We start from the raw sequence: 107,245 nt of genomic DNA on the forward strand, positions 1-107,245 counted from the left end.
ATAAAACAAACACAGATATGCCAGGGTCGCAGCCTCCGGAACACCTACTGCAACCCGACACCACGGCCAAGCCAGGCAAGCCAGCAGACAAGCATTCCACATGGCAGCATGTCTGTGTTTGTGTGCACAGGAACAAATTCTCCCATACACACCCAGCCACACAGCTGATTCACATGTGGACCATACACAGTGTGTTTCTGAGACATCTTAGAGGAGGCGTGCGTGGCTCGTTCCCAGACTCAGAACAATGCAAACACAGGAGCAGCTAGTAAAACCATTCAGCTCGGTGACCTAAAGGTCAACCGTCTGACCTCTGATCTGACCTCACCTGGTTTCCTGATGTTTTATTAACGCTCTGTGTGCCCGGAGTCCTGCATCTTCTTCACGCCTGCGTACAGAAGTGACGGTCTGCTGCACATTTGTTATTTAAAGAACACATAATAATATGCACGGAGCTGCTTCTTCTCTCATCAAAAGATTAAAATCACAGCTCAGATCTTGTCAACCAGAAAATCCGAATAGATCATGGTGCCACTCCCTAGAAACTTGCTTTGAGGTGCTAAAAATAATTTTGTGGAGAGGCAAATTGGTCCCGCTCGCTGTACTTTGAGCAGCACAGATCGAACTGGAGCTCTCTCTGTGCTTGTCCTTTAGGCTTCGGTGCAACACTGGATACTCTTCATCATAACATTTACCTTTTTTTATTAAAGTAAATGCTCTGTAATGGTTTGAATCTGTACACAGAAAAGTTAGACACAGAGTTCCACAGGGTTCTGTGCTTGGACCAACACGATATACATTATACCAGCTTCCCTTAGGCAGTATTATTAGAAAATAATACCCAGTTATATATATCTATAAAGCCAAATGACAGAATGGCACGTCTGAAAGACATAAAGGCCTGGATAGCCCACAATTTGCTTCTAAATTCACGACATTGTTATACTTGGGCCTAAAAATCTTAGAAACATTGTGTCTAACCAGATATGTGCTCTGGATGGCTTTACTGTAGCTTCCAGCAACACTGTGAAGAACCTGGGAGTCATTTTAAAATATGTCCTCCAACGCACACATGAAACTAACATGTCGGACTGCTTTTTTTTTACATTCTCACAGTATCAATAAATCTGGAAACATTGTGTCTCAGAGTGATGCTAAAAACTAGTTCATGTATTAATTGCTTGTAATCTTGACTACTGTAATTCATTTTTTATCAGCTTGTTCTAAAAGCTCCCTCAAAAGCCTCGAGTTAATCCAGAATCCTGCTGTGAGAGCGCTAACAGTGACAAGAAAGACAGAGCGTGTCTTTCTTTCTCCATGTTAGATTCTCTTCACTGGCTCACTGTTGAATCCAGAATTGAAACTCAAATCCTTCGTCTCACATAAAAATTCTTGAATAAGTCCCATCATATTTTAGAGACCTCATCAGTACCATGTTATGCTAACAGAGCACCAGACTCTCAGACTGCAGGCTTACAGGTGATGACCCTGAACCATCCCTTAGTTACGCAGCTATAGGCTCAGACTGCTGCCAGGCTTCACGTTGTGTACTAAACACTTCTCCACTCGGCTTTTTTCAGTCCACGCAGGTTTATTCACCACAGCAACATGTCATTACATTCTTGTCTTCTCTCTCCCTTAGTCTGCCTTCATATGCTCTGTGTTTTTACCTCTTAACCTCTCCAACCAGTCGCAGCAGATGGCTGCGCCTCCCTGAGCCTGGTCCTGCCAGAGGTTTCTTCCTGTTAAAAGAGTTTTTTCTTCCCACAATTGCAAAGTGATTGCTTATAGGGAGTTACTTGATTGTAGTTTTTTCCCCCTGAATACTGCAGGGTTTTTACCTCACACTTTAAAGCATCTCGAGGTGTCTGTTAATCCTGAACTGAGCATCCATGTGAATAAACCTGTCTCTATTTTTGGTTTTCTCTGCACTCGAAATGACAGCAAGAAAATAAAGACTGATTGCAGCCACAGCTCTAAAAGATGCAAGAGCCCCATTTGTGGTCTGTGGGTAGCAGCGTAAACAATAAAGGTGTGGAGTCTCAGGTATATGTAAGGTGGGTTCCACCTCATCTACATCCATGAAACTTCCACTAATCCATTTTTAACGGCTTTCATGACCCCTGTCTCTGCCTCACAGTTTATTCTTGACCTTATTTTGAAGGTTAGATCCACGTGTGGCTTCCTGTTTTTTCCCTTTACAATTATTGTGTCGATTGAGTTTATTATCTATTTGGTGTGTATTTAATCTTCTCTCTCAGTCTTTGTTAGTTGTTTCTACGCCTTGTTCCTGAGTCTCCTCTGCTGTTTCCTAACGCAGCAGCTTGTTCCAGAAAGCAGGTTAAAGAAATTCAGGGTGTAACCTTAAACTCTGAGGTTGGCAATTCCTTTTTAATCAAGTTGACTGGAATCCAGTTCACATTTAAAAGAGAAAAGAGAAGAAAAAGCTTATCAAAAGGTATAGGCTTGCACAAAATTTAGTGTTTTGTATTTAAATCAAATCTTAAGCTGGCAGGGACAAAACTTATGCGATGATAAAAATGTGGATCAGACAGATAAGCGACTGTTTACCTGGGCGATTTTAGGCCTAGTGAGACTTATTTGGGGGATTTGCAGTGTGACAGATGCTGAGGTTAAAACAGGGTAATTGTTTCAATGCAGGGGAGCTGGCAGACAACCTGGCAGGTGCCTTCATGTCTACAGAGTCGCGCTGTCCAGTGATTCCTGTCTCTCTATGAGTATAAAAACTAATGAACTGACATGTAAATGGTATTTCATTGTTTTAAAAGACGTAAACTTTTGCAAATGCATGCGCCTCGATATTTACTACGCTATTAACTATATGAATGAGGAAATGAAACAGAGTCTCAGACAGCTGGTTCAGGTGTTCAAGAGGGGAGGAGTCAGAGTTTATTGAAGAAGCTTGAAGACCTGCCAGGATAGCAAGTTAGGTTCAGAGTCTGTTATCACGGTAACCGGCTCTGGGTTCAAGTTAACCTTCCTATTGGAACAGAAAAGCCAAAGTCTCTTTCATCTGAGAAACATAACAATACATTTTCTGCTCTGGGAAAAAGAAAACAATCCTTACAATTTGTTCATATTATACCCAAAAGTACAGTAGATTGAAAAAACCAAAACTTGTCCTAAAAGAGATACGATAAGCTTTGTATGCTTTGATCACAAAATAAGTTATTTAACAGAACAAATCGAATCTTTTTAAAAAAGGCAGATTGAACTTTTATTAATCTTTAAACCGATGCATTGTATCCACCAGTGTGTGAATGCCAGAGTGAATGAATAGTGGCATTGTAAAGCGCTTTGGGTGCCTTGAAAAGCGCTATATAAATCCAATCCATTATTATTATTATTTTTATTATTATTAATGGTTCTATTTTTCACTCAAATCCTTAAATCTGCACAAAAATATAGAAAATCTAAAGAGTAAAGATAAAAACATCCATCTGTAAATTCAATGGAGCCCAACATAATTCCATCATTCTGTAAAAGCCTTCAAATCACTCGCTGCTTTGAAACACCTTTGGACACTTATTTGTGCAGCTGTTTTCGTGGAGTACCTAAATTAACTGATTTCAATGGTCACCAGGACATAACACCAAACACCGAAATACAAAATCAGCACCACCAGCGGTTTAACCAGCAAAAGATTAAATCTTATTTTCTTTCCTTGTTTTTATGGAAATTCATATATGACTCTTTTAGAAGGAAATCGGGCTACTGTCTGAAGCAAATTTACATTTCCACTGGTCAGCACTAACAGCCGCATAAAACTGTGTGATTTTTACGGTCATTGGTCACAGCTAAGACCTTTGGACTTTATCTGTTGAAAAATGCTATATATATATATAAAAAAAAAAAACACCCAGCACGCCCCTGCGGGCGGTTTATCCTTCAAGCTCGGGTCCTCTACCAGAGGCCTGGGAGCTTGAGGGTCCTGCGCAGTATCTTAGCTGTTCCCAGGACTGCGCTCTTCTGGACAGAGATCTCCGATGTTATTCCCGGGATCTGCTGGAGCCACTCGCCTAGCTTGGGAGTCACCGCACCTAGTGCTCCGATTACCATGGGGACCACCGTTACCTTCACCCTCCACATCCTCTCGAGCTCTTCTCTGAGCCCTTGGTATTTCTCCAGCTTCTCGTGTTCCTTCTTCCTGATATTGCTGTCATTCGGAACCGCTACATCGATCACTACGGCCGTCTTCTTCTGTTTGTCTACCACCACTATGTCCGGTTGGTTAGCCACCACCATTTTGTCTGTCTGTATCTGGAAGTCCCACAGGATCTTAGCTCGGTCATTCTCCACCACCCTTGGGGGCATCTCCCATTTTGACCTCGGGACTTCCAGGTTATACTCGGCACAGATGTTCCTGTACACTATGCCGGCCACTTGGTTATGGCGTTCCATGTATGCCTTGCCTGCTAGCATCTTGCACCCTGCTGTTATGTGCTGGATTGTCTCTGGGGCATCTTTACACAGCCTGCACCTGGGGTCTTGCCTGGTGTGATAGACCCCAGCCTCTATGGATCTTGTACTCAGAGCTTGTTCTTGTGCTGCCATGATTAGTGCCTCTGTGCTGTCTTTCAGTCCAGCTTTGTCCAGCCACTGGTAGGATTTCTGGATATCAGCCACCTCCTCTATCTGCCGGTGGTACATACCGTGCAGGGGCCTGTCCTTCCATGATGGTTCCTCGTCTCCCTCCTCTTTCTTGGGTTTCTGCTGCCTGAGGTATTCACTGAGCACTCGGTCAGTTGGGGCCATCTTTATGTCAGTGGCTTCTATCTACTCCTTTGGCCAGCTTATTACCCCAGCAGGGTACCTGATCACGGGCAGGGCGTATGTGTTGATGGCCCGAATCTTGTTCTTACCATTCAGCTGACTCCTCAGGACTTGCCTGACCCTCTGCAGGTACTTGGTGGTTGCAGCCTTTCTAGCGGCCTCTTCATGGTTCCCATTTGCCTGCGGGATCCCCAGGTACTTGTAACTGTCCTCTATGTCTGCAATGTTGCCTTCTGGTAGTTCAATCCCCTCAGTTCTGACTACCTTCCCTCTCTTTGTTACCATCCGACTACACTTCTCCAGTCCGAACGACATTCCAATGTCATTGCTGTATAGCCTGGTAGTGTGGATCAGTGAATCGATGTCTCGTTCACTCTTGGCATACAGCTTGATGTCATCCATGTACAGGAGCTGGCTGACAACTGCTCCGTTCCGTAGTCGGTATCCGTAGCCAGTCTTGTTAATGATCTCACTGAGATATATATATATATATATATATATATATACACACACACACACACACACAGTGGGGCAAAAAAGTATTTAGTCAGCCACCGATTGTGCAAGTTCCCCCACTTAAAATGATGACAGAGGTCAGTAATTTGCACCAGAGGTACACTTCAACTGTGAGAGACAGAATGTGAAAAAAAATCCATGAATTCACATGGTAGGATTTGTAAAGAATTTATTCGTAAATTAGGGTGGAAAATAAGTATTTGGTCACCTCAAACAAGGAAAATCTCTGGCTCTCACAGACCTGTAACGTCTTCTGTAAGAAGCTTTTCTGTCCCCCACTCGTTACCTGTATGAATGGCACCTGTTTGAACTCATCATCTGTATAAAAGACACCTGTCCACAGCCTCAAACAGTCAGACTCCAAACTCCGCCATGGCCAAGACCAAAGAGCTTTCGAAGGACACCAGGAAAAGTATTGTAGACCTGCACCAGACTGGGAAGAGTGAATCTACAATAGGCAAGCAGCTTGGTGTGAAAAAATCAACTGTGGGAGCAATCATCAGAAAATGGAAGACATACAAGACCACTGATAATCTCCCTCGATCTGGGGCTCCACGCAAGATCTCATCCCGTGGGGTCAAAATGATCATGAGAACGGTGAGCAAAGATCCCAGAATCACACGGGGGGACCTGGTGAATGACCTGCAGAGAGCTGGGACCAAAGTAACAAAGGTCACCATCAGTAACACACTACAACGGCAGGGAATCAAATCCCGCAGTGCCAGATGTGTTCCGCTGCTGAAGCCAGTGCATGTCCAGGCCCGTCTGAAGTTTGCCAGAGAGCACATGGATGATACAGCAGAGGATTGGGAGAATGTCATGTGGTCAGATGAAACCAAAGTAGAACTTTTTGGTATAAACTCAACTCGTCGTGTTTGGAGGAAGAAGAATACTGAGTTGCATCCCAAGAACACCATACCTACTGTGACGCATGGGGGTGGAAACATCATGCTATGGGGCTGTTTTTCTGCCAAGGGGACAGGACGACTGATCCGTGTTAAGGACAGAATGAATGGGGCCATGTATCGTGAGATTTTGAGCCAAAACCTCCTTCCATCAGTGAGAACTTTGAAGATGAAACGAGGCTGGGTCTTCCAACATGACAACGATCCAAAACACACCGCCCGGGCAACAAAGGAGTGGCTCCGTAAGAAGCATTTGAAAGTCCTGGAGTGGCCTAGCCAGTCTCCAGACCTCAACCCCATAGAAAATCTGTGGCGGGAGTTGAAAGTCCGTGTTGCTCGGCGACAGCCCCAAAACATCACTGCTCTCGAGAAGATCTGCATGGAGGAATGGGCCAAAATACCAGCTACTGTGTGTGCAAACCTGGTAAAGACCTATAGTAAACGTTTGACCTCTGTTATTGCCAACAAAGGTTATGTTACAAAGTATTGAGTTGTATTTTTCTTATTGACCAAATACTTATTTTCCACCCTGATTTACGAATAAATTCTTTACAAATCCTACCATGTGGATTCATGGATTTTTTTTTCACATTCTGTCTCTCACAGTTGAAGTGTACCTCTGGTGCAAATTACTGACCTCTGTCATCATTTTAAGTGGGGGAACTTGCACAATCAGTGGCTGACTAAATACTTTTTTGCCCCACTGTATACACAGTGTTTTTACATATAAACAAATAAGATGTTCTTATGTAAAGAAGAAAAGTGTGGCACACCACTGGTCAGTGTCTACGGTCAGTGTTACATTTTATTATGATGTTTTTGCAGATGTGTTAGAATATCCAGAATCACAGTGCAATTTTTTCTATAGAGAGCCTCAGATGCAAAGCAGAATATGCATGTATCTGTGCAGGTATAAGAGCACAAGCATGTATATGATCAAAGGGAGAAGGAAGTTGATAATCCTCTTTGCATGTTTTGTGCAGATCTGGAACCGAACCATAAAAACATGTTCACCGATCCTGGTGCACGAGTTGTTGGCTTATTAAATACTAAACCCTATAGCCGTGTTTTCACATCAAAAGCTGTGCTTGCCTGACATTGCACTTATTAGAAGAGGACTTAATCAAGGAGTTTTCTGCTGTTTGTGTTTCCATATGAATTAGGTTGCAAATATTTTTGGAACTTAAATGTGATTAAAGCCCTAACTTTGGCCTTGACATGTTCCCATTACTGAAGCATGCCAATCTGAATGGAGAAGAAATAAAAGTAACACTTGAGTGCAAAAATTAATCAAATGTTCAACTGATGGAATTTATTCTATTGCACTAGATGAGCCTCAAACATAAAAAGAAGCATAAAGTGCAGTAGCATTCATTACTATACAGCGACTTTTTCCTGCACTGAACTGCAGCCTTGAGCCTTCAGACTGTCACTCACCTGCACATTAGCAGCTATGATCCAAGGGGAGGGGTGTAGGTTTGGATTCAACCTTCACTAAAGTGTGTGTGCGTGCACTTTACAAGCCTTCTCAGACAAAGACCACGGCGAATACATCCACAGGCTCCAAGGCTTTATAGGATGAGAATTTCTATATGGAATGTCACTACTTTTTACATTTCTTCTGGCAGCATAAAAATTCCACAAATGTCTGAAAAGCAGTTCATTTAAGCTTTTCTTTTTGTTTTTTATGTATGTATTGCTTTTTAAAACGAGTTATTTCATCAGTAACAGCCTTGAAGCAGTCTGACAAGCTAAGACCACAAAGTTATCGCCAATAAATAATAGCGTTTTAAAGCTGCCTCACCGCACAGGCCACGCTGTCCTAAACACTAAGTAAGAGTGTAGATAGTGTTAATGTTGTCAAATTTAGCTGCTGGGTTTCCTGCCATTTCCAGATTTATGTTTTGAAACTTGGTAATCGTGTCGAATAGAATAAAAATGACAATATCAAGGGAGCTGGGACACAATGAGCGCAAACCTGTTTTACCTTAGTGACACTATTTTACTCAACAAGGAAAATCAGCCTAATCAAGCCAGCGGTAATGATCAAATGACGGCCTTGGAAAATGATTAGCTGGTCCTGCCCATTGGCTATCAGAGCTGTTCTCAGTCCACGTATAGATCTGAAGCATATAGATAATGCAATCCTATAAGCCTGCTGTCTACACTTTGAATTTTTAAAAAGTTTTTGTTTAATATGTATAAAAGTCGCTACTAGTCCGTGTAGTGAGTGTGTTGTGTTGATCACACATTTTTCATTTGGTTTACATTAAAATTGTAAACTGCACCTTTCAATCATTTTATATTAATAGCTGTATAACAATGTATAATATGAAAACAGGTGCTCACGTTGTTCTGTCATTTATGAAACTTCAGAAATATTAAACTTCTTAAACATCTTAAACCAACGCAAATAAAGCACATTTTTGTGTTTTTAGCACAACTAATCAGTCCAAATGACTCACAGAAAAACTGTAATGACATGCACTGCATGCCACCCACAACATGCTGATATCCTTCATTTTCCTTTCATTTCCTTCATCCGCCCCTCCCTGAGCCTGGTTCTGCTGGAGGTGTCTTCCTGTTAAAAGGGAGTTTTTCCTTCCCACTGTCGCCACAGTGGTTGCTCATAGGGGGTCATATGATTGTTGGGTTTTTCTCTGTATGTATTATTGTAGGGTCTACCTTACAATATAAAGCACCTTGAGGCGACTGTTGTTGGGATTTGGCGCTGTATAAATAAAATTGAATTGAATCTCAATCTAAATGCTTCTTTTAGTCTGCAGACGGAGACTCTTGTGGTTTAACAATAAAAGTTGAACTGTACAAAACGACCCTACATCTTACTTTGTTCTGTGACCTCAATAAACACTTTTCTAATGATTTTATGGGCTAAATCACTAGTTTAGTGATTATTGATTGATTACTGATTTGATTATTGATTTCAACATGATGGTCATTTAATAAATTATGGTCCACATTAGCTTCACAAAGGAGAATAAACGGGTTTACTCATTAAGTCCTGCTGCAAAATGCAAAAAGCACAGCTTAGGTTCCATCTGAACAAAACAAAAGACTTCTAGAACAATGTCCTTTGTACAGGAAGTCTGTATGACATGAGGTGAAGCTTTCTGTTTTCTCCGCAGGGCTCGGTTTTAATCGGATCTACTTTCTGAGGGCCAAGGTGACTCTTCCTTATGGGAAGCTGGCCAGGCTCCACTTTTTTTTTTACTTGAACACAATAAATTCACAATGAACCCTCAACAGAGTGTCCTGCAGTAAAAAAGAGAAAATGGCAGATGGATTGTGCCAGTGGAACATTGGGATTCAGGTAGACCGAGCCTCCTCTCCTTTTGTGTTTTTAAACGCTCCTTTTTATACAAAGGGGGTGCAGAGCAGCCTCCTTTTGAATTTTTGACATTTATTTGATGCGTGGATAGCGAGAGCCATGCAGACATGAAAGATAGCAGTTACAGGATCGAGGTTTATGGGGCTCAATTTCCATGATCGGCATTGATCAGGCTGCTCGGAGAGGGACAGAGGATGAATGAACGAGTCAGAGGAGGTCCCAAGCGCCTTTGCTCTTCTGCTGATCTAATCAGTTTACCTTTTGTGTCATTATGTGCATGATAAGTGGTCAGGGACAACATTTCAAATAGAAACCAGCCTGTACTTTCCTGTCCTGGTGGGTTACAGCTGCAGGAGAGATGTTCCAGGGATGAACAACTGATTATTCACGAGATACTAGAAGGTTAACTATGATACAGCATATCTTACTTAGGATTTAATCTTTTAAGATAACAGACTGTCCAGCACGCTCATATCATGGTTATTGCTATCCCAGTCATACAGTGTATATATAGCTTGTTTAAACATCACAATATTGCATTGTTGCTGAAACCTGGACAACCTTATCTTTGCACTGAGGGAGCGAAATATGCTAGTAGGAGTACTTTGTTAGAAACATGGGTACTGTGGCATGTTAATAACGTATCTAGGCTTTTTTTAATTTGCTATTAGTGCGGCTCCATGGCAACACTAGCCTCTCGGCCCACTGTTTCAGAGCAAACTGAAATAGCTCAACAACTACTGGAAGCGTTGCCTTTAAATTTTATAGAGACATTCCTGGTCCTGAGAGGATGAATCCAGCTAGTGCTAGTTTTCAATATGAAGTCTCAACAGTGGGTCCAGAAAGCAGCAGTCAGTCGAGGGGCTTCTTCAGGAAAAATCAACTATGCTGACCAGTCAAGCCAAGAGAAGCTTGCAGTAACGTGTATCAAGAAGGCCATAATACAGATATTATACACTTTATGATGTCATCCATTGGTTTGAGGACCTCTTCTGAAGACATGAGTTTGACAGTTTGGTTGTTTGATCTGTTTTGTTTGGTGCTGGATGTGAATGTATTTGAGTAAAAAGCTTGAGAGGGGAAGTTATCAGTGATATTAAATAGGATGATAATTCCAGTTAGCAAACAACACTTTCCAATACAACCAAATGCTGAACGTGACAAAATTGCCCTGACCTAATGGTGATTTTCTAAAAGCCATAGATCATTGACTGGGGCATTGTTTGATTCTCCTTAACATCAACTATACCGGTCCACACAGTCCACACACACCAAAAACTAAAGAAGCTTTTTTGATGGGAGGTGAGACGCTCTGAAGAACCTAAAAAAAAGTTCAGTTGCTATCAACTCGAGTGTATAAGATTAATGACCTGGTTCTCTTGGCAGCCATTAATTCTCTTCTGGTTTTCTTTTTTAGATGTTTTCTGACAAAGTCTAAATTGGAACTTCCTGCTTTTAATTGTAATCACTGGTTTGGTCATTTTTATTGTCGAGGTCCTTTTAGACCTCGACAATAAAAAGCCGACCTCGCCAAGAGTGTTCTTGTCTTGGTTAGATATTGTGTTGTTTTTCAAGGAAATAACTCTTCGATCATCCACTCATAATGTGGATCATAATAATCCACTTTATTCAGTTTACTTGTCTTCTTTTTAAAAATGTATCAGATTCTTGATTTGGCCATTTCTTAATTTGTTGTTATCTTTATAATAAGCTGATGTTGGGTGTTGATTTACTTGCTTAACATCTCCTTGGAGCTCATTATGAGATTTTCACTGAACAGGTTTTAAATCAAGTACAAATCTTTAAGTGGCTTCGTTTGATATGAAATAATGAGGGAATGCCTAGTCAGGTTACTGTCCAGTTACTTTTGACCCTCTGAAAAGGAGAGATTGTGTATAAAAATGGCTTTAATGCATAAATAGTTAATGCAGTTATTTTGTTAAAGTCCCTAAATAAAAGCTGCAAGTCTGCACTTTAATCACATCTTGATTGCATGATTTAAAATCCAGATTTAAAAATTTACAGAGGCAAAATTACCCCCCAAAAAAGTATAATTATTCAAATACTTATGGACCTAGTTGTACAATCCCACCTCTCCAGTGCTGCAGTGCTTCATAGGTACTCTGTGTTTTATAACTCTTTGGAAATATAGATAATTTAGAGTGACCTACTTGCATTACATGTTAGTTCCCCATGTATAATAAGCAGCCTTTGTCTGCTGGCCTTTATCATGATATCCAAGAGCTCTTTCTGCGAGAGTACTTCACACTAGTACCAGGGACTGCATATACACACAAACACATAATGGGATATACTGTACTATAGGAGTGTCATCTGATAATCTCTGATCATCTCCTGTTTCTCTGCCTCTTCACTGTGATATTGTCAGACAGCTGCAGCCGACATTCGTCCAGAGGACTGGACGTGAGCCTCGAGGAAATAAGAAGGGAAGCCAAGTCAGGGCATGAACATATAACATCAATACATTTATTACTGATGAGGCAATCCTGCTCTGCTTTGTAACATTACCTAAGCGGTAATGTTTAGTGCCAGCAAAACATCATTGGACTATATGGCTGACCCTTTCATCTAATGTCACATAATATAATAATGTGATACTTTATTGATCCTCGCTAGCAAAATAGGCTCATGTCTTGACCCAGTTCATAAAAAGGTCAGACGTCAATGGCAGCTGCAGAGGATTGTGGTGCCTCACTTGATGACAAAAATATGTCATGGAAAATGTCAAAAACTGATAAGAAAACTGTTTTAAAAGATTTATGACAAGCTTCAATATGAATCATGCCGCTGTGCAGCACCTTGCATTGTGCATTATCAACATTACATGTTATACTCCAGCCAATGCAGAAGAAAAACACTTAACTGATGATATGAAAACGTAACTATGACAGATGTTCACGTATTACTAAAATATGACAACTTAACATCTGAAAAACGAATAAATTGTGACTGAAAGGTGTGGGGTGACTGACAAAGTACAAAAGAACTACAGAACTACAGCAATTCATGTTTGCAGCATTCAAACGTTTGTCAGAGAAACATTTTAAAACATTTGGATCCTTTTCATGGTCACTGTATCCAGACTCCAACATGTCTCAGAGAGAAGATCAAAAAAGGCAAGAAATTGACCTCAGCTCGCTTCCCTGGGATGAACCACAAGACCCTTTCCTCAGGTCTCTTCCTTGGGATGGACAAGTAGAACTAGAGGAGAAACGCTTGAAAGAAATGCAGAATGAGAGCAGAGAGAAGATTATGTTCTTGATGCAAGAAAATGAGAGAAAGAGCGCTGAATTTAAAAAAAATTGTCTGACCAAGTTCAAGAAAAGGAAGGTATTATTGAGGAGAAACAAAGGAATCTCCAAGGCATGGACAAAAAGAACCAGGAGCTCCAAGGAAAGCTTGATGAAGCTCTGGAAAAATCAAGAAATCCAAGAGAAGAAACAACAGGACATAAAACTGAGAGATTCAGGTGTGTCAGTACAAGGATGCATCTAAAAGCTGCAGGACAGTCGCTCACCTTGCTCCAGATCTTACTGTGTGACAGCAAAAAAAAAAAATAAACAGGTCAAAAAATTAATTCAGGATCACAGAGCAGAATAGTTTAGAAATGTAAAATAAATGAATTAACAAGTTATACAAAGTTAAACTAAAAATGAGCATGTGCCTTTTTTTCCTTCACTTGTCTCTTTGGATATTAAAAATCGAAAATAATTCAGGGTAAATTCATCCAACCTCAAAAAGCAAAGTGAAAACTACACACACACACAAAGAAAAAGAATAAAACACAAGTCGGTGTAGCCATAGCCTGATATTAAATAAGCTTGCTAGCGAGCAGCCTCCTGATCAAACTGTGTAATAACACAGTTTAATTACATTCATGCTCCAACTCTCGTAACAAATTAAACTTTTTAAACCAACATTCTCATTTCAAGGACTCCCCTATTTCTCCATTACTGCGGTGCCTTCAATCAAAGGAATGCGTCCGTTGTCCCCATGTGACCCCCGCACAGAGCGACAATGTAACGATAATACAATAACAATAATGTAACTAGGTAATAACTAGAGCAGCTGAATTGTTCCCTGGGCGAGGCAGCGGGGAGGAAATGATTCTAACATGCTTTCAGATCCCTCAGGATCTGTTGCAGACAACATGAGAGCATCTGAGAGGGAAAGCATCACCGGATAATGTTACTTGTACCGAACGTCACGTCATGCTCGACGCACAATTACTTTATATGAGTCTGTAGCTTATTTTTCACGTCAATTACCAAAATGCAGAGGTTTTAAAAGCTTTTTGAAGGTGAAATACTATGCTCCATATAAAACAACAAAAACAACACACACATACAAAAAACAACAACATGCTGCTCAGGCTCTGTGTCAGAAGCCTTTTCTTACAAACTCTCAGCTGAGGATTAAATTAGAGCCAGCACAGGGCTCCCTCTAACAGTGTGCAAAAGGATTACTTGCGCAATGTTTTAGGGACTACACACAATCACACAGGAGCTCACAAAATACAGTTTGTGGTCCAAAGTCTACATACAGTATTCATAATAGACACGAATGTCATGGTAATTTTGGGCTTCTAATGATTTCTTTAAGAACAAGATTGGGATGTAGAGTTTGAACTTTCTCTAACCCACTCATACACACAAGCTCAAATATATAAATACACCTCTTAAATCTTTTAATAAGTATGCTGAAGGTTCTACGCTGTCTTTTAACTTGACAAGGCCAAGGCCTATTAACTTCCCGTTAGTGATCATGACTGACTATAACTGTTGCCACCATAAAAAGGATTTGTTATACAGTACACACTGGACAGACCAATACTTACAATGGGATAGTCCAGGGAACTCAGCGAAGGTCTAAAAAGAATTATAGAAGTTGTATATAGAAGTAGCAGTTGTGTAGAATTGGCTCCTGGAGCCATTTCTAAACAACTGCAGATCCCAAGATCATCAGTTCAAGCAGTTGTGCGTGAGTACACATTATTCAGGTGTGTCAACACTTTGCTAAAGTCTGGAAGAAGACCTTGGTAAAAAACTTTCCCCCCTCGGAGGAGAGGAAATTGGTCAGGATGTTCGGGAACAATAAACGAAACACCAAGGCTCAAGCTTGCCATGAACTGGAAATGTCACTGTCGAAATTGAAGCAACATCACCATGAGTCGCAACCAGTGTTCCAGCACTGACACCTTTAAATTCGGCTGAAATTTGCAGCTGAAAAGTTTTATGGTCAGACGAGAAAAGGATTGAGCTTTTTCGCCACAAAGACACGAGCTATGTTTGGTGCAATAAAGGTGAGGCTTTAAAACCTAAGAACTCTGTACCAAGTTTCAAGCATGGTAGTGGTAGCATCATTGCTATAGGGCTGTTTTGCTACCAGTGGTACTGATATGCTGCACAAAGTTAATGTAATAGTAAAAAAGGGTTAGATTAATTACAATTGGGTGTTCCCAGTGATCCCAAGTACATTAGAGGGTGTTGGAATGGATAAAACAGGCTAACTTTAAGCATTAACGAATGAACTGCCCACAGACCCAACCTCGTCTATGCTGCAGCGTCTGTGCCCAGAAACCAACCAGTTTAAATTTGCTCTAGCAATCCTGCCAAGAACAGCGGTTAAATATTCTCCCAGAAACTTGCTGACGGCTATCAAGCAGTATTAGTAGGGCTGTGCGTATGTATACTTTTGATCCTGTGTGGATTAGACAAATCCAAACTTGTGCACACAATTCCTCTTTTCTAAAGTCATTAAATATGTAAGCTGTAAATAATTCCACCCTGTAAAAGGAACAGTTCAAAGAAATCAGTAAAAGCCCCAAAATACTGTGACGTTTGTGACCAAAATGAGTGTATTTGGACTTCTGATCACAACATAAACACAGAATAGTGAACCGAGATCGCCAGCAACACGTCTGCATCTACAGGATGAATACTGCAGTGCCTCAGTATTATCAATAATAACGTCAACACATACGCGGCATACACACACCCATCCCCACCCCCTGCCTTTCTTTTTAAAGGCTATTGTGGAATGTGTGAGGGAAAATGAACCTTTTCATCCATTCAGTAACTGTCCTATCTGTTTCAGTCTATGTTGGGGTCAGCCGCAATTCAGAAAGCTTTTACACAGCTTTTCTAACAGTCCATCTCAATTTAGAGGAAAGAAAATTGTTGTGGAGGTTCACTTGTCTTTCTGTGCGGACAAAATTGGAACCAATCTGACCCCAATTTTTGTTTTGTTGGAAAAGCTTTCCTTTTGCTTCCTTTGAGGGACATAAAAAAACGCCATTGCATTTAGGGATTGAAGTATTTATTGAATTTAATGCACTAAAAACATAAACAGATGCATTATAGAGAGCGTGTCTGCACAGATGTGACATTGGCTTGAAAGTAGAATACAACATACATTTAATATATTCAGTCAAATTTAACTGGTCTTATAGAAAGATGTGAAAACTTATAAAAAGTGTGATTAATGCATATGCAATTTATACTAAGATAAATTTAACAATATAAAATACAGTAAAGCGAGCAGCTGCTGAGCAAAACAGAGCTTTGGTCGAAATGTTTTGAAAGGAAATCTGGAGCATTAAGACCACTGCGTAGCTGGTTAGCACAGTATCAACGTATTAAGAGCTGACAGTGTTCGCATGTTTAAATAAAGGCACTTTCCACATTTCATAAAAAGCAATATGAATGAAATAACAAAAGAAAAAACTGGAAAACCAAGTAGTGTATCAAAATGTACAATAAATACAATTAAACATTTTATTTTCTGAATTAAAAACGTACAAATCCGCCTCACAGGATTACCTCTGTGTCGTAGTCAAACACCAACAATGGCTGTTATTTAGTTCAATGTTCAATTCATATTGTAGAGTCAGAAATTTCAAAAATAAACAAGACAGACTTGTGTTTGATTTACTATCCAACAAGCAAAATGTGAAGCATGCACTGAGTTAAAAATAGTTTTTCATAGCAATACAAGGAAAAAGGTATTAAGCTTCAGAACGTGGTCCATGTTATATAGTGTTCCCTGCTGATGCACGTCACGCTCAGTCTACGTTTCTGTACCTGGAGAAGAGGTTATAGAGGACGCGCAGTGTTGATTTGAGGTCACAGTTCACAATATCTGAAGGACAAAGGAAGGAGAGTTACACATGGGTACATATATTCAACAAGGGTTCAACCTTTTAAAAGCAGTCAGCAGTAGTGTGGCTGGATTTCAGTCGAGGTGTATGACTGTCCCTTTTTCTGCACAGCAGCAGCGTAATTAGAAGGAAAAGCAGCACTACGGATGATGGTTTAAGTGAGCTTAAGCCACTGGCACAGTTGGAGATGTTGTGGCACCACAAACTTATAAGTCACTACTTTGCACATGGGCAGCAACAGATACCTGGATGACATGATGATGATTTTCATCATTCTGGTCTGAAAGTATGGTTCAGTTATTGTGATTCATATGCGATTATAGACGAGGCACATACAATCCTTTATGAGGGATGCTCGAACTAACTTGGCTGTGTTTTAGCGACTCCCCTGCCAAACAACCACATCTCAAACAAGTATCATACGTGCACGTTGGGTTTAAGCTCAGTGACAAAAAGATCAAGTTAAGCTCGAGACATTTAATCTCAAAAAAGTCTCAACATTATTACCTTCTTGCCATCACCATCTTTTTCTGCTTTTATGATTTTTTTGGGTACTTTACTTTGTATTCTCATTATGATAATTCTGTGTTTTTGTTGTACTAAACAAATGATAGGACCTAAAAATGAATGACAACTGTTTATACTTTTTTTATAAACCGTTGTCATCCAAAATAAAAAAGCATAACAAATGTCAAGTGGAGGAAAAAATATCGATTAGCATGTTTGGAGCTACTTAGAGCTGTAAATGATATTTTGAGTCATGGGTTTGTGCAAACGAATGAAAAGTGGCCTACTTGAAAAATAAATTTAAAAATAGCAGTTTAGTAGCTTTACAAATGATAAAATATTGTAGAAAATATTTTAAAAATTTAGCAGCGGGTTTAGGATATGATGTACTTGTTTACACATTGTACACTCAGTAATGTAAAGAATTATAAAGACATAATGAATACAATTTAAATAATTAAAATTAAAATAAGACTTGTTCATATTTATTTATTTATTTTGGTCAAAGCCAAAGGAACATGGCAAAGGTTTGTAACCCCAACTCTAAGCTGGAGGGATCTTTATCTGCTTGTATGTCATTATAAGCAATCTGATCCTTGGCTAATAAAAGATGATTGATTACTGCAGCTAAAAAGTGAACAAAAACTAGTGGACCCTGGTGTGTCACCACATACAGCAGTGTATAAAGAAGCAAAGGTTCAAAAGCACAAATATGTTGAATGAACATCCTACCCTCAGGTCGGGGCTTTGGTCTCTCCAAACCTCCATCCTGCATCAGCTCAAAGGAGAAGGACACATTGTGAACCTGCAGACAGAGTGAGGAGGCTGCTGAAGGAAACACGTCGCATACACGCAGAAACACAAATCGTACAAACTGCACACAGGTCCTCGTTGATAAGGGAACATCCTCTGTGGGCCGACGCGGCAAACACAGCACGGCTCTGTTCTGTAAGATCATGAGCCTTCAGCAGCTGCACAAACAATCTGCTCCCTCATTTATCAGTGGATACATTACACCAGTGTCACTCAAAAAAACCCTCCTAATGCTGGGAAAGCGATACAGTCACATTCTTCATGCTATCAAAGGTGAATGAGTAACAAAGTATAACGATATATTTCAAATAGCTGCTTGGATTTCTTTCCTGTTTGTTTACTATGATTTTGTTCTTATTAACTCTTCTAGGTGCCCCAAAGGAAACAAAAGAATCTTTAATGGCGGCTTTAAAGTCCTTCAGCTCATCTTTACGCTGCCTTTGTACATTTACCGAGCAATGTATGCCAGTGCAAAGTGGAGACATGGGATTTCTCCAGAAAACTGATAATTATGACGCCGGGAAGCTGAGCTGATATTAATGTGGGTAGGACCGGACTTGTGTCCAGGTAAACTGCTTAAAGGCGGTTAAGATTTTTCACATATAGTGCATTTAGACGAGCAGATGTGCTCTCCTGTTGAGGAAAGACTTCTCAGCCAGTCTGACTCAAAAAATGGGAATCCAATCACAGGGAAGAGGTTGAAAGAGGTTTTCCATTCCCCGCACATTGTGTCTGTCGGTGTATGCTCTCCCTGCTGTGAAGTACTAAAAGCTTTGCCCAACAAGGGCTTATTGTGTGAAAAGCGTGACCTTAGCCCATCTAATAGAAAAAAGAAAGGAAGAGCCTGGAGTAGAGATCCACTGAGCAGAAGCAGGAGTGCTTTCTTGATGCCTCGTGCTACTTTGCACAGCCCACCCCTGGTGTATCGCCCACAGGCCTCTGGGGCCTACACACACACACACACACACACACACACACACCCCGAGTAAGAGCTGAGCCCCTAAGCCACTCCAGTGTTTCCCTGTGCAATAGGAGATTACAGATGCTGTGGGGCTGGTGCCTGTTCTTCCGGGCCAGGAATGTCTGTGTGTGTGTGTGCGCGAACGAGCAGTTGTGTACATTGAAGCACCCGATGCCCATTTTGCTTCGCAGCTTGGCAAGGGCAGCTGGCCAAAACCCAAACAAAAGGCTACTGTGGTGTCTCCGCAGATTGCCTGCTCAGAATACCGTAGTACTACAGAGGCCAATGGAGAGGAGAGATGGCTCTGCAGTGAATGGGCTCCGGGGAAAACGGATGGCATTTATCAAGCTATTGAGAGGAGAGTGTCTTGGCTCCAAGTATGTGAGGCTCCTCAGAAATGGAGTATCGATTTAGGCGTGTTCCCTAAACTATAGGTCAGGACTAAAGATTGGTGTCGGCCATGTTTCTCACAGATCTCTGAAAGAAAAATATTAGACGGCGGAGCTCACAACAACAAGTTTACTATCCTGCTTCAAAAACAAGCTAACAGTGCTGCATTTGTGTATTCTGTGACGTCTGTGCTGTTTTACGGGTGAACGACTCATCAAATGTCACGACAGCCTTTTTATTCAGCAACAAATACAAAATAAGTGTGAACTGACCCCATACAGATATGCACGCACATCTCTAGACACTGCACTACAGGGGACATCAACCATGCATACCTCTTCTAGTCTGACGCTTAAGCCCCGTACCTCTCTGCCTTATAGCTACAAAGGTAAAGTCCTTGGAAAATAGTGATCATATTGAGGTACCGTGTTTTTGGTGAGACATTTCTTTAACCACCGTTTACCTTTTGGTCAAAATTCTCTGGTGTGAGAAAAAAGTTGTAGAGCGGCACAAAGTATCCTTCCAGCAGCCCCATCAGCAGCACCAGATAAACACCATCTGCAAACTGAAACAACAGCACAATAGCGGGGGCGTGTAAGAGAATTGTTCAAACGAGTCGAACTGGTTTATAGACATGTGACATTGAGCACGGTGTTTACAGAGTTAACAAAAGAGATGTGACATCATCAAATGGCTATTAAAACCTACAAATATCATTAAACAGTGAGCCTGCGTGTGTGTCAGCGTGACAGCTTTTAATCATCCAAACGGGGTAACAGTTGTCGTTGAAAATATCATCTGTCAACCTGAAAACCGATCGCATCGTTTCTGTGTGTATTTAGGTGTGTGACGTACCTGCGTGTCCAGTTCAGACACCTCCAGGTTGAGCTTGTTCAGGTGTTTGTTCACAAATGTGATCAGTGTCTGAGAAGAGACAAAGGAAGGTGTCAGACACACAAAAAAAGTGCTTCAAAGATGAAGAGGAAATAGTCCAAAGAAACAACAAGACCCTGCAGGGTGTTCCAGACGGACCGGCAACAATACGCAAGGTTTTCACAACTGACACTAAAATATCCTCAAGCTTCCTAATTTTACAGCGTCTGAGCAAAAGATAGCTTTAGATATTACTATAGAATTTGTTGTCAAAGGAGCAAAAGCGTCTGGACTTCTTGAAGTTGCTAGAAGACGTTTCACCTCTCATCCGAGAAGCTTCTTCAGTTCTAAGGTCAAATGTCGGAGAGTCCATTTCACAATGAGCTCACCCGAAACCCTGGCTGATTGGGACCCACACCTGTTTTCACACCTTGGCTCATGTGATTAGAGGACTATCAGGGGGTCCTTTTGTCCCTCTTTGGGGGGATACTCCCACTGGGTTTAAATCTGGGACTCTCCGCCATTTGACCTTAGAGCTGAAGAAGCTTCTCGGATGAGAGGTGAAACGTCTTCTAGCAACTTAAAGAAGTCCAGACGCCTTTCTTTCCAAGCTCCTTTGACCACGATGACCTGGATGGTTGTGTCACGGTTTGCAGCTGCATTTCAACCAGCGGTGTTCACATCTGATCAGATTTGAACACAGAAAAGTACCGTCAGATTCTTAACCACCATGCAATACCATCTGGAAAGCATCTGATTGGCAACATCTTCATCGTTCAGCATGACAATGGTCAGAAACACACTGTCAATGCAGTTAAAACAAACAAAACTACCTGGATAGAAAAGCACATAATCATGGATTGGCCTGCCCAGAGGCAGTGTGGGATCACCTTAACATAGAATGTAACAAAAGGACACCGACATCCAAAGAGGAGCTTCGAATGTCCTTCATGAAGCCTTGAGAACTATGAAGACTACCTCAAGAAATTTCTAGAAAGCTTCCTGAGAGAGTTAAGACTGTGTTGAAGAATAAAGGCAGTCACTTTCAAGCTCGTATCTCCCCAGACTCAGTTTTTGCCTCATCTACCGTGTTTCTATCTATGTTTTGCATGTTTAAATAAATGACTGCCCTTTTCACCATTTTGCCAGGAAAACAGAAAAAGTAAAGGGGTGGCTCGAGACTTGCACAGTACTGTATTTAGATTTTTTGGTAAAAATTCAGTCTTCCATAGTCCCACATAGTACAATGCTACTGCAGAGTCTCAGTACCTTCTTCACAACACTCAGCTTATCAGGAGCGTGGTCAAACAGGGTGTCGAAAGCATCACGCTCTGTGGAGAATAAAAATAGATCACCGTGAATAAATCTGGGGAAAAAAGTGTTACATAAGTCACTTCTTTCAAGAAAACCTACCATGTCTGCCAGAGAAGGCCCTGAGAAAGAAAAAAGGGAAACAAAATGTGTCAGGTAAACTGATTTTTACATCATCAATTTTGCAATATTTACACCACACAAGAGGGAAAAAACAAAACGAAACACAAACGCTTCCAGTTCAATCGCAGAGGAATGCAAAAGGATTATGTCACAGACATAACAACACAATAATGTAGCTGCGGTCTCATAATTTGATTAACAATAGGCACATGTATACTTTGGGTATTCAAATAACCTGGGTATCATCAGTGGCATGGTCACACTGAGCACATACTGCAGCACAATACAATAATCTCAATAGGACAACAATGCAGGGAATTAATACAACGAATGAAGATGTTCAGGTTTTCTATGGGAATGGAGGGCCTCTTGTCTGTTATTACAATGTTAGCACTTTGGAGGACGTTGCTGTTGTTGGAAAGGGTCAGGTGGTTTTGGAGGGTAGGGAGCAAGTGCAGCACGAGTGTCCCGGAGGAAGAGATATCGCAGCGGGCAGACCAGCAAGAAATGGCAGAGACACACACACACACACACACACACACACACACACACACCCCCCCCCCCAGAAGCACTCCCACACACGTTTATGGTGTAATCTGTGATGGCAAAGGCAAGCAGGTCTGGGCAATGGTCCTGGTGGTGTGGTAATAACTGTATATCCACTGTGACCATGTGAGTGTGTGTAAGCCTCAGTGCATGTGTGAGTGCGTGTGTTTTATTAGCAGCCTCCATCTACCATGACAAAATGTGTGTGTTGGCCTGCCGTTATCACCCTCGTTGCTGCTGTCAGGCTGCAGGACAGCCTCGCAGGGAGACAAACAGTGTGTGTGTGACAGAGTGTATGTGTGCGATTTAAATAGTCTAATTCTTCGGTTAAGGGTGCCATCACATCTCTTGTTCAGATACAATGGTTGCCTGCTCACCAGTGCACAATATTTCTTCTGAAAGCCCTCATAAAACACAGGAGGCTACTCAGATTCTGGTTTTTGGGTCTACAGTGCTGTTATCATTGGGACCGGTGTGACAAAGATACACAAATTCATCCATTCGCAGTCTTGTTTACTTCTTTGTAATTATATTCGGACATCCAGTATATCCATGGTTACTAACCTGGCTAGACTATGACAATCGACCAAAAATAGACACGGGAAAGGATTTCTGTCGAGGTCTTTAGTCGGGCAGTGTGCTCCTTTTTATTAATGTGAATAATGTTTTAATGCAAAGAATCATATCGAGCTGGTTCCTTTTTATCACCAGCACTAACATGTGTCAGGCTGAGTGCAGCACATGTGTTGTGAGGTGTAAAAACTGAGTCACACAGTGGAGCGTACTTACTCTGTGTTGCCTGTGATTTCCTCTTGAATTTGCCTTGATTGAAGGATGCCCTCTCTTTTCTGGAAAAGATAAAGGGAGGATAGTAAGTTCACGTGCAATACATTGTTTAGCTTGATACAAGTAGAACCTATTTTGAGCCGTTCACAAAGTGACACCACAGCAGGTAGCCCTACATGTTTGACTGATATGCGTCTCCTGCTGGGATCGAACCAGGAATCATTCACTTGTCAGCCTAATGTAAAAACCACAAGGATTACAATATACATCTTATGATGTACCTTTTTTTATTGTTTCTTAATCCAATTAATCTATTTTTATTTTTAATTGTTCTCAAATTTCAGTGGATGTGCCTCAGGGTTAATTTTATTTTAATTACTTTCCTTTGTTTTGTCTTTTTAATTGATTCGAAATTGGTTATTTGTTACTTTTTCTTTTATTACTTTGTGCTCCGTCTTATAATCTGCTTGTCAGTCATCTGTGTACATGAAAGGCGCTATGCAAGCTAGTTTCACTGACTGACTGATTGACAGATATTATGCTAACTAATGCTACCTCAATGCTGGGGATAATTTAAACTAAATAATCTATAAAAACCACTGTAGAGTCACGTATGTAAATGTCTCCATCGTGCAGGCTGTCTGATGCAGCAGGTTTTTAATATACGAGAAAATGCTGACAGCAACTGTTACCTCAGGAAGTCAGTCAATGTTTGTGGAGTTTATATAGTTCGATATAACGATATATATCGGATGACGATATAAAAACGTCTATCGTTTCATTTTACGCTACCGTTTGTTTCGTGGTGTCGCAAAATAAACTATTTACGGCGATATTTTTTCATTGTTTTGATGGTCACCATAGTGGCTATATTAATTTCTTAAAGTTCTCTTATATTTAATATAACCACACTACGGACAGACAAGCGCCTGTGTTTATGTGTTGTCGTTAGCAACAACGACAGTAAAACCATCGCGTGCCCGCTTGTTTATTTTCCACATAAACCTTTCACAATAAAGCTCAAGATCCTGTTGAGACTTTTCAAAATAAACTGAATCACGTGAAAAAGTGTGCAGAGTATTTACAAATGAGAAGCAAAAAAGAGCCGCCAGGTGCTAAAAAAAACAAACAAACCTTAGACTCAAACAGGACAGGCTTTTCCCCGCAGCGCGCTGTGTAATAAATACTCACAAAGAAAACGGCGGCCGTTACAACCTATGTCTAAAAATGTGTAGTTTCATGCATCAGTTAAAACACTCGACTCCAGATACACGACACGCAGCTGGAAACACTTCAGCTACCCAAGAGTCACAGAATTTACAGGAAATGTTAAATGTGATTTATATCGTTATCGGGACGATATATGTTTTATATCAGGATATGAGATTTTGGTCATATCGCACAGCCCTATAAGATGCCATCTCTCCTTCTTTCTAATGATTTATTCCAAGTGTTGATTGGTTGTGGAAAGGATTAGTCCAGGAATATAAACCCAAAGGAGGCGGGGCATGTGATCGGGTCTTCGTCCTTCTCTCCTCCTACCTGATCTCCATAAGCACCAGCTTTATTCATTTATTGCTGCTATAGCTTTGTATATTAAGTACAGGCTGAGTGGGAGTTACTGGCAGTGTTGCTTATTTTTATTTTAGTTTTTCTGGACTAGGTTGAGGGAGAAGCTGGAATGTGACGGCCCATTATGTGGCTGGTTCATGGTCTTCTTCCTCTTTTGTTTGTTCTAGCGCCCGTGTTCTTTTGTTTCTTTCTGTCCTTTTGTGAGTAACTATGTTCCTGTTATTAAAAGCTTGATGAATGGCAGCAGCATCTCACATGTTGGGTTCCTTTGAGCCATAGATTTAGGGAGCGTAACATCAACAACCTAATTTCTACATCAATCTATCCTGTCACTGACTCCATCTTCATTGTGGTAAAGCCTTTATTGAAAAATTGTCTTCTACAGACATTTCAATCTTTACTAGATGTCAAATTTTACAGCTAAACTCAGTAAACATTAACGGTGCTGAGACTTTTGTGTGTCCCTGACAATTAATGGTGGAGAAAAAAAATTTGATGTTCAGACCTCGTCTGAACATCATCGAGGTCTGAACCTCGTTGATGTGTGTGCAGAACAAAGCCCAGAAAACACAATCACGTATTTTAAAGTGCTAACTCGCTCGTAAACATGCAGGAGAGACACAATACGCTGTGTCTTGTTAATGTGGCCGTATGCTGCATGCATTCAGACTTATCCAGTGTTTAAAATAATACACAAATACTGCTCAGTAAAACCTGGTGCTCGTGCCGAATTAAGGAGAACATGCCTGATTTTTTTATAAGCAGCAGATTAAAAAAAAAAAAGAACGTTCACCAACCTGGACGACGACTACTTGAATCGAGACGTGATCCGGCAATCTGATCGGTGCTCTGAAGTGTTGCGACAGCGCCACCAGCAGGTGCAAGATGGCAACTATGCTCTTAGCATGAACCGCTAATGTAAGAAAACAGAAATAATAGTCAGAAACAATAACTAGGAGATCTGTGAGATCAGGATTTTGCTTCACACGGGGGTTTCTGATAACGGTGAGGTAAGTCTGTAAGCTGTAGCATAAAATGAGAACAATTAGTGTTTTATTTACATCATTATAGGTACATTATTATTATTTAAATGTTAAATATATCAAAAATCATCCCACAGATCATACTGTGGTGGCCCTGGAAGCAAGCACTCACGTAAAAAAATGTGAACCAGAATTAGCACCTTTATATTTCTATTACAAACTTTCTCTGTCATATCTTCTATTTTTGTGGCATTTGATAGAGTTAAGTATTAGTATTTACAGTACAAAAGAGTTTTGTATTTGTGTTGTGCGCTACCGATTTAGTCAACAATTTCAAATGTCACATAATGTCGTCATTCTTCAACTAATGTCACCGACACACAGCTCTTTCTACACCATTTCTTTCCCCAATCTTTAGCCTTTGTATTTTTTAAATGTGAATACCTCACCCAAAGCATTGGGATGCCAAATAACAAGGCACATATTTTCAATGGTTTTTTTTTTAAATATCGTTCAAGGAATTTAGAATGAAAAGTTTTACGTGGCAAGGTCGTGTACATACAAACACAAGATGCCAAAAGTTGCCTTGAAGCGATATTATAAAAGCTACAAAATACGAGCTTCAGTGAGGAGGGAGAAAGCACAGAAAAACAGAGTGAGAATGGCTGCAGTGATCAGTCAGAAACACTCAAGAGATGTGCAGTTAGCCATCCAAACAAAGATTTACCTTTGGATACATCAATCAATCAGGATCAATTAACTGTCTAAAGCAAGCCTTTGGTTGTTCCAAATGGTATTGGCAAATAAGAGAGGAAGCTAAAAGCATTCATAAAACCTTAGATCCCTGCTGCATGAGGACCTAAATAGGCAGCATCAGAAAGGGTTTTCTACGGCCTCTGGATGTGAGATGAAAGCAGGCACAAACAAAATTGATTAAAAGAAAGCTCCTCAAATAAAAGGACAGCCAAATCAATTACATTCTGTGCTATTAACTGTGCTCTTTAGCATATTTGAAGACATCTCGTACTTAATATCTTTTCAAGGACACAGTTTCTACAAGAGGCGCATTTAGGAAAGCCTGATTTTTCAGTTTTAAAAGAACATAACAAAATCAGTTGTGTTCGTTATCCTAAAGATTTTCTCTGTGTGTTATTACATCATTTTTTAATCTTTCTTTTGTATTTTATACCACATAACTGCTTTCGGAGGTTTCTGGGTACTTAAGTACTCACTGGGTAACCCAAGAGCCTGAAACATTTTTACTGCTGCAGTCTCACATTTTTCTTTTAGTCTTGTTACAATTTGTTATAGTTCCTTTGTAGCATACTGGAAAGCCTGGACTCTGTGCGTCCTGTGGTGGACCAATCAATGTACACAGTTCATCTAAAGACTAGAAAGTACTCCATTGGCGACTCCATTGGTTGCAAAAGACACAGCTCTCAGTAATCCTATTCCTGATCATTTTATGGGCTCAATCTCTCGTTTCAGAACATACGAAATGAACCTCATTCAGTAAATTATTGTCATTATTAGGATCAGAAAGAAGTTTTACTCAGGGTATGCTCATGTTCGAACAACTAGCTGTTAGCCAATGAGCCTGCGGTGTCCTCAGCTTCACAGTCAGATCCACATCTAGTTTCAAAACACCAAGTCTGATCTCAGTACTAGGGAGCCTCACCGTGCAAGTTCTCCTTGCTGCTTGGGGAAAACACAATCTGCCAAGTACCTTAAAAATCTGTAAGTATTCTTTGTTGCACTCGTGTGTGAAGTTAGCTGATGAACAGACTGTTGATGGCATTATTTCTGGGCTCATTCACACTTCATTGTCAACGTCCAACTTCCAGTACTATATGCTGCAGCTAATGACGAAAGTAAAAAGGCAGTGTGCAGGGAGCTCAACAGTAATTATTGTTACTCACTCTGTCAGATCAAAGAGTGCCATCAAAGGACAGATGGAGAGCTCTCTTAACATGCGCGGCTACACGGTTACATCTCAGCAGGAAGCATATTAATCCAATGGACAGATGAGTACATTCAGACACAAATCCTTCAAATACCGTTTTCCACACAGGAAGGAAACAATGAGGGTCATGACAAGCGCCAGATTTATACAGTTTTTCTGTATAAATAAATAATAATTCACAGAATAACAAAACCACCACTCCACCTTGTCAGTGGAGACAATGCGTGGTAGTGGCTGATCGATGGGTCAGTATTAGTTATCTGCTTATCTATCAACCCCAGCATTTATACTTGATGATGAAAATTTAAAAGTAAAGAAGAGACAGGAGAAACACCTTTCTCCTGCTATACGTGCTGATTTGACATAGTTTATCCAACACAGAGGACTCTGCAACTCGTGTTTGGAAAGTCACAAACACAACAACCAGAGGGGTGTACTACAAAGCCAGATTAACGATTTGTGTCGATGTTAAAGCCCAAACTTATCCTGAACACATGACCTGGTTGATAGCCGGTTATGTTACAGTTTCAGTTCAAAGCTAGAAGATGGAAGCGGCGTGTTTTCGCTGGTTCTTTTATTTGCAGCTTGTTCTAAACTGCAAATAAAACCCCTGGATCGAGTGCAAACTGTCGATGCACTGTAACTGTATTGTGCATGCATTTGTTTGGAGATGCAGAAAATAACAATATACTGTGAAATAACACAGTATATAGTACATTACAGTGCAGTATAGCATAGTAAAAAAATCTGTGTAAACCAGTGTGGTTGTTCTTTAAAAAAAAAAAAAAAATTGCGTAATATTAGATTCTAGTAGAGTAACTTTGTATGTCACAGTTCAATATAAGCCTTATTTATCTGATATTGGGTCGTGTTGCAGCCCGTCAATTCAGCCTCTAATTGAAACAAGCTGCTTTAGCCGACCTCCCTTTAATTCGACTTTCTTCTGAAGAAACACGTCATTTTGGATTTGTTGGCAGTAACACGTCTTTTCCTCTTCTTTTAACAACAGTCTGTAAATGTCCATGAACTGAGGAGGACACAAGTCCTGGGACTTTTGGGAGAGAAATGCTGTCCCATTGTTGTCTGATATAAAATTCTATCACTCGACAATCCTGGGAATCTTTCGTCATATTTTACGTTTCATATGTTTTGCAGCCAGACTCTTCTACTGCAAACTCATGCTATTGGAATAGACGCAGTATGCCGTTTATCATTGTCTGCTGAAACTTGCAACACTTTTCCTGAAAAAGACGGCCTCGGGACACTGATGCGGAACTAAATTAGCGCTGATACCAAGCACGGCAGTCGATTTCCTGTTTAGTCTGTTTAGTTTAGTTGTTTTTTTAGACATGTTGCTGCAATCGAAAACAAAAAAGTACTGGCAGCGACCAGTGCTACCCCTCAGCCTCCTAGCAATTGCAGCTATGCTATCAATTTAAAACTGTCGAGTCGCCTCATTCTCAAGTTATCACATTCACAAACTCCGGTGTCCACTTCACCTCATTAAAACTTTGTTTGATATGAGCATTCACTATTATAATGGTATATACATGACAGAAGATAAGAAAAAGCAGAAAAGAGCCACAATCTATTTTTGTTAGTGTTGGGTCACTAGATGATGAATATGAGTGAAAGATTTCTACTATGCTGTATCTGCTGTGTGTGAAAATATTTAGTTTTTTTAATTTTATTTATTTTTTGCCATCTATCCTTCGACTGTTTTCCTCTTGTAGATGCAAACATCATTTTCCCCACAGGGATTCATTAGGTCCTGTCATATCATCGCAAGTGTTACATAACAGCATATTGTGTTTCACAACAGTCGTTCAAATGACTGGAGGACAGATGGCTCACCGTCTTAAAAGAAATTTCAATTTCATCAAATTAAACTAATACATGGAGATAGCGGTGCAAGGACTTCACACAGCACAAATACAAAATGCAGCGCATCTCACTGTAGTGTTTGCACTGCATTCTCAAGGCTAAATAACTGAAAGTGCACGACAACAAGACCAAAACCAAAAGCTGCCTTTGGCGAGACGACATTACTGTAGGAATTAATAAAGAAATAATGAAACTTTCTTACAGTCAACATTCCAGCGGATGTTTCTGGTGGAGAGTTTGAGAGACTCGTTGATCCGCTCTAAAACCGTCTGCAGCTTCTGTTTCTGGGCGATCTCTGATTGGGTCACCTCTGCCACGTTCAGTTTCTCGCCTTCAAGCTTTTCTAAAAGAAGAATTTACAGTAAATTTTAAACTCAGAATTTCAGCTATCAACTACTAATCTACTACTTATCAGATCGACCATCTGCCACCATCTTACTCTATCCCTAGCATGTTATCTTCATTATATCCAAGAATCTTTTCTTTTCTCCTGACTGGCAGCATCGTCTACAACATCCTTTGTCCAGTATATCCCATCCCCTCCTCTGCGCATGTCACCCTTGACTGCTGTCTTCAAACCGCTCAACCTGAGCTGCCCCTCTGATGTACTAATCTTGTCCATTCTGGTCATTCCCAGTGGAAATCTAAGGATCTTCATCTCTGCCACCTCCAGTTTGGCCTCCTGTCCTTTTCTTAGAGGCACCATCTCCAAACCACACATCACAGGAGGAGTCACAACTAGGGCTGGGCCATATCATACCGTTCACAGTAACACCGGTATAATGTCAGGCAATGATAATGAAATATCGCAATAGAATATGGCATCCGCAGTGCCTTTGTTTTCATACGCACATGGCTGAAAAAACATGGCGGCGACGGAGAATGAGTAGGGCGAAAACGGATCGTTGAATGAAACAGATGAACCAGGATTGGTTTGTAAAAATGCTGCAACTTGAGTGGTGTGGAACTGGTTTAGCTTTCGTCCATCAGATACACACCAAAGCACATGCTAGCGGTAGAGCATGCTAGTGGGCCGTCGTTATTACCGTGTTTTTCAGAAAATACGGCACACTTAAAATCAGCCTTTGATTTTCTGAAAATCGACAGTGCCCCTTATTCCCGTGTGCCTTATGTATGAATTCTGGTTGTGTTTACTGACCTCGAAACGATTTTATGTACACGGCGCTCGAAAATCTGTCAAATGTTTCAGTGCGACTTTCGTAAGCTACGAAGCCGCACCGCTTGATGGATTATCGGAGGAGCATTACGGCTATCGTAGGCAGGAGCCTGGCGGAGTGATACGTGCTGTGCTTCAACATAATATTACCGTATTGTGTGTATAACCTCTTTTTAAGTTTTGTGGATATTATACATGGTTATGCTGAGGATATGTCGGCCAGTTTCCACTGGAAATGCCTTTTGGTTAAACTGCCAGCAAGGAATTTGCATTTGCACTTTTATATTTCTATATAACTTTAATGCACATAAAAAAAACAGCTGCTTGTTTAACCTCCTAAGACCCGAACTCTTTCGTGACATGCATTTTTAATTTTTCTTTGTTATTTGGGTTGATTGGGACCTAAAGAATGTAAAAACCAGATTTTTTTTCTATCTAATTTTTGTTTTTGAGAAAAATGAGATCCACATAAGAGGACATTTGTTTCAAACAGTGGCAGAATAATGTCCTCGTAAGTGGATATTTGGTGGAGGATTTTTGCACTAATAAAGCTGTGGAGTTGTACAGTATTTTGTCTCGTGTCAGTTATATCGTTATCGCAAATTTTCAAATGTATATCGTGATAAATATTTTTGACCATATTGCCCTGCCCTAGTCACAACCATCATGTAAACCTTCCCCTTCAATCTCGTCACCATCCTTCTGTCACAAATCTCCACCAGCTCCACCCTCCCTGCACTCTCTTCTTCACCTCTCTTGAGCACCGTCCTCTGTTTTGAATGGTTGAGTGACCTACACTACCTTTACTCCCTGCATGTTCACCTTTCACCTGTCTCCCTGTTATTCACACACATGTATTCTTTCTTGTTTCTAATGACTTTCATTCTTCAGCTCTCTAGTTCATACCTCCACCTCTCAAGGTTCTTTTCCCACCTGCTTCCTGCTCTCATCTGCAAACTCCCATCTGCAAACTCTTTGTCAAACCACAACAATGTGCGAAGGTTAAGTTACCAAACAGCTTCTGCAGAACTTGACCATCATACAGATCCTCAGCCAGATCTTTAACAATGATCCTCTCGCCCACCAGAACGTCATTTATCCAGTCGATCAACACCTACGCAGGCAGAAGAAGAAACAGGTGCTTCATTGGGGGCTTACAATGTTATATTTTTTTATGATACAGCTCAGCTACCTTTAAATATACCTCAATATATCCTTTAAAGAAACACAAAAAACAAATAAAACGTAGAAATTATTTTCAAAGCTTTACTCGGGCCCTTAGTCTAAGTTGTTAGGAGATGTAGCAATATAGAAATTCTTAAATGGCAGGTCAAAAAGAAAAACCTTCATGAGCTCCTGCAGTTTGCGGTCATTCTTGGAGTTTGGGTCCACCATGGTGCGCACCTCGTTCTCCTCTGTTGGATGAGAAAAAGTTGGCAAAATAAACCAAACAACAGTACAAAGCAATGGAGCATTAAAGTATCTCAAACTGTAGATCCCAAAATGCTTTGGGTTAGCTAAAAATACGATTATATCCTTCATTTATCCAGGTACGAGTTGGAAAAATCTCTTTTCCAGGAGGCCCAGCCGAGAGGGCAGCAGAAATTACAACAAATATAACACGATTAAAGAAACAAATACAAGTGACATTCAGCACATTGAGTGATTTAAGCTGATTACCGAGCATGGTGTCCTCAGGGTCCAGCTCATAGTGTGAAGGGCTGAGAGGAAGGTTGATGGCATTTATCCCCTCCTCCTGAAGCTCAGACACTAGAACAAATAAGTTACAATCACACCATCAGAGTAAAACAATCACATAAACAATCAAGATATAAGACATGCTGAATTTTTGTTAGCCTGTTCTTTAAAAAACATGTATTTACATCTCATGTGTCAATAAACATCTAAACTATGAGAAGAGTGAAATTTTGTGGGTTTTTAAATGTTAGCCAATTGTAGAAGAATAACCAATAATTCAGAAGTGCTTCAGACTTTCACAAGCAGCTGAGCACTCTCATTTTAACAAATAATTATTTAGTAATAGAAAAATCATTTCCATTAACCATTTCTGCCATGAACAGACATACACGGACACAGATAGGCAGACACATACACACTGGTCTACAAAAAAAAAAAGTTTTTGTTTCTAATCACTGACATTTTGACACTTTTGAATATCAATGTATCAACAAAATGTCTGGAATTTCAACTCTTGCCCACCAAAAGTGTTTTAATGTCATTCTAAAAACAGGCCAGAACGCAATATCAGAGACATGCAAAAGATGTGTAGCTCAAAATAAAGCAAGCCCAGTATGCTCAAAAATCTTTGAGGCACCTGATTTTGTGCTTGTTCTGAACCAAAAACATTTACTCATCGTGCTCGGATTCAATTTTCTTTGATATCAGTTTTTCACTTTTATACCTTGATGAAATCTTGCCCTATGCTCATTGCTGTCATCCAGATTTAGTGGGAATACAATACATGAGGATACAAAAACTGCATCTTCAGTAACACTCTGATACACTTTCAGAAAGTTATCCCAACCCAAAAAAACCCCAAAACAAAACTGTTGACAACCTGCACGAATGCTGCTGATGTAGTTGGCTTCGGTTTTCCTTTGAACCCATCGTCAAGCATCAACGCCTTCCTTAATTTTAGCTCCACTTTTTTCTTAAATGCTGAAACGTGACCTCTTTTCTGTCCAGTCACACTAGCTGTCCAATACTTGGAACACCATAACTAAAAAAACCAGGACGTGCTAGACGAAAATAGTCACCAAGTGAAATTTATTAGAGGTGAAAGAATCCCAGCAGCACTGGCTTGTTGGCCAGTGTTATCAAAAGCACCAGGAGAAGAAATTAAACCAGCTTTACTTCAAAAAATAAACAGTAAAAAGCTGTGTGACACATCTTTGAAATGCCAATCAATCTGATAACTCTACATGCAAGGCACACCAGCTAAGACAAAGACCAGAATTATAATCATTTGAGGTGTTCAGCAGTAGTTCGGACGTCCCCCCGATTCCACGAATAAGTGTTGGGAGCCACTTGACGTCAACCAAACACAGAGCAGTGCTGCTTCCTGCTTCTCAGTGGGCTTTAAAGCAGCCCAGCATGCCCTCCTTCACAGCATGTCAGATACCTGAGGAGGTTTGATCGCTGCTGATCTGTATGTGTGTGTGTGTGTGCACGCAGTGGAGTGAACATCCCGTGCATTACTCTGCCTTCACTGGAAAAACATCCTCTTAATCAACACCATCCACAAGTGCCTGGATGTACACTGTGTCTCCATGAGCAGACATCACATCACACAGAGGTGTATGCGAATATTCCTACAGAGCAACACACACCTCACCCTTTTCAATCCGTAAATTACCACCAATTTACCCACTTTTGTTTCCCCTGGGACAACGTGTGAGTGTTGTGGAAAAACGTCAAGCTTCAATGAGAAGGTACAGTCAGTGATGCAAGTGGTAATACCCTCCACCTAATTCCCCTCAAGAAAGTATTCAAGATTGACAAGTCGTTTGCCAGCGAGCATATCTTGAATCTTATAATGACCAGAAGTCAAAATGACCCCAATTTTCTTTTCAGTATGACCCCAAACAAACGACTGATCCCATAAACACATCAATGTTACCCACAGACTCTTTTTGCAACCTTTGCAACTGTATTTTGTAGATAAAAGTGGTTGGAAATCAGGTGACAACGAGCTAGTCACCAAGGCTGGTGAACTTTTTTCCAGTCCTAGAGACTCGGGATGGGATAACCTATAAGTAAGCTTGAAGTTACTTAATTTGAATGCAGTCCAGCTAATATCTGCTGCTTGATTTACAAGGTAACACAAAAGAAAATACCCCCAAACTGAAAAATGTTCTCAGTTTGCTCATCTACAATGATTTAACATGAAGTTATAGCAGGCATACACCGGCCTGTTTTAATAGATAACAAATAGCTGCATTGCTGAGGGGGGCATGCTGTTGCATGTATACACAAGATCTATCAGACAACCCCGTATGTATGCAGTGGTAAGACTACGAGAGAGGCTTTTTAGCCCTTTATCTCAGCCAGAATCATTTAAAATCATTTAAACCTTTGTAACCTGAAGTACACAGCAAGAGTACACTCACAAGGTATGCGTGCTTTCTTGTATTTTTCTGCCCACTGCAGATCTGCTGACAAAGACGCAGAAAGTCGAATGGTCATCAGGCCAATTAGGTCTGATTGTAATCTGGAAAACCCATCAGCTACTCTGCTCGCTAAGTCTCTGTGGAGAAAGGCCAATATTTCCGGGCTCTTGGTATAGCCGGCGGATATCCGGGCAAGTACTTCCTGTACCATGTCCTAATCATTGTTTACAAATATGGCCTTAATTTTAAAAAAGCTAACAAAGAGGAACGTCATTCCCAGATGTACAGCTACACCAGGGAACAGCTAAAGCACCCACCCATTATTGGCCTGAGTAAGTTGATTGTTTAGTGTTTTGTTTGCGTGATTTTTATTTCTTTTTTATGATGGCAGTTATTCTTATTTATATTTTCAATCCTCCAGGAAGAACAATGTTTCACTGTAAACCTATACAAAGAGACACTCATTCAAATTTATTTTAAGTTATCATAAAAGTGCGATATTACAATTTTTGGTCATACTGCCCAGTAGGTCTGCACAATAAATCGAAAATTTATTGTCATCACGATATCAGCCTGCGCGATGGGCCCATCGCAAAAGACGACGTAAACTGCGATAATTGGGTACCTTAAAATGTTTACACACGTGCTTTAAAGAATTTACCAATCAAAGAAACCCCTTTACACATTTGACCAGTCGAATAGAGCCCTTCACGGCATTAACCAATCAAATGGATTAGAGGCCCGCTTCCTACGCAGGTGGGGAGCGAACAACGCTGCAGCAACGAGTCACAGTTGTAAAGGCTGAGAGCGAGACGCATGACGAGAACGCTACTGACTATGAACTCGTGCCTAAAAATAAATAAATAAATAAATAAATAAATAAATAAATAAATAAATAGTACCTCGCTTGTTTGGAGGTACTTTGGATTTGATAAAGACGACGTTCTCCAAACACAGGTACTAACTGCATTGAGATAATTTGCAGTATAATTATGTTTATTTAAAACTAATTCTAGAGACCGGGAAGGATGTCTTTCAGAATTCAAGCCTCAGAAATCTTTTTATGGGGGCAATGTTTCAATGTTAAAGTGCACTTTGTTGTTACACTGCTAATACAGCAGCTTTCATTAAATAAAACTGTTGCAGTAAAACGGAAATTATGTATTCATTTTTGGGGGTTGTTTTGCTATTTATTTTATCGCAAGTCATATCGTTATCGCAGTATTGATCACAGTTTTCGCACATCGCAGGTTTTCCTAATATCGTGCAGCCCTACTGCCCAGTCCTACGACAAGCAATGCCTTTGGGACTCACAAATGCAAGATCTCTTTTGCTCTTTACCTTTATACATTGAAAGCCTGCTCAAACGCTATTGGTCAGTATTGCTAAGAATACCAACAGATACCAGTACCAAAAAACTTGTCTCATGCCTTTGGGTTCTACATATTTATTAGAATTAGATAATTAGAAGAGATGACCACGTTTTGAATCAGGTTATCAAACCCACCTTCAAACCAGGTTTCTCTCACATTATTATTATTATTTTTTTTGCAAAACAAAAGTGTATACTGGGTTAGTAACATGCGCCACTAGGCTACTAATCATCGCTGTCATCACTGGTTGGTACCAAATTTACTAGTCGTTTAATCTAATCATTTAACATTTTAACTAACGCTCAATGCCAGTAAATGATTGTGTCCTAAACATTACGCAGCCTTCTGCCACCAGGTGGCGCATTGTTGTTGAGAAACATTAAAAATCTGTTAATCTAGGCCTCGTCTTTTTGCTAACACTATTAGAATGAGATCGCGGATACAAGCAACAGAAATTAGCTTTCTCCAAAAGGCAGATGGGCTCTCGCTTAGCAATAGTGTGAGGAGTTCGGTCTGCCTTCTGAATAAGGCGTTCCAACGACCTCCTACCAGGAGTAGGCCCAGTTTATTCGTTTTTCATATGTTATTATTTCTTTTTGTAATATTTTAGTAATACGTGAACATCTTTTGTAGTAACAGGTCTTCATATAATATTTAACATCAGGTTGTTTTAAGTGTTTTTCTTCTTTGTTGCCTGTTTGGAGTATAACGTGTAACGTGGATAACGCAGGATACGAGGCGCTGCACATTTAAGTGGCATGATTCATTATTGAAGAATGTGATTAATGGTTTCAATTATCTTTATTACTTGTTTTTGACATTTCCTATTAAACAGTTCTTAAATTTAACTTAACACCTGAGTGATTCTTAGTTTTAGATTAGTCGGTTAGTCTAGTTTTATTTTCCTTATTTAGTCGACTGAGAAACTAGTCGCCAGGAACATCCCTAATGGGGCTAGTTCCTCTATTCTTCTATTTCAATCACAGTTCAACAAAGACACATATGGAAAAAGGGAATAATTTTTGCTTTCTGTGGTCTACTCTACATTTTGTAACTTACAAATAACCTGAAGACCTGTGAAAGCCACCCTCAGCGGCTGAAACTTCAGTGTCTCATGTGGGGGTACAGCTGCGGTACAATGACACCATACTAATTAGCACAATGTGATATTACTGTTAACCACCACTTGTGCTATTTAAGGTAGAGCGACTTTGTTTAACCCTGGCTAGGTGCTGAGGAAGTATGGCGGGTAGATTCATCTGAATATGGCATTAATTCACTCCCCTGCTGGGATTCTGCATCGAGCAAGATTTTGCTCACCCCTTTTTGCACAACAGATTTCATTTAGTGACATTACGAGCGCACTGAAAGGGATTAAAAGGCATCCCGAGTCTTCTCACCACACATCACTCCACTCCACCCCCTCCTCAGTCCACTGTCATAAAATGAGGATGCGTATCCATCCGCTTGGTTAAATAAGGGTAACACAATAAATAGCTGCATGCCTCCTGTCCAGTGCTACATATGGGGGAAAGATTGCATGCTGATGTCCTACCTGGAGGGCATAACGCTCCACAGCCCATGTCTGTCTGTCTCCGTCCCCCAGTCACAAGCATCCTCTCCTGGCTAGCAGGACCAGCTCTGTCCCCTGCGTCTCATTCTCCACAGGCTGAGCTCTCTAATAGCTTTAATACACCGACTGACCCCAAGATAAATATTAAAATTGTTTGATTTTTCACAGAGGATATAAAATTACCTCCCCTGATTCATGTATTGTATTTGCTCCATACTCAGTGTACACAGTTCTGCAGAGCCCTCGCTAATGCTCTGAAACCTCCTGACCTTCTCCTCTCTTTTCATACCACCTCGTCCACATCACATAGCTCTCCTTCCCTTCCTTCACATCCCCTCCAACCTGTTCCCTTTCTTCCTCTCATCCAGTCATTACTCCCGTTCCAGTCGGCGGCCCCTCTCTCTCCCCGGCACATGCAGAGACAGCCATAAATGTCACATGGACCTAAATTTATTCACTGATCAGTACGAGAGCGATCAGCCCACGTTTTCCATCAAATCATAGAACACACTGCAGACGTCCTACACACTGCTCTGTGCATATATACTCTGTGTGTGTGTCTGTGTGTGTGTAGGGGACATGAGCCCGTATTGATATAATGAGATTGCATGCATGTCCTATGGGCAAAGCAAACATAAAATGGGGCTCAGCTGTGCAACAGTATCCTGACTGACAGAAAGTAATCATCCGACTGAAGGGGACCTTTCTCATTCCATGATAAAACCTGGCCTTCAACAATGAATGTCATCTGTGGAGCCTGTTGTATTTCCAGTGCAAGCCGGCATGGTAATAAACTGAATTGAGCATTTAAAAGAAGCCTTTTGGAAGACACGTTCCTGGTAGTTAAAATAGAGCGGGGTTAAAGAACTATTACAGAGGAAGATGAAGCGGGCAGAGGTGTCCATGAGAAGTCGAGTGAATCGCTATGAGCTCCACAGCTGCTATTCTGTACCTGATCCTGACCTCTGACCATGTGGAGCAAAGCGAGTAAGACCGAGTGCATTACAGATAACTGCTGGTCAACCAAATAATCAGTGTCTTCACCAGCTTTTATGACAAATGTTTCCAGAGATATGCTGATGGTACCGAGACATCATTCATCGCTCACAAGCTGACTGATCTTAGTGTTTTGAAACCAGACGTGCTCTGCTATCTATTAAACCATTGTAGGATTCTACTAGAGCATCTTTAAAGGATTCACAGTTCGAAACAAGCTGTTTTACCTCTCCTTCCTTCAAGCCAACTTTCATCTGTAGGGCCTCACAAACAAAACTTTGGCCAGCAGGAGGGTGGTGCTTCTGTGTAATAACAAGAGCTGAGTTCCTGGACCTTACCATATAAATAAGCTTGAATTCCTTGTACATACTCAATATTTGGAACTTTGCCCATGTTTAATATGATCATCCACAGCTGAAATAGTGCATATATGACAAAAAGGTTCACTTTAAATAAATACAGACTGAGGCAAATTAAAACAAGCAAATGACGCACACTCTGTTAGACTTTTGCAAAGTGTCCTGACATCATAAGGGCTTGCATGGCTCTCCAGTTTTTAGAAGAAGCGGTTTTTGGCAGCACCACTCGCACCACCCCTATAGATCTGGATTCCTTGGCCCAGTATATCAAGCCAACTATCACAAAGCTAGGGGTCAAAGTGGACGCTGACCTCTAGCTTGACGTCAGGGCAGCTGGCTAAAATAAAAGCCAATTCTTTCTAGGCAACACTTTGACACAGTAATCCACACCGTTGTCACCACTCGGCTGGAGTAATGTAATGCACTTTATATGGGCGTTAGTGGTTCCTCCATCGCTCGTCTCCAGATGGTACAAAATGCTACTGCCGGTCTTTTAATTGGCACATGTGAATATGAGCACGTCTCCCTCCATTGGCTGCCCATTCCTTTTAGAATGAATTTATTTGCTAATAAAGCCCTCAGTGGTCTTGCCTCACCCTCCTTCTCTGAGCTACTATGTCCTTATGTCTCTTATCTAGTCTTCTGTACAGCACTTTGGTTCCTTGTGGGTCGTTTTTAAAGTGGTTTACAAATAAAGCTAATATTGTATGGTAGTAAGGCATTACTCAGTCCTCCCTGGAAATAATTCTCCATGTTTTTGGAAATATACTGAAAGGAGAGTGGAGAGCTTGGCCTAATATATCAGACCAGAATGAATGAATGAATGAATGAATGAACAAACTAGGTTGCCAAAGGGTCCACTGGACATGCAGAATATAATTTTTAAAACGGAGGACAAAACTGACATTTTTGGACTTTCAGCACCAGGAAGCTTTAAGCTGCAAGTCATTGATAATGAGCCCATGAGAGTGGTAACACAACAGTTAATAATTTCATCCAAGCCAGAGGTCTGAACTACAGATGTTTCCAAAGTAAGCTGGTTATGCCAAGCAGCTCTGCTGGTCTGTTTCTTTGTAATGACAGTCGACTAACTGAATGTGGAAAAACTAAGCTGAAGTGTTGAAACTGACCGTATTTTATATTAACACATCTCAGCCTGTTTATCGTCTATTTAGTAAACAAATGATTCATCAAATGTGAACGTTTTTGGGACATATTAATATTTCCCTTCAGTAAAAGAAAGGGATATATTTTTTTTTAAGTGTTTTCAGGATTCTACCTCTTTGTGACGAACTCAGCTGCCGCGTCCTTTCCACGGGCTATGTGTCTGTTTTCTTTATGAGTAATGCATGCCAACACATCTGTGTTTGTTACATAACAATCATCCTTTCCTCTGCATACCCAAAGACCAGGCGGACACAGACGTGAGGCTGTAAATTCCAATTTACACCAGACAGGTGGCCAATGACCTGCTGGATGTTAAGAGGTTAACACATCTCAATAGTTCAAATCAAAAGTTTTGTAAGTGGACGTTTGATTACATATAACAATAATCCAATAGTTTGGAAAAAAAATTTTTTGTTACTATTTAACTGTTTTTACTGTTCTTGCCCACCTGAGATCAAATTTAGTGTATGTCACCCACAAACTACAATGAGTTTGAACAAGTGGCCCCAATTTGTTACCGATCTGCATCTGTATGTAGCTTGTAATTATGCTGAAATAACTGCAGCCTGTATGTCTGATCCAAAGTAAATTTCTCTGTTGTTAAAGTGAAATGTTTCTTAGCTGCAACACAAAATGTTAAGCTGCTAAAAGCATGATCCATAAAACCAACCTCACATGAACTCTTTATTACCTAAATTAAATTAGTTGACCCGGTGGGAGCACTCTGGAAGGGGAAAAAAAGAGACTAATCCACATATAAATTGTCTCTGTATATGTATACCTCCTTTAACAACTAGTTTAACGCCCAATGTGTCTCCTTATTGCCTTCCAACTAAGTCAAACTAAAAAAATAAAAGCTGTTGTGAAAGCACGATGGGTGCTGCCTCTACAGTGGTTAGCGGGCCTGTGTTCCCTCTTGCCTCATTCCTCACTTATTACAGTAGTAGCGGATTCAATACCTTACATGGGTACAGACCACACAGCCTGCGGCCATGAAAGCACACACAGGACACCACACGTTGTAGTTAAAGAACTTCTTCTAAGCTTAAACATAACCAAGTGCTAAATATGTCGGCTCTCTGAAACTTCAGTGCGTAGTAGTGACTTTTACTTTTTTGGAGGCTGTTCATAGAGTACAACGCTGTGTGCACATACTATAAAATGTGTCTGTAAGAGGGTTTAGTTCAGAAAACAGTGCATTCAGAGGAGCAGAAGAGTTGCTAGACTGTTAACTTTGTTAGCTGTTTACCTTCTTTGGCTTTTTTCCTTCTTACCAAAGTTCCACCAAGTTTCCCAAGGAAAGAGTCATCTTTCTTTCTGGAAGACGGAGATTTGGGCGTCGGAGACTTAGGAGACGAAGGGGACTTCTGAGGCGAAGAAGCCATGGCCGAAACGACAACTAAATCCGGGACAGTTAACTCAAAACTGTCCGAGTTGACGTGGAAATCAAAGTTTGTTAGAAAGTCAAAGTAAAAAAAAAAAAAACTAAGGGAAAATCGCTGTCCACTCCCTAAAGCGGAAACGGAATTCCAGACATTTTCTCCCGAGGTTGGCTGGAGTGCGTGGCCCCTCCTCTGCGGAGGAGGGCTGGGAGCAGGCGGGAGGCTTCTGACCGCGGGAACAGGGTCCAACTCGGTCTAGAGCTGTCCTGGGAGCAGCAGGAGGTGAAAATAGGAGGCAACAGAAATAGATGCAAAAGACCCTAAAAGTGACCTCGTTATAATTAAAGCCCTTTAATTTTTACTTGGGTTTTTTCTAGCTTCTCAAAGTTACCCAATAATAAACAAACAGGGCCATACCTAGAGGGGTGGACATGGGGTGTTACCAGCCCCTCCTGAAATATGACCCCCTCCCCCACCCCCCATAAGGACCTTTTTCTAAACTCTTTTTGTCTGATTAATTATTTTTTTAAAATCTTTTTATTCCACTCACTTTATTCTTTTGTTCAAGCCTCCAATTAAAGTTTCTTAGCGACGTCAAGTCCACTTTCTTTAAGAGTTGTCCGCTATACTGGATGGGGTACAACCACTGGTTCCTGTGTACCGGTAGTCTCTTACTGGCTGACAGTGGTTCCTGGAGGTTGCTGCACCAAAAACCACCGTTGCTCATAGTTTTTACTAAATGCTAACAAGAAAACTTCAATTGAGGGGACGTGGTTGACCTTGAAAATAAAAGTTGGGTCTCAGCAGTGCAACCAGTGTGTTCCAAGACTGTGTTGCACTTTTTTATAGTTTCACTACAGCTTGGAGAGTAGCCGGCCAGTGTTTGTAGAACATTTCCATTTAAAGCACAACCACAGCAATATGCTAGCACCCACACCAATCACAAGTATGTTTTGTTAATAATATCAAGTGGCTGCCAGAGGGTCTGTAAGCCTCTGTGACTGGGGCTTTAGCAATTATTTTCCCAGCAACTGCCATCAAGCTCCAGCAACCACTCACAACAGGTAGGGGAATACTAATTTTTCCCTCATGACCGGTTGGGGACCAGTCTCTAAGCCTGTGTGGCTGGGGCCTTAATCACTTGATCCTACATCGTCACATGTTCAAAATGGCAGACAAGTTAACATCATGTGGTTAGTGGTCATGTGTCTGTAAAACCACAACAGCATTCCAGAAAGTTGTAGCATCAATGCCAAAGAAAACTGAGGCCCAACAGCTTTTTAAGACTGTTTATATGTCTTTATGTTGTTAAGCAGTAAGAAATAGGTTGCTTTTATAATCAGAGGAAGACAGAATAAAACAGTACCAAAAATCCAAAAATTCATTTTTATTTAAGATAATTTCATTTAAAAACACTCAAAGCAGCATTAAAATAAAACATGAAAGTTTTTTGCTAAAGAAAACCAAACTTACAGATATTTAATTTGCATTCATTTGTATTATAAACAAAATAACATTTAACGCCCGAGGACCGAGAGAATAGTATGGCAGTTTGCATCAGCATTAAAACTCATGTAAACACATTCATCTTTTCATGAGATGACAATTTGATGGCATTTTGACTCACAGCCCTTTACAGTGAATTGCAGACAGATTCACAGTAGTTAACAAAATGATGAATCCACTTTGGGCACGCTGCTTTCAGGATGTCACAGCTAGTGGTATGCCTTACTGGAGCAAGGCCAGAGATATCTGCAAGTTTCAACAAAAGTACATGAGAACTCCCACTCTGTGGACTTCCAGTTTTCCTACACGGCGGTTCAAAGATAGTCCAGAATGAGTGAAACTTTAGACCAAAAATTAAATTTTGTGGAGTGAAGATTTTTCCTCTTGACATTTTCTTTATGCTTGTGATAAAGGGGATCAAGAAGTGAGTAAATTTTTAGAATAGTCCTGATTTCAAATTGTAATAAATTACCTCTGTGTAACACTTGGGGACAACAAACAACATTCCAGCACTGACATTTGAATTTCACAGATGAAGCGAGCAACAGCAGCAGTTTCTAGCAGCAGTTTTCTGATACCAGTCGTCTTCCTCAACCACGATAACCATTTGATTCTTAAACACACAGAAAGTGAATCCCATGTTAAAATGTACATTTTTACAGCAATAAAAAAACTAAACAAAAATATCCGGTTACAGCCTCCTGTTTTGGTCTTCATAGAAGTTTCTTTAATTTAATACTAGAGAAGGTTGCAGCTGCTTGCATTGCCAGGTGTCCCAACACAGGAAGCTGCCGCCCATCTGTGTTTGCTGGGCTTTACCTTCTTTAGTTTAAGTCTCGGAACTGGACCTCCACAGTGTTTGTGCTGTCGGTGCCTTGCTTACAGGGTGGTGTAGTCTGTCCAAGAAGTTGGTGCTTTAGTTTTGGTGAGTGAAATTCAACCGTTGTATTTGTCTGTTACTTAGCACTAATTAGCTTCAAGTCTGACAATATTAGGCTAATGAATTCCCACTCCAAACAAGATCACGATCATTTTGGTTCCAAAAATTTACACAGTGGTACCAAAATGCTGATTTTGAGAATTCAACACGAGGAGTAAGCGGCCCATCCATTTTTATATACAGTCTATGCTTTTACCATTCACTGTGGACTGTCTTGCTACTGCTGTTTGCTGCTTTTTTAGCTGAGCTCCAGCCAACTGTACAATGAGACAAATAGGAATGGAACGGCTCCCCTAGATATCTGTGGTTTCAGTCTGTGCAGCAGCTCCATGGCAGATTCCATTTCTCTGGTGTTAATTAGTGCCTGAGCATACATAAATATATTTTATTTGATCCAAAGAAAAAGTGAATAAATTTAAAATATGCACAAGAGTTTACAGTCACAAACAAGGCTGCACATAAAGTGACTCATAGTGAAATACTTAAAAAGCATTTTTCTGGTTTTATAACAACTCACGCTGTGCAAGAGTCTCCAGAAAAACTTTTGACTCCTTCCACGTGCTATCCAGTGAAGATACAGTGTTACAGTAATAACCAATCTGTCGCAACAAGTCCACTCTTATGGCTAGCAGCCACAAATAAGGCAGTTTGGTTTGTGATGAGTGCAGGCATTCAAGGCAGTGGCTCACATTATCAGAGGTGGTTAAGCATATCATACATCAAGTTTCAGGTCAGTATCAGCATGGGACATTGCAGTTACACTTCTGAGTGTTGAGAAAAGTTGGCAGAAAAGTTATTAACCCTCGTGGCTATACGGGAAGCCATTATCTAAGGGTCAATTTCTTTCTAACACGATCAAGTCTTACAATCTTCGTCAGTGTTTCAAGATTCCTTCAACATTTTTCAGACTTGTAGCTTTGCAAAAAAAAAGCCAAAAGCAAACTATTGTGGGAACCTGTTTTCCTTCTAATCTGTCCTCTTCAGAGTGAGATCCTCGGTTTTCAGCCATCACTCCTGCTTCTCTTGGCCCCAGCTATCATCCATGCGGGCCCAGTGGAACTCATAGCCCTTGGAGAGCACAAGGCTCTCGAGGTCCCTGTCCTCAGCCTTCTCCTTGAGCCTCTGCTCCTCCAGAATAGAGACCAACATGTCTCGTTTCTCCACTGTTCTCATGATCTCTGCGAGGATCACCTGTTCCTCCTGCAGCTCTGAGGCACTCTTCTTTGTATCTAAAAAGAGTAGGAGGAAGACAGAAATAAGAGCAAGCTATATTATATCAGACTGCAGCGCTGTGTGCTCAAGGCCGTACCCTCTACTGCCATTTTGCGTCGCAGATCCTGCTGCAGCCGACTCTGTGTGTCCTCCAGCTCCAGCTCCTGAGCGCTGAACACAGGAGAAAATAGTGAGACCTCTACATGTGAGAAAAGGGAATTGCTTTCATAATGCATTCGCTTACAAGATCATGAGTTCAGACTCATAGCGTGCCAATCTGTTCTTCTCTAGGACGAGCTTAAACCAGGACTGATAGAGCTGGGCCTCGTCACTGTCGTCCGTCTGAGGAGATTCTGTAAAAGGGAAAGAGGGAACGATGTAGGGAGGAAAAAAGAGGTTTGATAGGGATCAAAAAAGAAGAAAGACATTTCAGAATTTATATCAATTATTTAAAAACCACTGCAAGAACTTCAATGACATACACATCATGTCACAGGGTCATATACTATTCACAGGAACACAAACAGAAGCTTGTATTGTAGAAAGATGAAGCAACAATAAAGTCCCTAGTGTCTATTGTGAGCACAGCCATTAACCGTATGTAGAGGCTTTTAACCAGACCAGGATTACAAGGCAGTGCTTTTCTCTAAATGGTCTGAGAAGTATGGGCAGTGCAATTAAACAGAACGAGAAGGAAAAAAAAGAATGAAGCTTTCACTGTGGAATTCCATTGAGCTGTAGAGTAGAGTGAATCAAGGTGTTATGGTACAGACTTCTGTCAAATAAAAGCAGCTACGCAATGCTGAGACTCACAGGTTTGTAAGGCACTGGTCTGAATGTACCTGTTTCTCCTCTTATGATCTTTTCTATGGCCACTCCTCTCTCCTCCAGGTCCCTCTGCTTTTCTCCGACTTCCTCCAACTGTCTCTGGATCACCTGTGCAACGCAACAACGTCGCCGTATGACACATGTAGTTAGATGTGATCAAAGGAGATTAATCAACGGAGAAATCGTTCTTTGAAATTTCTGCTTTCTCCTCCATACAAAGGATCTAAATTGATTTGTGGTGTTCACAAATAAAATTAGCCCTTCTTTCTCTGAAGTGTCCTTGTTATTCTGGGTAATTCTGAGAACTTGTAATGAACAAGTTTAAAGGCCCCATTTCTTTTATAGAAAACACTGCCGTTTTTTTTTTTTTTTTTTTTTAAATGCAATTTTTCAATTCTGTGAGCACTACAAACAATGTTCCATTTGCCATCCTTGTAATGGGGTTTTCGAAGAAATCTCAGAGACTGATATCAGCAGGGACCGTCAAGGATAACAAACTGAAGGAAAAACCTGAAGCACCGACTCTTACAGTGAGGAGTGCTTCTGTTTGTGAAAGGTCACTGCAAATAAACATTAAGCTGGTCATTTTTATCCTTTGATGAAACATTTCCATCACGGTGGGAGTAGCCTTTTCCCGGGTGATGATGCCCTCATCCAAAGGGCAAACAGACTCCCTGAAAGGTTTGATGGAGAATGGAAATGATGTTTGGGGGGACGTGTTAGACAGCAGTCTTCCCCACTATAATAATTATAATAATAATAATAATAATTAATAATAATAATAATAATAATAATAATAATGATGATGGATTGCATTTATGTAGCGCTTTTCTAGAAAAGCGCATCCGTGTGGTAGAGCTCAGGAGACGTGAAGAATCACTGCCAGCAAACATTGACGTCTGGTGTCACATGGTGGCCCACTACCTTATTAACATATGTTATATTGATCTTTTTCCCCCAATTTGTTCATGCCTGAGTCCTTTTATATAATCAGATGCATATATATAAATACTCAAATAGCATCATTATTAAATTCCTTTAGAGCGGCTCCATTTGTTACTAGTCAAAGCATTTTTCCATAGCCTGCCCTGTTTTATTCCTTTTCATTCTTTATGGCCAAGAACCAGCTGGTGTCATATGTGAAATGAGAAAATCCTAATAAATACCACACCCAACCACCTGAAAACTGGTTGAATGCGAGCTCTAATTATTTCTTCTCATGGTTGGATTGATGGGGATTTTGTCACAACTGATTGGATTGTGAATGCAGAAAAGTGCCATCAAATTTTGATCCACCGTGCAATGCCATCTGAAAACATCTGATTAGCAACAGCTTTGGGTTTCAGCATGACAATGGTCCCAAACACACTGGCAAAGCAGTCAAAGCATGTTGGGACAGAAGAACATACAACAGAACACCACGAGTCATGGATGGGCCTCCCCACAGCCCGGATCTCAACACTATCAGAACCTAACATATTACTTATGTTAGGGGGAAACTGGCACGGGGTATTGCCGTCCTGGGGAAAACAAAGCAAATCTTTGATCAGAAAGCACTGCACATATTATACTGTGCTTTACTACTACCATATATGAGCTATTGTGTAGAGGGTCTGGGGAAAACACATACAAAAGTAATACACAACCAATAACCATAACGCAGAAAAGAGTCATTAGATTAATAAATAATGCAGGGTACAGGGACCATACAAATGCACTCTTTATCAAAATGCAAGCCATAGAATTTCAGGACTTGGTGAAGTTTAAAACAGCACAAATAATATATAAAGCAAGAAACAAAATGCTTCCAAAAGAAATGCGTAAATTGTTTATAGAAAGACGAGGGGGGAGGAAATGGAATTTAAAAATACAAAGTGCTAGAACAACTTTAAAAAGTATGTCTATCTCAACACTGAAGAAAGTAACAACATAAACCAGTTTAAAATAAAATATAAAAAAAAAAACTCATTTTAAACAAATATAAGAATGAAGAAAACGGGGTTGACCCAGGACAGTAACTGAAGTGATGTTTTGGTTTATTGTGAATCTGCTAATTTACATATTCTGTCTTTTATTATATGAAAGAAACTATATTGTGATGATTTGTGTTTTGTTTTTCTTTTGTTTCATTGTTTGTTTGATTTAAGACTAAAAGAAAACTAAATGAATGAGATGAAAAATTTGTGGGGGTAGGGACTAATAAGTGTATACTTCTGTTTACTCCTTTTCAAACAAAAGAATGGAATGATATCACGAAATGATGGTGAATGTACACGTTTGAAATAAAAATGAACTGAACTATTCAAGCAGTTCTAACGGTGAGGTCTGAATCCTCTGGACAGAAATTGGGACTGGGACTATACAATGAAGACTATAGAAAAAGCTGCCAAAGAGATTTAAGACTGTTTTTGATGATACAGGCAGTCATACCAAATATTGATTATCAAGCTCAAAAGAACTGCACAGAATCCGTTTTAGACTTTATATTTCTTTGTATGTTTTCACATGTTTAAATAAAATCAATGCACCTACTTATTATAAAATTAATAAGAAACGAGGGGTGGCTCAACATTTTTGCACAGCACTAAAGATATAAATGTGCTCATAGACATAAATTAACTTTTGACTACAGCAGAAAGTTGAAACATAATAACACCTCTCTGTTAAAGTCATAACTGCTAGATATTCAGTGTCATCAGTGTGGGCATACTCTCAGATAAAAACATCGTGGATCTTTTCGAGCGAGCAGCAAACCTTTGTACTGTAAAAGCATCAGGTAAATGTAAAATGTATAACTATGACTGGTAGCAAAAAGCTCTTCAGTCAGGGGTTTTTACATTTTTGTCAGGTCAGACCAATGCACAGCTTTCCAGCACAAATCTCTCTATTAACCACAGACTGAATTTAAAAGGAAATTACGATACCTGAGCTCTGTGAAGCCTCTTTAGCTGTTCTCGTTTAGCCTGTTGGGCCACTGTCTTTTCCTGCTTCCTCCTCAGTTTCTCTGAATGCAGCTGGGACAGGAAGCGTGGAACATTTCACAAAATGTACACATGGAAAAAACCAAAAAACAAACCCAGTACACGCGGGAATAACTGGAATGTGCCGTGTCTCACTCAACAGGAATGTACAAACCTTCTGACTGGATACCAGGTTTTCATTTTCATCATCACTTGAGGAGGGCTCCTCCAAATTCTGCTGACTGGATGCTGGATATGTAAGAGTGAAAAGTTAAAAAGTGAGGATAATTAGAAACTCTTAGCATTTTAGATTTGCAAGAGGAAAAAAAAAAAGAGCCTTTTTGGATTATACAGATAAACTTTAAAAGTCAGCATGAAATTTTACTATGATAATCCCATGGATGAAAAATTCTTCTAGGTGTTCAGAAGCCTGCACTCCAAAACACAAAAAATTGGCTCCAAAAAGTATGGAAACCACACAAGCATGAAGCAAATAAGCAATAAAGGGGGCCAAAAACCTCTTCCTTCTTTTCAGCAGTGGATACTGAAATTAAACATGGCAAGACTTTTAAATAAGGAGGCTTGAGATTGCTCTAAACCCTCAATTTCAGATGGCTTTCTCTATTGCTGGAGCTGTACAACACAGAGCAGAGGAGCTTAACGTGGTCATCTCAGGCACACAGCTCTGAGTGTGGGCAGTAAACCCCACCCGCCCGCTGTTTGAGCCTTCTGTCTATGAGGGGCAGCCAATTACAAGAAAGCTAGCCTAAATGGAGGGTGGTATTAAAGGAAAAGGTGCTAAAGGCTTGTTTCACACAGTGGATGACCAGATGGGCTACACTAAGGGCTAGGGTGTGCAAATCATGCAAAACTACTTTTATTACACCCAGTAGAGAAATCAGAGACCTAAAAATGAGGAGAATAGATCCCCTTTAAACCTCAAAAACACACGTTTAGTAAAACAAGGTCCTTTGATTCTGTCTGGAGGGTTTTGTTTAGTTCACTTCTCTGATCATCAGACATTATTGCAGTTGCAGCTGCCCACTGACCTGAGTTAAAGTGCGGAACTTGTAAATTGGATCAAGCTAAAGGCAAAAAATCCAGAGGATTTAAAGCACTGTTACAAACAAGCTTCGGAGTCCCTACACTAACCTTTGTTTCTGAGGTTAGAGAGGATGTTTGTGATTTCCTTTTGAACCTCCTGGTCTTTCCCTTCACTCCCAGACAATTCCCTCTTCCTCAGCCTCAAGGAAGAGAACAAGTTGACCCTTTTGCGTGCAAATGGGCCAATGTCATCAGCGAACACCTCTCCAGAGTCTTTACGGCCCTTTAAGGACACCTGCTGCAACAGGGAAGGCAGGTCCTGCCCCGCCCCCCATGGATCTGCCCAATGAGCTTCACGCATGCTGGCCTGGTCCTCTCGGGATGACTCTGGCGCTATGGCACTGAAGCGTGAGCTAAAGCTAAACGCTCCCTCGGACATGGGTCGCCGTTTGCGGGGACCGTCGTGTTTAGGTCTCCTGTTAAAGCAGAGGAAAAGTATCAGAATTTAATCTGATTTGAAGCCCATAGAGAGCAGTAGAGAAGACAGCTTGGTTTATATAACAGCAAACTATGAGCCAAGTATTTTATACATTATGACTGCAGTGTTGGAGCTGCTGAGTTGATTGGTCCCGCTAAATGTCCTCCTGAAGGCGTTGGCTATAGCCTGGAAGGCTGAGGGGGATGAAGCTGAAGTTTGGCTCGGGGAAGCCTCCCCGCTCTGGATCGAGTTTCTCCGAGGCTCATCTAGTTGTGCCTCTGCCTGTACCTGATAAAACATGAGAGGAGAGGATAAATGTATTCAATATAATGTAGGATTAATTCCTCTTATATCTCTCACATCACTGTCCGTGAGCCATTCTACATAGCATAGAAGGAAAAGATGAGAAAACTATCTTTCATATCCAGGCTCATCTTCTCTCAGGTTAATAAACAGATCAAATCTCCACCTGGTCCTTATGTTGTGGTGCGTTTTCGGTGGTTGTGCTAACGGGAGTTCCCTCTGGGTTGACCTCCACGTCCCAGTTCAGAAGCTTCTCTTTGGCAGAAAAGGACAAGGCCAAGCGTTTCCTTGGCGTAGATGTTCTGCAGACGGCCGAGCGCTCCTCACTCGTCTCATTTACCTCTGGAGGATTCAGGGTATCCACTGAGGTTTTGGAACTGCTGTCCGAGTGCTGAAAGAAGAGCAGAAAATAGTCTTTTTTGTTCACACTGTGCAACGTCAATGAATTACACAGACACCCTTGCTCTTAGTTATATTCCTTAAAAACAAGACCGTTCTGTATCCAATGAATGTAAATTAGTCATAACATACAGGTTGTTTTTCTGCTGAAGTGATCTCCTCATAGTCAGAGTCGGCTTCAGGGACGGTATCAGGTCCGTCTTTGTCCAGCTGTGAGCTTTTGGGATAGCGCTTGATGAAAAGCAGAGGGAAGGCTACATAAAGAGACACAACAGGGAACATTTTACAACAAAAAAATATGCAAATACTGCAACCATTTTTCTGTTACCCAGCAACTATTAATTTACCTGAATATAATACAGGCACGAAACACTGTCTTTTTTCTTTTAGGTTCAGCATGCAAATGCAAATGTGAAACACATCAGACATCAAAACTTCAGCTTCACATTACTTCTTACATCTTTAAAATGTGAATGATGCCACTGAAGTGACTGACACAATTCAACAGGGTTCTTACAGCTTAATGCAAGTTGTATGAATTTTAACACCAACTTTACAATATCCAGAATTAAAGGGAAGAAGTGCATCAGGTGGCAGCTCTGAAATAAAGCCACTGTTAGCATCCACAATAAGCAGATCCGAGGTAGTGTGCTAATCCAAAATGGCTGATGTTTTGGCTTTCTTATCTGAAATGTATGCAAACGTATGTGCATCCTATGGGATTCCACTGCAAAGATTTCCACTGTGCACTTAATACAGCACACCTCTTAAAGAGTGGCTGGTACCACTTCAGTCATGCAGCAAATACTTGGTTCAAAGCGCAATTTTCTTTCAATCTGTGCAGTCAGTACAATATGATAAATTGACCTGCATTTACACAACGCTTTAATCCTAGTCGCTCACACACTGAAGGGCACACGAGGGGCAGTTTGGGGTTCAGTATCTTTTCTAATGACAATCCTTGGAAAAGATCTTGAATAATCAGACCCCAACTTATCTTAAAGACCTCATATCACCCCAATAGAGCACTTTGCTCTCAGACTGCTCTATTGGGGTGATAAGACTGTTGGCTTACTTGCGGTTCCTAAATTTTTAAAAGTAGAATGGGAGGCAGAACCTTCAGCTTTCAGGCCCCTCTTCTGTGAAACCAGCTCCCAGTTTGGATTGGGGAGACAAACACCCTCTCTACTTGTAAGATTAGCCTTTAATCTTTCTTTTTTGATAAAGCATATAGTTAGAGCTGGACCAGGTGACTCTGAATCCTCCCTTAGTTATGGGCTGCTGGGGGACTTCCATGATGCACTGAGTGTTTCTTCTTCACTCCCTATGTGTTTACATGCCACTCTACATTTAATCATTAGTTATTATTAATCTCTGGCTCTCTTCCACAGTGTCTTTTATCTTGCCTCCCTCGCTCAGCCACAACCGGTTGTGCCAGATGGCCGTCCCTCCCCGAGCCTGGTTCTGCCAGAGGTTTCTTCCTGTTAAAAGAGGTTTTTTTTCCCCCACTGTCGCCAAGGGCTTGCTCATAGGGGGTCATCTGATTGTTGTGGTCTTTACCTTACAATATAAAGCACCTTAGATGACTGCTGTTGTGATTTGGTGCTATATATTATTAAAATTGAATTGAATGGAATAGAGTAATATTTAGCTTTGTCCAACTCACAGCCAGTCAGTAAATCATTTCAAACCAGTTAGTTTTAAATTTTAAAAGTCCAGTGTCTGACAAAAGTATGCTAAGATATCACAGTTCAATTGAAAGATTGATTTAAGAGATTTAACACAAAGTAAGCCCCTTGTTTCTGTTAAGACCTTTTCGTAAATGTGACAAATGAAAATACCTGCTGCAAGTTATTTTTAGAAACCTGTATCTTAGGGTTCGCTAACTAACGACAGATTAATGAGTACAAGTGTAGGTGTGTAGTCTTCAAAAGCAGTGTGAGCCAAACCACCTTGAAACAGGTGGCAGATTGAATAATGCTAAAAATATATGTATGAACTGTAAGCAGCCATAACCACAAAACAAAATTATCAACCTGACACATAAAGAAGGAAAACTTTGTTTTCTGAGGATTTGTCAGTCATGGCTGCAGTTAGGAGGAATACTGTCTGTCCATCACGTCACAGGAATCAAATCACTCTGCAGAAAACAACAAACAGCCCAGAACACTACAAAGTTGGGAAACAGTGACCTCTAGTGTTGAATACATTGGATGACAGTTTATCAACTACATAAAAACCACAAGCCTACAGTAACTGTAATTGGGCACTTTCCCCACTGACATCTGGTTTGTCACATCACGTTATTTGTGCACAGATATTGTAGAGTGAAATGTTTTATCAGTAACAGCCTGCACTGTAAAAACAACTAAGTAAAGTCTCACAACCAAACTATTAATAGCTGTCAGACAAGAAACAAGTTTTCGGTTCTCATTGAAACGATGACGACAACAACAGGAAGATTGATGATGATGGCAGAGGCAAGACCGGAGTGAAAATCTGAGCTACTCACTTGCTCGAATCTTCCGCTTCCATCTGTTGTGTTTGTGTTTGGGGTTACAGTGATCTGCAAAACAAGGGAAGAATTTCTATAAGTTGCAAAGGTTAACATTAAGCAGAAATGAATTAAACACAGAAAAAATGAAATGAAGGCTGATTAAGTGAATGTGGGGAATGCTGTCAGGTAAGAATTTGGTGTGGAACAGATCAGGTGTGGGTCACATGAAAAAGCTCATCTCACCAGGTAAGAAAAAGAACATTTTAATAATAATGTGCGACATTTTTGAAAAAGTTGGAATATGGTGTGAAATGTAAATCCAAACAGAATGCAATAATGTGAAACTAATTTAAAGGCGCATTTCACAGAAAATAGCACAAAGGTAATATATGACATACCATTTGTAAAATATGTGATATTTTAAATTTGAAGCTAGCAACGTGCTTCTAAAAAGCTGGGAAGAGCTTTTTCATGCATTCCTGCAAGCCTTTGGTTTGCTGTAAAGGAAACACATTTTGCTTCCTTTCTTTATTTTAACAAAGAGCTTCTTAAACAGGTGGAAAAATATCCATTAGAAGTGGTAATAAATGGATTTGAGTGATATCTCAAGCACATCTCATGTTGCAGGTGTTACTTGTCCTATTTAAATAGGGAAGAATAGCGAAATTGAGATGTTCTGTATTCTGCTTTAGAATCTCTTACTGGATAAGAGGAGATACTCTGCGAATACTAAGAACCTCAGCTTTAAGAGTTTGCAATGTTCATGTGGAGAAATCTATGTAGACCAGAGAAGAGAGGTTATATTTCAAAAGGTACAGATTGCTCAGTGACACTTGATGAGCTGCACATTTAAAGATTGCACACAATGTCATCCTTTTTAATCACGTGTTGGATCTGTATATGATGCGTTTTGATAAATTATGTTTTTTCATATTGTGAAATGTCCTGCGAAACAAACTAAGCACACCAACGTTATGTTATTCAAACGTCGCATGAAAGTTCTGGGAAGTTTTGTGCAGGTAAACAGCTTAGTTTGCAGGACTGTGGTGAGTTCGCAGTAAAGCCCTGTGTTGGACTGGTAAGGTCAGAGTGTTGGGTTACATCAAGTGTAGCACAGATTCATTTACATTTAAGTTGATGATGCTTGGATTCATTCACTGAACTCAGTCGTTATAACAACTTAACGTCTGGTGTAAAGACAATAAAATGGAACAGAACTGAAACATCTGCTTACATCTGGTTGAATTCAGTTGTGTAAATCCACAAAGAGTGTCTGCACTCACGTAATAATATTATATTGTATTATATTAAAAAAGCAGAAAGTCCAGTTCCTGTGTCCTTTTTCACTTTTACTTGAGCAACAAAGTTGAACCAGTGCTTTAACTTTTACTGGAGTATTTTTCAACACACTTCTACTCACAGTATGTCTGTACTTTTCCACCCCTGATGTGGACAGACTGTTACAGTGGTGTGGGACAAAAACTATAAAATCAGTCACACCCCTGTCTCCCACACATAACCGGAGGAGGGTCTCCAACACAAACAAAGTAAAGTCACGAGTTAGAGTTCAGCCAGTTTGAGATTCTCCCTCAGGGAATATCATGCTATGAATGAAACAACAAACATAAACTTTGGGGATTTAAAAAGCCATCCGAGCAACTGGAAATCGTTGTTTTTCCTCCAGCCTACCATCCTCATTTCTTCAAAAAAAAAAAAAAAAAAAAGAAAATCGCACTGACCTTTGGAAGAGTCCTGGCTTTGACCTTTTGCTGCGGCGGTATCTTGCGTTTTGGATTTTACTAAACAGGAAGCATCGTGAGCTTCCACTGCCACATCCACATCGTCGGGAACTTTTTTATCAAGCGGTTCAGAGAGTGAACTGGAGGCCTCGTCTGCAAGTAACAACAGTATGCAGCCATTACATTCAAGTTCGTGTTAAACTAATCAGCGGTGCAATGTTATTAAACAGCGCGTTTCATGCCTGTGATCTTAAGAACAGACTTAAGAACTTCAGCACAAAAAAGTTGACAGTTACAAGAACTGAACTACTAGTCCTGCATCTCAAAGTAAAGATGCTAGGCGCTAATTAAGCATTGCAAAATTAAACAGAACTATTCTTAAATTCAAGAATTTAATCTGAAGCATATTTTGGCTTCTTAGGGACACAGAAGCTGTTTAAACACACAGAGTGAGACGAGTTCAGTCAGACAACCAGAAATGTGCTGCTTCACGCGCACACGACTGGTTTGTTTAAGCTGCATTTTCCCATCTCTCCCCAATTTCTACATGCAAAATATCTACATGGACTGTTGAGCTCGAAGCTTGAACGACTAACTACACAGTGCTGCTGTAAGAAGTAAAAGGTAAAGGTGAGTGGTCTGACTGAACTGCAACTTCACAGAAAATCTTCATTTCCATACAGGCATAGATAAAATACACAGTCACATATTCATGAGTACTCACAGAGTAACGAAGTCAACATTGTACAGAAGGGGATTCCACTTGGTAACAGCAAAGAAATGAAAAGATGTCGGTATAACCACAGGTATAAATGGGCCCCTAGGTATTTTTCTTATTTTTAACACTGATGGCACCAGTTATCCATTTTTGGTTTGGCTCAAAAAATTTACTTGAAAGGTTTGGGATCAAGTGAAAGTGAAACAACAATAATAATAATAATTTAAAAAACAAAAAAAAAAAACCTTTAAAGCTAGGATTCAGAGATGTCAAATTTGAAGGAAAGGACAGAGAAGACCCGCTAGCAGAACCCATGAGAAAGCTAACAGAAGATTCACTTCAATTCTGTTTAGGTCTTGAGCTTTTTCCAATTATATGCAAGCTTTTGCATGAACCTTGTTCTTCCTTGTTTGCCTTTACAGTTATTATTGTTATTAATAGCCAGCATTTTTTGTCACCTTCTCAAAAAGCTCAAGTTAATGGTTAACAAAAGCTGTGATCGTGAACATGATTTGTGTGGGTGATGTTAGCATAAAAGAAAAAAAGATTTCCTATAAAAGAAGTTGTTTGTTTTTAATTTAACTGCTCAATTATGAGACAACCCCTGTTCAACTGTAACAACAAATGATGACGCGAGTAATTTATGCAATCAAACTGATTTATTTTGAAATATATTTACAGCTTATAAATATCATAAATTAGCATTTTTACAGGAATTCTCAATGTGGAAAAAATAAGGCTGGAAGGCTGCGTTGAGATAACATAACTGCGTAACACAGACAGTAGCCACAAGAAGGTCTGTGGCAGTGTGCAAAAAAACCAAAAAGCTGCTACTGGGCTGCTTCACTCCTGAGCAAAGACTAGGAGGTACATGAGAGGGACCTGGAGAGGGGCTCTGAGGGGGGGAGGCTTCCTTCTGAAACAGAGGGAACCACAGACAGACCACAGACATGTGGACACGTGTTACCGTCGAACGGGCCTAAGAAGAAGGGAGGCTGCTGCTGTGTTAGAGAACAAATCAATCCAGGGGCATTCACGTCGGTGCTTGGTGTTAGAGGAGTGAGGGACAAGCAGAGCACAACATGAGCATTACGAGGGTTAGCCTGCGCAAACTGGCTAAAAAAAGGTGCTACATATGCATCCGTTAACCATAAGATTATGAAGTTTAATCCAAGGTTTTTAAAAATAGTGGACCTGCAACATTAACCTTTATATGTCCCTTCCCTTAGGTGAACAAATCCAATTAAACCACTAAAAAATAAAAAGGTTAAATTAGATATTTCTATGTATCCAAAGTTTAAATACTTCAAAGAGCAGGTAGGAGCCTGTGTCAAACTGATACAGTCGGCCAATATCAGCCATTAATCCTGAAGCTCCACCAGTACTGGTGTCTGTTGTGTTGCATTATCATATGAGCTTTGGTATCATCACACAGTGATCTGCTCTCTCTGCACCGTTTGAAATTTCTCTCAACACTTTGTGCAGCACATGTAGCACCACGGCTGAGCAGAGAGTCAATCGCCATGTTTCAGTTCAATTTCTGCCTCATTTGTGAAGTACAGTGGTAGAAAGTTGAACAATGGCCCAGCACATTTAATGGGGACCAAACATCGGACACAAAAATCCACCACTGGTTTAACTCTTATATTTATATTGGTCAATAGAAGGCTACATTAAGTTAGCTTATTTCATCTGTAGGCTCTGTGAAGAGAATCCCTACAAATGTTGTTGGTCAGCTGACGTCAAACCAATAGCGCCATCCCTAGATCCATAGACTGTATATAAATGATGAAAGCATTTTGTAAAGCCTCAAACTGAACATTTTTAGCACCTTTTTAAAACCAGAGTTCACAAGCAGAGGGTGGCACTGCACAGCCTGCTAGTTCTGGACACTAAAATATGCAAGATGATCAAACGTCTTTAGTGAGACTTGAAACTGGTGACAATGACCAAAAAAAAAGAAATGTATCAGGAAAGTATTTACAAAGGGATCGATCAACAGAGGACTATTTTCCATATTTCTATACAGCTGGACATGTTTTTGCAACTAGAAGATTGACCCCCTGCTGGTCATTCGAATTAATACTGGTTTATTACCATTTCACATTTGTTTCACTTTGCAAGCTCCATCTTTTATATACAGTCTATGCACGGGCCAAACCGCTAGCATGGCTAAAAAGAAAAGCTAATTTCAGTTTGATGCACAGTTTAGATACCAAAGAACTGAAGATAATGGCAGCTTCATCCTTTCATGTAAGTATTCTTGGCGAGTTGTTTGCATGATACTGTTCATTGCATAATATTTAATATAGTATTTAACATACCACAAAGCTGCACGTAACACCTTTATCAACTATAGCATGCGATACGTGTGGTTCATGCTGGTTACTCTGGGTTACACAGAGACAGTACAGAGCTACGAAAGCAGACAAGCTCTTATGGCCAAAGCCAGCCAATCGTCACCTTCACAGGACTCAGCCAATCAGAGGGTGCAGCATTGGAAACTTGAACGGACTGAACAAAATGAAGTGAATGAGACAGAGGAAATGAATTTGGGAGGGGGAGAAAAAAGGAGACAGATAAGATAAAAGGAGAATGAATGGAAAGATGGAAAAAATGCACAATATAGTGAGAATTACAGGAAATGGTACAATCAGCACTGAAATTCTCACGTTACGATATTAAGCACTGAATACACCTTAGGTATCATTAACAAAACAGAATATAACAAATAAGGCTCACATTTCACAAAATAAAAGCGCTACATTGTTGCAAAGCTAAAAACAAAGTGAACATTTTCACTGAGTCAAGAACTTCAGTAGGTTTGGATTCAATGACTTTGGCCAACAGGGAGGCCGAAAGAAAAAAACAAACAAAAAAAAACAAACAAAAAAAAAAAAAAAAAAAACAGTCTGAAATGATCATTATATAAAGAGTCTTTTTTTGTTCTTGTTTTATTTTTTAAGAAAAAGCAATAATGTGCTTTTGAGTTAATTTTATAACCCAATGCAAGAAAATACTGCAAAAAACCCCAACACAGAGTGGGTGCTCTCGTGACAATTAGAAAACAGAAGTAGTAGAAGTTTTTTAAATAATTTGAATTCCATCCATATTTTTAAAATGATTTTTAACAGAAAACAATACAATAAATAATGAATCCTGAATAAATAAAGGGACATCGGTGAATTACCTTTAAGAAAATACACAAAGTGAAATACTTTGAGATTAAAAAAAAAAAAAAAAAAAGAAAGAAGAAAAGTTTGGTATTACTATTGCACACTCTGGTGTTGCAGCGTTACGGGGCAGCAGGCAGAGTGCAGACACCACAATTACTGGTTTAGTCCACTGAGAAAAACCAACACTCAGTCCCGATGGCTTAAAAAGATTGAAGCAGAGAGCGTGTTCCAGGTCACTCTAGTGCAATTACTATAATACTGACGATATATTAACTAATCAGATTCTTGTTTAGAGTGTCTTGCGGTCTGGGTTGGACATTTCTGTGACAGCCCAGTGGGTAAAAATCTGCCTGGAACAAACCCATGTGAGTCAGAGAAGGTTACAACACCAGGAGAGCCTGATGGTCAACAAGCATGTACCAAAAGAACCCGGGTAGAGCGCTCAACATGGCGTCCTGCTTCATAAATTACTGATGGCTTCAAAAACACAAGACTAAAATGAAATGAAATGATGGAAAGCATTGCACATTTGACGCTTTTTTGGGAAATGCAAAAGAAAAAGAAATCCATCTGGGCTCCTATCTGGCCACCTGGCTCCATGACCCCCCCCGTTAGTCTCCCTCCTAAGTGAGCTGGTGGCCGACGAGATGCTGCTGGGCCATCTGGGGCTCCTGGTAGATCTGTCCCAACACCTCATGCATCATGTAGAGCAGAGGACAGCCCAGGCTCAGCAGCTCAAACAGCAACACATAGTCATGCGAGTAGCTCCTTACGTGCGACCCCACAGCTGAGAAAGACTCACACACACTTCCCAACAGCTGTTGAGGCAACACACACACAGCCCGGCTAGCACGCCTCGGCAGGCTCAAGCCTCGCCTAAGCAAGGAAACCAGGGTACCTGGGGGTTGCAGCTGGGTGCTGCCCGTGGTGGCGGTGGTGTAGCTCCCGCCGTCCATGGACGAGGGTGCGACACGACTTTGGGGTTCCTGTACAAAAACAACACACAGAGAAAGAACTCAGAAACGCAACACACTCTTCTAAAACAACAACAGGGAACTTTTCAACAAGAAGATTTAGACAACCACACAAGTTTATTCCACTAAAACTACCGTTTCACACCGATGCTCTAACACTGCTATTCTTTTCATGCTGAATATAGGGTAATCCAGAATTAGAGTATGGAGGACAGATACCCACACTGAAGGTTTGATTGTATCCTTTAAGCAGGGTGGAATGCCATCCCATAATAATAGGTACTCGTTCATATGAATAACAGTGAAGAAAACCGTCTGAAGGTTCTCAGTCATCCAGGTCATCGTACTCTAAAAAGCGTCTGGACTTTTTCCTTGTTTCCTTGAAGAAGCTTCTTCAGTTCTAAGAGTAATTGGTGGAGAGTCTCAAGCCCTATGGGAGTGTCCCCAGGAGGGTCATGAACCCCCTATTGATCCTCTACCTAAAATATCCAAATGTCCAAAATGTGAACATTAGCATCCTCTTTAGAGGAAAGTGTGAAAGAAGCCATCTATGTCCACCGTGAATGACCATCTTTGAACAGAGGCGGTGGCTTACGACACCAAGTGTCTGTCATCTATAATCCAGGTTTGAGATCCTTCCCAGACACCTTAACGCCAACTCACATCCTGGGCCATTTGACCACAGGAAATCACATCATAGGGCGGGGCTGGGCTTCACAATGGGTTCACCTGAAACCTTGGCCGATTGTGACCCACACATGTTTTCACACCTTGGCTCGTGTGATTAGGTAGAGGATCAATAGGGGGTCCATGTCCCTCTTGGGGACACTCCCGTAGAGTTTAAAATGTGGGACTCTCCATTGCTCTTAGAACTTCTCGGATGAGAGGTGAAACTTCTTCAAGGAAACTTGGAAGTCCAGACGCTTTTCTTTCCAAGCTCCTTATAAAAGAGGTTAACATGAAACATTTCCTTTGTGCTATAAAAGAAGATCTTTTCTAAAAGCTAGCTAATAGAACTGAACAGTGATATTACATATGGATATTACATTGTGTAATAAACATTTACTTTGTAATAAGTAAATGTTGGGTGTTGGGTTCCTTACCATTCTCCTCCTAACTCTTCCTGGGTTATTGCTGTACAGGCGCTGTGCATAATGCAGCTTGCAGTAGAATTTAGCTGTACAGAAAGCAGAAAAAATATATATTTTGAAGTGACGTCTCCTACAGGTTTTAAAGGCAAGTCCAGCAAATGCAACGTACCCTCCTGTGAGTCAAATGTGTGTCCTCCCAGGCGGAGAGTGCAGTTGCAAGCGTCGCAGCGGAAACACTCTCGGTGGAAGAAGTAGCCCTCGGCGCTGAGTCTCTCCATCACGTACACCCGCTTGGAGCAGAAGTGGCAGATGTCGCTGCCGCCCAACCCGGGAGGGAAGTCCTTACGCACCACACACTGAGAGGAAGAAGGCCAGCATAGGGTTAGATTTTTGAAAGATTCTTTCAAGCAAGCTTTTAGGACCGTTTTCTTCCAAGAGACACCTGAGGAGGGGAAGAAAAAGAACCCCCAAACAAAAACACACATATCAGGAGCAAACAGCCAGATTGCAGCATAAAGAAACTGTCAAAGCTGCAAAGCTGGTCACAATCACAGAAAGTGTTGCTCTTGATAGCTGTAAAGTTGCTGAAGCAGTATATGAAAGTTTTTAGGGACACACAGTATAATTTTGTGCAAGAGTCAATAACAAGAATAAAAAATAAAACAACCACTTCCAGTTCACAGGAACAGTCTGGATACTTATTCTCAGGCGATATTACAGGACTGTAAAAAGAGCAGAAGATTCATGGACGTTTAGACCTGCTCCAGGCCTGTGTATGTGTCAAAGCAGGGAAGCAAGTACAGTCATTTTTTGTTAGTTATGAAAGATGCTGTTAAAGAGAACTTCACCAATTTAACATTTTATTATTTGTTTAGTTGTCATAAAGGTTCTAAGTCCTGTACCAGAACCAGAGAAGACATCCTGCCTACATCACCCAAAATGCATCTTACACCCATGATTATGGCGTACACATTTCCCATCAGTTCATGAATATTAGTATCTGGAGTTGTGTTTGCTGTGATGAAATAGTATTAAATTGAATACAAGCTGCAGTTTTAAATGAACCCCGGCAACACAGACAAAAAAAAGACTCGGGGCTAAAGCCACATGCATCTTACCGGTGGAGCACTGGGCCTGTGGTCTGTCTCATAGAGGATGGCCAGTATCTGAGCTTTAGCATCTATGGCTGATGATACCTTTCCAACTGTACGCTAACATTAATGACAGGTGAAGAGGACGGGAGGACAAAAAGACGAGAAGGGGAAAAAAAGAAGGAAAAAGGGTGAAAGTTTGGGAATCAGACAGGAATTATCAAGAGGGCAGAAGGAAAAGGCTGAAAATGGATGATTTGTATTAAACGGTATCACACTGTATTCAGACTGAGGCACTGCTTGGTACCTCTTTGCTGTAACGAGGAGCCCCAGTCGGACAACTTATGGAGCGAGCGAGTGACTTTGGAACGATTCTCCTGAGGTCCTCAGGACCAGACCTCTCCGAGTGCTAAATGAGCAGCAGAATGAGCAACAGCTTGATTCATTTCATAAAGAATAAATGTGTTATTGAACACATGCGAATGTGAATACAAGAGGAAAAACAACGAGCAGGACACCCATGCTATAAACTATAAACCTAATGCCCCCATGGGGTTTATAGTTCCTGGTCATGAAGTCAGTTTATAAAACAAGCTTTTTTTAAATAAATTGGAAGGCAACATTTTTACTTAATAAGCAGGTTTAAGGTTAATAGCCTTAACACTTTAATTTTAACAGAATATTTTTTACATTCTCGTGAAATGTTTCCATTTTATCCATTGGGGAGATAGCTAGTAAATTAGTTTGTTATGAATTAGACTTCCAAAAATAATATTTGTAGGTTCACAATAAACCAGAAAAAAAAAAGAAAAAAAAAAGAGAATTTAATTTTTGCAAAAGAATACTGTGAATTTGAATTTTCATTAACATAATGCGATTTCTTGCTGTATACTGAATGTTGAAGTATGTTACAGCTGTTAGTTTTCTTCCGTGACATTCACAAGTTAACACAACAATGGAAACTCATGCAGACACAGAAATGGGTTACTTTGCAGAAGGTTTAAAGCTCATGCAGCTCAGGCAGCGTTACATTTATATTTTGTTAGATAAGCAGTACCGACTACCAAGCGGTCTTCATGCAGGCCATCGACGTGCACAATGACTCTGTTACCTCCGTGTGATTATTTTCAGATGCGTTACTATCATCAACTGTCACAGTTTTGTGAACCTTCTCCTGCTCATTTTCCACATCGTTCTGTGAACTCTCACACATATTCTCATAATTCTGCTCGAGGCCTGACGAGCCGCTCTGTTCATGTTCACAGCCAGCGTCCGAGAGCGGAGAGGAGCTCTTTTGGGTCCCAAAGCAAGGCAAGGAAAGAGCAGCAAATGTTTCGCTGTTGGGTGCAGAGGAATCAGGATGAAGTGAACAGATTTCCTGTGTTTTTTCAGAGTCAGTGGAAGAGGGAGTGTGTGTCTTGTCCTTGTGTCCAGGAGTGCAAAGTGGGACAGAGGAGAAACCAGCCTGGGCTGTGGGGTCAGGGACAGGGTGGACCACAGGGTAGACTGTGGAGCTCTTAGGTATAGACAGAACAAGAGGAGGTGTTGACACGGAAAGAGGAGAGGAAATGGATGATTCCACCTAAAGAAGAGGAGTCAGAAACATTAGGCTGAGTAGAATAAAATGATGAAAGCGCAGAAACAAGATCATTAAAAGGTTATCAAACTCTAAAGTGAAGAGGAGCGGTGTAACATTTACCATCTTAGAATCACTGCTGGGAATTAAACTGAAAGTTGTTGTTTTGCAGGACTTCTAAGTGTCAAAAACTGCAAACTGCAAACTGTCTAAACCTCCCAGATGATGTCATTTTGTCAGACAACCAATTAAAGAGCAGAAAAGCAGCCAGCTGTACATCTCAAACGAGCATTAGTCCCAATTTAGCCATCATGAACATGCAGCAGTAAAATGATTAAAGGATGAACATTTTCATGCCAATAGTGTGTATAATACACAACCTGTGGTAGACAAAGAGGAGCTGCTGAGGGTGATCTGCTTGAGCCTGGAAACATGGAGGAGAGGAGGCTAGCTCTCTCTTTTATACTCCTCCTGGAAAAGTCCCTAGCAGACAGTCTCTGGTCTTTACTCTAAAGGAACAGCAGGTGGCGGTCAAAGTTGGAACGGATTCAAAATAAATAAATACTGTAAAGAACTGCTATGACATTCACCTGCCGCATAACCCCCCCTGATCTCTCAGAGGACTGCCCAACACCCAGAGCAGACTGAGGAGAGGGAGAAAGACGAATAGGTGAGAGGTCTGGAGAGGTGCGTTCTGGGTAGTAATGTTCAGGAGTGTCAGGGCTCAGTGAGCGAGGAGGACTCAACGGGCTCTTTGAGCGTGGGGGCGATGGAGACCGACTGCAGGCGCTCCGAGTGTGAGAGAATTTGGGGGAGGAGAGGAAAGTAGCGGGATTCTCAAGCAACTGAAGGTAGATGGAAGGCTGGGTCAAAGGCAAGAGGAAATGGATTATGCACAGATGCGCACAGATGCTACATGACATAATGGAAGAAGTTCAGAGGCGCTCAGAGGCAAGCATACCTGCCACTTGGGGCGAGTGGGAAGCAGACTAGGAGGAGGAGGAGGAGGAGTGTCATCTTTGGGCTTTGCAAAACGGGGATTTTCTCTCTCCACTTCCCCATCTTCCTCATCCTCCTCATCTAATGAAGGAAGTGGGGAAGTTGGAGGAGACTGAGCAGGAGAGTAGGATGGATCTGATGGGTCCTGATCCGACGGAGGCGTGGATAGGAAAATAAAAAGGAAAGTAAAGGGTGAGAAAAGGGTGTGCAGAGCATGAAAGGGTTACTTCGCAAAGAAGCCAGTTTGTGATATGAGGACAGCAAGCAAAAACAAATGCATGCATGAGGAAGATACAGGCATTAAATCAATTCTCCAAAGTAAAAGCAAAAAATAGATTTTTGTCAGACTGACCAAGATTTGGATGTAAATGCTCCATCATGAGAAAGGAAGTCTCATAATATCAACATACCACGTTTACCATAAGATAGTATTATTGAATTTAAGTGAAATACACTCACAGAAAATACTTCAAAGATGAAGTATTGAGTCAGACACTTTTTCCTTCTGGTGTACCATCAAATAAACCTGCAAACAGCATTCTTTAACCAGCTTAAAACTGCATCATGTTCTCCGTCAAAGCTAAAAGATTACAGACGGATACAATGACAGCCAACTGTTCTGCAACACATCCGATGCAGGCAGGCAAATCCCAAGTAAATTAACAACCTTTAAGACCCTTTACATAGTCAGAAGGCAGAAACCCCACAGGCGACACAGACTGCTCAGACAGCAGAGGGAGGATGAGGAAATAAATACCAAACTCACCTTTGTTCGAGCCTTTACTGTTGCGGAGTTCTCCTCAAATTTGGCCAGCAGCTGAGTTGCCATGGAGCGGACTTTGTTCTCCCGTTGTTCCCCATCCTCACCAGCAGGGGGAGCACTGTGACAGGACAACTGGCATCACACAAAGGAGAAAGAGAAAGTGAGATCAATTTGAAAAGCAAAAAGTGGCATTACCCACATTGCTTGGAAGAATGAAGCTATTTCAAAGAAGAACCTACCTCTGTGAGGTAGTGGTTGCCCTTTCGCCGTTTCTTGTTATCAGAATCTTCCTCCAGTTTCTTGTCATCCTGCAGCATCAGACAACACAAACATATACAAACTGCATCTCACTTTCATCCGTTAAAAAAATAAAATAAAATAAAGACTTTAAAAGAGGCAAACCTGTGGGAAATTTCAAAATAAAAGGCTGTTGTACTCTCAATAAGCCAAAACTTGCAAACCTGCAGGAGTATTAACCACAAAGCAAACCTATTTATCACAACAGATGCTCTACACTAATACGCCTTTTTCCTCCGGCACTCATAAATCCTATGCACACTAACAGCTAAGATTCATGGTTAGATAACACACGCATTACAAACACTACTTTGACCTTTAATGCTACCTGATCTCTAATCTAATTTATATGACTACTGTTGAGCAGCAGAAATGTTCAGATCAAATCAATATCACACAAAAAGCAGCAAAATGCAAGAATCAGCATTTCTCCTTACCCTGGGAATCCTCTTTCTGGGCTGAGGCAGGTTTAGCGCCTTGTGGTTGGTTTTAGATTGATAATCTTCACCATTTTCATCTCCTCTGGAAACTGGAAAATAAGCACAATACAGTTTACATACAAGTTATCCAATCTTTTCAGGAAATTCTGCTAAAACAGTTCAAGAAAATGTAAAATTACTATTAAGATCAAATGTCATTACAAGGCTTGCTGGAAACAGTAAAATTCCTATTTTAGAGGTGGATTTGTTTGCAAGTGCGACACTTGTTGATTTGAGTAATGGAAAAAAAAAACAAAAAAAAAACCCCTGTATGCGTCACATACAAGGCAGTGGGAGAGAAGGACACAAAAGCTCCCTTTACATGAACAACCACCACTGACAGGTGGAGTAAAAATCGCTGATCACTTGTTTTCAGAGCAGCTTTAATGGGACTTTCTGGGTCCTGACAACCTAGAGGAAAATTAAATTGATGCAGACACTACCCTGCTGAAACAGCAGTCCCCAGCAACAGCGGTCCTCCCATAATTAGACAACGCACTGGACAACACTGTCAAAAATGGTTTAGGAAAATAGCAACACAGAGGACTCAAAACTACCAATGCCCAAATCGCAAATTCCAAAAAACTAAATCTCAGAAACTACAGGTCAAGTTCATGAAAATAGAGTTTCATTAAAGAAGCATGACTTGTTTGGACAGGTTGCCAGGAGCAAGTTTATTTCTTAACATGGCAGCGCAGCCAAGTGTGCACAGTCGCATCTGAACAAACCACAAGGCTTCTGGAACAGTGTCCTTTGGTCAGACGAGACCAAAGTGGAGATGTTTGGCTATTAATGCACAGAGCCACGTCTGGCAAAACCAAACAGCATGTCAGCAAAAACACCTCACTCTAACTGTCAAGCACGGCGGTGGAGGGATGATGATTTAAGCTCGTTTTAAAGACACGGGACCTGAACATCTTCAACCACAGACTCCTGTGTATGCCAGGACGGCACTGAACACAGAACTGTGCACAGAACTCTGCCCTCCTGCATGATCCAGTCAGCTTGAAAAAAAAAAAAAAAGAAAAAAAAAAAAAGCATAAAAACCATTAAAACCCCAGGAAGTCACACTTTAAGCACCATCTTTGCTATTGTGGAATTGTTTGAGTGCCGTGTAACATTAGCATAGGGGAGGTGGGCGGAGATCCGTATTCAGCAACTTATCAACTCCCTGAAGGCCTTTTCCACAAAGCTGATGCCCAAAGCGCTTGCTTCACATTTAGAGTCTAACACTGCTCTACATGTTTATCTCCCTCACTATTTTTTTCTACTTTTGGTTCTGTTTGATGTCACTAAGTGCAATATTCTTTATAAGGCCATCTCAGGCTTGCTGTGTTGGCTATGAATACAGAAATCCTGCCCACCTACTGCTCAAATCTGCCGTTTGCAGAGCCCACTTAAAAGTCAAAAAATGGGAACAACTTTTTTTTTTTTTTTTTTTTTTAAAGCTAAGGGGCAGCAGCATGGCCTAATTTCAGAAAAATGTGAATTATTTTGATATAAGCTATTTTATTTGAGTCCAAGAATAAAAACATGGGACTGGAAACAAGTCCTGTTTAAACTTAGATAAGTCTAAACTTAGATAAGGCCAAGTCTGAGCAGTGGACTTAATTAGACCAGGGTTCATCCTTAGACTCCAAATAAAAAAAGGAACTGGAGTAAAAACCACTAATGCATCTTTCCAAAATAACCCGAGGCTATTCAGCAGCACAAAGGGGCCCAGTGTAAAGACTAAATATAACTCAAGTCATGCACTTAAAGATCCTAAATTCCCACCAAATAAACTGAAAGTCAGTCATTTTTCCATCCTTTGAGTTCAGCAGACAGCAGAAGTCTGCAAACACCAACATTAAAGTGCGTTAGGTAAAACGTGGCTGAGGCTGCAGCTCGCAGTGGTGCTGGACCTGAAGGCGTCCAGAGTTACGCCAAGCGACTGGATATGTCTTCCACAGACATAGCTCGCATACCACTCAGGTCTCTGGCAGGGACCAACTCAACCACAGTTGTGTAACATGTAACTTTAGCTCATGTAGAAGACTCAGCTGGGACTATAATTTAGCAGAGGGACTTCTCCACAATTTAAAAAGACAATGAAAATGTGTCCACAGCAGCAGTAAGCAGCATCATTGTCTACCAACCAAAACACTAGAAGGATCTTGATGCGATCCACGTGAGGATATTTTCTCAAGTATCGTTTTGCCCTTTAAGAGAAATAAAGTGGATGGAGAGCCTTGTTTTCACAGCTTTTTTGGGTTACATACAGCATTTCACATTTTTTGGCAAATGGATAACTGCCTCGACCGCTTCCCCGTCTGTGTGTTCAGGGTTAGATCAATACACACGGTTAAATATTAAATGATCATTTCCTGTTCCTAAACTGGGGTCAGGAGGTCAGGTTTTAGGGCTACCGTTTCCAGTCCAAGAAATTTACATTTAAAGACACGATGAAGACTAACTTTAAAAAACAAAAAAACATTAAACCCAACAACATTGGGTTGTTCATGATTGAATTAAAAAAAAATTCATGTAAGAATCTTTGTGGTTCTGTGAGGAAGAAGCTGACCTTTGTTTGCTGGCGAGTTCCTGAAGGCCTCGTAGAACTTGGAAAGGTACAGGACCATCAGCAGCTTATCAGGTTGAGAATCTGCAGCCATCTCCTTTCCTGTCGTCACCGGTTGGATGCCAAACTCTCGCTCAGCCACATCAAACGCCAGCTGATTGTTCCCCGCCACATCCTCCTCGTTCAGAGAGTCATAATCACTGAAATGGAAAAGGAGATGAAGGTGAGGTTAGGAGATGTGTGTATACGCTCAGGAGGTTTCTTCATATATATTCCATATACTGAAAACAATCTAGAGAGAGCCGTTTGTGGAGGATAACTCAAGCCATTTATTTAGCTTCTAGATTTTACAGATGTCCCGTAAATGCTTCACACATTAGAGCAAAGCTGAATAAAAACAACTAAAGGAAAATATGACAAAAATATAAGTCATTAACCAAAATACAGATCTGCACTGTGTTCAGAACAATTTCAATAAGCCAAGATGGTGACAGCTTGAGGCTTCATGACAGCATACATAAAGCAGTCTATGCTTGCTGACTATTTGAGGGCATTCCAGTTACTGCTGACGGCTCCACTACAGCAGGAAATCAAGCAATTATCAAGCAAGCAATTTAAAAATTGAGCATTGCACAAGAAAAGTCAATTAAACTGTGAGGAGAGAGCCAAAGAGACATGGCTCTGAAAGGTTTCTTTTGTTTGTTTTTAATTTGCACAATCATATGACTCAATTACTAAGCTTTTCTAAACCAAACATTGCTCTTGAAGCTGTTGACGGAGCATGAGTATGAGAAGCAAAAATCGTCGCCTGAATTATCACGAGCATTAGTGCAAGTGTTTCCTGTTAGCAAGCTTTGGCTCTCCTTACATGAGCTCAGGCTTCTGCCGATGGATGAGAGCACAGAGGGCCAGGCCATTCCTCCAGGAAGATGCGAGGTTGGTGACATCGACTCCCTGGTACCCATGAGTCTGCCTCTGACACCAGTTCAGCAGGCGGCCAGGATGGACCTCAGACTCTACAGAGAGAAACAGTCTGTCAGCATGCAGCATCACAGGAAAGGGCATCTTCATCGTCACCATTATTTCCTCAAGGCTGGAAATGTTCCTCAGACAGTGCTGACACTATGGCACGTTAATAAAGTACGGGTTGGTTTGAACTTGCAAAACCTGAACGACCTCCCAGGCCTGAAGCAACACTGGCAGCAGAGCACATGCAAGGACATGCTTTAAATCATGACCGTAAACTCAAGCAACACAAACAAGAGAAGGAATTAGAGTGTCCAATGGGTCCCAGTACTCTTTCTGCAAAAACACTATAGGTAGCGGGACTGGGAGCAGTGGGGTATCAATGCAATCCCCTGCTTCTGAGAAAACACCAGTGTCCTCTTCAGTGCATGATTTTAAACAAACTTATGAAATAGCACAGGCTTAGTGAGAATTATTAATGATTTTACATGATAAAAAGCATGTGATACTAATATGTCATGTCATACGTCATGCATCTTCCTTCCTAGCACAAATAACAAGACAGGCCCATGCAGCGACAGCTGCTTGTCAGCCTCGGACAACAACTTAAAAGAAAACAAAAATGCAAGAAAACGGACCGGATTCAACAAACACCGAGTACAATCAGATCACGAATCCTTCATATGATGTTAAGCTAACAACAGCCAGTTCTCCATTCTTGATGCACTAGTTAGTTAAACTCCACACAACAGGAAGAGCAACCTGTGGGAAACCTTTATTGTGCAGCTCCTGAAGAGCTGAACTTGACTTAGCTGTTGTTAAACTAAAGTTTTAAGCACTTTTTCTGGGAAAAACGCTACCTTGGCTATGTTTGGGCTTGACTTATGCTGCGTCACTACTATTGCTATATAATATGTTGCTGGTACTCTGTGGCCACAGATTTACAGAAGCTCACTGCTCTTCATTTTGGTGCGGCCTGCAGCACAGCTTTTATTTATTACAGATTCGATCCATTTTTTCCTACATTCTCAAAAGTATTACAAATTTCCTTTGAAATAATACAATATAATTTTGAGGCTCTATTGCAAAACCCTAGTCCTAATTAGTATAATATTCCCAGGATAATCGCAGCTCTTTACAAACTCCATTTTTTTTTTTTAGCTCTCCAGTTAATCCTGTGCTCCAATACTGCCATCATATTATTACAGGGAGGCCGTCTCAGGGCGCATCGTTTATGGGGGCAGGAGACATGAACACTGTTAAAATTGTTAATATTTACCTTTTTTTTTTTTTTTTTTATTTACAAATGCAATGTTTGATTACCCCTGCATCCCAGGTTTTAGAACAGATACTTCCATAGTGCCTCTGAAAAGTACGACTTCATGCAACATAACCAAAAGTACTAATATTACTAAATTGAGCAAATTTAAATGCAAAGCCCTACACTGTGTGCATCTGCTCTTCCAGATCATATCAGGTCAGCTCATGCATGAAAGAGGCCTCATGTTGGACCCTCGTGCAGGTGTAATGTTATCCACCTGTATTGTCTGCAATGAGGCGTGTCGAGCCTGTGACTGAGATGGAGCTAAAGTTTCCCCTCAGGAGGGCTGAGCAAGCATTCAGTATGATGTCAGCGGCCTTCCTTCTGTGAACCAATCTGAGGAATTTATTCAGACTCTTTTTTTGGGGTATTAGATGACATTGCCAACCGGTGCTAAGATGTTTTTGGAAACCTCGTATGAGCTTCTCAATTTGATGTTTCAAAGAAAGCTTTCATGCAGTGTTAATGAGGCTGCAGATGCATCCAGGTCTTACTGATGAGTCAGAATGATCAGATTACTATTAAAAGAAGACTGGGAGCTTTTACAGACTAATTAAGTCCCACCTGAGCAGTTGGCAGCAATCCTTTATGCCGCTACATATTAGGCACATCTACAATCTGCTCTTTGTTATAGCTCCGTGAACAAAGTAGATTGGCTGGGACTGTAATCTCCAATTTGTGACTATTAAAGACTCACACAGCAGAAAATGAAGCTGTTCGACATGCTGGGTCTGTCCAGATGCATCAAATGCTCTCAAAGTGCAAAGGTCCAAGAACACGACGAGGAGAGCTCGATTATCATCAACTGTCTTTTTCTGTAATGCACTATAACGTTGAGGTTCTTTGATGTTACCATTGGTTACAACTTGACACGATTATAATTAAATCCATTATTCATGTTTGATGGTTGGAGTGCACTTTGTAGCTTGGAGGAACATCTACCTTTCCTGGACAGGTTGACTGATCGACGTGCTGGTCCTCCTCTTTCTATCTGACCTGGTCCCTGATGACCATCAATGAACAGGTGACGCACCTGGAAGTACAAAAATCAGGAGGCCTAATGACATATAGGTTCTAGGGATGTGCAGATAGAAACTGTAGGCTGTCGACTAAAATTTGTATATTTTTTTTCTTTAAATGTTACATTGGTACATGGCATTTGAACTGCAATATATATGATACTGACCACAAAGGTTTCTGTTGGAAGAAAATGTACTTGGCACTCTTTCATTTCCACATTCAGTGGAAAGATTACATGATTGTGTTGACTGCACAAAAAAAACATTTGAGTTTTCAGAGTCTGCAGGCTTCCAGTGTCACGAGAACCAATACTTTGAGAGATGTTTTCTCATTTCCTGTTTTGATCTTTTGAAACTGATTGGCTGTTATTGTCCAATGGCTATGAAGACGAAAAACAAAAGACAAAATTTGGGGGTGGCTGTAGCTCAGGCGGTAGGAGGAGGTCATCTACCGATCGGAAGGTTGGTGGTTCGATTCGCTTCCCCCAGTCTGCATGCCAAATATCCTTGGGCAAGATACTAACCACAAATTGCTCTCCGATGCATCCATCGGAGTATGAATGCGTGTGTGAATGTTAGAAAGCACTTAGAAAAATGTGCTTGTGTGAATGGGTGAATGCACAAGTTGTATAAAGTGCTTTGAGTGCTCAGAAGAGTAGAAAAGCGCTGTATAAGAACCAGTCCATTTACCAAATCCAGGAATATTTGTGTGACCACGGGTTTGAAGATGTTTGGTGTTGATGACTACTTATTTTTTTGTTAATGCAATGAAACAGCCACATAAGTTTGTTTATATCAATGTAGGGATGTCAGATTCCACCCTTCTTGATTTCACCAGACAGTCCCCATATTTTCATATTCAGAATCATAGCAATTACTCCTTGATGACCCCTCTCAGCTGCACCATAGTGCTGAATCATCAGAATTTGTGATGGCAAATGTGATATATTTGCATAGTTCAAGTGAGCATACTGAGTTTCCCCAGTGCCCTTATTTGCAGAGCTGAATATTATCGATGTAAATCTAGAAACGCAGCTCTCACTGAGGGTGTAGTTGGTTGGTGCCAAAACACCAGCAGCAGTAGAGATTTGATCTCACACTGCAGAATTTGTAGAGAATTTGCTCAGAAAAAGTTTGAGCTCGTTGTCGATGCCTTATGGAGAATAACTGAAACATCTAAATCTCTTCAAACGCGGGTTTATTTATGTGACATCTACCATATTAATGTGGAAACGATCCCCTAACATTCTAGTTTATAATGAGGTAGACAAGTAGAGATTTCAATCCAGTATTTCTGTTAAGTGTAGAAGGCAACTTCTTGCCTTCTTTCTTTACAGGTACACTGTTGAGCACAGGACTCACCTGATGTGGGCGCACACAGCTGGCGTTGAGGTTGGGGTAGCGGGTAGCAGGGTCAATGGAGTACTGTTCAAAGTTTTTACTGATGTTCTCTGGGGTGGTCTGGGGTAGAAGACGGTAAATGCTCTCCCTGGAGTAGAAAGAAAGATTTAACTATCAGACTTAAGAAAGAACAGCTTTTAAAAGGAACCCAGAGTTCTATGACTTAAAAGTGCATTCATGTGGAAACAAACCAGCTCAGGCATTATTAGAAGACATAATCCGTTTGAATCCATGAACATGCTCACACACCTCTCAGCCAGGATCTCCAGTGGGCTCTTTCCTTTTGCCCAGCCCTTCACCATCCATGCAGTGTCAAAGGCAGCCAAAAAACCCCGAGCGCAACCCGTACCCATCGGCCAGAACGGCTGTAAACAGAAAGCATGACACACACAAGCTGAGCCTGGCACACAATAAGAGCAGTGTCGGACAACTTTCACGACACTAATAAATAAATACATAAGTACATTTTATTCTAGGCACCTGTCAAAAACACTCAAGATCACATTAGAAGACTTAAAAATATACATCTCATTAAGTCAATAAAAGATACAATAAAACAGTTAATAAAACAAGTTTACAATACATAAAGTCATTATGACCAGAGTAGCAGGTGGGAAACGATCAGACTGTGTGTGGAGTTTAACGATGGTGTTTGGAGATGGGATCTGAAAGCAGAGAGTCGGTGTTATGGATGTCTGGTGGGAGGGAGTTCCACAGGTGATGGACGGACAAGGTGAAGCCTGTCGAGCCCATAGCAGTCAAACGGGTGGATGCCACAATGAAATGGAGAAACGCACCCAGAAGTTCAGGGAGGCACTTAAGGTTAGTGACTGCCTTGAAAGCTGGGAGCAGAATTTTGAACTCAATACAATATTGAACCAGAAGCCAGTGAAGCTGCTGAAGGACAAGCATGATGTGGTTAATGGACGAGCTGGTGATGGTGCGAGCAGCAGAGCTCAGGAACAGCTAAAATTTATGGTTGAACTTGAACACGCGGGCACGGCAGTACTGTTGGGTGAGACGGATGGAAGCGATTAATGTTACGAAGATCAAAGTACGATGTGAGGGTGGAAGGACAGTGCGCCGTCAAGGATGACACGCAGACTCTTAACCTGAGCGGAGGGAGAAACCGAGCGACTGTCAATGAAAAGGAAACGCTACAACTTCTCATACCTCAAGCAAACTATCTCCCACCAGTGCAACCAGCAGCTGGTGTCCATGTTTCTCCCTGATCAAGGCGGCGTTTTCTGAGGCGTACATGCAGGTGAAGTCAAACATGGCTACATCTGGCTGTCCGTAGTGGTTGATGGCGTAGTCCAGGGATGGCAGCTGGTAGTTTGTGCCAAAATCAGCCGCTTCACGAGCATATGAGAGCAACGCTTCCTGATTGACGTTGTCAGGACTCAGAAGCCGTTCAGTTTCCATGTAATCCTGCATTAAGAAGAAGGAGACAGTTTTAGGCACATTGTATTGACAGTTGCTTTTCCACCATATTTAAAAAGTTAGTGTTATCCCATCATTTTTAATCAAAGCAGCAAGGCTGATGGTCAACGAAGAAATATTAACCGGGATAATTCAGAAATGAGTTTTATATTTCTGCTAAAACTTGATGTAAAAAAAAAAAAAAAAAAAAAAAAAATTTATTAAAAGGCTCAACACTGTCTTTCACTGAACACATGCGTCTTTACCTATATTACTCCCACTGTGGGGGAAAACATCTGCCTTCTTTTACACTGTGGGGACCTCATCGTCACAAATTATCTTAAAAGAAATAATTACATTTTTTAAAAGAAATAGTTGTAACAGGTTTAGGGAGAGTTTCCAGGATCTTAAGAGAAATCCATGTAATGGTCTTGAACTGGTAATAAAGGTATGTGAGAGGGGAGAGAAAGAAAATTAATAAATAGCCCTCATACGTATGCCAATCCATCCCCAATACTCTAATACTCTCGTGTGTGTGTGTGTGTGTGTGTGTATTTTCAGATAATTGGTTTGGCAGACATTACTGGGTGGTTAGACTGAGGGTCACATGGAGCCTTTCCAATATGATCCAGTTGATGTCCTAATGCAACTGTAATAACCGCATTTATAATGTCTAATCTCTTTAACCCTCCTGCCATCCTTTAAAAAAACTCACACCCATCACCCTAGGGACCATTCTCAGCCACGCCATAAAAAGACCATATATCCATATTTTATTCCACTTTAAATTAGCCAACCTTGTAAAACTACTTCTCCCTGAAATATTCATGTAAAGTTTTAATTATATTTTCGTTGTTTTAACCCTTCAAATCCCAGTGTTATTACATGAGCGCCCTGTGTTATAAGCCCCAAAAACCAAAAAACGAAACTAAATATTTCCACAAAAAACCAGTTGAAGTAATATGTGATTGTCATTATAAGTAGGCCTTTAGATGGACCAAAGATTGGCACCAACATACATTTTGACCTGCCATTATTTTTTTTGCATTTTTTTTGCAATTTAAAAATTAAAACTTCAAGGCCCTGAGTCTTCATTGACATCCAAGAAAAGAAGAAAAAATAAAATCATATGATGATAATTTGGGGTTGAAAAATAGCGTTTATAATGGAAGTCAATGGGCAGAAAATGGTCCCCAGGGTGATGGGTGTGGGGATTTCTGCTGCTCAGCCATTTTAGGCTGATTTAAGGAATTCACACTGGAATATTAACATTGACAGGTAAAAACTATCCTGTGGCAAGTTTGGTTATATTCCACTGAACACAGTGGAAATGGCAGCCATTTAACACATAGCAGTGGCACAAAAAGGTCCCAAGAAGGCAGGAAGGTTAATGGTGTGTGTGTGTGTGTGTGTGGGGCGCAGCGCATGAGCGTTTAATTAGAACCCCATTCATCAACCTCCTCTATGCCGACCCGTCACTCACTGGTCTGGCGAGCACGCACGCATTCCTGTTTGGGAACGGCCTTTGAATCCTGGAACCAGGGTTAACCACAGAGGGAGGGTGTGAACTGTGACCCATTGGAGTCTGGAAGAGTCGAATCTATGTTTGTGTGTCTGATTAAATCAAAGTCAGCTGAGTAAACTTACATTAATGATGACCCCTTTGTCCAGCAGGCTCTGCTTTTTTGCAGTCATGACAAAGTAGTGGGTGTTGTCTTTGTAGTAAACTATGTTCTCCAAGTCGATTCCTGCAAACATGAACATATTTACTTAACAGAGGGCGTTTAGCGCAGGAAGGAGCAGCATTTAGAGCGGGAGAAGCTGTCATTTTCCCACTGCAACATTCTTTCCTGACTCACCCGTGTCCTCTTTGAGTTCCAGAAAGAACTTTTGGTTAAAGATGAAGGCCACGCCACTTATTTCTTCTACTTTGGCCTCTGCTGTTGTGTTCCTATTGACAAAGTTAGCCGTTATAGCGATGGCCAGCTTCCCACGAAACTCCTTGCGCCTGAAACCTGCAGAGGTGGGGGAGGAAAAACAAAAAACAAAAAAAAGGGTTCAAACATTTCAAATCATTTATTTCCTGAAGTTGGTAAATCAATACAAAAGTATTGAAAATACAATCCACAAAGCTTCACTTTGTTTGTTCCAATAGTGGGAAAACAGTAAGCTTGCTCCTGATGACCTCAGCGATCTGGATGTTTTGTAAGGCAAAGGCTGAATTAAAAATGTAACTCAGTAAGAGTCCATTTAGTGCTTTACACATGAGAATGATTTTAAAAGTTATTCAAAGGGAATGCAGTGATTTCTTTTTTACTGAGTAATGCGCTCCACCTTTTTGATGTTTGTTAGATTTCTGCAGAATTATGAATGAGCTGTAGTTTTACTATGACCTGTAAAGACACAGTTACAATAATCCGCTGAAGATGTGATCATTTGAATACTGTGCAAGCAAGATTTTCTGCATCTGCTTCAGACTGAAATCCTTTAATTTTTCCAATATTTTTCTTATGGTACTAGCACGGTAGGGAAATGCACTGTTGCCTCACAGAAATAAGGTCCTGGGTTTGAATCCAGGCTGGATTTACAAGAGATGCCTTTTGTGGAGTCTCCAGGTACTCTGGCTTCCTCCCCAAATACATGCATGGGGTTAAAATAACTGGTGTCTCAAGTGGTTATAGGTGTTTCTGTGAGTGCGTCTCTGTGCCAGCCCTGTGATAGACTGAAGATCTGTCCAGGGTATACCCTGCGTCTTGGCCTATGACAGCTGGGATAGGCTCCAGCACCTCTGATGTAAGGCTGAATTTGTGCATCATGTTTTCTAGATAGGCTGTTTTCTTTGGGGGTGAAAACAACCACCGATTTGCTTAATGCACTTTTTGTTTAAGTGTAGGGGAACTGCAATCATGTGGTGACACTGATGTGTAGAGTTGTGTGTCATCTGCATACTTTTGACAATAAATGTTATAATACTCTGAATGAGAGGGAGCATGTAGATATTATTCCCTCAATACCGCTAATGTACTCTCCAAAATCCAAAAGTACTTATCAAACAGGCTCCAAGTGTACATCACATCCTTTATCCCGGGACAAGACTCAGCGGTCCATCTGCAAGGACAGAGGTCACTCTTTCGAAGATGCCAATGTTCCCATTTTGGACAGAGAAGACCGACGGTTTGAAAGAGGAGTGAAAGAAGCCATCTATGTCCACTGTGAACGGCCATCTTTGAACAGAGGCGGTGGTTTACGACACCAGCTGTCTGCCATCCAGTGTTGAGATCCCTTCCCAGATGCCTTAACATCACATCCTGGGCCTTTTGACCTCAGGAAATCACATGATAGGGTGGGGCTAGGTTTCACAATGAGCTCACCCGAAACCTTGGCTGATGGTGACCTACACCCGTTTTCACAACTTGGCTCGTGTGATTAGGTAGAGGATCATTAGGGGGTCCAGTGTCCCTCTCACTCCCACAGGGCTTAAATCTGGGACTCCCCACCATTTGACCCTAGAACTGCAGAAACTTCTTGGATGAGAGATGAAACGTCTTCAAGCAACTTAAAGAAGTCCAGACGCTTTTCTTTCCAAGCTTCTTAGACTCTTTGCCATCCTCATCATGGATATGTGGAATTACTCCAAGTCTGAAGAAAATCCCTGCAGGGCCTAACCATTGGGGAATTTAGTATTTTTAATACAGATGCTGCAATTCTCAAGTTATCTAGTGTAGATGACAGTCAGGAGTTAGTCATAATGTTGTTCTTTCCCTAACAAATAATTTGCACAAACACCCCCCTCCTACTAGTCGACCATTATAATCCTATTTAGAATATTCCTTGGAGGAAAGTCCCGGAGCAACATGCAGTTGAAAGAGTTTCTCTGCAGTCATGGAGACACCAAACCTTCAGGAGGATGATGCTTCCCATCAGTCGTCCTTATGGGAAAGTAAACATGTTCATAACACACATATGCCACACACACTCACACACGAGCAGAAAATAAACACTGCAACTTGTACGCTTTGACAAAGCCAACAAAGCTCTCCAACAGTTCATGAACCAGAACACCCCTCTGACCCCATACGCACCATTAAGCCTCCAGCTGAAACTATGTCAGCAGGAAATGCTTTACCAAGTGGCCGAAAGCAGCTTTGCGCCACCTCACCTCATTTCCAAAAAAAACAAACAAACGGAGCTTTGACTCCTGAAATGTAGGTCCATAACAAAGTATGACCCACAGTACCACTCGCATCTGTAACCTATAATCTTTTCTCACCATCTAATGTGCTTCTGCGTCCGTCAGCTCCAATCACCACGTCAAATTCAAAGTCCGAGACAGGATGGCCAGAGGGTCGGATCTCTGCCCGCCAACCATGACCTGAGGAAGAACACAAGGAACCATATATGATATTCAAGGACAGTGCAAGAAAACACAAGCAGGAAGGCAGGAAGGCACGCTCAAGTGCTGACTTTAAAGAAAAACACGAAACAGAGCAGATGAGGTTGGATCTCAACTACCCTCTCAGTGTCACATAGTTGTGTCATGTTCCTTGGAGTGTTAGAGTGAGAAAGTTTCTGGACATGCTGTGTGGGACATGCTATTTTAAGACATTCAGAAAACGCAGCACAGAGTTCAACTAAAATTTAACAGCACACTCAGTTTATCTTTATTCTCCACACAGTTTATTAGAAATACTCTATATACACTTCAAATATGCGATCATTTTAACATGCACTGTGTGTAGGGAACTTTCCTTATATAGCCAAGATATGCAGGCGGGTCCCAGCATGTCACTGCCACTCGTGACACTTTAACATACAGATAATACCACAAATACACACCCACAGACACACTTGTCTTTCTGTATTTGTGAGGATACTTACTGACTTTGGAACTGAAAATGGCTTCATAGTAGAGCAATGCACTGACTCACACACTGGTGTAATGAATTTGTTCATGAGGACATACTCACCGACATCTGTCTGCTCCTCTGGTGGCTCCAGCAGTTTGATGAACTCAACATTGACGTGAATCTCGACACCAAGGATCAAGCTCACTTTTACCAGCATCAGTTGAAGCTGGCGGATACCTGGAGCAGGGGCAAAGAGACAAGTATGTTCACAGAGCAAACCAAGAAAAGAACCATCTCTACTGGCAAAAAACAGCAATTCTTCATACTTAGTAGTTATTGACACACATCAATTAAATCTCCAGAATAAAACTGGGAAATTTAAAAAAAGCCAACGTCCTCCAAGATCCATGATTATAAAAAAGGCATTCTTCTAACCAAGCAGCAACTTACAGGGATAAAAAGAAATTATGCCAACAGAGAAGTGCCAAAAATGACCCGAGCCCATTCCAGGGTGGATTTTAAAGTTAGAATGAACTTTACAGGCTGTAAACTGTGCTCTAAAGCCTCCATAACAACGCTATGGTGGGTGGATTTTCAACAACTAACCCTTAAACTTTAGGAAGGCTTAAAAACAGGTGGCTTTTCGTTTGTTGTCATTTAGCACTAATTAACTAATGACCAAAAATGGTTTAAAACCCCCAAATTCTGGGTGTTGATGAGCAGGGGAACAAATATAACTAAGTTTAATATATACAACCTTTGGTATGGAATGTGGTTTACTGATGCTTTCGTGCTGATGTTTATTTTGCTGAAATTGGACTCAGATGAGTTTTTAATGTTATTTATTCATGAAATAAATAGTTTGGGGGTTTGAACCTTTTTATGCTTCTTAAGTAGGCCATGTCACATAACTCGAAGAACCGCTGACACAAAAAGGTAATCACAAGGATTATAAAAATAGAGCTTTGCTGCTGCTGCGACTGAATGAATCCAAAGCAACAAAGACAAGGACACCGTACTTGTGTGGATCTGTCACATACAAATCTGGTACAACAGAGTACTGCAACCAAACAGACCATAAAACAGACTGACAAGAGTAGATACTTGCAGAGACATGGCAACAGACTCTCAATGAGTCAAAATTTAAAATCAACATAAGCATGATTTTTTTAGTTTTTAGAATAATATAATGCGAGTTGTTTGTACATGTTTCCACTTGTGCTCCAGAATGAATTAAAGTTAGGAGAAGGACATGCAGTGGGTGGGTGTGGCGGAGGAGGATGCTAGGGATAGGATGAGATGGAGGCAGATGATCTGCTGTAGCAGCTGGAAGAAGATTCCCCCTACACTACTGTAAGAATCTGATATGCCGAAGCATTTACACTGTACTCACATGCATTAGCAAAGAATGCCCGTACAGTACAGATGTGACGAGAAGTGAAGAGAGTCAGCAGACCTCATCTTTGAAATGAGATACATGACAGTTACTAAAGCTGGAGAGCAACAAGTGCGAATGGAAATGTGAATGGTAAATGGCCTGTATTTGAATAGCGCTTTACTTAGTCCCTATGGACCCCAAAGCGCTTTACACTACATACAGTCATTCACCCATTCACCCATTCACACACTGGTGATGGCAAGCTACATTATAGCCACAGCCACCCTGGGGCGCACTGACAGAGGCGAGGTTGACCACCACCAGTAGGCAACGGGTGAAGTGTCTTGCCCAAGGACACAACGACTGAGACTGTGGGAGCCGGGGCTCGAACCGGCAGCCTTCCGATTACAAGACGAACTGCCAACTCTTGAGCCACGATCGCCCCGCTACTTGCAAGCTGCAGCAAGTCAGGCTGCAGGAAAAACAATCCTCCTCTCACATGACACAGAGTCACACATCCACTTCTGTGACGTTGGCTTTGGTTTTGTGGCCAGACAACATCGCATTTACTGCACAGTAGTGATTTCTCACACACACACAGTGCACTTACTCAGAGGCAGGAACCATTTACATGTTATGGCTTCACAGTACTTTGCATGTTTTCTCTGTTAAAGCACTACTGCGGTGCCACTCTGAGGACTTTACAGCCCATTTTATTTTTACAAATGTGCTTCAAACGCATCACATGCAAGAAATCATAAAGATACCGCTCCAAACAAAAATAACATTAGAAATGAAATTAGATTAGAATTTGAAAAATCTGATTAGAATGAATACATTAAAAAAATAAAATAAAATAAAACCAATATTAGAAAATTTTCAGAGCGATTAAATGTTCTATAACGTAGAACTTTTGCCAGACTTGTTTTATAATCTGACACCTCTTCAGCTGGCATAGGAAATTCACGTTTAGTTAAGACTAAGGGGTAAGAACCCTGGGCATCCACTAATGTCTGTGCCCCACCCCTTACACACAGAGTGGAGAAAGTAGCAACTTCCTCTGGGCTAAAGGATGGTACCAACTTTCAGCCAAAGTACAAGCCCGACATCAAAGCTGGCACTGCACTTCCTCAGATCTCACAAAAACCACATTAAGAGATAAAAGATGGAAAATTTCCCAAAATATTATTATAGCTTAATAAAATTTCAGATAGGCAGAGCAACTGAATTTTAATTCATTTTTCTTATGTCTCAAATGAGATTGTTTCATGACTATATTATCAAGATACCATGGGACTCGTGTTTTGTTTCCTATTACAACCATTTAGAACCTGGTCAGTAAATAACTTTAAAAGCAGATGAATTATTCAATCATAAATTGGAGCCATTTGAAAAGAATTAGGATGAGTCTTCCTTCCTAGAGCTAAAAATCAAAGAATGTGTGTCACAGTTTAACTTTCAGTCAACTTCAACAAGTCTGCTGCGCTGTTTGTTTGGAAGATTATCATCAAAGCTTAAAAAAAGGAGACAAATGATGTGTGCACGCTCACTGATGTGGTCGATGGAGCCAGCACAGAACTTTCCGTAGAACTTCTTGGCCCCGAGTCCCCTGAGGTCGTGAATGGTGTAGGGCCAGAGGTGGAGCACATTGTTCCTGGAGAAGGTGTCTCTTTTTTCAATCACCACCACCTTGCAGCCCAGCAGAGTCAGCTCGATGGCCGTCCGAAGGCCACATGGACCGCCGCCAATGATCAAACACTGAATGGGAGAAGATTTCAGTTTTAAGAATCTGTACTGCAACACAGGAACAACTCCAGCATGTCGTCTGCCTGTCTGACTCTCACTGTCATTGTACTAGCTTGTTTAACACTAGCTTATAAAACAAGGGAGCTCACAGAGAGGTCTGAAGGCAAACGGCAACAGACAGTAACTGAAATGTTCTCTTGCATGTTATTCAACCCAATCAGGTTGTGAATCACTCAACATACCTAAAATATCAGCATGTAAGCTTAAACATATACTTTACAGATTACTGAATTTCAACTCCTAATGCAAATATGCCATGCATGCAGCTGGAGTGGGAAAGCATCATTCAAATGTCTTGCAGCAGCTAGCGCCCCTCTTTTTAAATCACAGTCAGCGCCTCATTTCCAGATTGGCACGCAGCTATTTTACAGCTACACAGGAAATTACGTAGCCAAACAGTTAGCACAGCAATTTGGATAATTTTTGTTAGGGTACATTTCTAACGGCTACCTTATTAAAAAGAACAACGAAAAACCGATAGATTCACAGAACTCTACAAAGTCCCAAACTGCTAAATCCTCTGCCCTCATTTTGAGAATAGATACAGTTTTAAAAGAGAGATCGCCCACCCAGCCTTAGGCCCACCATTTTTCTCCTGGAAAAAAAAAAAAGCCTGAAATAATAGTTTCTGTTATTTTTGGCCAACTCCCAACCCAGCCCTTTTGTGTCAATCTCCCCTCTGTGAGTCTCTGGCCTCATTTCCCTCCAGACTTCTTATCTTCTCCTTCAGAAATGAGCTTTCCAGTGCTGCGTTAAACACAGTGCTCAGAATATCCATTCGTTTATGGCGAGACAAAACTCACGTGACAGAAAATACCAAAGAGGAGATCCTTATTGTATCACATGAAATGCATATGTGAACTTTCATAATGTTTTTGAGCAAATAATACTAAACTCCCAGAGAGCAGCCATTTGGCTTTTCTACCTATAAAACCCGGAGAGCAGCCAAATGGCTGGTAGGCTTTTAGCTAAGCTTTAGCTTCAGCCAAGCGGAAGCTAAATTGGCTAGTCATTCATATGTATATTAGGTTGTTACCTGGGAATTCTGGAGGGAGGGGAGTGGGGGTGTGTGATTGAGGGGGTGGGGGAGCTGCTAAAAGCTGTGCACTTTTGTGTTTCATCTTGATGCATTCTCAATCATCCAGGGAAATAAATCTCCAAAGGTCACCAACTTGGAGTGTTTCAGTTTGCCATCTTAGGGAGAAATCAACACACCGTCTAAGAAGTTTTTGCGCAAGTGAAAGCGATGTGAAAAAATTGTCCGTGGTAACATTTCTGCCCTTGTCTAGGAATGGTTCCATCAGCCTCATTACTACATTTTCAGAAAGTCTCTCCCCAGTGGGACGATTGGGGTCCTTGCCAAGATATGGGAAGACATTGCAAATGTACTTGGATTTTAGGTCGCAAGCCACCCAAAACTTGATCCCAAACTTGTCAGGTTTACTTGCAATATACTGCAGGAAACAGCACCGAGTCTTTGATGGGAAAAGCTGTTCATCAACGGTGATATGTAGACCAGGGTTGTAGCACGTGATGCAGTTGGTGACAAATGATCCCCACACACTGGAAATTGCAGCGAACATGATTGACATGGCAGCACTGAATGCTCATGTGCTGTATCAAGCATGCACCGGGACGAAGGAAAGACGGGTGGACTTCCTGGTGGAGCTTGCAAGAGAGTTGGCTCACTCTCATGTAGCTGCGAAGAAGGCAAGAAAAGAACAGTTGCTTTGGACACAACCCTCCACACCTAGCCCTGGAAAAAGAGCCATGTGCAAATGCAAGAACAATCATGCCACTGTGCGATGTGTTCACTGCTACAGACACACATGTGGTAAATGCAGACTACAGATACCATGGCAGTGCCAGGATTGTGAGTGATTGCTGAAAATGTTGAAATGTACTCACTCACTTTTTATTATTATTTGTAAATATGTGTACAAATGGTTGGTTTTTTGTACTGTTTTTATCAATAAATCTCAGCAACAAAGGACATACACCCATGTGTGTTGATTTCTCCCTAAGATGGCAAACTGAAACACTCCAAGTTGGTGACTTATTTCCCTGGATGATTGAGAATGCATCAAGATGAAACACAAAAGGAAGTGCACAGCTTTTAGCAGCTCCCCCACCCCCTCAATCACACACCCCCACTCCCCTCCTTCCAGAATTCCCAGGTAACAACCTAATATACATATGAATGACTAGCCAATTTAGCTTCCACTTGGCTGAAGCTAAAGCTTAGCTAAAAGCCTACCAGCCATTTGGCTGCTCTCCGGGTTTTATAGGTAGAAAGGTAAAAGCCTGGGGATGCATGTGTTAAAAACACAGGTTACACTAAGTAAATGTTTCTGCATGCATCTCAGTCATCGATTTATATTAATTCTACTCCTCAGAGTTTGGATCATGTGTTTACTGCTGTTCAACAGCCTTCAACACTATCAGAACAACATCACACAACCACTTCAGAACCTTCAGAGGTCAGTCGTGCTTGGTCTTTCTTACCCTCGTGCCTTGGCAGGCCTTATTCTGGCTGTAGACCTTTTGCTGAGCTCTCTTGTCCAGTTTGGTCCAAAGGGCTTTGACTTTCCAGGTGCTGACTGCCGCCTTCAGTGAGTTATAGAAGTTGCTGTGGTCCAGTGGATCCAGCTCCAACTGCCTGCAGAGGATGCTGAAAGCCTGCAGAGTCCCTTTACAGGTAGATGCCTGGACAAAGTTCTCAAATAGCTGGCTGGCCTGAGCCGTACGCTCATCCTCTTTCTCACCCATCTGCCCAGTTGATGACCGGTGTGTCCACTCTCCTTTAATCATTTTCTTCCACCTTTGCTCTCCCGCTTTTTTATCCTCTCCTTCCACACAGTCAGCACGGGACTCCCAGCATTTGTGCAGTGTTCAGCTGAATAAAAGAAAACAGATTTTTAGAAACAGACACAGGGGAAGAAGACCAAGAACTTGTTACAGAGTTCACAGAAGTAAATCTGTCAGCGAGGGAAAGGTGAGATTATCATTTGGTGCAAAGTCAGCAAACTAAAGTTTTGTTTTGTTCCCCAGGTTTAGCTGGATATTCTATATAGAGAGTTTTAATGTCCTGGTGATTTCTGAAATTAAAGTCAATTTAGATACAATTTTAAAATAAATGCACAAATAACCGCCAGGAAAGACTTCAATATTTGTCAAAGGTGACGAGATTACTTTGTTATAATAATTACAAAAAGATGAGGTGCTTATGCCCTGCTCCGTTCTGGTCATGTTTGCGACTGCAGTGACATCTTTCAAGTATTCATTTTGCATCGCTGTCTGGAAACACCCTTGTAGTTCCTGCAAGGTCACGTTTCAAACGTAAATTGCAGAGGTCAGCATGTTGTCTCATATAGCCAGAGTGTCATGTCCTGCATTCTGTGTGAGGTATCCGGGGACTAGCACTGCTTTACCAATACATCCCTGTACAGGCCTACACATCCACCTCCAGCCAACGACAAGCCTGTGGAGTTCAAACAGTCTTAATAAGCTGAACATAGTTTTTGTCCACTGTGCAACAAAGATATTTGCCCCGACTACCTGATAGGATTATGACCCCATGTGCATTTGGAGGGTTCAGCTGAGCAGTCATGGGAGCAGCTCAAACCCTGTAGCTGCAGAAATACAGAGAAAACACTTTCACAGTTATAATTATGTGCCAGCAGCAACTCAGGGAGGCTCAAAATGTGGAAAAAGCAAAAGCTAAGGAAGAATACATCACTTCTTCTAAACCGTGCAAACTGATTTATGTTCATAACTAAGAGCTCATGAAGATGACGACCAAATATCAAGATAGCAGCACTTCTCTGCTGAGTATTTATCCTGAGACAGTTCGTTCCATAAGAGATGTTATAAGTATAGTCTGCACATGTCAAGTCTGGACATCCTGTCCCAAATCCATGAGTCTCTATTGTTGAAGTCAACAGTCGCATCATAAAAGCATTGATAGCTGCACTATTCAATTCTTTAAGGATGGATTATGTGAATATTAACAACTTAATCCCAAAGTTTGAAGAACATTCATCCACCCTGTAAAAGCTTATAAACGGCTTTCTGGGAAATGCTTCTCAACTCATTTCTCACAACCTGACCAATTAATCACCACAAAATTTTCCTATTCAGGAAAGTAAACACCCACCTTGTCACTGTCGATGTAAATGCAACGCTGAAAGAAAGCAGCCTCTAAATTTGTCATGTACATGTACTGTTCAGCTGGTGGATGTTCATGTTAAACATGGAGAGTTTCAGATTACTAGGTCAGCGAATGCAAAACTAGTTCCTGTGATCCAAAGGCTCAGGTTTTAAACCGAGCGCTCTGACAGTTTCCCAGTAGTTTCGTTTTTTTAATTTCAGGAGTTCAAGAATTAAAATACGAAGCTTGAAAATAAGATTAATGATATTTTCACTTTAATATCTCAGTCATTAATACTGGACCTTTGTTTTTGATGTCACACTTTTCTTTTCTTTAAATAAATGATTAATAAGTAATGTTCAGTGAGACATAGGCTCATACTGCCTTTAGTTAACATGTACTTGCCTTCACTTTTGGCGATTCCAGTGCTTTGAGGGCCAAAAGTCGTCAAATGTCACAACATTTGACAGTTAAATTCTACGCTTCAGCTGATTTCTCTGCATACATAACACTTCCAAGCATGCACACCACATTCACTTCAACTGTTTGACATTTCAAATGACAAGACATCTGGCTGAGAATCCCTACTGCTGACTAGTGCATTCAGCAAAGCACCACGGGAACATCAGCATGAGTATAAATCCTCAAAACAGTACTAGTCACTTGCTTAAGATATGTCATTGACCCTAAATTAAGCTTCCCTCATCTCCACAACTACATCCCTACTATTAGGCAAGTGGCCAGCACCAGTGGATGAAAGCATGAGCAGGACCGACTCACAGGATCCAACAGTACATGCACTCAAGTACTTACAGGTAATGTTTTAATGTACTTGTATTTCTACGTCTACTGAATCATATTTTGCCATGCAAATGTTGTGCTTCGTACTATTTAGATGCCTGGTAACTCTTTATTTTCTTTATTTAACTGTTAAGTAAAGATTCTAAATACTCATTTAACAACTATTCAGTGTTTAACTCTTGTATTACTTGCTGTGTAATTCCATCTGTATGAGGGCACAGGGTTGAAATCAGCTTTTCAGACTTCCTGTGGGCCCCATCGCTTTTCTGTTAGTCCTCCATTGGCCACGCCATGACACCCCCGACTCTGTTATGTTTGTTGGAACGTGCTTTGGAGCTGCTCGGCTGAATAGACCATCTTAAATTACCCCAAACATCTTTTTTTGCACTACTTCCTCCACAACAAACTGTAATACGCAATTATCTCTAGCTTCAATCTCTACTCTTTAAATAAAAGTTTAAACGTTTCAGAATTTTACTTTGCTTAATACCTCCTTGTATATGCTTCGACTCAGTAACTTCCTTAATATTAAAAAGTATTTTTTATTCTATAAGTCTCAAACTATCCCCAAAAACAGGCTTGCGTGTTATTTGAAGCCAAAGCCAAACCATTTCCTGGATAACATCTCTGTCAAAGTATCACATCCCAATCGCTGGAAGCCTCTCAGCATCACTGTTACAGTCATGGAATCTGCTTTCCTGGAGGAGCTGCGAGAGGGATCGCATTTCTTTCATCTACAGACGGGAGCCGACGTGCGCGCTTACGCACGCAGCACACGGCATCCAAAAGACCTGAAACAGAATCGCATGAAAATCTGTGTTTGTACAGGAGAGTGTGCGTCACGGCAAGGGATGTGCATGCAGCAGAACACCTGGTGGGGCCTTCACTTTGTGCCAGTCACATTCCCCACACTCCGCAAGAAAGACAGACCTTCCCTTTAAATCCTTGAGTGGCCCAAAGGGGGGCTCAGGTCTCTGCTACCGAACAGTTTGGCAGCAGACAGTAGCGTCTCAATTACTATTCCTCCCCCGAAACACTCACACATGCTTATTTTAGACCCTTCGTGCCATTTTAATGGAGAAAGTTTTCTAAAGCTTTGTTGCCGGTTTTCCCATCTAATTGAAATAATACATGAATGCATTTAGCAGTTTGCCTAGCAAAACACCCATACTAGTTTCACATTTAAGCTCCCTTCCATATCAATTCTAAAGGAAACTTGAGACACGGCTCAGAGCAAATAAAATTAAAAAAATAAAAAATATCGAGGAATGTGTTTGGAAACTGCGTCCTGAAAACAGCATGGAAGCCAACTGTTCTACTTGCAGCTCCCACTGACCAGCTGGGTCAGGAGAAAAATATAGTAATGTGTGTGTTGAGATTCACAGAGCTGGAGGGTTATGGGAAAAGTCCTAACCTTGGAAGCTGTACTACTACTGTATATAACCACATCTGGCAGGGTGCATTCTGGGAAGCATGATAGAGGAAGTGGTTTACTTTGTATCGCCTTCCAAGCTCACTTCTGTCTCACAGTATATCCATATCAGCCTGCATTTCAAGGCCTGTTTCAGTCACAAACTAACGCAACAGATGAATGTCTGCAGCTTTTTTAATGCCTTTTCCTCCTACAGCAAGAGGAATAAAGTTTACGGTGCAAGGTCATACTGAAGTATCGTGTTCCTATTTTATGCAGTATGCACTTAAAGTTTACAAATTAATACAATTTGGGCCTCCAAGTCTCACCGCCCTGTAAGTGGAACCTACACCTGACAGCCCCTCCACACACGTCCAAGTCTATTGACACCAAGCATTCATACACTGTATATTTCTATTCCCGAGTACTTGAATGAGTGACCTTTTAATTAGGTTAGTCATTTTAGTTGTGTTGGGTGTCCACAGTGATGTGATATGAAATACAAGAACACTTCAGAAGTAACACAAGGCTAGATCACTTATGGATAGTTATTTATGCACCGTATGCATACATTGTGTGTTTGTGATACCATCCTGATACATGTTAAAGGCATGTGTATGTGCACTTGTGCAAACTACAGAAAGGAAATGTGCGTTTAAAGAGTTTCTTTGAGACAAAAGAACCGGCTGCATCTAAAGGCTCCATGTCAGATTTTGTTTTTTTTATCCTTATCTCTAGATGATGTCAATGACAGTGGTATTCCTATCATAACTATCTAAGGAACACAGCACTGGCTGTGCATAGTACCCCACCCAGCAGGCTCTGTTTACAGGCAGCAGCCAGTTAGAAGACAGGTGGCTTAAAGGGAGCTTAAAACAGCTCGTTTCAGACTCAGGGTGAACTGAGAGACTGCACCAATGACCAAAGTAAGAGAAAGATTATTTTTAAGTTAATTTAGTACAAACTAAGCATACATAGAAAGAAAATACAAATCTAAAATGAATTTAAAAGCCATTTTCTACTTTTCAAACTGGTTTTGTAGGTCAGGGTTGACTCAGCGTGTGAACGTGTGTGTTGGGGGAATCTGTTTAATGTAATACTATCCCTCTTTGAGCCTCTGCTTAGTTAGCAGTTGATATCGGAGAGACGTCACAGTTTATTTTTTTCCACACCATGTGGACAGAACCTAAATAATTTGAGCTGCACTTGTCAAAGTGGGTTAAATGTCTTGATGCATGCTCAATCATCCAGGTAAGGAAACCCCAAAGCGTTGATTCTGTTCATGTGAATGGCAAAGCACAATCAAAGCTAAACAACAATTTGTTTCATTCACAAATAAAAAGACTATTTTGCATGATTACCTTGTTCCAGGCTTTACTATATACTTCAGATAAAAAACTATATGCTTTTACTATAACCATTGTTTCTTAAAGTAATGGAAAAACACTAAATGCATCCTATAAACTTATCATCGTGGCTCTTTGCACTGATTGTTCTGTATGTTAATGAATGCACAAAGTCAATACCTGTGGAGACTATTTCAGGCATAAAATAAATATATATCCAGAGGTTGTCCATTACATTAAATGGGCTGAGATGGCTCTGTAACGACATTTAAAGTGAGCACAGAGAAGGCCTGAGGGAATCTGTGTGGTTAAAAATCAAGGGCTTCCCTTCACTTAGTACTTATCTGAATCTTGTCTTTCAAGAAAAGCTGTTGCAGCATTATAAATCTTGACAGCAAGCTATATCAGCTGCTTTCAAAGTGACACACCCAGACAACACCCAGGGTTTGGGATTCCCAAATCCTTCACATCTCCAGGAAGTCAAAGGTCAGAAATCAGAGCAAGTTTAGAGCTACGTCTGTTTACCTGATTGCAAACTGCACAAGATAACAAGTCCCTTAGTTACAAAGAACTGGAGCGTACAGGTGACAAGCAGAGCAGGAGAAATGTGTCCCTGGACTTCAAACAAAGCAACACTTCAGTCACAATGACAACACATCATTACCCATTATAACTGCACTTGCTGACTCTCAGTTTTCCTTTGTATCCTTTGGAAAACGTGTGATCTGTAACACTTCTCAGTTCATTTAAAACAATACAGAGTACACATTGCTCTTTCCCATGTGACTGATACCACGATCTCTGGTACAAATGAGCATCTTCCATACGTCACATACTTCGAAGAACTGGCTAGTTTCTGGATTTATAAGATGAAACGCTCCCAAACGTTACAACACTGGTGGTCATTTGTAAATGTAATGCAAAGCTGTATACTACTTTATGTTTCATTACACAGAATCCTACATTCATGTGGAGGAATAACTATAAGGAGCACTGACAGTAGATTAAAGCTTTTAACTTATAGAAATGATTTTTTTTTTTTTTGATTGATCAATCAATGGTCAACTTTCAGTTTGAAGGATTTGTGGACACTGTCACATTTTTTATAAATCTGAAATAATGTTAGAGTTTGAGGACTTGCTCAGTCAAGCAGCTGGCATGGGCACAGTCAATAACTGTATTATAAAAGGGACTGAGCTTTTGCAGCCTAAATAGCCAAGTTTTAGGATACTGACCTCAGCTGCAAGTCATGCTCCTTATAATCATCCTCCAGTCTCTAAATTCAGAGAGCATGATTTTTCTAGTTAATATCAAATTACTGGAACAAGACAAATGTCGAGCAAAGGTGGAAAACTGTGGAAAGAAACGTTTGAGTCAAAAACGGTCACTTGGTGAGTCAGTGAGTTAGCTCAGCAACTGCAGCAGCTCAAACTAGTCCTGCGAGTATAGTTACTAAATTAAAAAGCATCTAGATGCAAATATAAGATCCAGAGAAAGTAAAGCTACCCGTACCTGTGTTTAGAGCAGATTAGCCAACACATCTGATAGATGAATAAAGTCATCTACCATGAAAACTCACCGACTGTGGTCAGGTATTCTGAATGTAACGACTGTCTGCTTTCATTTGTTTTACATTATAAGTTTTGTGCTGCACGCTCAATCTGAAAGGATCATCTACTGAAATTTTGTCGGACACAGACTAAAGGACTAATTAACATCTGTACTTCTGGCGTTACCCATTACAGTTTAGTGGTGTAGTAGTAATGCTGGTGTATGCAACAGATTTTACCTGGGCAGGCAACCCAAGTGGCATATTTGGCAGCTAATCGATTGTGTGGTTTTGTTGTTGTACTCTTTAAAAAAATCTGTCAGAGAATGAAACTATTTGTGGTCAGTTTACAAAGAGACAGCGCTTTTGCTTTTATTTTGAAAGTTTTATTGTCTAGCAGTCCTAAGTATAATTCAAGAGCAGATCTTGTCTTATGTTAAGACTTGAACTAGAACCCAGAACCTGCATCAGGGGGAGAACCGATCCCTGCACCTTATCAAAACTATGGAGCAGAACATGACCGCTGTGGCCGGCTGCAGTCGGGGTTCGTTCTCGTTTCACTGGAGAGGCAGCTAAATATATCGCGCCATTTATTCATCACAAAGTAATTTGCAAATAAAATATTTCCAGGAAGCTTTATTCCCTCCCACCCTTGGGAACAAAGAGTTTGTGTTTTTGTGGAATAGGATATTCACAGAAACCAAAATTAGACGCTTACATTTTATGCTTTTTGAAACTGACCTCTGAATGACAACAAAAGACTAATTGGAAACTCACTGACAGAATGACAAAGATGTATATTGAACCCAGTCTCCAACCCTCAATGACAGATGAGGTGTTCGAGCCTATTTTAATAATCTGCCACAAACAGTGTAAAAGCTTTTCAGTTGTAGGTCACAAGACTTTGTTTGAAAAAAATTAATTACTTGCCACGTAACAGAACTGTAGTTGTGTGAAGTTAATGGCCTGTCCAAGAGTGCTCTGAGAGAGGGATCAAAGCCGAGTCAACACGTTTCTACCCAGACAGACTGGATGCCAAAACAGAGCGAGAAATGACAGGGAAAAATACAAACTGGGGGTGTAGAGTTCAGAGAACTGAAATTTAAGGAATTTGAATCTGCTTGGAGTGCAGGACTTGGCCAGGAGACAGCAGCAGGGATTGGTTATGAAAAACAGGAAATATGAACAGCTGGAACGTGTGGAGCTGCTGTCTTCAGAGACGCATCACACAAAAAGTGACTGCATCAGACCCTACACTAGCACAAAATGATCACAAATGAGTGAAAATTAAATAATGAAAGGACAAACACCTCTTAAAAATCTTACAGTTCGAGAGACACACACAAGCTAAAGCCATTAAAATGACCACACTAAACAGTGTCAATAAAACCTCCAGATGAAGATTTGATTTATTGCAGGGTTCCTGGATCCAACTGCATTAGGCTTACATTAGTATCATTTAGTATTAGTATCATTTCTAGCCATTCATTTAGTAAGAACTGAGCCAGTGAACTGAGCTCAACCTTCTGACTACGTAAGACTTGAAGGACAATTTCACAAGGAAAACAATTTCCCTTCTTCCTCCCATAAACCACTCACAGCCTTCTGTATTTCTAGTCCATTGTTAGCCTAAATCGCTGCTGTAAGATCAACAGATTGAATCCATCCGAGTTGGCAGTTCGTCTTGTAATCGGAAGGTTGCCGGTTCGAGCCACGGCTCGGACAGTCTTGGTCATTGTGTCCTTGGGCAAGACACTTCACCTACTGCCTACTGGTGTTGGCCAGAGGGGCCGATGGCGCGATATGGCAGCCTCGCCTCCGTAAGTGTGTTCCAGGGCAGCTGTAGCTACAACTGTAGCTGCCTCCACCAGTGTGTGAATGCGAGAGTGAATGAATAGTGTATTGTAAAAGCGCTTTGAGGGTCTCGAAAAGCGCTATATAAATGCAATCCATTATCATCATCATCATCATCATCTTGCATAATATAATAAGGAAAACAAAATGACAGTGAGTATAATTTACACATTCATCTGCGTAGCACCCAGTCCCCAACACCTACTTCCTAACTACCTGGTGCGTCATGAAAAGACTGTAAATAAAAGCTGGACATAGCCACTGCAAAAATCACTCATTGTGTTTGGAATCTGCAGTTAGACGTCTCAACATCAGCATTTTCACCATTTTGGAGCCAGAAGGGTCCATATTTAGTTATCAGCTAACGCTAGCAAGATGCATCCATAAATTGTGTAGCTGCAACACAGAGCAGTGCACCAGCTAGTAGAAGGTGAGCTACTATAGCAAAGAGGACGCTAAGATCAAAGGGTTACCATCTTTTGTTGAGTTCTTTTTATTATGTGGCCTCCTATTTCACATAAGCCTAGTTTGTTAGTATAAGAGGAAAAGAGACCGAGAAAGCAGCCTTGGTCCTGCTTTTTCCCCCCTCACATTATTGCCATTAGGACAAAAACAGACAAATTTGCACAAGAGACATGAGACAGCTAACAAGGAGACACAATAATGTGTGTGTGCAGTTCAGACTTGTCCCATAGTAAGAAGTTGTTTTAGATTTTCATTTTATTCTTTACTCTCACTCAGCAGACGCTTTCTGAAGAACTAAAGAAACATACAAAGTCATTGCTGCTCACGCTGCTAAATGCCTTTCACAGGGACAATATCTTATAGGCACATCAGTTAAGCCCACATCTGAAAACAACACACCCATACTTAACCTACAGATAAGGAGCTCAAAGGGGGGCCAAACTCTTCGTCAGCTACATATTTGGTATCCCCTGGGTGGCAGACACAGTGAAGTGGGTCATTATGTAAAAGTACAGGATACAGGCAAAAAGGTATTTGTGCATTTGTGCAAGTAGACCTGCAAGTGTAAAATGAGTTAAATTAAGCAAAAGGTTTATATTGTTAAGCTCCTTAACAAAGACACATGGAGATACTGGAGATTCTGCTGCAACTTGGATCATGTGATCTGCCATTGGGTAAGTCACACATGTCATTTTAAATGTACACCAAGCAACAACTCTGAGGCCTATAAAATTAAGCCAGAAGTGCCAAAAACATTCGATCCTAGAATGGCCACTTGAGGCTTTTCAAGTGCCCACCTCCAAATCTGAAAAATAAAGCAAAAGCTATGATTCTTCTTCACTTTTTTAATTAGACAAAAGCCTAACACTACAACTATTATGCTAGCGTATGTACTTTATTAGACAACTCTTCCTGTTAACCATTTTATCATAGAAAATGGGGGGGAAAACTAAAGATAAGATAAGATAACCTTTATTAGTCCCACACGTGGGAAATTTGTTTTGTCACAGCAGGAAGTGGACAGTGCAAAAGCAATTAAACAAAGGAATAAAGAACCAAGCAAATGTTATGATGATGTAACAGATTTACTGATATTCATGCACACTAATTAAAGGGTTAAAAGGGTTCAATTTAAATCTGTGCTCTCAACAAGCGCTGTCCTACTGTATGCAGAGCTATCAACACACACTTAAAAATTAGTAGCAGTCCATTTACCCTGTGCAACATTAAGTTGTACTGAATCATTTCCCACTGTTTGAGTTTCTGGCAGAAACCCTGTACATCCATCTTTTATGTACAGTCTGTGATTTCTATCTGCAATTTCACAACCTTCCAAGGACAACCACAGGAAGAACAATGAGGTTGACACGTATCCTAGCACACAGTCGACAGCTCTCAGGTTCCAATTGTGATCTTGAGCATGTGCGTTCTGTCAGTCAGACCTATAACTGTACAGGACAACACCTGACCCCTCACTGCCACGTTTGCATTCCTCACCTACATGAAGCCCACAGACGTCAGGGGATACATGATTACACAATCCTGTGTTGCAGCGAGTTTGATTGACAATGAGTAAATTAACAAGAATGTATTCTAAAAGAATATATCAAAACAATTATTGAGCTTGTTCCAACACAGAATAGTTTTACCAGATTTACTAAAAGAGACTCACCTGTAAGAAAAGTGTGTTACATTTTCAGGTTTATAACGGCACATCTGAAACTACTGCTTCCTGTTGCATCTCAGAACTTCTTACGTTCCCCAGTGTCCTCCTTAAGTATTGTATTTTAATATTGTCCAGGCCACACGAGTCAGAGATACCAAGAACTATGTTTCTTGAGATATCATACACACGCTTATCACAGCTTAAGAATTTCACTTCTATAAGTTACCACAATGAAACCAATAGTGAGCATAAAGCAGAGGGGCCACATGAGGAACTGGGACTACTGTGGAGCGCCATACAAAGAAGCTGAACTCAGTTCTGCTCAATAATAATTGCATCTCTACACATTTATTCATGCATTTTTGGCCCATTTGACAAATTTTGTTGCCCTTCCAGCTCCAAGGATACAGCTGAACCTTTACAGCATAACTTCCATGATGGTAAAGTTCAGTCATATAGCATTTCAAACTGCTGCCGACTGAAACAAATACAGAGTTACAAACTGAAAGCAGGATAACAAAGTGCCACGAAAAAAGTAAAGAATCATATAGGAGTCCAGCAGACTGTTAGGCTCAGAGGATTGTGTCACCATATTGATTGATTTTTCAGGAAGTCTCAGTGAATTTTAAAAGAAAACAAAAAACCCCAGATATACTGACCAAAAGCATTCAGGAAAAAAACATGAATACAATCGGACCCATCATTGTTCCTTCTTCTCCTTACAGATGAAAAAAGGAACTACGTAAGGAAGAAAAAGTAAGATTTGCATCCAGTCTGGCTCATCACATGTAAATAAGGCAGCTGAAAGCTCCAAATATCCACAATTCAAATGCATGCAAATCCCTCCAGATTCATATGTACAGAAAAAGCAAAGTCACAAACCAAAATCAGATAACACCTGCTCTCAAACTCAGGCCGATGGGTTAGTGCCATCGTCGCACTTTGCAAACTACTAACAGAACAAAACACAGAAAATGTTTTTGCAAAAAACTGTAAAGATTTAGACTTTAAGTCACGAGCGAAAAATCTCTGAAAAACGCAAATAACTATTTTCTAATCTCTTTAAAAAGATGCACAGAGATATTTTATAGGAAATTTTTTTCAAGCCACCTAAAATCTTACAAAGGTAGACTGGGTCTGCATGTGAATGAAGCACTAAGATAATACCCAGCAGCAGTAACCAACTACTACATAATCCACATGATTTACTTGTTTACTTTTACTTCAGTGTTTCAGTACAAAAGAGCCGATTCTTTAGAGCTGATTAAAACTCAAAAGCTGTTATTCAGTGTTAACATGTTACATTTTGTACATACCATGAAGTGAAGAATGACACATGGTCCGAGAACTCTGAATGAGTTCTGCTCTTCAGAATTAACAGGGATATATATCAAGACCAAGATAAAGTCTGTATTCAACAGCCAGTCAATTTTCAGAGTTTAATTTGAAGAGCTGAAATTTCCTTTTAGGGATTTACTATACCACAATGGGTTTGTTTCTGTACATACAATCTACTAATAAAGGCATCGTGTTGTTAGTCCTCTTTGGTACAAAGGTTGCACCGAACAACAGGGGAGTGTTTGAACACTCAGTAAACAGCAATAAAACTAATCTGACTGTAAAAGGAAAGTCTTAGCGACATAAATTGCCTAAATTGGTATTGCTGAGACCAGAAGCATCGCAACATGTTCTGTGACATCAGGTGCTTTATTGACAAGGAACACCACAAAGGTGGCCGAAGGTAGTAGCAGGAAACGGCCCTTTGTTATGGAGTGTTTTCCAGTCTTATGGGACGACTGAAAGCCTTTTTCACCATGCAAACAATTCAGCTTCAGCTAATCTGACTTTTATTTACCTTCTTCTTCCTCCTCCTCCTCCTATCTTCTAAAAGAAGGACTGTAAATGAGATCAGCAGCAATTATTCCTCGGTGTGGAATCTTACACAGATACTTGATCAATTTACATGATGGAACATGTCAGAAATATGCCCAGCAGCAGAAGCGCCAACAATAGCAGGGAGTTTACAGTGTGTAAACTGTAGTATTTATACAGCACTTGTCTCAAAAGGGGAAACCCTATGATGTGATGAGCTAAGTGAGTTCAGCTGGTAAACCTGCATTCACGTGGATGTTGATGATTGCACAAGCTTTGTGTCAGACCAGGTGGCAGTGTAATTCAGCGTGCATCACAACAGCAAAACTTGCTCAAGAACTGCGTGAAAACCAAAAAGATCTCAATCTGATCAACACTGTGAGATGTGCTGGAAAAACAACTCTATGCAAGTCCCACCTCGCAACTGAAGCTGCGCTCAACACTCAACTGCTATCTGAAGAAGACACGACACATCTAATGAATGTTTTCACCGACTGCAGCAGATTGTGCTCTTTGATAGTCACAAGAGCACTAACGACTGATATAGACCACTACAGAAGCACAGAAGGCCTGAAGTGTGAAGCTTACATGGAAGTGCCTCCAAACCTGCAGTCTTTTTAGTGGCCAGCAGGGGGCGACTCCAAAAAAGACTTCAGAAGAAGTCTGAGAAACGGCCGTTTCTCTGGCTCACTTAGTTAATACTTTCCTGATAAGTTTGAGGGCTAAATCAACGGTTTTAAGTAATTAAAGAATCATGAATGCGTGCCATTTTGTAAATTGTGGACACAGAAAGGAAGATTAACCAGCTAACAATGTGTCAGACATATTAGCCAATGTGGACTGTACTTTGTTTCTCAGGAACCGCCTCAGGCTTGTGCCGTCTTGTTCAAAACACCAAAAACCAACAGCTTAAATCAAGTGGGTGGCTTCAAGTTGGTCATGTCCATCACAACACAACACAAGACAACATAACACTGGAAATTCTGCCGGTGGACAATCCCACAAATAAAAAGCAAATACGTAATGTCACAACATGAATTTACCATGTTGTGAAAAGGTTTCAAAATAATGAGTTTCTTTGCATTGGTCGGGGGAGCATCAAGTAAAGAATTACATAAAGTAATCGCACATGGAGAATTAAAAATCCATTTCCCAACACAAGCCTGCTTCAAGTAAAACTTCAGCTGCTAAAAAATAAACAGAAGCACTTTCAAGTAAATTAGTACACACAAGTCAAACGTTTTAGTGTCAAAAGTTGGGAACCAAAGAACACATTTATACATTTACCATAATATTACTTTTGTTATTTGTACACCAAATAATAGTACATTTGTGGAATTTCGTGCCTTCTTATTGGGTTGGAACCATCAGTTGTGTTGTGGAGAAGTCGGGTTGGTACACAGCCAACAGCCCTATTTGACAACTGTTAGAATTCATATTATGGCGAGAACCAATCAGCTAAGTAAAGAGAAACAACAGTCCATCATTACTTTAAGAACTGAAGGTCAGTCAGTCAGAAAATTACTCAAACCTTGTCCCCAAGTGCAGTTGCAAAAACCATCAAGCACTAGGACGAAACTGGCTCACATGAGGACCGATCCAGGAAAGGAAGACCCAGAGTACCCTCTGCTGCTGAGGATAAATTCAGAGTCACCAGCCTCAGAAATCACAAGCTAACAGCACCTCAGATTAGAGCCCAGATAAATGCCACACAGAGCTCCAGTAGCAGACACATCTCTACATCAGCTGTTCAGAGGAGACTTTATGGTCAAATAGCTGCTAAGAAACCAAGACTAAGGAAAAGCACCAAGCAGAGGAGATCTATTTGGGCCAAGAAACACAAGGAATCGACATTAGACCAATGGAAATCTGTGCTTTGGTCTGATGAGTCCAAATTTGAGATCTTTTGTTCCACCTGCTGTGTCTTTGTGTGACACAGAAAAGGTGACCGGATGGTCTCTACATGCATCGTTCCCATCGTTCCCATCGTGAAGCATGGAGGAGGTGTGATGGCGTAGAGGTGCTTTGCTGGTGACGCTGTTGGGGATTTATTCAAATTTGAAGGCTACCACCACAGCATCCTGCAGTGACATGCAAACCACCCCATCTGGTTTGCGTTTAGTTGGACCATCATTTAACTTTGAGGAGGACAATGACCCGAAACACACCTCCAGGCTGTGTGCGGGCTATTTGACCAAGAAGGAGACTGATGAGGTGCTGAACCAGATAGCCTGGCCTTCACAGTCACCTGACCCAAACCCAGATTATTTGGGATGAGATGGACCACAGAGTGAAGGCGAAAGGGCCAACAAGTGCTCAGCATCTCTGGAAACTCCTTCAAGACTGTTGGAAAACCATTTCAGGTTTTTTAGGACCTCATGAAGCTCATCAAGAGAATGCCAAGAGGGTGCAAAGCAGTAATCAAAGCAAAGGGTGGCAATTTTCAAGAATATAAAGCATGTTTTGAGTTATTTCACACTTTTTTGTTTACTGCATAATTCCATGTGCGTTCATTCATAGTTTTGATGCCTTCAGTGAGAATCTACAGTGTAAATAGTTGTGAAAATAAATAAATAAACCATCAAATGAGAAGGTGTGCCCAAACTTCGGACTGGTAGTGTACATGTTTAGCCTGATCAAAATGTGCAAACACAGAGATTCTGTTCAGTTTACTTCTTACAAACATTTAGCAAAATGTCTTATCCTGTGTTTGTTCATCTTCTCCTGGGCAACACCAACTGCACTGACTCTCAGTTGTAAAGATGTTTTTCAGAAGTCTTAAGAAGAGATGACTTGCTTTGATTGTTCTTAAGAATTAAGACTGGAAGCGCTACACACAGTGCATGACTTTATTTCCCAACTGTTAACACAGACTGGGCTTGATCAGTCGTCACATCCAAATCGCATTCGCAATCGGCCCGACAGTCGTTAAATGTGCGCCCAGCTTTAGAGGACTTAAAGGATCTACTGCTAATGTCTCGGTGCCTGATACCACAGGAGACCATCAGAGAGTTTGCTGAAAGCTGTTATTGCACGAAGGGGACCCACGCAACTTTAAGGAGGTGGTAATATTAAAAGAGTGCTGTACATCACAAATGAATGACAAATGTCATAAACTGAAATGTTGCCTATCCATGCCACTTATCCTTCCAACTATTATTGCACAATTAGCTCACAAGTAGAGCATCACAGATGAGTCGCATCTTAGTGGTGAGTCGAGCCTGATTCAGTCCCAAAGGCTACTGCAAATTGGCTTCAATGCCATATGTTTGTTTGTACTGAGCAAAGCTTTAATTGGTTCGTGTGAGCCCTGAAATCAAACCCTTAATCCTCACAGGATTAACACCGCACACTGTTGAGGTTTAAGGCTTGATTATGTCCACAACTTGCAGGCAGTTGTGACATTAAATGCCAGACAGTATGTCCACACTTAAAAGGAAGTGAATGACAAGCTTTCAGTAAATTATTTGCAAGGGTCCAACATCAAAGCATCTGTAGACATGATAACGCTGCAGTAAATACTAATTTCTACATATTTTAAATGGGTCTAGAGTAAATTTAAGACCACAACTTATGGAAGGATTTAGACCCATATGTCCTGCAGAGGTATAGGATTTTGCAGGCTAAGAATTAGACCTTTGGACTGCTGCTGTACAGTAGCCCTGCCAAACTTAGCTCTGTGTTATAAGGCAACTCAAACCTCAAGAACCACACAGCTCTGAACTTTGACTGGAAATAAGATAAGATGCTTTGGAGCTACAAAAAATAAATAAATAAAGGCATGAAGGTGAAAAAAGTGAAGCAGTTACCACCAATATCAGTCCAAACCTACAAGCTGCAGGCTATATTCTTTAGTAATCTTAAATATCATGCGCTTAACCAATTTAAGTTCTCAGCATAACCTTAGAAAAACCCTCTGACACACTCAAACTAAACTTGGCCTCTCTCATTTGATAGCAGCACCTCTGGTCAGCCAGTGACAGTGACGCCTGGCTCCCTGGTGTATTTTTGTCTCGCTGCCCCCCGTAGCTGATATGTGCAGTGGCACCCCCTTATAAGTCAAATGTTCATTCCAGGAAGTGAACGCTTGTGCAACAGCTTTTTTCCTTTCCCCACTGGCATCAGGGGAAAAAGGAAACACCAGTTTAAAAAGGGCTGAGATTAACATCTGAAGGGTTGGCATCAGGATGTGAAGATGAAAGTCTATGGAAAAAAAACTTCCACAGACTGTTACTGTCACATTTAGGTCAGTTAGGATTTACTGAAAGAAAAGGAATCTCTGCCAAGGCCATAAAAAGGGAATCTAAACAACAAATGACAAATTTCAGTTCCACCAATTAAAGGACAAAAGGTTAAAGGTTTTATTTTTTTAAATCTCCCAGTAGGCCAAGGGCAAAACCAGCATTCATGTATAATAGTGCTTCACACTATGAAGCCTAATACAGTGGAATTGGACTCCCAGTGTAAGACAAGAGACAGCTGACAACCATAACAGCAACCTGTCCAGCAAACCAACCAGAGGGGCAACACGAGAGGGAAAGGGTGGGGAGAAGAAGCAAGTGGATTGTCCACTAATAATTTAAAAAGGATAAAATGTTAAACCTGGAAACGTGGAGCGTGCTCGTTGGAGCAAAAGGATACACAGAGAATGCATGAGTAACATTAAACGTTCATTTAGTTTGTTGGTAACAGATTTGAGTCAGCTGCTGTGGGTAGTACAGAGTGTGGAAATGCTGAATTTAAAATTTGGTTTCCTTGTTCAGCAGACAAAAACACCAACAACAAATAAAATCTGGAAGATTGAGAACAAAGCAAAATGTGAGATTCAGAACAAATACCAAATAATAATTTGCCTCGTCTATACACAGGTTTGTTTGTTTTGTTTTTTTAACGTTTACCCACCACTTGTGACAGACCCAGCCAACGATATTGGTAAATGCTATCTTATCTGCCGCCAAGCCAATATCAGTCAGCAAAGCCAACAACATGAAAGCACTTCGAGTGTTCAACCGAGTACAAAGACACTATATTAAGTACCAGTCTACCTCACCATCAGCTAATTTATCAGTGCATTTTCCACTTAGTGTTGCCACTGGGATGTCTCTACAACTTTGTGTGGTTGCAGACGGGTCCGTGCTTCCTACTGATGTGACAATCTCAACTCCTGCTGTGGAGTTTGTTTCATTTCACCTGAAATCAACTCTTTTCTGAAGTTCTGCACAGGAGCACAGCCAACAACAAATATTTTCCTCCCTGCAATTACTCGTGTTCAGAACAGTCATTTAGGACTTATCTAATTCCTGCATCTCTGACTTTTTAGGCCTCCATGGTGACCAAGCTGCTTCTGACCAACACTCACATTAAAAGCTGTAAGCTACTTGCAATAGGTGCTACTAACAGCGTACGAAAAGTTGGCTCCCAGCTTTGTTTTTCTCCTCAAGTCCAACAACTGAGAACAGTCTCTTCACACCATGGCGTGGTTATGTAAAAATGGAGCGCGTAAATCTTTATTGTAATGATACTAATCCAGTTTTTTGTTGTTTTTTTTAGAAGAAGAATAAACTGAGTGTAATTCTGTCCAACTACTGAAACATTAATCCACAACAACTGGGCGGTTCTCAAATGAAACTAGTCATCGGTGCCTGATTGAATTTCACATCTCAGAGGACAGAAGGAAAAACACCTCACTACAAAAGTTTTAATGCACCTACACTTGTTGGAAACTTCAGCAAATTAGTAAACCTCTTTCCTGTATGTCTGATGGGAGAAAGGTCCATATGTTAGTCTCCACTATAGAAACTTCTCTGCTTTCAACAATATAAAGCCTTGCAAAGGCTCTTGCTCAAACTCAGTTGTAAAACCTCAAATTTAATGTCTTTCTGGCTATAAATAATTGCAAGAACAGAGAGAAAAAAGATAAAGATAATAAACGACATAAATATGGCATTTAATTGATGTATGGAAATTGTGTTGATTCATATAAATGCATTCAAATGTTAAAGAGCAGTTCTATAACAGGCCACGCACATTATTTATTTTCTCGACAGATTTCAAAATAAAAGTTTAACTTCTTCCTTTTTTCAGATTCTCGGTGATTTGAGCTTGTTCTTGTCATGCCACCTGTTGCGCGCTTGCGACGTGTTAAGTTGCAGCAAATGCTAAATAATTTACCAACAGCAGCAACAGCAAATGAGGGGGCTCAAGATCCGACTTGTCAGCAAAGTCACCAAAATATAAACCCGTGTTAACCTGCCATCCCCGTATGTGTGTCTGTGGGTGTGTGGTAATAGTGTGGGACTGTTGCTAAATAAATAAATTACCTGCAGTTTCTTACCAGCACCTTTAAGGTATTAAACAGAGTAAGGAAGACTGTGTGCGGTGAAAGTTAAACATACGAGGCGTTTAAAACCAGCATTCGTGATTAGCGCTCAGTGGTGCGTTCGCTGTCAGATACTCACACCGGAGACTCCATGAAGCCCAGCGGCCGGTGAAATGTCAGAGGTCCCGCCGCAGTCCTCCACGGCTAACAACGCTCAGCTTTCGGCCGTGGAGACGCGGCTTTATGTACTCCGTGGGCGGTTAACAGTGCAGCGCGTCCGTGTCTGCAACCTGCTCCTCACAGCACAGTCACCGTATCAGCACCGATCCCCGCGACGAGCGTCTAGTTAAGAGCGAGACTACAGAGCGAGGTTAGCACTTCCGGTTACTGCCCCCCCCGCCCCGAGGCACACAAAAACCTCAACTAGGCAACTTGGAAAGAGATTCATTACACAGAAGTGTGAAGTTCACTGTTACACTCCGAATTTAAAAGGTTTAAAAATAAACATTCAATACCTTCAACAACTTGTGACGATGTGAGCTCCACTTTATTATAACATAATATGAAAATACTGCAGGGTCCTCCTAATGAAGAAAATACTTTTGTCTTTTTATGCAAATGTACTGTTTATAAGATTGGGGAAACCTGCAGTCAGCTGAGACTGAAGAAGTCACTTGGATGAGTGATAAAAAGTTTCTCCCACTGAAAATGCTACGTCCGGATGAACAGAAATAAACTTTTGGAGACTTTTTTCTTTTGTGTGCAATATCTTCTGCCACAGTTTGTCTGAGCTGGGTTTAAAAACATATATGAAATTACATTCTTGTTTCAATTTGCATCACATATGGAAATAAATGGTTGAATGGGCTGCTATTGGCACGTTTCTACTCAGTTTGACCAAATCAAATACAAATTCAAGTCTCATTTACCCAATAATACACACATTCATACAGGGCTTTTATCTAACATTTCCTCACACTCTGATGGATACACTCTGAGTTGAGTATCTTTGATACATGAACTGGAAAGGCTGAGATCAATCAGCTGTCCTTGTTATTGATGGATGATCCGCTTTACCACCTTACCAACAGCTGGGTCAAATAAAGGCTGGGTTATGGGAGAGATTGGAAATGCTCCACCGAAATGATTTATTGCATTGAATCGTATGACTATGTCTGCAAATGTTCTGAAAAACTCAAAACAATCTCAATTTAAAAATATTAAAAATATATTTTTTTTCCATCTTGACTGATATCTTAGAGGAATAGGCTGACTATAATTTAAAATAGTAATTTCTGTTTTTTTTTCTGCAAAAACAATGCATATTTTGTTAATGTTAACAAATCACAACCTTAAATATTTAGCCAATCAAATATCTATTATACAAGTCTATAAACTCAGCTACATAGTTAATATTTTTCATTAATTAAAAAGACAGCTCTACTTGCTGCAGTTTTAGAGTTCTTACATGGAAGCCCCATTTTTGACAAGTAAAAATAATCACCAATGTCAGAAGTTTGGGCAAGAACACTTTATCCAAGGTAATTTAAAGACATTGCTGTCCTTACAGAGTTTATTTACACCAAAAAGTTTTTCCATAAAGCTTTCCTAGATAATGTAAATATTATATGCCAGCAATGTTAACACTTAAATGTAAATTGGGCACATGGCATTAAATCTACAGGTTCAGACTTTTATTTTGAAATTGAATTTGCTTTGTACAGTTTCCTGTATCTCGGCTACCTTGACACAGAAAAAGGCGGGTCTTCCAGCGTCTCCAATCATATCTAATGGGGAACTGAGTGTTAAATTCAAATGTATTTTTCTCACCTTGCATTTAAATCACAGAGGAAACCAAAAGTAACGCAAGTACAACAAAGACTTCTGTAGTACTCGCTATACTTATAGCGCAATACTAAAATAATGTAATCAGCTATTGATTTTAAATAGCAGAAGGAAAATGTAATAATAATAATAATAATAATAGCAAAAACAACAATGGTCTTTCTTGGCTAACCTACTTTCCTGTGGAAGGGAAACTGAACTTACCAAATAAAGCTCTCCTACACTTGTTCATATTGTGTCATGCAATACATATATCACATATTTTAGCATTGAAGATATCTTACAGGTTGTGTCATCTTACCGAGATGACAACTCACACACTAGAAGCTACCGAACACATTCCTCTTGACATTGTCACCTTTATATTTCCAGCTTTCAGCGGTCAGACTCTCTCCCTGCGATGCTTGGTCCTGCTCTGCCATCAGGTGGTGGAAAACTGCTATATCATCCTGATAGAGCGCAGTGTGTGTGTTATCCTAACAGAGCAAATATTAAATCAAGCGACAGGGACTTCTGGATTACACAAAATGACCACTGTGAAGTTTGGGTGGATGTGTATTAATA

At 40.8% G+C, this 107,245-nt stretch overlaps 2 protein-coding genes across 2 annotated transcripts; both read right to left on the reverse strand.

Moving 5' to 3' along the window:
• Positions 1-15,886: 15,886 nt before the first annotated feature.
• On the reverse strand, positions 15,887-41,678 carry parvaa (parvin, alpha a). Its single transcript, XM_085464743.1, has 13 exons — positions 41,481-41,678; positions 32,314-32,403; positions 31,978-32,048; positions 31,645-31,747; positions 29,659-29,799; positions 25,424-25,539; positions 23,058-23,116; positions 21,702-21,721; positions 21,558-21,619; positions 20,271-20,339; positions 19,879-19,980; positions 17,984-18,056; positions 15,887-16,725 (listed from the first exon to the last, which is right to left on the reverse strand). The coding sequence occupies exons 1-13, from the start codon at positions 41,614-41,616 to the stop codon at positions 16,649-16,651; spliced, it is 1,119 nt and encodes a 372-aa protein (XP_085320869.1). The 5' UTR covers positions 41,617-41,678; the 3' UTR covers positions 15,887-16,648.
• A 1,307-nt stretch (positions 41,679-42,985) lies between these two features.
• Positions 42,986-105,201, reverse strand: mical2b (microtubule associated monooxygenase, calponin and LIM domain containing 2b). Its single transcript, XM_085464745.1, has 37 exons — positions 104,976-105,201; positions 85,909-86,299; positions 83,148-83,355; positions 80,340-80,456; positions 79,643-79,744; positions 77,232-77,387; positions 77,020-77,120; positions 75,124-75,381; positions 74,200-74,315; positions 73,912-74,038; positions 72,473-72,563; positions 70,112-70,259; positions 69,247-69,443; positions 66,642-66,733; positions 66,147-66,215; positions 65,911-66,039; positions 65,107-65,289; positions 64,736-65,008; positions 64,526-64,654; positions 63,681-64,151; positions 62,877-62,978; positions 62,597-62,689; positions 61,648-61,834; positions 61,491-61,564; positions 60,312-60,399; positions 55,520-55,672; positions 53,796-53,849; positions 51,416-51,537; positions 51,051-51,275; positions 50,694-50,869; positions 50,212-50,579; positions 49,235-49,308; positions 49,024-49,113; positions 46,114-46,207; positions 45,516-45,624; positions 45,369-45,442; positions 42,986-45,288 (listed from the first exon to the last, which is right to left on the reverse strand). Exons 2-37 carry the CDS (start codon positions 86,212-86,214, stop codon positions 45,068-45,070), a joined length of 5,577 nt encoding a protein of 1,858 aa, XP_085320871.1. The 5' UTR covers positions 86,215-86,299; positions 104,976-105,201; the 3' UTR covers positions 42,986-45,067.
• Between the last annotated feature and the right edge of the window lie 2,044 nt (positions 105,202-107,245).

The sequence above is a fragment of the Copadichromis virginalis genome, linkage group LG7 (genome assembly GCF_057382275.1).
Source record: "Copadichromis virginalis isolate Kocher_CV1m ecotype Utaka linkage group LG7, C_Virginalis_male_GT1.1, whole genome shotgun sequence".
Taxonomy (NCBI): domain Eukaryota; kingdom Metazoa; phylum Chordata; class Actinopteri; order Cichliformes; family Cichlidae; genus Copadichromis; species Copadichromis virginalis.

What these genes read in the sequence shown, in the direction of transcription:
- parvaa (XM_085464743.1), bottom strand. Translation starts at nt 41,616, where the DNA reads ATGGCTTCTTCGCCTCAGAAGTCCCCTTCGTCTCCTAAGTCTCCGACG. An exon ending in AACTGCAGGAGCTCATGAAG is followed by an intron (nt 31,748 to 31,977) that starts GTTTTTCTTTTT and finishes CTGCCTGCGTAG; the next exon opens with GTGTTGATCGACTGGATAAA. An exon ending in TGTCTGAACTGGACACGCAG is followed by an intron (nt 19,981 to 20,270) that starts GTACGTCACACA and finishes CTGTTGTTTCAG; the next exon opens with TTTGCAGATGGTGTTTATCT.
- mical2b (XM_085464745.1), bottom strand. Translation starts at nt 86,214, where the DNA reads ATGATTAAAGGAGAGTGGACACACCGGTCATCAACTGGGCAGATGGGT. An exon ending in CCACTCGCCCCAAGTGGCAG is followed by an intron (nt 65,009 to 65,106) that starts GTATGCTTGCCT and finishes CCTTTGACCCAG; the next exon opens with CCTTCCATCTACCTTCAGTT. An exon ending in CTGAAAATAATCACACGGAG is followed by an intron (nt 62,979 to 63,680) that starts GTAACAGAGTCA and finishes CTGCTCATTTAG; the next exon opens with CACTCGGAGAGGTCTGGTCC.